The 144,179-nt window shown below is 41.2% G+C and overlaps 1 long non-coding RNA gene across 1 annotated transcript; it reads left to right on the top strand.

Annotated features, from left to right (window-relative positions):
- Positions 1-51,083: 51,083 nt before the first annotated feature.
- Positions 51,084-116,625, top strand: LOC140737670 (uncharacterized). Its single transcript, XR_012101223.1, has 5 exons — positions 51,084-51,140; positions 58,046-58,199; positions 78,136-78,352; positions 81,455-81,552; positions 116,379-116,625. It is a non-coding gene; the product is annotated as an uncharacterized lncRNA (long non-coding RNA).
- The last annotated feature ends 27,554 nt before the right edge of the window (positions 116,626-144,179 follow it).

Raw genomic sequence — 144,179 nt, 5'->3', positions numbered from 1 at the left:
CAGCCTCATTTTCCGCTAGAATAGAATATCTTAAAAATTATATAATTAAGGAAACTAAGTAGGACCCTCAAGCTTACTTTTCCATTCAATAAGATAATGGCTGTTCTGCTTGGAGCTTCAGTGTTGCATTCCTGTATATCTACTGTGACCTTTCATCTCTTCCCAACTCTCTGCCCTTTCATCAGGAAGTTGTCTATCCCTGTCTTAAAAATATTGGAAGAGACTTTCTTTTCACCACCTTTTAAGAAAAAATAGTTCTAAAGACTCCTGATTCCCTGAGAGAAGAAAAGTCCCCACATCTCTATCTTAAATGGGTGACCACTATTCTTAAACGTTGACCTTTAGTTCCGATTCTCCCTTGAGAGGCCACATCCTCTCCACATCCACTCCATCCAGATCCTCAGCCATCCTTTGCTAAATATGCAATAATGCAGCATTTTACTTTGAACTTTGTTTCCAAAATTTGGTTACATTAGTTTAATTGGAACCATATCCCAGAAGGAGTGGGCATAGATAGATAGAGAAATAGATCAGTTCGGTGCCTAACACACCAGGGTGCAATGAAATTCCTTGTTTGCATTAAGCTCACAGAGTAAACAGCATTCAGGGCAATAATAAATACAAACATACATACAATGTTGAGAGCCAAACAAACTCATTTTGCAGTTTGCATAAGAAACAAGAGTTCACATTTTGATTAGCTGTATATCTTAAGCTCCTTTATTTTATTGCAATTACTTAGCATTTATCATTTTATAGCTATAAAGCAAGGTATAAAATATGCTAAACTAACTTCGATCTTTTTGTGTATTTTCCCACTTGCTTTCTGTTAACCAAGCAACCTCCAAAAATAAATATTGAAAGGATGCTTCGTGGCATTCAGTGCCTTATGGAAAATGAGTCATATGTGGGTACATATAACTCCTGAATGCTTCGGATAAAAGTTGTTTATTTACTGTAAGCCGCCACTTCCTGGTCTCCTGCGGGTAGGAATGGAAAGCCATTGTGCTTGTTTTATATAAAGTTATGTCAGAAGGAGCAGAAGTAGTAAGAATGTAAGCAGAAGTTAAAGGACTAGACCTTGCATGGGCTTTATAAGATCACAGATGATCTTCCACCTCATTTTCACTCTGTAAGCTTATTTCCAGGTCCCTTCATTTGCTTGATGTCCAAACTCCAGTCTTCAATAACCCTGATAAACATGCACAACACTCTAGAGCAGAAATTTCTCCTTCACTTGTGATGGAGCTGCCAACAGTCTCCTGATGTTTTCAGGAGCTAACAGTGATTCCATGATCTCCAGTCTTAACCTGTCTGACCAGGCTCCAGAGGACCTTTCCATTAAGATACTTAGTTCAAGCCATTTCTATAAAAGTCTGAAATTTATTTCCATTGAAAGTCAAACTCCGCAGATTAAATATTGAGGCATGCAGAAGAAATTCAGACCATCTTACATACAGCCACATGAAATTGATGCTGAAGAATTACTACCCTATTATTTGTGTCTATATTCAAAAGTCGTAACTTTATGGTTACAAGTTTGTGATTAAAATCCTGTAATTTGTCAGTATTTTCTTTCAACGGGTGAAAAATGCTGCAATAAATTTAGGACTGAGCCCATTGCATCTTCCTGAAAAATTCACCTTTGGGAACCTTAGGAGACACAAGAGAAATCAGACGCTGGAGGAATGCAATGTATCAGCCAGCATCTGTGGGAGGAAAGGAATTGTCAATGTTTTAACTTTCGATTTTGACTCAAAGCCTTGATAATCCCTTTCCTCCCACAGTTGCTGTTTGACCTATTGCGATTCTCCAATAGATTGTTTGTTGCCCATCTCTGGGACTGCTGTTCACAGGAGATACTTCAAATAATAGCATCAAAAGTGACTGAGAGAGGGAAATATGTGGAGAAAGAATGATAAATTTGTGAACACGAACATTGGCGCTGAGCAGATTTTAAAGATAATAAGAGAAAGAGAAGTGATGGTTAGACAAGGAGTCAAAAGGAACCAAATCGAGGGATTTTTCAGCCAGCACTGACCGCCAAACAAGCAAATAAAGAAAGGAATAATGTAAAATATTTCTAATTTCAGCAATGGTGCCAAATATCCATGAGCAATTGTATGTAAAAGCTGGGCCAAGAAATACTAATGCAAGTAGAAATGTAGGCAGGATAGTGTCATTTGGGTGTGGCAGTTTTGATGGCACAATACGTTGCATGCAAAGAAAAGCCATTTTCTACACTTGGAGTCCATTGCCTAGTTATAATGTCATGTCATTTGTTTCCCTGTCATCGGTGGGGTTTTGAAGTGACTGTCCTGAATGGGAACTGATGCTTTGAGCATTGCGGCAACTTTGGGGCATATTTGCTGTCAGGTGGGTTGGCTGAAGGGATGGATAGGTGACATCTCCCCTCACCCAGATAAAGGAAACTTTTGCTTGTCAGGTGGAGGAAATAGTAGAGTTATGCAGAAAGGAAATATACCCTTCAGCCCATGGACCAGCAGTGGGCCACCAAGCACAGGTCAAGTTTTGATACAAGGTGTCAAACAGGTGATAATTCCCTTCCTCCACACATGGTGCTTGACCTTCTAAATTCATCCAAGCACCAATATAATCCTATTCCTCTCATATTCCCATTTGCTTCTCCACCACTGTACTCTCCTGCCACCCACTTACACAATGCTAATTTGTTTGAGATCCTTGCTCATTTTAGACCTGCAGTTACAACACTGGACATTAGAGTATAATACACTGGAACAGAATTAGGCCATTTGGCCCATTGATTCTGCTCCACCATTTCATTATAGCTGATTTATTTCCCTCTCAACCTCATTTTCTTGCTTTCTTCCCATAACATTTGACACCCTTACTAATCAAGAACCTATCAACCTCCACTTTAAGTATACCCAATAACTTGGCCTGCACAGCCATCTCAAGGAACGAATGCTACAGATTCACCAACCCCTTGCTAAAGAAATTCCTCCTCAGCTCTGTTCTATACTGTGGCTGTGCCCTCTTGTCCTTGACTCTCCCACTATTGGGAACATCGTCTCTATATTCACTCTATCAAGGCCCTTCAATATTCAGTAAATTTCAGTAAGATTCCTCTGCCCCCCCCCCCCCGGCATTCTTCTAAACTCCTGCTAGTACGTCCAGTGCCATCAAATGCTCCTCATAAGTTAACCTTTTCATTCTCAGGGTCATTCTAATAATCTCCTATGTATCCTCATCAATGCCAGTACATCCTTTCTTGAATATGAAGCCCAAAAAGTACAGCAAATATAGTCTGACCAATGCCTTTATAAAGCCCCAACATTACATCCTTGTTTTTTATATTCTTGTCTTCTCACCATCTTCGTATTTGCCTTCCTAACCACTGACTCAATGTGTAAGTTACCCTTCAGGGAACCTGCCTCAAGGACTGCCATGTCCCTTTGCACCTCTGATTCAACCAATTCACTTTCAACTCTGAGCTTACCTTCAGTCCTCCAGATACTTCTGCATAGTAAAGGACAATCTTTCTAAGCATTGCTTCAAAGCCCTCAGACACAGGTCACTAGATCCAGGAATTTACTTCCTTATAGTCCCATTAAATACTACAGTATATATGTTTTACTGGAGTTAAATTGTCTGAACCCTCTGATATCAACCAGCTTGCAACCCTCTAGGTGACCTCTCTCCTGCTTCTATTCATTCCTATACCATCTCTTCTCCTTCCTCACATATCCTGTACATGCCACCATTGCAATATTTAATTCCCCACCCTTCAGGTTTACCACAGAACAGACTAAGTCCTCCTCCACAACGCGTATTTTCATGGACACTTTAAAAGGTGTAGGGAACACAGTAACTATTTTTTTTGCAGTAATTCATATCCAACTTGCACCAGAAGATTTCTTTGTGAAGTGCAAGTGGTAGCTACATGGTCCTCAATGAAGCTAATAAATTTAGTGTAGAAAGTGCTCCTACAGACATGCACCAAGTGTAGGCATCTATGCTGTGTCGTATTGTGAACAAAGTCATCGGACAGAGATTGAAACTACTGGATACAGAAGTGATTTATTCAACAAAAATGAGCAGCAGACGTCATATTGAGATCCTTTTGGACGAAGAGGCATGCTTATCCCACCATTACATGGCATTTTATAGTCTAAAGATCAAAGGACAATTCTGTATTTACAATGTATCTACAATGCTTCCTTTGAATTACGTGTTACTTTCACACCTTTTTTTGCAGTCACATTCCAGACAGTGTTGATCAACATTGTCTGTTTTTTTTCAATTCACTGCTGTTCACAGCTTTAGGGACCCATTGTCCAGAGCTGCATTTAAAATTTTATCTACAGTCCATATTCAGGTCTAAAGATTGGTTGCTGAAGTTAGTATTTTGCTATACACCCTAAGTCCAGAATATGCCTTAACGTTGAGCCCTTCTTCTTCCTCTTCCCTCAACCCACCTTCTTCCCCTCCTTCCAGCTTTTCCACTTGCATACTGTCTTTTTGACTGCTCCATTTGTTTCTCTGCCCTCAACAAGAAAACTCTTTGGATTGTTCATGGTCATATTTTAATAGTCTTCAATTGAGTTAAAGGTTGAGAATGACGCAAGAAAAAATCCTCTTAGCTGGAGATAGAAATTGTTGGAGAAATTAGGGAATAGGCTAAAAGTTGTAAAAATGTGCAGTAAAAGTTAACCTAAAATGGAAAAAGGCAGCAACTAACCACTACGTAATGGACAAACTATTTAAATAAGGCTTTTGATGACTGTTCTTTGGCTGTGGACTCTGCTTGTTGCTGGGTAAGTTTACCACTCAGTAAACCCCGAGACTGGCTGTCTGTGGGGAAGAAAAACTCAGGGTTGTAAACTGCATATGAACTTGGATGATAAATGAACTTTGAATCTTAAAATCTTTGAAGTGCAGAGCCAGACTAATTCACACAAAAATGTGGCATTCTTACTTAAGCATTTTAAAAACAGGTCCCTTGGACATTCATCGAAGAGCCAAAGTGGGCGGTACAATCCTGACACAAAATGAAGATATTATTCAGCATATTGGACACCTGGGCTCTCATTTTCCACCTCTATGTGGTCCCTGTGCCAGTGGATCCGTTCCCAGGACTAAGTGTTTGTGCTGAAGGTACTAAGTTTATTTGCTTGTTTTCAATCCAAACATGGGACTTTTCTCATTCCGGATCTGAATTTCATTCTCTCCAGGGCTAAAGTCTACTTAGTATAAATTCAAAATCTGTGTCTAGTCAGTGTTTATTCCAGCACAGAAGGTCATGATTAAAAATGGCTAAAACAAACAGTGGTAAAACTTTGTCATCTGTTGAAGCCACAAAGCATGTGATGTAGTCTTTGAGCATTTCTTCTGAAATCTGCGCTGGGTCAAGTTTATCAGAAGCTGGTAGGTCTGCTGAAAGCTGTGGGGTTACTGTGGAATCTCCAGCTCACTGGTTTTTTGAAGACTGTGCTTGGGATTACACGCTGCAGTTTAAAAAAAATGTAACTGTAAACAACAAAATAGTTATAATTCAATATGAAGACTTTGATTTGTTGCCTAGGCACAGGATGTGGTAACTATTCTTTTAGATACGTATAATCATGGATAATTAGGATGGCTACATTTACTCTTAAGTTAGAGTCATTAAGTCATAGACGGATATAGCTTTGAAGGACCTATGCCAATCATCTTACCTGTCTATACTAATCCCAGTTGCCTCAATTAATTCCATACCATTCTATGCCTTGCTCATTGAAGTACCTGTGCAGATGCCTTTTAAATATTGTTGCTGTTCCTCCCTCCTGCATCTCACTTTAATCCTCGCCCATCTCATTTTAAACTGAAAACATTTAGTTATAGACACCCGTGCCAAGGGAAATAAACATTCACTATTCACCTTATCTATATCTCTATCTCTGATCTTATCTTGTTATCATTCGATCACATCATCTCTCAGTTTTCTTCACTCCTGGGGAAAAAAAGACCTATTTTAAATAATCCTCCTGATAATTTAACCCCTCTAATCCAGGTAGATTTCTTCTGCACCCTCTCTGGCTTAATCAGGTCCATTCTATAGCATGGCAAACAAAATTACATAGGATACTCCAAGTGTGGCTGAACTAATGTTTTGTACAACAACAACATGACATCCTAACTCTTACACCTAGTGTCTTGGTCAATGAAGGTAAGTATACTACATGCTTTCTTTATCAACTGTCTAACTGTGTCTCCATTTTTAAGAAACTATGTGCTTGTACCCCAAGGTAGAGTGTTTAACAACACTCCCCAGGACCCTGCCATTTGCCATGTATATTCTGTCTTGGTTTAGCTTTCTAAAATGTATCACTTTGCATTTCCATCGCCATTCCATCTGCCACTCACTTGGTCATGTTGGAATCTTCATCATCTGTAGATAACCTAACAAGGTAATCAATTAAGAAATTGCTTGCATTAAATTTTGCATGTTTTGCTAAAGTAACTTCTATTATGTGAAATAAATAGTGGCCTAATCATCTGAGGTTCCAAATGTTCTTGTAATCATCTAATAGCCACCAGCATTCTGAGGCTGATAATGGAGATAGAACATGGAACATAGACCACAGAAAACCTACAGCACAATACAGACCCTTCAGCCTATAATGCTATGCCGAACGTGTACTTACTTTAGAAATTACCTAGGGTTACCCATAGCTCTTTATTTTTCTAAGTTCCATATACCTATCCAGGAGTCTCTTAAAAGACCCTATTGTATCCGTTTCCACCATCATCGCTGGCAGCCCATTCCGCATATTCACCACTCTCTGCATAAAAACTTATCTCTGACATCTCCTCTGTACCTACTTCTAAGCACCTTAAAACTGTGCCCTCTCATGTTAGCCATTTCAGCCCTGGGAAAAAGCCTCTGACTATCCATGCTATCAATGCCTCTCATCATCTTATACATCTCTATCAGGTCACCTCTACGACACCAAGGAGAAAAGGCCAAGTTCACTCAACCTATTCTCATAAGGCAAGCTCCCCAATCCAGGCAAAATCCTTGTAAATCTCCTCTGCACTCTTTCTATGGTTTCCACATCCTTCCTATAGTGAGGTGACCAAAACTGAGCACAATTCTCCAAGGTCCTATATTGCTGTAACATTACCTCTTAACTCTTAAGCTCAATTCCATGGTTGATGAAGGCCAATGCACTGTATGCCTTCAAAACCACACAGTCAACCTGCGTAGCAGCTTTGAGAGTCCTATGGTCTTGGACCCCAAACTCCCTCTGATCCTCCATACTGCCAAGGGTGTTACAATTAATGCTACTTTCTAACATCATATTTGACCTACCAAAAAGAACCACCTCACACTTATCTGGATTGAACTCCATCTGCCACTTCTCAGCCCAGTTTTACATCCCATTGATGTCCCGCTGTATCCTCTGATAGGCCTCCACACTAGCTTGTTACAGATGATGCACTGTACATTATGTGGAGGATGCTAAAGGCTGTCCTCACAAGTTAATGATGCTATTGTATGGACTCTCTACGGAGGGCCTGGGCCTAACGGAGCTCAAATGAAATGTATGCTATCCAGGGCATCCACCACCCTGTGTTCAGGTTGCTTGGCTAGCTAGGGTTTTGCTGATGTACGAAGTTAGAGTGGGGTATTCAGCAATGTTCATTAACTTTATAGCTGCATTGTCATTCCTAGATAGTTCCTGGTAAATCCTGACAGCCTGGTCGAAGGCAGAAGCACATCAACTTGCTCTCTTCAAACCTCAATGAGAGAACTACCATGAGTGAAATTTACTATTGCAGCTTGGGTCAGGTACAGAAGATTGCAAAAATTCATTAAGCATGTAACTCTCTCCATTGCTACATTTAGTTCTGGTGAAGAAGACATGATCCATGGGTGAGGGTCTATGCATCTACCCTCCTTTTCTTTTTTTTCAAACTTTATTTCTAGAAATTGTTTTCCATGAACCCTTGAGTCAGCGTTAAAATTATATAAACCATAGCTTACAAAACATAAAATTATCCGTAAAATAAAAACATGGCAGAAATAAATATCAATGTAATAATCAAGTGTGTCTATTCAACCTCTAATAACAGAAAAGACTACCATTTAGCAATATGCTCTGCCCTCTTTTTCAATGCTTTCCTTTTCACATCTTTGTGTTGAAGACTGCAATTGTAAAGGCACATTGGGTAGTCACTTCTTAGCATGTCTGCGCATGTTTTGACAGGTAACACCATGGAAAAATGCAGTAGCATGGGATTTCCAAGTCATTGTGTGTTACAGAAATTAGCTTTTACTTCATGCAATTCACTGCTCGGACTAAGGAACTGTTTCAAATGGTGTTGGGTGTGGCGTTTAGTGCTGCTCCCTCATAGCTCCATGTCAGAAACGAGCCATGCTCCCAAATAATGGCTTCAAGACAAATTCAAGGAAACAAAGTTTATTAACAGTTCTGCAGAGCTGGGTGCCTTCAGAGAAGGGAACCCTGAACCTTACAGGGCAGCAGGTTTTATCCTTCTTCCTTACCCCTCCCCTCCCTGACTCGGGAGGTACACAGTGTTTTCCCATTCCATATTTGGAGTTTTTTTTTACACATTTCTGTAAAACAATAGTCCATATCTCAGGACTTCAATGATTCCACAAACAGTTAATCTTGTCAGGGCTTCTGCATTCATAATTAAATCACATTTGTTTACTGACTTTAACCCCGACATAATTAAATCACATTTGTTTTCTGCACCGACCCCCAACCTCTTTCAGAAACGCACATCTTAATTTACTTCGACTCTCGCAATTCCACCCTTTTTCTTTTTAAGATGTGCATAGCAGCTAGCATTTCTCCTCTTTCCAGGGGGCCCACTGTCCTTCCTCCGCCCCCCGTGGAGGGTCAACTTTCTTCTTTAATAGCATAAGTTTTAGCTCGTTTGTCCCATGTTGGGATATCGCTACTGCCTGAAGTTGTGACACACTTCGTCTTATTAGTGCTTGTACACAGGGAATGAGGCAGGGTAAAAGCATCAAACTCATTAATCCACCTCCCACCATCCAGAGTACTGTTCGCCACCAACTGCCTTTATTATAGACCTGATAGTACGGCTTACCATTTTCCCAACACCCTTCTGCTTTTATCATAACAATGGTCATTTACATGCGAGTGGGATACGAAGGATCCTGGGAACACCCTCTGCCCCACTCGTACCACGGTTCTGCACTTGTCACATTTCCCTTCAATTTCCCCGACATATAGAATCAAATATATTACAGTCAATAATGTTACAGTCCACATAGAGTTCATTTTTGCTGTCTTTTTAGCTTCACCACCAATGGTTCTTCACCGGGAACACAGGTCCACTCAGTGCGGCTTTCGGGCTTCACCGGTCCTTTTACCCTGGATGCGTGTGTCCACCCTTTTTCTTTTGTCCGAACTGCAGCTTCAGTCGTTTGAGCAGGACCTGGAAAGGGCCTTCCCACTGCGGTTGGAGCTTCTCCGGCTTCCAGGTCCTTACCAGAACCCAATCTCCAGGCACGATCTGATGTAAAGCAAAGTCGAGCGGCGGAGTCTGGGCCAAGAGACCCTTTTTTCCGCAGTTCTGCAAAGGAACGGGACAAGGCCAGTAAATTGTTCTTTACAAATAAATCACCCCCCTGTAGTGTGGGATACCCCTCTATTTTATTCCAATATGGCAGTCCAAAGAGCATCTCATAAGGAGATACTCCTATGTCCTTCCAGGGCGCTGTACGTATTCTCAGGAGAACGATCGGCAAACACTTGGTTCATGGTAGCTTGGTTTCCAACATCAACTTGGTTAGCTGTGCCTTCAGGGTGCTGCTCATTCGTTCTACTCTTCCCGAACTTTGGGGATGCCACGGGGTATGGTACTTCCATTCGAACGCAAACATGTCACGACTGCTCTCTTCTAGCGGGCAACTCCAGGAGGCGTCTTTTAGATCTATTACACTGAACCATTCATGGTCAGGGGAGATCTTACTCATCAGTGTGTAAGGGTTGGGCACTACCGGGTATCGGGTTTGGACTACTGCATTTAGGCCCCGCAGGTCTTATACCATCCGATAAGTCCCATCTGGCTTTCGCACCGGGAGTATTGGGGTATTATATGGTGACATACATTCCTCCAGTAGTCCGTCAGCGATCAATCCCTCAATCACCGGCTGCAACCCTTTTCTTCCTTCCATCGCAATGGGGTACTGCTTCCTTCTCACTGGGCGACTGTCCGGTAACAAGGTAATCTGTAAAGGGCTGATGTTCAATCCTCCCCTGTTTCCCTCTCTATACCATACCTCGGGCTCTATTTTCCGATCGTCTTCCTCTTTTAATGTGAATAGTTTTACTATTATCTTTCCATTGCTTGGCACTGTTCCAATACCCAATTGAACTTGCAGATCTCTTCCTAATAGATTAAATCCTGCCGAGGGCAGCAGGAGGAGGTCTCGTCTAGTTGCTCTATCTTCATATCTGACTTCCACATTGTCCACAATTGGCACTTGTATTGTCTTTCCCCTGATACCGGATACTCCCATCAATTTTGCTCCAGTCTGGGTCCCTGATGGTATCTCTATTATACTCGATCTTTCAGCTCCTGAGTCGACCATGAAGGTTGTGTCACACCCTTGGGGACCTAATTTCAAGTTTACCAGGGGTTCCTGCCGATGATTTTTCTTCCCCAAGGGTTGGAACCCCCGACCCCCCTAGTACACTTCTTCCATCATGGCGTACGAGCGCACTTCCCGTCGGTATCTGGGGCACTCGCGCCTGAAGTGTCCCTCTTCGTTGCAGTGAAAACATCTAGGGGCCCTCCTGGGTCCACTACTTCGATCTTGGCTGCCACTTCGTCCCGGCCATGGGTCTCTTCTTTTTCTTTTGTCTGCGGTCACCTGTTGGACCGTCTGGACCATTATCTTGGCTGCTTTCTTCTGCTTCTCTTCATCCCTTCTTACAAACACTTTCTGTGCCTCCCTAAGTAGTTCACTCAAGGGTTTAGTATTCCAGTCTTCTAGTTTTTCCAGTTTTTTTTTCTTATATCTGGCCATGCCTTCGATACAAATTCAACACGAATCAGCTGTTGGCCAACCTCTGTTTCAGTGTCTATTCCCGCGTATTGTTGCATGTTCCTCCGGATTCTATCTAGGAAGTCGGACGGAGTCTCCTCGGGATTTTGGTGGCTCCCAAATGCCTTGCTAAAGTTGTGTCCCTTCGGAACCGCCTGCCTTATTCCCTTTATCAGGAATTCTCGCAGATCCCTCATATTTCTTCGGCCCCCCTCCGTTTGCTTACCCCATTCTGGGTCCACAAGAGGGAATTTCTGTTGTGGCTCTGCTTCGTTTGGCCTTTCCTTTTCCCACATTACTATGGCCGCCTGTCTTATCATTTGTCTTTCTTGGGTGGAAAACAAGGTTCCCATAATTGAGTACATTTCATCCCAGGTATAAATATTGGGTCCTAGGAATTGATCCAACTGTTCGGCCAGGCCCATGGGGTCTTCTAATAGGCCTTTCATTTCCTTTTTAAAATTCCGTACCTCAGTGCTAGTCAGGGGAACATTAACATATCCCGTCCCTCCATTTGCTCCTCCCATAGGTACTTCTCTTAGAGGATATAGTCTGGCGGTCTGTTCGACTTGCTCTTTGTGATTTTTAGCTGTTTGTGACCTGGTTTCCATCCTCCTGGCTCCTATACTCTGCGGTTTTGCACGCTCCGTTTCCTCTTCACCCTGGTCTGCATTTTCTCCAGCTGCAGCTGCCGATTCATTTTCACTTTCCCTTGCCTCAAGGTCATCGATTTGCGGAGCGGTAGGGGGCACATATGGGGGCGGCAGGTGCTCGAGCACCTCCCATGTATTCTTTTTCTGTCCCCCTTCATTTATCATTTTTCAATTTATAACTATTTGTTGTTGGTAACCAGCATAGGGCATAATCACTTTCTTCGGGTTTAACGTTAGGTTTTGAATTCACATACAGATTAAGGGCTTGTTGTACCCAATCCTCGCTAGACTCGAACTTAGGCCACCACACAGCCGACCCTTGGATCGGCTGGCGGGACCAGAATTCACAGTACTGTATCATTTTTTCTTTGACTTCCCTTTTCGCCTCCCGTAATCCCAATTTTCTAACATCCGTCCCAACGGACTATCAGGGGGTACCCCGGGGTATTTTTCATCGTTGGTGCCTGGATTTCCTTTACCCTTTTCCCTCTTAGACCCCTTATTTCCCATCTCGAGGACTTGCCCGGTTCCAATCCACCCGCAGGCTACCCCGTGGTTCCGCACTCCTTGCGCACCACGTCACTGCAGGAATTTAATTTGAATGTGACCCACCTAGCTCGATCACTCCTGTCCAATTCCGGAACCTGTATTCCCGCGATTGCCCAGGAATCCACACGCAGGCTACCCCGTGGTTCCACAATTCTCGTGTACCACGTCACTGCAGGATCTCTTACCTGGGTCCTGTGCACAGAAATTACTCGATCACTCACTGTCTCAACTGCCTCAACAACCCCTCTTTGTTTCCTTGAGTCCGCCGGATATCACTCGCTCAAGCCACGCGGGGCGACGAGCAAGGAATCAGGGACTGCCGAACTCGGCAGGGTGCACCTTCTCCGATGTCCTTCCTTGCCCCTTCACAGCCGGAGTGTGGATCCCGGACGAGCCCCCAAGTTGTCAGAAATGAGCCACGCTCCCGAATAATGGCTTCAAGACAAATTCAAGGAAACAAAGTTTATTAACAGTTCTGCAGAGCTGGGTGCCTTCAGAGAAGGGAACCCTGAACCTTACAGGACAGCAGGTTTTATCCTTCTTCCTTACCCCTCCCCTCCCTGACTCGGGAGGTACACAGTCTTAGATTCAGTGTTTTCCCATTCCATATTTGGAGTTGTTTTTTTACACATTTCTGTAAAACAATAGTCCATATCTCAGGACTTCAATGATTCCACAAACAGTTAATCTTGTCAGGGCTTCTGCATTCATAATTAAATCACATTTGTTTTCTGCACCGACCCCCAACCTCTTTCAGAAACCCACATCTTAATTTACTTCGACTCTCACACTCCAGGAATCTGGGTTCAATACCGACCTTGGGCACTACTGTTGTGTGAATGAAGTTGCCGGAGAAAATTACTGGTAGATAGAAAGCAGCTTCTTTATTCGACAATACAAGGTACACCAGGAATTATATGGAGATGCTTTTAGTGGGAAGGTCTGCAGGCCCAACATTCGGCTCCATATTTTTTGTGCTAATCGTCAAAGGATAACTCCATATTTACAATGTTTTCTTTGAAACTACATACAACCTTCACACCTCCTGATTCATATCCACACCACAGACATCCACATGAATTTTAATCAGCATCGTCTGGACTAGGATTCACAGCTTTTAGGAACCCATTGTTCAGAGTTGCACTCCAAATTAAATGTGCAATACATTTTCAGATGTGAAGACTGGTAGCCAAAGTCAATTGTTAAATGTATATGTCCTAAACCCAAAAATCACTCTAACAGGCACTATCTGTGTAGCCTATGTGTTGTAAATTTCCTCATGATCTCATGGGTTTCTGCCAGGGATTTTGGCTTTCCTCTAAATCCTGAGTGATAGGTTGCACGGCTACTGTAGTTTCTAGTGGAGGAAATGGCAAAAGGTATCACAGATGAATTGGTGGGCACGTGAATGATAATAAGCTGCTGGACTACAAGGAATTTTGGTTATTGGGATTGATCAGGGAGGTGGCACGTGTCTGATGGGCTGAATGGCCTCTTCTAGAGTTGTAATAAGTACAGTAAGTAAAAGAAAACCAGCATCAATGCTGAGGTTGGGTGGAAGAGGATTGGAGGGACTATGGTGGAGATGTGAGCTAGCACTGGAAGAAGGCTGGGAACTGAGTGGAGAGTAGGAGGGCAGGTGGTAGAAACCAGGAACTGGCTTCCATTGATGGCTAGGCAATGAAGCAGAGAGCTACTGAAAAGTAGCTCAAGCTTTTTTTGAACATCTATTATGTAGACTCTTAATGAAAGAGAAACAACTGCAGCTTTTACATGCATGTTAACAGAGGCAATACCAACGAGGGATATGTTCCCACATCATTGATGAGGGTAGGGCAGTGGATGTGGTCTACATGGACTTTAGCAAAGCATTTGACAAGGTCCCTCATGAGAGACTCATCCAGAAAGTCATGAGGCATGGGATAAGTGGAACCTTGGCTGTTTGGATAAAAACATTGGCTTAAAGGAAGAAAGCAGCGGGTAGTTGTGGAAGGAAAGTATTCTGCCTGGAGGTCAGTGACTAGTGGAGTGCCACAGGGATCTGTCCTGGGACCCCTGCTATTTGTGACTTTTATAAGTGACCTGGATGTAGAGGTGGAAGGATGGGTGAGTAAGTTTGCGGATGACACAAAGATTGGAGGAGTAGTGGATGGAGCTGTAGGTTGTCGAAGGTTACAAGAGGATATAGACAGGCTGCAGAGTTGGGCAGAAAAATGGCAGATGGAGTTCAATCCGGACAAGTGTGAGGTGATGCATTTTGGAAGGACAAACCAGAAGACTGAGTACAGGATTAATGGTCAGTTACTTAAGAGTATGGATGAACAAAGGGACCTTGGGGTTCAAATCCATGCATCCCACAAGGTCGCTGCACAGGTTTATAGGGTAGTTAAGAAGGCCTATGGGATGCTAGGCTTCATTAACAGGGGGATTGAGTTCAAGAGTAGAGAGGTCATGTTGCAACTCTACAAATCTCTGGTGAGACCGCACTTAGAGTTTTGTGTTCATTCTGGTCACCTCATTATAGGAAGGATGTGGAAGCTATGGAGAGGGTGCAGAGGAGATTTACCAGGACGTTGCCTGGTTTGGAGAACAAGTCATATGAAGCAAGGTTAGCAGAGCTGGGACTTTTCTCTTTGGAGCGTAGAAGGATGAGAGGGGACTTGATAGAGGTCTACAAGATTATGAGAGGCATAGACAGGGTGGATAGTCAATACCTGTTTCCCAGGGCACCAACAGCAAACACCAGAGGATATAGGTACAAAATTAAGGGAGGGAAGTTTAGGGGAGACATCAGGGGTAAGTTTTTTACACAGAGGGTTGTGAGTGCCTGGAATGACTTGCCAGGGATGGTGGTGGAGGCTAAAACATTAGGGGTATTTAAGAGCCTCTTGGACAGGCACATGGATGAAAGAAAAATGGAGGGTTATGGGGTAGTGTGAGCTTAGTACTTTTTAAAGGATTATATGGGTCAGCACAACATGGAGGGCTGAAGGGCCTGTACTGTGCTGTAGTGTTCTATGGTTCTATAGCATAGCATGAACACAAAATTCACATGAAAGACTTCTGCCCTGTCATCGGATCTATGACTTGTCTCCAGTTTTCCCATTGGTATCTCACCACATTTCTTCACTTAGTTGCTGACATCAGCAGGCTCGCTGCAAATTTCACACCCTGACCTTCAGGGGACGATATGGCAGTGAAAGTGAAGTTCCACAATGGAAGAGGGTGAGAAATAAAGCTGGAGAGACCCACAGAGCATGAACAATGATTTCTGTGACAAGAATTATAGTAACACTGGGAAACAAATGGAAAGAAACATGCACAGTCTTATGCATTGGTGTTGATGATGCATCAATGTACATGATGGAAGTATATCAGAAACTGGACCAATTAAATGGACAGATGGCACAGTTTCTTTGGATTAAAGTTGCTCAGAATTAATTTACCCATTATGGTATTTGTACAGGTTCCCAGAGATGAAATAATAATTATTTTGAAGCAGTGAATTGCTTTAGTCTGGAATGCTCTTCCTGGAATGGAAGATGGGAGCAGGAGTCAATAATAACTCGGGAAAATTGAGTCAGATGAACTCCAGGCGGAAGTCTCCAGGCTTATGCACAGAAGGTCATAAGGTGGGACTAGTACACAGCTTTCCTGGACTTGGTCCAGGTACCTCTTGGTGTATCATGATGGTGAATTTATTGTGTCCTACTGCTACCTTGAAGGGATTCTTGTTATATGTGGATGTTCACTACAGCTTGGCACTCTGCAGTCCTTACCCATTCATGTATTTTCTCCTTTGATTTTCTCTTTAATTTTAATGTACTGCATATGAATATATCATACAACATTTCCCACTGATGCCTAACAATTTCCTGTAATGGAGAGTGACTACTCATTGCCGTACACATCCAGACACTGTGCAGAAATGAAGCTGGATATGCACATTCCTGCAGAAGAGGAAATAACAAAGAAGGGGTGAAAATTAATAACACACGTGTGGATATGGAGCATTAACAGTCCAGTGTTAGCAATTCAATGCTGCATTAGACTACATTAATCTAGAATGCCATTTCATATCACCTGGGGATGTATAACTGTTTGGCCAATGGAGGTTTGGCTCGATTTCAATCCTACACTTTCCTCATGTGGAGTCACAGTTTTGTTGTGTGTCTAACAATATTAATGCTTGCTTTGAATAAATAGCCCTCTGTTCACGAAGCAACTTAAATGTGTATGCTTCCACACAGACATGCTCAAGAGGAGGTTTCCCATGAAGAAAATCATTTCCTCAGCAATTTGCCAAAGAGGTACTCAACGAATAGGAAAGCCCACTCGTTGACTCAAACTCCACATATGCATCTAAATTCCTTCATGTTCCACTAACAGATGTTTGCAAAGAGTTGAGCTGGAAGAAGACAATGAAATTAGTGTCATAGTTAAATAAGGGAGAGCCGAAGCTATGGGATGCACCTGCCACCGTCTGCAGACATGCTCACCCAGGGTAGGCGTGACAACCCCAGCAGCTGTCCCATCACCATGGCAACTCAACTATTTATCAAATCCGTAAGCATCTGTGAACTCTGTACTCAACGCTTGTGCCAGAAGTAAGCTTTATAATTATGTTGAGAAAGTGGTATTGCTAATTAAAATTTTGTAAGTGTGAAAATGAAGATATCATCAAGTTGCAAGCACTTTCTAGAGTTTCACAATACTATTAGTGTTGCCACGTGTTATTTTAGTTTGAAGGTGGAATTATTGCTATGAACTAGACACTTTGTTTGCTGTTGGTTTGTGGGAAAGAGCCCCTAGGCATGGATGAATGAACAGCATGGGAACAGTGACTGAATTTAGTTCAATTCAATCTCAGTCAAGCCCATTGAACCCAAACCTGGCGCGACCTGTTAAAAGTGCTGTTCATCTCGCTCGAAGCTGATGTGTGAGTACTTGGCTCCTTGACAGTTTAAGTTTCTTTTCACTGCTTCTGCATTGCATTGGAACCACTGTAAGCTCAAACCAAGGAAAACTTGTTATTTGCTTGACTAGCTTTCAGCAGGCATGCATTTAATTTTTAGAATAGGGAGAGCAGATGGAATTTGTGGCATAGCACAAGTATTCTTAGGAACAGTATTGCATTTTCCTTTACTTTTCTCATTACCTATCATTCACCTGTTTTTTCCCCAAATAATGAGGTCAGATTAAGTGGACAGATTCAATACTGCACATGGGTCAAAGGAGAGAAGGGAAAATAAGCGAGATATTTTCCCTTCTGAATCCTCACTCTTGTTTTTAAATTCCTCCACAGGACTTGCTCCATCCGACCTCTGTGATTTCATCCAGGCTTAAAGAACAACAAAGATATTTGTGCTTCATTAATATTGGATCTCATGTCAGGCCTGCATTCAAATTAAGATGCTGAGATACATCCTAGGATGTGGTGGGACACAACATCAGTGATGTAACCTGGGGTCACCGGGTGTTTCAGGTCTTTCAACAGCAGACACTCTTGCCCAGTTGACTCAGACAGGGTTGAGCAGGCTCTGGCTTGTGTCCAAGCACCATTAGTCTACAGAGCCAGACAGAGTGTGTAGATGAGCTACAAATCCTATTGCTTGCCTCATCCCCACCCCACACCATCACTGACATTCAGTTGGGGATGAAGATGAGGCTACAAGTGTTACATTTTGCCGCTGTTATTATTGTGGTTGAGTTACAGAACTGCATCACACCTTGGCAGGAAAGACATTATTAAGCTGTAAAGTGGGCAAAGAATTCATTTATTTATTTATTGAGATACAGTGTGGAGTGAGACCAATCCAGCCCTTCAAGCTGCGCCACCTAGCGATCCCCCAATTTAATCCTAGCCTAGTCATGGGACAATTTCCAATTAACCTACCAACCTTTGGACTGTGGGAGGAAACCAGAGCACCTGGAGGAAATCCATGCAGTTACGGGGAGAACGTAGAAACTCCTTACAGGCAGTGGCAGGATTAGAACCTGGGTTGCTGGTACTGTAAGGCATTGTAATAACCACAGTGATACCATACCATTTTATGAGGATGCTACCAGAACTCAAGAGCCTGTGGTATAGGGAGAAGTTCAGCAGGCTAGGACTTTATTCCTTGGAGCATAAGAGACTGAAGGGCGACCTTATAGAGGTATATAAAATCATGAGGGGTCAAAGAAAGTGTGAATGATTATAATCTTTTTCCTTGGGTTGGGTAATCAAGAACTAAGGGGCAAAGATTTAGGGTGAGAGGGGGAAATTATTTTGGAGGACCTGTCCTGGGCCAAGCACATAATTGCAATTACAAAGAAAGCATGGCAGCATCTCTACTTCTTTTGGAGTTTTTGAAGGTTTGGTATGACTTCTAAATCTTTGACAAACTTCTACAGTTGCATGGTGAGGAGTATATTAAATGGCTGCATCACAGCCTGGTATGGAAACATCAATGCCCTTGAACAGAAAACCCTACAAAAAGTGATGGGTGTGACCCAGTCCATCATGGGTAAAGCCTTCCCCTCCACTGAGCACATCAACATGAAATGCTGTGGCAGGTAAGCAACATCCATCACCACCAGGACATGCTCTCTTCTCACTGCTGCCATCAGGAAGAAGGTACAGGAGGCTCAGGACTCACACCACCAGGTTCAGGGACAGTTATTACCCTTCAACCATCAGGCTCTTGAATCAGTGGGGATAACTTCACTCAAGTTCATTTGCCCCATCATCAAAATGTTCCCATGTACTCAAAATCCTATGTACTCAATTTCAAGGACACTTCATAGCATGTTTTAATATCCATTATCTATCTATCTATCTTTTAATTATTTCTTTCTTTTTGTATTTTCATTGTTTCTGTTGTGGTTATTATTCTATTATGGATTTATTGAGTATGCCCTGAAGAAACTGGATCTCAGGTATATGGTGAAATATATGTACTTTGATAATAAATTTACTTTGAACTTTGAAATATTTAAAGGAACTTGAGGGGCAACTTCTTCATGTAGAGAATGGCACTGATATGAAATGAGCTACCAGAGGAAGTGGTTGTGGTGGGTATAATAACAGTATTTAAAAGACATTCGGACAAATTATATTTTCTGGACTGCTTAGAGGGCTATGGGTCAAATGTGGATGAATGGGACTAGCATATTTGAGCATCTTGGACAGTACAGACAAGACGTAATGATTTTATTTTGTACCTCTTCATCTGAGAACTTATTGTTTCAGCAGTTCCATACCAACACAAGTACTTTTTAGCATCCATGTGGGCTTCTGCGGTGAGCTCCAGATTAACATTTTTGTGAGAAAGCATTTTCCCTCTGATCCTCTTCCAAATTACTTTAAACAAATGCACTGGTTATTTACTCATCCACGAAAGGGAACAGCTCATTCTTATTCATTCTACTTCAACTCTTTGTAGTTTTATTTCACTTCATCCAGTTTTTGAAAGAAAGCAGCTCCAGTTGATCCAATCATTTTTATAGCACAAACTTTCTAGTTCTGCCAACTTTCCTATGAGTTTCCTCTTCATCTTCTTCGGTTGTCCATCGGAATCCGATGATGTCATCCACTCCTTTAGTGGTCAGATCTTTGATTACTATACAGTCCTATCCTGGACCCACAAGCTCTATTGCAGGTGGGACATGTATATGTGGTAGTGGTGGTAGTGATGGCAACCATGGCTGCATTTCTCCTGGCTCTCTTCTGCTGTCTTCTGGTTGCTCTTTCCATCTCCAGAATACGAACCCTATCCCTACACAGCTATCGCCAAGTGTTACGGTCAGCAGCAACACCCTCCAGGTCCTCAGGTCTGATCTTGCACTTCCTTAAAGCATTCTTCATCTGATCCTTATAGCACTTCTTCGGCCCTCCAGCTGAGCGTCGACCATGATGTAGCTGGCCGTATAACACTCTGCGGGGTAGCCGACATGGGGGCATCCTTATCATGTGCCCCAGCCATTGCAACTGACGCTGGGTGATCATGGCTTCAATACTTCTGCATCTGGTCTTTACAAGTATTTCAGTGTGAGGCACCCGCTTACGCCAAGTAATTCCCAGGATGCGCTGAAAGCAGTTTATGTGGAAGCGCTCCAAGGACTTGATGTGATGGTTGTAGGTTACCCAAGCTTCACAGCCATAGGGGAGGGTGGTGACACAGACCGCTTGGCATACAGTGACCTTTGTGGAGGGACAAAGGCTCCTGTTCTGAAAGACTATCACAAAACCCAGTGGTTGCACCTCTAAAAAGATGTTGAATGAGAACCATTTTGGAATATCAGTTCTGTTGGGATTAGGCATTAGATGAATGCAAGTTCTCTCTCTAGTAGGTCATTTGAATGTGGAGCTTCAGAACAAATTGCTTGGTTTAAAATTGAAAGGAATTACTATTTTATCCATTATTTTGTTTTACTTTTTTTGGAGGATGCATGGAGTCTGGTGATCTAGGTCCTACTGATTTCTCTGGCTCTACAGGATTTAGTTTCCTGGCTCATGTTTTCATTTTCATATTTCTCTCTTTCTCTCTCTCTCTCTCTCTCTCTCTCTCTCTCTCTCTCTCTCTCTTTGCCTCTCTGTTTGTCTCTGTCTCTCTCTCTCTCTTTCTGTCTTTCCCCTTCTCTCACCCATTTTTCACTTCCTTTCATCTTCATCATACCTTGCCTGTTTGAAATACCCCATTATCCTTTCTGCCGGTTTCCATTCTATGCCGAGAATTAAATTCAAAAGCACAAAAGTAGCTAATTGATTGTTCTGGATGAGACATTAATTTGCAATTAAAGGCTTAATTGGCACTTTACGTGTACAAGTTAAATGAAAAAGAAAACTGTGACAACTCAGATTTGATGCCCTTGCATATTTTTGTACGAACCAACAAGGAAAGGAAACGGATGAATGGAGTGGCAGGAAGAAAAATTACAACCCTACCCCCTCAACTGCCCAATTGCCACCAACAAAAGCACTTCTTTCTATCTGGAATTTTCATCTTATGGTCTCAATTACTGAAGCTGCTACAGCACTTGTTGCAGCAGCTGGCTCTAACTGCATTTTAGACCTTGGGTCTGATCATCTTACCCATAACATTCTGAGTGCTTACGATGTGAGACAGAGAATTATTTAAAATATCCAGACCTAACAACCTCATTCCTAAAGGTCATAGAGGCCTACTTCCTCAGACGTATCTCCCTAATGACTCTTCAGATTATTGTGCTGCAGCAGTGGGGACTCTGATTTTCAGTGAGTACATTCCCGGTTGGCGAATTTTATGTATAGAGTGGAAAGATTACTGCAGCTGACTTTCACAGAAAGGCACTAGCAATTAGTGGAAAAAAAATGGAAGCTTGGTAATTTTCATCATTCAATGTAGGATGAGTGAATGCTTTTCTTTATGGCATCTTCCTTATGATAGGTATACTAGCTACATATCATCATAAAGAAGTATTTATCCTCATGAGTTACAGGCCTCACAGCTTGGAAAGCATTCTTGCAGATTTTAGGATGGTGGTGAATATAGACAGCTCAGGTTGAGGCATTTGATGTTGTGGTGTTTGCCGAGCTTGGCAATTAGCTTGCAAACATTTCTTCACCATCAAGGTGACATCCTCATATGCTTACTTAAGCGTGTTCTTGCTATTGCGACTAATCTAAAAGAATGTCACGCAGATGTCCCACTTTGGTACGGAAGCAAAACAATATTAAGTTGCAACACGCACAAACTGCTGGAGGAGCTCAGCAGGTCAGACTGTATCTATGGAAATGAATAAACAGTCGACGTTTTGGGCTGAGAGCCTTTTTCAGGACTGGAAAGGAAGGGAGAAGTTGCTAGAATAGAAAGGTGGGGTGAGGGGAATGAGGCTAACTGGAAAGTGGTAGATGAAGCTAGGTGAGTGGGACAGGTCAAAGGCTGGAGAAGAAGGAATCTGATAGGAGAGGAGAGTGGACCATAGGAGAAAGGGAAGGAGGGGGGGACTCAGAGGGAAGTGATAGGCAGGTGAGAAGAAGTAAAAAGTCAGAGTGGGAAATAGAAGGGGGGGAGGGGAGAATTTTTCATTCCAGAGGAGAACTCGATATTCATGCCATCAGGTTGGAGGCTACCCAGACAGAACATAAAGTGTTGTTCCTCCACCCTGAGAGTGGCCTCATCTTGGCACAAGAGGAGGCCATGGACCAACATGTCGCAATGGGAACTGGAATAGGAAATAAAATATTTGGTCACGGGGAAGTTCCGCTTGTGGCAGAGGGAGCGGAGGTACTCAACAAACTGGTCCCCCAATTTATGACAGGTGTCATCAATATTGTCTGACTTGCAGCCAGAAATGGACAGGTACAGTGTATTCCAATCTGCAAGCTACACAACAATAATTAAACTTTAAACATCCTGAAGGGGCAGTACTGTTTCAGAAGAGTAAAACACTTTACAATGTATAATTTAATATGACTGCTATCAAGAAAAGTTGTATCGATGCTCTTGCAGTGAGTGGGGCTGATAGGAAGGTAATTTAATCAGTTTGGGTGTTATTTTTGAAGAAGTGCTATTAGTTAAAAACTTTCTGAATATTTTACCCCAGGGTTATGGAAGCTGTGATCTGGGATAGATTCTAATATTTTCAGATGGGTGGGAAACATGCTACTGGAACAATTGGTTTGTTAGTGTCTCATGTGCAGTGAAAACCACCCATACAGATCATTTCCCTTCATGAGTACAAGATAGTGCAAGGGAAAAGCAATAACAGAAAGCTGTATGACAATTACAGAGAAAGTGCAGTGCAGGCAGACAATAAGGTGAAAGGGCTGTGGCAAGATAAATTATGAGTTCAAGAGTCCATTTTATTGTATTTTCATTCGATTGTCTTATAACGTGGAGAGAGAAGCTGTCCTTGAGCCTGATGGTGTGTAGTTTCAAGCTTTTGTACCTACTGCTCTGATGGAAGGGGGGAGAAAACAGAATGACCAAGGTGAGAGGGACCTTTGATTATGTTGAGCAACACACAAAATGCGCTGTAAACTCAGCAGGCGGCTTCAAGGGTACATTTAATGTCAGAGAAATGTATACAATATACATCCTGAAATGCTTTTTCTTATCAACCATCAATGAAAGCAGAAGAGTGCCCCAAAGAATGAATGGCAGTCAAATGTTAGAACCCCGATGTCCCCCACCCACCGCGCGTCAGTGGCAGCAAGCAACAACTCCCCTCCCCCCACCGGCAAAAAAAAGCATTGGTACCCGCCACCGAGCACTCAAGTGTGAGCAAAGCAACAGCAAAGACACAGACTTGCAGCTACCCCAAAGACTTCGAGTTTCACCCGGTATTCGACGTACCACAGGCGCTCTCTCTCTCTCTCTCTCTCTCTCTCTCTCTCTCTCTCTCTCTCTCTCTCCCTAATAAAGGAGAAAGAGGTGTCTCCGTTTAAACAGTGAGTGGGGAGACATAACAAGCAACTCGCTGGTTTATGACATTAAAAGTCCACCACGTCGCTTTTTTTTTTAGCTCTGCACCCAAAGATCATGAGTATCTGGGCACACAGCCACAGATATTCTGACTCACCCGACGACACACGAGTCTCCTGTTGTGACACTGACCCTTGATCCACCTGTCTCCAGAGTCCTGAGATCCTGGGCTTCCAAAGCCGAGCCAGATACTTAGGCTGAGCCCTTGGCATGTTGAACAACAATGGCCGGTAATGAAACCCCGAGAACAGGTCCCATTCCCGCAAAGAACCATAGTCAGTGTGTAACTCCAAGTCAGGGTCTTCAAAAAAAACCTGAAAGGGAAAAATAAAGTTATTAAAGATGGAAATAGAGCTGCTTTCAAAGATGCAAGCAAAGGAGTTGCCATTAACACCATCATTACTCCACTCCACCGCCTTCAGCCAGCATCTGTGGAAGGGAATAAACAGTTGACATTTCAGGCCAAAACCTTTCATCAGGACTGGAAAAGAAGAGGGAAGAAGCCATTATAAGAAAGTAGGTGGAGGTGAAGGAGTACAAGCTAGCAGGTGTCATGTAAATCCAGGTGAGTGGGGAAGGGCAGTGAAAGTTTCAGAGGTAATAGGTGGAAAATGTACAGGGCTGAAGGATAAAGAATCTGATAGGAGAGGACAGTGGATCATGGGAAAAAGGGAATGGGAAAGGCACCAGAGGGAGGTGTTGGACATGTGAGGAGAAAAGGTAAGAGGGGACTCAGATGAGGGATGGAAAAAGAGAGAAGGGGAGGGAAGGAGAAATTGCAGGAGGTTAGAGAAATTAATATTCATGCGATCAGGTTGAAGGCTATCTAGACAGAATATAAGGTGTTGCTCCTCCAACCTGAGAGTGGCCTCATCATAGCAGTAGAGGAAGCAATGGACCATCATGTTGGAATGGAAATGGGAAATAGAATTAAAACACGTAGCCACCAGGAAATTCTACCTGTTGTGGCTGAAGGAGATCTTGACTTGTTTTGAGCAGACTTGCTTCAATGGTGCACTAAGGAGCTTTGATTAAGTTGGCTGCTTTTCTGAAGCAGTGAAAAGTGTAGACAGAGTCCATGGAGGCGAGGCTGGTTTTCTGTGACGGGTTGGACTGTGTCCACAGCTCTTTGCAATTTCTTGTGGACTTGGGAAGAGCCATACCAAGCTGTGATGCATTTGGATAGGATGTTTTATATTGTATATCGATCAAAACTGGGACATGTTGAATTTTCCTTAATTCCATTCTCACTAATTTCCTCTGTAACCCCAGATCCTACCATGAACCAACACACTTGGGACAATTTGCTTTGAACTTTGGCCAACTCATTTGGCAATTGCTTTGGCAATTCATGCCTCTGAGATGTGAGAGGGAAATATCACACCTGGGATAACCTACAAACTCAATGCAGGATAAACCGGATTTCAGGGTTGAACCCAAGTCACTGTAAACTGTGGCGGCACTGTAACGTAGTGGTTAGCACAATGCTTTACAGTGCAGGTGACCTGGCTTCAATTCATGATGCTGCCTGTAAGGAGTTCGTACTGTCCCCATGACCACGTGGGTTTCATCTTGATGCACTGATTTGCTAACACAGTCCATAGATGTTCCGGTTGGTAGGTTAATTGGTCATTGTAAGATTGTCCTGTGATTAAGCTACAATTCAGTTGGGAGCTTGCTGGGTGGTGTGGTTTGAATTGCAGGAAGGGCATATTCCATGGTGTAGAAGAACAAATAAATAAATAAACAAACAAGCAAACAAACAAACAAATAAATAAACTGGCAGCTCTACCAGCTACACCACATTGCCATTATGTAGGAAGTATAGACTAATCTGCTTAATTTCTCCCTCACCCCAGAAATGTATCTGATAAGTTCTCATTACAGTCTCTCTATCAATACTTCCTCACAAAAGTAGACCAGACCTGCGCATAACAATTCAACCTGTGGTCGTTGTCTTTACTCCTGTACTCAAATCCTTTTGTGATAAAAGCCAACATATCATTTACCCTCTTAACTTCTTAATTTCCTCCAGTTTCATAAATAATCTGATAAAATATAATGCTATTTTAATATTTGCCAGCTTTCTTTGACTGAGTGCATTACTTATCCACTCGCATATGTGTATGTCAGCACGCGTGCACTTATTTACTTTATGTGATGGTGATTAGAATTGGGTTGCATAGCAATCTCATTTCAGTAGAATAGACTGAACAGTTAAACTGATATATTACGTTAAAAGAGGGTTGCCAAAACAAATGAAATGTTGGAATCTCATATATGAAACAATGGCTATACTACTGATGAAAATATACAGCATGAAATATGGGCATGGAAGCTGATTATTGAAAAGGGTTTTATTTGATTAAATGTAGTCAATACCGACCCAGAAATTTAGATCATACTTGTAAAGAGTTGAGCTACCAGCAATAATATTTCTTCTACTAATCCACTGATGATAACATGAATTTTTGGGAAGTGTTTGATACATACACTGGCAATGTCCATTTCCCTATATTTCAGCCAATGAGTAATGAGATGTAGTCAACTCATTGTATTGCAGTTTTAAGAAAATCCTTCTGGCACAATGAATGAAGGCTGCTTGCCTTCATCCAGTAATCTAATTAGGAAATGTCATAAGTTAAGGCAAATTTGGCTAAGTAACTTTTAAGGTGACAAAATTATCATTAGTTGCAAATGTATTTTTCGGAGGTGCATTCCTTGTACAGCCGGACAAAATATCTCTTTACATTATAACTGATCGATTGTACCTAAGACCTAGAACAGGGACTGGAAGACGTATACTAGACCACAAAGTACACTGCAGGCGCTGTGGTCAAATCAACACGTACAAACAAGCTGGAGAAACGCAGCAGGTCAGGCAGCATCCGTTGAAACGAGCAGTCAACATTTTGGGTCGAGACCGTTCATCAGGACTGGAGTCCTGATGAAGGGTCTTGGCCCGAAACATTGACAGCTCGTTTCAACGGATGCTGTCCGACCTGCTGAGTTTCTCCAGCTTGTTTGTACGTATACTAGACCATACAGTTCTGTTTATTTTTTTTTCCTTACTTAATTCACTCATGACTTAAGGACATTGTTGGCAAGGCTAGCATTTACTGTCTATCCCAAATTGCCTCCGTGATTTTCTGAGCTACATCGGGAGACAGTTAGGAGTCTTTAGATTTACAGTAGAATGGCTTTTTGACATTTTTAGGTTAAGGGCAGCTTTCAGGCCAGACTGGGTCAGCAGAGTATGTCTCTCTCTCTCTCTCTCTCTCTCTCTCTCTCTCTCTCTCTCTCTCTCTCTCTCTCTCTCTCTCTCTCTCTCCTCTCTCTCTCTCTCTCTCTCTCTCTCTCTCTCTCTCTCTCTCTCTCTCTCTCTCTCTCTCTCTCTCTCTCTCTCTCTCTCTCTCCCTCTCCCTCTCTCTTCCCCCCCATCCAGATGACTTTTTAAAAATAATTATTCAGTTACCTTAGAATTAAATGACAAATTACTTCTAATAGGTAATCTGGTTTGCTGAGGTACAGTGAAAAATGCTCCTTTGCGTGCCATCCATTCACTTTATCGCATCAGTGATTTGAGGTAGCCTCAGCAAAAACCTTAACAGAATACATTGCAAAGTATTGCAGTTACTGAGGAAGTGCAGCAGTGCGGGCAGACAACAACATTACAGGATACATTAAGGTAGATTGTGAGATCAAGAATCTATTTTATCATACTAGGGGACCATTCAGTAGTCTTATAACCATGGGATAGAAGCTGTCCTTGAGCCTAGTAATACATATTTTCATGATTTTGTATCTTCTGCCAATGATTGCTATTGTTGGTATTGTTTTTTTAAATTTCAGCTTCAATTAAATATTTGAATTCATGTTGTTTTAAGATGGCACTGATGGTGCTCAGTGGCTACTTATCAGTGGCAAAAAACTGTTAAGTATTGTATTAATAACACGAACGAAGCTAACAATGCAGGGACGAGCAGTGGTGGTAGCAGAGGCAGAGGGGCAGGCAAGAAATGGTTAAGGAAAGCAGAGGTGACTGGTGGGTCAGCCAGAGGCGCAGGGAAGGCATGACTGAGGCAAATGAAGGGGGAGGAGGGGTGGAAGCAGAGTCAAGGCAGAGTTGTGGAGAGCAAAGAGGGTCCCAATGTCTGATCAATTTAAGTGCCGAGCTAAATTGGAAAGGTTGTGTTTGGGCTGAATCATAGCAGCAGGGTTCAAGCCACAGAGTGAAGAACGACCTGATATTTGAATGATTTAAGCGTCAGGTCAGATTGAAAATGTCAGGGTTTTGGGACTGGGGGCGAGGTGAGGGCAGTTCTGCTCGGATCTGCTCGCTGCTCAGCTCTGCGCTGAACTGAGGCTGTGGCCTGCTCCAGCTGCAGTGGTGCCTGGCTTTGTATCTTTTGTAAAATTTCTATTCTGAAGCTGTTTGTTTACATTTATATTTTGCATGATTTGTTTTTTTCTCTCTCTGTGCATTAGGTATTTGATGGTCTTTTAATTTTTTTTTAGGTTTCTTTGTTTTGTGGCAGCCTTTGAAGAAACAAATCATGAAGTTGTATAATGTATACATATTATAATAAATATACTTTGAACGTTGGTGCAGGCTTCCAGATCCTGTTGAAGTAACTTAACCAAAATCTTACTCAATCCCTAAACATCAACTGTGCTATAATATTATAATCAAGATTTGTGATCAAAATTATACTCTTATTAGAAGTTCTAAATGTCCAGAGAAGACACCCCATGAAATCAAATTTCCAGGCCAAGATCGCTCCAGGGCAACGTTGTTGCATTCAGTTGCAAGGTAAGATTACTATGTATTTGTAACATCAATACTATCTGAGAATTTTGACTGCTAATACTCGAACATAAAGGATATTGTTTAGTTATCATTAGATATAAATAAATGTAAATAAAGAGCTGTAAAACATTTGGGTAAATCAAAATGGATTCTTTTGAATTCAGAAATAGATATCTCTCCAGTTCCTTCTGGGATCATTTAAGCTGCAGCAGCAGCACTGTTATAGATCACATCTGATAACTATGGAGAGGGAGTGAATGTTTGACATGCTTGTCCATCTTGTTTATTTTGGTTCAGATAAGCTTTTCTGGCCTTAAAGCTTCAAAAGGCTTTGAGAGGAAGGTTAGGTGATATACCTTAGTGTTGAGCTTTCGTAATCTTTTCAGTAGATGGGTGTAATCTTAACGACCTAGAAATTAGTTAGAGCAGAGCCAGCTTTCTCAGGAGAGTTGTGCGTGGAACTAATTTAACCTGTGCTTACTTCATGCTACAGGTGAAACTGAGTTGATTAGGAAATCGATCTGAGCATTTTTGTGCGCTGTTGGTATCAGTTGCTGTTGCTGTTGTCCCTATCTACACCTTGTAGTGCATCAGGCAGCATTTTTGCTGGTTCCGTAGCTGTTTTTATCAGGCTGAGTTGCTAGCTCATCTCTCAACCCAGCACCGATGGAAAGCATGCAAGGAGTCAGCTAGATTCGAATTTTGGACCATTTGCCTCAAAGTCCGGTGTGGATGCCACTACACCACCAGCCGGTTTATTTGATATCAGTACGTCTGCTGTTTTTTCTCAGCGTCAGACATGCAAGTGAGATCATTGGCCATTGTGCGGTTCTGCATTTACAGGCATAAATTGGAGCTTCAGGTTAGAGTGTGCGACCATTGTTATATAGCTGTACATTATATTCCTTCAAGAGGACCGCAACCTTGCTGTTGAATTTGGAGGCTTGCATGACTCAATAACCCAGAGTCAGGGCTTGTTACAGAAACGGCAGTGAAGAATACTTCTACATCTGAATGTGACCGTATTCCTGAATCTCTACCCGGGAGCTGAATTGCTGACAGTAGTGAAAACTGAGAGGAAGTTACTGGCACAATGAAGGAAGCCCTGAACACTGCCAGAGATGGAGGACCTTCATTGTTGCCCTAAATGCCAGTGATGTAATGGGCAGTAAGTATTATGTTATTTTACATTATTATTAGTTTAGAATCAGGATCAGAATCAGGTTTATTATCACCGGCATGTGACGTGAAATTTGTTAACTTAGCAGCAGCAGTTCAATGCAATACATAATAACAATAATAAAGAAAATAAATTAATAATAATAATAGTAAATAAACAAGTAAATCAATTATGTACACTGAATAGATTTTTAAAATGTGCAAAAACAGAAATACTGTATATTAAAAAAATAGTGAGGTACCGTCCAATGATTCAATCTCCATTTAGGAATCAGGTGGTGAGGAAAAGAAGCTGTTCCTGAATCACTGAGTGTGTGCCTTCAGACTTCTGTACGTCCTTCCTGATGGTAACTGTGAGAAAAGGGCATGCCCTGGGTGCTGGAGGCCCTTAATAATGGACGCTGCCTTTCTGAGACACCGCTCCCTAAAGATGTCCTGGGTACTTTGTAGGCTACTGCCCAAGATGGAGCTGACTAGATTTACAACCTTCTGCAGCTTCTTTTGGTCCTGTGCAGTAGCCCCTCCATACCAGACAGTGATTCAACCTGTTCAGAATGCTCTCCACAATACAACTATAGAAGTTTTTGAGTGTATTTGTTGACATGCCAAATCTCTTCAAACTCCTAATAAAGTATAGCCGCTGTCTTGCCTTCTTTATAACTACATTGATATGTTGGGACCAGGTTAGATCCTCAAAGATCTTGACACCCTGGAACTTGAAGCTGCTCACTCTCTCCACTTCTGATCCCTCTATGAGGATTGGGATGCATTCCTTCATCTTACCCTTCCTGAGTTCGTAATCAGATCTTTTGTCTTCCTGACGTTGAGTGTCAGGTTGTTGCTGCAGCACCACTCATACATTACATTATTTCAATGCATTATGTTGACATGTCCAGGCAGCTTCAGATATGACAGCAGGCTATTCAAAGACTTCACAAAATTCCTACAAACAAAGAAGGAACATTTTTCCCAGCCTTTTATTGCTCTGATGTTCATTTTATAGGTGCATTAGTGGAGACACTAGTGGCATCAACCCAGAAGTGATCAATATACCATCAAAAAGCCATCAATATACGTCTATGCAAAGAAAAGTCAAGGATTTCGAGGTAAAGGTTTCTCTGTCAGTAAGGAAACTTGTGTCTTCAGACACATTATATCTAGTCCAGACCAATGAATTCCCAAGCTCCAGTTTCCCAAGCTTTAACCACAGATGATGCAGAAAAGACAAGAGGCCAAAATTCTCTCTTCATGGAGGTCCAGTTCAACTCAACTCCGAAAGCTCTTGCCACAGGGTCTTCCCAAGAGGCTGCAGCAGATCCCTGCAGTATCTCAAAACTTGTGGCTTTTCTTACTGTCATGGACAGACAATCTTGTCCTCTGATTCTGGTGACATCACAAGCAGTGTGATTTCTCACCAAAGCTGGCTATTCAAAAAGTACATGCAGTCAGTAAACTTATCACCAGGACTTTTCCATCAATGCAGAAGATGTCAATCCCCTCAAAATTCAGGAGATTGTGGATTGCCAGATTTTCATGAGGGCACAAGAAATTAGTATCTGTCCTAAACCACCTGCCTCCTAAGCCTGCCCTGTCATTCAATATAAACACTATTGATCTATGCTAGTCTCAGATGATGTGATTGTACCACTTATCCCCCAGTTTCAAAAATATATCTACCTATACCTTAAATATTTCCATTTATTTAGCCACCGTAACTTTCATGGGTAGAGATCCCAGATATTTGCTACCCTTTGCTGAAAAAAGTTTCTTCGCAGTTTCATTTCTGAATGATCACAATGCTACAGACTTCCTATTTCTAGGAAACAGACCACAGTGGGGCTGAATTGCTTAGCAATTTTGTGGCCAACAGTGCCAGGAGAGGTGGAACCAGGGAGAGAAGGTAGATCCTCTACTTCACTGGCTCCCAAAACCAATTCACAACCCAAGCACAGTTACTCGAGGAGTCACATTCCCACAAGAAAGGAAAGCACCATAAAGATAAAGATTAACACACATAGAATGCCGGAGGAACTCAGCAGGTCAAGCAGCATCTATGGAAATGAGTAAATAGTCAACATTTCAGGCTGCGACCCAAAACGTTAGCAATCCATTTCCCTCCTCCGATGCTGCCTTGACCTATTACGTTTCTCCAGCATTTTGTTTGTTTGCCTCAGATTTCAGCATTGCAATCTTTGTGTATATCCTTTCATATTCCCTAAATATACGAAGTGACCTTTGCCACGGTGTAATCCTTACCACTCAAATAGTGCATCAGTAATCAGCTGAGAGAGCCCAAGTGGCATGTAATAACTGCTCAGATGTTCTGTTGCAAAATTACTCACACTGATCATGACACATTGTGAATAAATCCTGGATCCATGTATGGAAATGACACACTGTAACTGTTGTCAGAGAGCTGAGGCATTTTTAGTGAATGGTAGGGTGCCAAGGAATGTTGATCAGAAGAGGAATGAACCTTGGCATTCAAGTCCAAAGTTCTCTGAAGTTGGCACCACAGATATTTAGTTCAATGTTCTAAGTTCAAAGTAAATTTATTATCAAAGTTTGTACTGCATATGTCTCCATTACTACCCTGAGATTCATTTTATTGCAGGCATTCACAGTAGAACAAAGAAGTACAAAAAAAATGAAAAGCTATACACAACAAATGAATTTAGAAGGGAATTTAAGGAGAAACACAGGGAGTAGTGGATATCTGGAACTTGCTGTTGCCATTAGAAGTTCAAAGCTTCAAAGCTTCAAAAGTTCATTTATTATCAAAGCATGTGTCCATATACAGTTCTGAGATTTGTCTTCTCCAGGTAGCTATGAAACAAAAAAAAACATGAATGTTGTTCTGAGGGAAACATCAAGCCCAGCCCTTCCCACCACACAGAAAAGCATCCCGATCATCAAAACCCCCTCTCCCCACACAAAATATAACAGGAACATAGACACCCCCCCACACACACAAAACCTAACAGAACACAACAGAAGATCAACCCCCAAATACCCTCCCCTCACACAACAAAACAGAAAAGGAACAGGCAATGAAAAAACACAGAATATAAAAACCATAAATCTGAAAAAGTCCATAAACACAATAGTCTGATCCATAAATGCAGAATCATGGTACCATCCTTTGATATCACTGACATTCATTGAAAGAGAGGGAGGCCATATAAGGCAGAGAGGCCTACCCACTTGCCACAGCGAGCCATACAGCAATAGTCTGTTCAAGGTTTCCTCCTCCGACAGCAATCAAAAGGCAGGCAGTCGGTGATGAATTTCTGCTTGCCTTTCACATTGACCTTGATGTCGCAATCTTCCTTCATGCTTTAATCAGTGATTAACGGATGCTTTAAAATGGAGTCGACTTGCACCCCATCTCAAAGTTTCTTCGCATTGAGGCCATCTGGGTATGTGCTCACTTCCAGGAATTTTCAGTAAGAAACTGCAAATTGCAGGGTCTTGTGGTCCTGGAAGCACATTTAAGTTAAAAAACAAACATAAAAGAAGTGAAAAAGACATTTTTGTGTGCTATCTGGAAGATGTCGACTGAGATAGTGTTGTACACTAGCGCCATCATGATTGGTGCTGGAGTCACTTACAATCGCTAAAATTAAGAAACATTTAGACAATTGCTTAAAGAGGCAAGACATAGAAGGATATAGACCCAATGTAGGCAAATGGGATTTGTATGGTTGGGTGAATCAGTTGGCAGGGATGTGATGGGCTGAAGGGCTTGTTTCTGTTCTGTCCAATTCTGTCCTTCTATGACTCTATGTCTGGTGAAGACACAAAATTTATTCTATCATTGCTTTGTTGAGTGAAAATGTTCACATCTGGAGCAGTCTACTGAGCCTCCTCTCTGCAGCCTCTTCCTATGGGGAAGGCACAAGCAAGTGTAGATGGTAGATGACAAATCCAGACGGAGGTGTCTCAACTCAAAACTTCGTCTTTCCATTTCCCTCCACAGATGCTCTCAGGCCCACTGACTTCCTCCAGCAGCTTGTTTTTATCTTCCTCTGATGGTCCTAGTGAATCTTCTGACTGTTCCTACAGAACACAAAACCTCCCTTCTGCATTTTCTCTGACCACTGAGAATGCCCGCAGCTTTTCATTAAACACCCTCTGTCCCCGTAGTCTCAGTTTTTTGCCTGAAACTGTCGCATCTGATGCCATTGTCAGGAGTAAACTTTAATGGTGGATAGCTGCTAACTCGAATGCTAACCCTCCTCAGATTAATATCCCAATGTCAGCAAGACCAAGGAACTGATTATAGACTTTAGGAGGGGGAAACCAGAGGTCTCTGAGCCAGTCCTCATCAGAGGATCAGAGGTGGAGAGGGGTAGCAACTTTAAATTCCTGGGTGTTACTATTTCAGAGAACTTGCCCTGGACCCAGCATGCAAGTGCAATTGCGAAGAAAGCACGGTAAGGCATCTACTCCCTGAGGAGTCAGCAGAGATTCAACATGACATCTAAACCTTTGACAGACCTCTATAGGTGTGTGGTGCAGAGTGTCTCGACTGGCTGCATCATGGCCTGGTATAGAAACATCAATGCCTTTGAATGAAATATCTGACAAAAGGTAGTGGATTTGGCCCAGTTACATCATGGGTTAAGCCCTTCCAACCAATAAGCACATCTATGTGAAATGCTGTCATAGGAAAGCAACAACCATCATCAGAGACCCCCTCCATCCAGGTTATTTTCTCGCTGCTGCTATCAGGTAGAAGGCACAAGAGCCTCAGGACTCACACCACCAAGTTCAAGAACAGTTACTATCCCACAACCATTAGGCTCTTAGACAAAGAGCACTCACTCATCACTGAGATGTTCCTAAAACCAATGATCTCACTTGAAGGACTCCATCTTATTACTTCATCTGCTCATTATCAATTGCTATGTATTAATATTTGCATTTGTACAGTTTGTTGTCTTCTGCACTCTAGCTGATCTTTCATTTATTCTGCTATAGTTACTATTCTATAAATTTGCTGGGGATGCCTGCAGGAAAATGAATCTCAGGGCTGTATATGGTGAAACATATGTACTTTGATAATAAAATTTACTTTGATCTTTGAACTTTGTTATGCTGAATTAGATGAGCTCCCTTTGGGAACTGCACAGGTCCCACACAGATGCATATTTCTGGGTATAAGTCACCATAACACTGCTTCTGATGACTTTTTGGCCAAGTTAACTTTTGATGTTGTATGCAGCACAATTTAGTATACCACAAAATGACAAAATCCAGTTTCTGGGCAAGATTGGCTAACTCGACATGATTGTTTTTTGTGCAAAGAACAATCCAATCCATTCAGTTTCCGATCCATTTATCTGAGCGCTTTTCATGATTATATTCCATGATGACCTTCTACTTGTGTACGGTGTTGTTCCAAGAAGATGTTAAGCCTTTTGCACAAGGTTCAAACAATCTTACACAAGGGAAGCTTTATACTGCGGACAACTGAATAATTCCATTCAATCAGATAAAATTTTTATGGCTATGCTATTTGAGAAATGAAACAAATTGGCTATTTAGATGAGCTGCTCGGGGCAACTGATATCCACGAGCTGTGGTGCTGATGAAAAGAGGAATGGAGAGGACGTCCGTGGTAATGATGGTGTTAGCGAGTGAGCTGGAGGCAGGATAGAATGCACAGTAATACAATTAACAAGTGGTCCTTTTAAAGGCTATGCCTATTTACTTGGTAGTGTTTACTTGTTTTTTTATAAATACTGCAGTTGCTATAATTTGAAATAAATAGCTGCTAGAAACACTTAGCATTTTAGGCAGCATCTGAGAGGCGAAACAAAGGGGCAATGATTCAGATCGATGACTTTTCAACGGCATATCATTTCAAATTTTATTTCAACAGCTCAACACATCAGAAATCATTGAGAGACACAAGAAATGGCAGATGCTGGAGCCATAAACAATCTGCATGAGAGTGGGTGACAGAAGAACAAGACAACAGGGGAGTTGATGGAAGTTCTTATTGATTGAGATGCAGCATGGAATCGGACACCCCCCCCCCCCCCCCGCCCCTTCAAGCCACGCTGGTCAGCATTCCCCCAATTTAATCCTAACCTGATCGTGGGACAATTCACAATGACCTACCAACCTGTGCGTTTTTGGACTGTGGGAGGAAACCGGAGCACTTGGAGGAAACCCACACATTCATGGAGAGAACGTACTAAAATCCTTACAGGGAGTGGTGGGAATTGAACCTAGGTCATCTGTAATCTAAAGCTAACCAATATGCTACCATGTGAGAGGAAACTTAGGACTTAGAGCAGCAAAACAATCTGCTGGAGGATTTCAGCCGGGTGAGCTGCATCTGTGTGGGTGGGGAAGGAAATATCGAATCTTCAGGTCAAAACCCAGCTGCAGGACTGACAGTAAAGAGGGGAAATAGCTGGTATGAAGAGGAGAGGAGGAGTGGTGCACAGGGGCCAGAGATGATTTGTGGATTTGGGGAGGAGGGGAGTTGTTGGGGAATGACAAGCAGATTGAGTCAGGTAGGGGAGCGGATGTGGGAAGGGAGGACCTGAGACACATGATAGTTGGAGGCAAAGAAAAAGAGGCAGTAGAGGGGTGGGGGGGGGTGAAAGTGGAGACAGCTGCTGGAGTGTGATAGTGGGAACACGAAGGCTTCTGGTGCTGGTGTACCAGTTCAAACTAGAGGAACAATATCCCAGGTTCCGCCTGGGTAGTCCATAACACAATGGTATGAACATTGAATCTTCCAATATTAGGCAACTCCCCTCTGGTGTGTTTCCCACTCCAGTCACTCTGCCCTCTGTTCTCTCTCTCTGTTCTGATATGGCCCGTGAAGGGAGAGAGAGACTGAGACGGGTTGACAGTTCACTGACGTATAAGAAATGTTGCAGAATTTATAATAATAATAGGCATCCGTTAGTCTCGAGAGACCATGGATTTGCATCTTGGAAAGTTTCAGGGTTGTATGGGAGACCGGCAGTTGCCCATGCTGCAAGTCTCCCCTCTCCATGCCACCGATGTTGTCCAAGGGAAGGGCAAGGGTCAATACAGCTTGGCACTGGTGTCATTGCACAGCAATGTGTGGCTAAGTGTCTTGCTCAAGGACACAACACATTGTCTTAGCTGAGGCTCGAACTACTAGCGACCTTCAGATCACTAGACCAAAGCCTTAACTGTTTGGCCACATGCCGGCTGCAGAATTTAAAGGAAAAGGAAAACAATACAGCTAGGCCAATAGGGTTGTTAACTAAAACTCTTAAAATAAAAGTTAGATGCCAACAATGCAGCTGAATGCAATATCTAAACAGTAAACAGCCTCCTCAGGCCATTGGGCTTCTAATTCAAAGCATCACTGCATTCAAAGTGTCACCAGATAATTTGAACTGTACTCTACAATAGTTAATTAATGTACTTTGTTTATCTATGTGTAATTCATTTGTAGATTTAATTCTTACTTTCCGAAGTTATTGCATGTTATGTGTACTACAGTGCTTTGCATCCTGTTCTGGAGTAACATTGTCTTGTTTGGCAGTATATGTGTATGTAGTTAAATGACAATAAACTTGTGTAACCCACTCAGCATGGATTATACCAAATTAGGCACTTGAGCTATTGTTGGCTAACAGCCGCGTGACTCAGTGATGCATGGATGTGGTGAGATGGCCATCTCCAATAAGCAACACATGTCTAGGGTCGGTGTGATTCGGGTTCAGCCAAACAGTAAAGTTGGAATGTACCATTGAGGGAATGGAAGTTATAGTGAATGCTGTATAAATACTGCCCCAAGCAAAAGTTATCATTCGCCAGGAAATAATGGAACCTACACTGGCACAAATATTTAAACATTAACAAGTATTTAACAGAAAAAGGGCCCATTGCAGTTAAACCAGTCTATAATAAAAGTTGGAGCTCGGGGCTGGGTCATCAGGTGCTTCACTTTAATTACTCACGGCACTGAACTCGCGTTCTGCGTGAAAGACACCAGCCATAATTCAAACTTTCCTCAAGATCCATTACAAACTAACTGGCTAACTCAGAAATACTGGTACTTCACCGAGGAATCACTTATCTGCACCAAGAACTTCTTACAATGGCATCTGTCCTTCGGGTGGGGTTCTGTGAATGTCTTCCGTTGTCTCTTCACCACACCTCACTTCCTCCCAACTCTTGTAAAAAAAACCCAAAGCCAATCCACGTTCCCCTAGCAATCTGATGCTGCCAATCCCTCTCAAATGTTCCATGGTATCCCACAGGACAGAATGTTATCAAGACCAATGTGACTGGCTGACACAATGTTCCTCAACTCATCAAGTGACTCCTTATTTTAACAGAAACCCAAATACTGGACTGCAAAGCTTTGATTAACAGAACACACTGTGTTTTACAGAAAAGGTACAGAAAATAAAAATACCTGACAACATTATGCTAGTAATACAATAAACCATGTTCTTAACCAGGGTATTAAACTTGACTTGACTCGACCTAACCCATGGACAATTCCTTCCCCCACAGATGCTGGTCAACCTGTTGTGATCCTCCAACAGATTGCTTGCTGAAATAGTTTTGAGACTCCGCTTCGAGGGAGTCTTCTGTGAAAGAAATCATGATCTGAAAAATACAGCTGCATCTCTCAGTAAAACCGAGGTGATTTCTCCATCAGAATTCATTGAAGGAGGATAGCCACATATCTATTATAAATGGGAAATTTATGCTGTCTCTGGGGATTATCAATTATAGACAATAGACAATAGGTGCAGGAGTAGGCCATTCAGCCCTTCGAGCCAGCACCACCACTCAATGTGATCATGGCTGATCATCCACAATCAGTACCCCGTTCTCGCCTTCTCCCCATATCCCTTGACTCCGCTATCTTAAAGAGCTCTATATATCTCTTTCTTGAAAGCATCCAGAGAATTGGCCTCCACTGCCTTCTGAGGCAGAGCATTCCATAGATCCACAACTCTCTGGGTGAAAAAGTTTTTCCTCAACTCTGTTCCAAATGGCCTACCCCTTATTCTTAAACTGTGGCCTCTGGTTCTGGACTCCCCCAACATCAAGAATATGTTTCCTGCCTCTAGCGTGTCCAATCCCTTAATAATCTTATATGTTTCAATCAGATCCCCCCTCATCCTTCTAAATTCCAATGTATACAAGCCCAGTCGCTCCAATCTTTCAACATATGACAGTCCCGCCATCCCGCGAATCAACCTCGTGAACCTACGCTGCACTCCCTCAATAGCAAGAATGTCCTTCCTCAAATTTGGAGACCAAAACTGAACACAATACTCCAGGTGTGGTCTCACCAGGGCATTGTACAAATGCAGAAGGACCTCTTTGCTCCTATACTCAACTCCCCTTGTTATGAAGGCCAACATGCCATTAGCTTTCTTCACTGCCTGCTGTACCTGCATGCTTACTTTCAGTGACTGATGAATTGTGGATGGGATGGACAGAAGGATTATCAAATAATCTCTTTTCTAGCTAGCAATTGTAGTGTCAGTCTGCATAGCTGGACATCTTTTGAATGATAAAGCTGACCAGCATCTGCAGTGATATGAATCTTTTACTGGTTTCAGATATGCTGTGCATTGTCTACTCTTAAGCTCAATCTACATTTTGCTGACCTGCATAGTCAATGCACTGATTTGAAGCCAAACAAGGAGAGTATTTTTATGCTGACAGGAATTTAATTCAACGTTTTGCATTCACACCTGGGCCCAGAGGCAAGTTATTGGATTTGAGGTTAGGCACCCAGCCATTCTGCCTGATGGCTGTTGCTTTAGATTCTGAGTTGTGCACATTAAGATGAAAGGCAATGGGTCGGCAAACTTGAAGAGGAAATGTTCTTCTCTCACCGTATACATGAAAGCATTATGATGCAATGGGAATTGCCTTGTCAGAGAGAAAATAATTAAAATGTTTAGCTTCTGGTCATAAACAGGAGTCAGTCCTCAGTCTTTAAAGTGTACATGGAAAAGAGTAATCAGTTTGAAGTTAAAACAAAGTATTGTCTGTAGAACAGCTTTCCCGATGCTCTGCCTGTGAGAAGTAACTCGCTGCACCTGGTTTATTGCTGTTTGACAGTACAGTGTAAGACAATGGGTTGTTGAATTTGTTTCAAAACCAACAGGCTGACTAAATTGCTTCAAAGAAGCTTGTAGACCAGATGATAATATCATTTAGTATATCAAATAACTGATGTATTTATCATTGAGAATTTTATGTACTCAAGAAAGTTAGCTATACAGCATTAATTCTGAACTCTGAGCATTAAGCTGAGATCAATGTCTCCAAGATGCTTTTAGATCATTTGTATGAAAATGATATTTGAGAAAGTATCATTTACACGTGAAGTCAGGAAGTGGAACGAATTGTGCATGCGTTTTGGAAATTATGTGTCCTTTGAATTTAGGAAATGCTTTATGCTCTCGAAATGGATTGTGATTTGGAAGTGTTTAACAAAGAAATCCTCTGAGAGATTTAAATATGTTTTAAGAATGTTGTTTGGATTTAAACGTGAGAGGGTGAACAGCTTTATGTTCCTCGGCATAAACACCACCATCATCACGTGGTCTGTACGTACCGGCTGCATGGTGAAGAAGGCACACCAGCGCCTCTTTCACCTCAGACGGTTGAAGAAGTTCGGTATGGGCCACTAAATCCTAAGAACTTTCTACAGGAGCACAGTTGAAAGCATGCTGACCAGCTGCATCACTGCCTGGTATGGGAACTGTACTTCCATCAATCACAGGCCTCTGCAGAGAGAGGTGCGGACAGCCCAGCACATCTGAAGATGTGAACTTACCACTATTCAGGACATTTACAAAGACAGGTGTGTAAAAAGGGCCCAAAGGATCACTGGGGACCCGAGCCACCGCAACCACAAACTGTTCCAGCTGCTACCATCCGGGAAACAGTACCGCAGCATAAAAGCCAGGACCAATAGGTTCTGGGACAGCTTCTTCCACCAGGCCATCAGACTGCTTAATTCATACTGACATAATTGTATTTCTATGTTATATTGACCATCCTGTTGTACATAGTATTTATTATATATTACTATAAATTGCACGTTGCACATTTAGATGGAGATGTAATGTAAAGATTTTTACTCCTCATGCATATGAAGGATGTAAATAATAAAGTCAATTCAATTCAAAGTCAGTGAGAGTTCCTGTTGCTATTTACTATATATCCAATAGGGCTTGATCTTTCTGTTTGAGTTTAGAACTTTGCGATCAGCAAACCCAATACCATTATGGTAGACTGTTCACCTGCTGGTTAATCAGCCTTTCATGTGGCAGTAACTCAATACTTAAGAACGTGCAGACGCATTCAAGAGGTTCAATTGTTCAGACTGGGGAAGAAATGTGATCTAAGTGACTTTGACCATGGAATACTTGTTGGTGCAAGACAGGATGGTCTGAGTATCTCAGAAACTGCTGATAGCCTGAGATTTCCATGCACAACAGTATCTAGGCTTCACAGAGAATGCTGCGAGAAACAAAAAGACATTCAGCGAAGGGCAGTTCTGTGACCTTGTTAATGAGAGAAGTCAGAGCAGAATAGTCAGACTCGATCAAGCTGATAGGAAGGTAACAGTAACTCAAATAACTATGCGGTTCTACAGTGGTTTGCAGAGGAGCATCTCTGGGTGCACAGCACGTCGAACCTTGAAGTGGATGAGCTACAGTGGCTGGACACCATGAACATAAGGAGGTACGTAACAAAGTGACCACTCAGTATGAATTTTAGGTGTCAGAATTGGAATCAGAATCAGGTTTAATATCAGTGGAATATTCCATATACTAAATATTCCAACACTCCTACTGCTAGAATACATGCTAAAAATGTATGCATGTGTGATTTCACTCATGGCAAGCTTTGAAATTTCTGACTGTATCTGCAGTGCTAAAGATACAACAGCCCATTAAAAGTGGGTTGGTGTATTTCCCAGTTTTCAGCACCTGAAGGATTTGAAAAGTTTGGCAGGAATTGTAAATAGTCTTGATTTCAAAAATGTATTGACCATCTGTTGGTCCATGCTTGAAACAGAAATTAAAATTTCACATCTCCTATTTAAGATCTTTTAATGACATTATTTTGGCCAGTTTTTATCCCCATGAACAATATTTTACCATGAATGTATTGACTGGGGTTAAAAATAAACCTAGAGTGCTTGAAAAGATGTGCTAAAGTTGTGCAGTATGTCTGCATAAGTTTTGTGTGAGACCACTGGAAGTGAAGTTCTATTGTGCTTGAGCTCCAGAGCATAGAATAGGCTATGCAGATTGCAGGGATTAGAGACTGTTCTTCTGGCAGACCTGAGTTAGAGGAAATTGAGGATGTAGTACTTGTGAAAGGCATGATTAGTTAAGGTTTGGATAATTTTGGGCTCTGGTAAATGTTTGGTTGAAGCTAAGGGTGAGAATTTATTGAACTAGCAATGTATCAGTATTTTTGTGCAGTTACTGCTGACAGAAGGGTAACTGAAATCCTAAGGACACTGGTATTGATGTCTGAGAGTGATCAATAACAAAACCATTGGGAACTTATCTGGAAAAAGGTTCTTTGGACTCTCTGGCAGTGGTTCAGAATGCTATTACTAAGTGTAAAGTAGGCCACAATCCTCTCTTCCTTTAAGGTCTTCTTCCACGTGGATACCTGAACTGCACGTGGGGCTCATTTACACAAGAGTTTGGCATAGGTGATATCAAGCAATAGGCTGCACACTGGTGTATTTTGCACCCCATGGGGAATTCTGTGCACGTGGAGAATCCACTTGGTGCCACAATCAAATGGAGACAATTTATTTATGGAGAGCACAAAATGTTGCACTGTGCAATGGGATTTCTGGATTTCTCTGTGTTCCATGTATGCTGATGATAAGATTGAAAGCTGAACAAAGCATTATTTCAAAATGTAGTTACTGGTTTGTCAGCAGTGAGGAGGTACTGCCAAAATCCAGTCAGACTTATCTTATGTTGGTGTTTTTGCACTTTCAGCAAACTGTGACCCAAAAGATGAGGAAAATCCTGGTAGATACTTACATCTGATATCCCTGTCTGTGTTTATAGGCAGAGAAACATTAATAAGGTACAAAGTGAGTGTTTGGGATTTATCTGCTGTCCTTGGATCAGCAGCCAATAGAATGGCCCTTATGCAAGCATTGAGAACTTTTATTGCAATGTGAATAATTGCCTGTGAATACATGATGGTACCATGATCAAGCCCAGGTCTAGAAACTGTTAATACATGATATTTCCGCAACTGGCCAATGGATAATTTAGATGGATCTTGTTACTGCAAAGGATCATTGGGCAATCATATAATTACATGCAAGGCAACTTTAGATTCATACATACAGGAAGGAGCTGAATGAACAACAGGTGGAGTTTGGTAATGACAAGATTTGTGTAGAACATTAATATTAATGAAAGCCAAATGGTAAATAGTAAATTGGTTTATTATTGTCACATGTGCTGAGGTACAGTGAAAAACTCATTTTTAATACTCACTCAAGATGTGGAAAAATCTCAGCAAGTTAGGCAGCATCTATGGAAAGTAATAAAGTTGACTTTTTGGGAAAGACACTTTATCAGAACCTGATGAAGGACCATTCCTGTGTCCTGATGAAAGGTCTTGACTCAAAATGTTATTCCCCTCCATAGATGCTGCCAGATTTGCTGAATTTTGTGTGTGTTTCACAAGATTTACAGCCTCTGCAGAGCCTCTTGTGTTTATCTTGCATACTGTTCATACAGATCAATTCATTACAACAGTGCATTGAGAGTACAAAGAAAAACAATATCAAAATCATTGTATTCTGATGTTTTTGATGAATATTCTTTCAAAAGTCAAGAAAGAGGCATAACATTTATTGCTTCATGATCATCTTATGAAGCACAAAATGAGCAACGAATATTGGAAATGTAAGCGGCAAAAGACTAGGAGCTAAGAACAAAGAACAGAAAGACTAAAGATGGTGGAGCAGCGTGTTCTGTCACAGGTAAGAAATGTTCCATTCTAATTCATAGATAAGAACTAACCAATCAGATAGCTACTATTCAAATAATGCAAAACCAGAGAACTTTCCAGAGCTTGCAAAGAACTGTAACCATTAGGAGACACACTGAACAATTGCATATGCATACTGTGACCACTAGGAAACATACTAAACAGTTATATAAAATACATAAAAGCAATTAATTGTTAAGCTGCAAAGAAAATAGCAATTAAACAGTCTAATCTAGCAAAATACAGAATAAAGTATTACAGTTACAGAGAACTTGCACAGCAGGTGACAATAAAGTAAAAGGTCATAATGAGGTAGACTGTGAGGTCAAGAAAACTTCTTATTGTCTTAGGGAACTGTTCAATACCTTATAACAGTGGGACAGAGCTGTCTTTGAGCCTGGTGTATGTGAATTTGTATCTTCTATCCAATGGGAGAGGAGAGAAGAGAGAACACCCAGGGTGGGCAGACTGAGCTGACTACGCTGGCTGTTTTACTGAGGCCGTGAGCAGTGCAGACAGAGTCCAGCAGGGGAGGCTGATTTCTGTGACGTGTTGGTTTGTGCCCATGACCCGCTGCAGTTTCTGGTGATCACGGGCACAGCAGCTGCCATACCAAGCTGTGATGTATCTGGGTTGGATGCTTTCTATGGTGCACCAATTGAAAATTGGTAAAGGTCAAAGGGGACGTGCAAGCTTCTTTAGTCTCTGTAGGAAGTAGGGCCATTGGTGAGCTTTCTTTGACATGACATCAACATGGTCAATGACCAGGACAGTATGCTGTTTACTCCTCAGAACTGGAAGCTTTTAACCCTTTGAACTCAGCACCATTGATATAAATAAGAACAGGTGCACTTTCCCCCTTCCTGAAGACAATGGCCAGCTCTTTCGTTTTGCAGACAGACATTCAAGGAACTGTTGTTGACATGACCCCATGTTACTAGACTGTCTATCCCCATCCCGTACTCTGACTCATCATTATTTGTGATACGGCTCACTACAGTGAAATAATCTGCAAGCTTGTAGATGGTGTTAATGAAAAGCGTTAGAGTGCTTTTTTGGAGTTAGCACATATAGCAAATAACTTCAGCAACTGACTTCTGCCACCAGTCTTTAGATTCAAATATGAACTGTGGATTAAATCTAAAATGAACCTCCAAACAATGGGTCCCTAAAACTGGGAACCACAGTTAATTGGAAGACACCACAGTTCATTGGAAGAACAGCCAACGCCGATTAAATTGCTTATTTGGGTGTCTATTATGTAGGTGTGAGGGTGATGTGTAGTTCAAAGGAAGAATTGTAAGAATGGAATTGTTCTTTGATCTTTAGCCTGAATTGTCCTTTCATCTTTAGCATCCAAATTGTCGTGTAGTGTTATGTCAGGAAGACATCTTGTTCCTAAAGGATGCCCGCTGTGTTTCATTTTGTTGAATAAAGAGACTACTTCAGATCTACCAGTACTTCTCTCTGGTGACTTTGTTCACGTGACAACACAGTATCTGCCACACAATTGTGAGCATACAGGGAGAAAAGCAGGGAACTCTGGAAGCAGCTATGTAGAACTCAAGTGCTGAGGATAATCTTGGTGAAGGAGTTGATGCCTATCATTATTAATTGTGGTCTGTTGGTCAGTCAGTTGGAAGTCAAGGATCCAGTTGCAAAGGGAGGTGTTGAGTTCCAGCTATCAGAGATTGGCAATTAGATTGCTTGGAATCATAGTATTAAAGGTGGAGTTGTAGTCAATAAACCATTGTTTAACATCCAAAAGCTTCCTGTGCTATGCGCTACTTTGTAATATTCAGTTGCCCATTTATATTCCTTGAGTTGTAAAATGATAGTGTTAAGAGCAATCAATAAAAAATAATTATACTAAGGAAAGAAACAGAAAATGCTGGAAATGTTAACGGCTCTGGCTGCATCTGTGGAAAGAGAAATTGAGGTAACATTCCAGGTCAAAGATCCTTCATCACAACCAGGAAGGAGATAAAAAATAATTAATTGTCAGAAGTGTGGAATGCAATGTCTGTTTGACAGGGTAAAACTGGGGTGACCATGGAGATAAACCATACACAAAATTACTTGATCAGTGAATGGGGGCAGTTAGAGAAGATTGATCAGATTACCTTGTTTACAATTTATCTACATCATAATTCTTGTTTGTAGGAGACATTCCCCCCCCCCCATAGCTTAACCAACCTCTTTTTCATCTTCCTAGTTTTGAAAAAATATCTCTGATCTGAAACATTAACTCTGTTTCTCTTCATGCAGATGCACCCTACCCTGTTGAGTATTTCCAGAATTTTCTGTTTCATATTAGGTTTCCAGCATCTTCAGTAATTTTTTGTTTGATTTTCAATTAGCTGGGAAATTGACCTCACGAGTGCTGCTTCTTGCATTACTTTTATGGCAACATTCTTTCTCTGCTTTGTTGAAACACAATCAACAACACCAGCTTTTGTTAGATTAAGACAGCAGTCTGGCAGAGTTTCGCTTTATAGTTCATGTGGTTAATTAGACAAGATCACGACATGCATTCATTCCCACGAGGTCCAAATGTTGAGTGGTGGACTGACAATCAAGTTACTTCCACACACTCCTCACGACATTGAAATGAACACCCCTCAGGTTCATTAGCCTTTTTTTCTCATGATCCTAAATTCTCTTCAGATACGTTGATATTTAGAAGGAACCAGGGATGAATATGAGGAGATGTTATCAATCATGAAGTAAGGAAATCCTTATTATTTTTAGGTCTGTTTCCATCTCATCGGCTGTGAAGGCTGATTAAAGGCTGTAGGCAGGGAGATTCTGTAGGTTGAAAGTGGTGAGGAGTAAGGTTTTGTGACTGGCATTGGACAGAGAGAAATATTGAGACTGGCGGTGGGTGGGGGGAGAGTTGCAGTGATTGATTAGATTAATCTAGTATTGGATTAGAGAAGGCTGTGATGACAAGGTGGAGAGAAAGATTGTGACTGACAGTGGTGTAGAGAGAAGCTGATTGATAAAAGGACAGAGAAACAGATGAAAACTTTCATTGGGGGTAAATAGAGACTGCAATTGCCATTGAGGTTGTGACTGGTAGTCAGGGAGCTGGGAGGGTCAATGGGTCACAATCAGCAGTGGGTGTATAAGAGGCTGAGATTGGTGTTGAGGGTAAAGGGAGACTAGGTGTCATGGTGGTGGAGAGAGTGAAGTTGTAAAAATGTGTATTAAAGAGAGGCTGCAAATAGTTTTTGGATGAAATGTGAGGCTATGAACTGAAGAAGGCAGCAATTTAAATGAAAGTCAAATTCAAATGAAATATTACGGGGATGCATCATTCAATATATGTACACTCAGTGGCCACTTTATTAGGTAATTAAGACCATAGGACCATCAGACCTAGGAGCAGAGTTAGGCCGTTAGCCCTTTGAGTCTGCTCCACCATTCCATAGCTGATTTATTATCCATCTCAACCCTAATCTCCTGCTTTCTCCCTGTAACTTTTGATGTTCTGACTAGTCAAGAACCTATCAACCTCCACTTCAAATATACCTATTGACTTGGCTTCCACAGCCACCTGTGGCAATGAATTCTACAGATTCACTTCCCTCTGGTTAAAGAAATTCACCCTCATCTCTGTTCACAATGGACATCCCTCTATTCTGAGGCTTTGCCCTCTAGTCTTAGACTCACCACTATAGAAAATATCCTCTCCTCATCCACTCTATATTCGATAGGTATCAATGAGATACCCTCTCATTCATCGAAACTCCAGTGGGTGCAGATCCAGAGCCATCAAACATTCCTTGTACATTACCTTTTAATTCCTGGAATCATTCTCACGAGCCCCCTCTGGACACTCTCCAATGCCAGCCCATCTTCTCTTTGGTAATGGGCCCAAAACTACTCTCTATACTCCAAGTGTGGTCTGACCAATGTCTTATAAGGCCTCAGCCTCAGAGGTCCTGCTTTTCAGCCACTTCCCTAACTCCCTGTATTCACTACGCAGGACCTCTTCCCTCTTTCTAACTATGCACCACAACTTCTGTCTGCTCACCCTTGCTCTTGAGAATATTCTGCAGCTGCTCTGCAACATACTAGACGCTAGCACTTGGGAGGCACCACACTATTCTGGTGTGTCTTTCGCAGTCACAGAATCTCCTATCATTCCCCTAACAATTGAATCCCCTATCATTATCACCCTAGCAGACGTTACCTTTATATGATGAACCTCAGCGGCGGTCACAGTTCCACCAGCCTGCCTGCTGTTGCTGTGTTCTGATAGGTCATCCCCGTCATTCCCCCTCCTCCCCCCACCAGCGGTATCAAAGGGGTAGTCTTGCTTCTGAGGGGAATGGCCACAGCAGCAACTGTATACCTGCTCATTTAAACAAATATAGAACTAGTCAGCTCTATCATGGACACTAGCCTCCATAGTGTCCAAGATATCTTCAAGGAGCGGTGTCTCAGAAAGGCGGCATCCATCATTAAGGACCCCCACCGCCCAGGATATGCTCTCTTCTCATTGTTACCATCTGGAAGGAGGTACAGAAACCTGAAGGCACACATTCAATTATTCAGGATTAGCTTTTTCCTTCTGCCATCCGATTTCCGAATGGACATTGAACCCATGAGCACTACCTCACTACATTTTTAATTCTGTTTTGCACTACTTATTTAATTTAACTCTTCTTCGTCTTCTTCTTCGGTTGTCCATCAGAATCAGATGATGACATCCACTCCTTTAACGGTGAGATCTTTGATGGCTGTACAGTCCTATCCTGGACCCACAAGATCTATTGCAGGTGGGACATGTATATGTGGTAGTGGTTATCGTTGTGGCTATCCCTCGAGGTCAAGGATGATGGTCTTCATTCTGTTGATCTATTTATGGGTTCTCAAGTGGCTTGTGAGTCCAATCTTGGCTTTGAAAGTTCTTCCACATTCAGCACAGGTAGTTCCAGATGGCAGATCGGGCTTTGGTTGTTGCTGCCTCTCTTTCCATTTTCATCTCTTTTCTTCTAATTCTGCACATCTGTCGGCTTGGAAAGTTGCTGTTCCTCCTCGGATGATGGCTTGCCAGAGGTTGCTGTCCTTGGCCTTGGTTTCCCAATTGTTGATGTCGGTGTTACATTTCTTCACGTTGGCTTTTAAGATGTCTTTGAATCTGGTTGTTCTTTCCATCTCCAGATACTGCTGTCACAAAGTAAACAAATTTCACGATATATGCTGGTGATATTAAATCTGATTTTGATTCTGATATCTGATCAGCCAAGCATATGGCTGCAACTCAGTGCATAAAAGCATGCAGCCATGATCAAGACGTTCAGTGTTGTTTAGACTAAACATCAGAATGGGGAAGAAATGTGACCTAAGTGACTTTGACCATGGATTGATTGCTGGTACCAGATGGGGTGGTTTGTGTATCTCAGAAACTGCTGATCTCCTGCGACTTTCATGCAAAACAACCTCTGGAGTCTGTGCAAGAAACAAAAAGCATCCAAGGAGCAGTAGTTGTGTGGATGAAAATGCCTGGTTAATGAGAAAGGTCGGAATAGAATGGCCAGACAGGTTCAAGCTGACAGGGAGGTGACAATAACTCAAATAACCATGCATTACAACGGTAGTATGCAGAGGAGTATCTCTGAATGCACAATATGTTAAACCTAGAAGTGGATGGACTACAGCAGCAGAGTACACTCAGTGGTCACTTAATTAGGTATAGGAAGTACTGAATGTATGTTCCATCTCTTTTTCCTAATTTTTAACATGATAGCACTGCTGCACTTTCATTGAGGGAGGGCATAGTGTTAGAAAAGCTAGACTAATCAGAGCCATTTGACTAGGTGTAGAAAACACCGAAAATTTATGCTTCCACATTATTATTGCAATCTCTGCTCTTAAGCAGCACCAGCCAGAGTGTTTATGGCCTTTGCACATAACCATGGGGTTTAAATTTGGTGTGTGACATTGGAAAACATATTTTTTAAAATTGAATTGCATTCCTGTGTATTCCAGATGTTGGAAACTATTCAGTAAATTGGTTTTGAAGTATGTTATGCAATATTGCTGAAATCTTATTATTTCCTTTCAATGCCTTTTTATATTAATCTTTTCCACATTAGTTACACGTTATGTTTGCAATAACTTTCCTTCCCCAGTATTGAATAGTTTTTTTAATGCTATTTACTTCTATTTTTGTCTTCAGGGTCTATCACATCTTTTCTTTATCCATTTACTTTCAGCTTTGATCAATGTTCAAAGTAAATTTGGTATCAAAGGACAACAAAATGTGCAAATATGAAAAGAAAGAACTAATAATAAAAAATAAATAAACAAGTAATAATATATCGAGAGCATGAGATGAAGAGTAATTGAAAGTGAGTCCACAGGTTGGGGGAACATTTTAGTATTGGGACAACTGAAGTTGAGTGAAGTTATCTCCCTGATTCAAAAACCTGATGGTTGAAGGGTAATAACAGTTTCTGAACCTGGTAGTGAGGGTCCCGAGGCTCCTGTACCTTCTTCCTGATGGCAGCAGTGAGAAGAGATCATGACCTGCATGAAGGGGTCCCTGATGATGGAAGCTGTTTTCCTATGACAACACACCGTGGTGGTGAGGTCTATCTGTGATGGACTAGGCCATATCCACTACTTTTTGCAGGATTTTCTGTTCAAGGGCATTGGTGTTTCCATACCAGGCTCTAATGCAGCCAGTCAATAAAAGCCCCACCATACATCTATAGAAGCTTGTCAAAGTTTTAGATGTCATTTCGAATCTTTGCAAACTCCTAAGGCAAAAGAGGTGCTGCTGTATTTTCTTCATAATTGCACTTACATGCTGGGCCCAGAACAGGTCCTCTGAAATGATAATAACAAGGAATTTAAATCGAGGATCTGGTGCACGGGAGCAAATCATAAGCCCTTTCTTGGAGGCTGGGTAGCTGGATAGAATGTTTTAGATCCCAGGGTAATCTTCTCTGTTAGATATAACCCAGTTTCTTTATTTCCCTGCCATGAGAATAGGACAACCCCTGTTCTTATTTCTACCATCAGGAAGGAGGTACAGAAGCCTGAAGGCACACATTCAATCATTCAGGAACAGCTTCTTCCCCTCGGCCATCTGATTTCTGAGTAGACATTGAACCCATGAACCCTACCTCACGACTTTTTTAATTTTAATTTTTGCACTACTTATTTTACTTTAAATATTCAATATATACACTTACTGTAATTCAGTATTTTTCTCTTTTATTATGCATTGCATCGAACTGCTGCTGCAAAGTTAACAAATTTCACAACATATACTGGTGATATTAAACCCAATTCTGATTCTGATTCCTTTGTTTTTAACCTGCGAAAAAAACAACCTACAGATTGACTTCTGATCACGGGGATACCTTGCAATAATAAAAGTAAGTGGACTGCCACAGGCTAATGATTGCTAATACTGATTTGCATTGTAATCTCCGATGTATTTCTAGCAGGAATTCCCAATGTCTCCGGTGTGTTTATTGCTCTTTAATTGCCTCAGGATGGTTTGGGGTTTTAAATAGTCAGTTGGTTAAAAGACTCCTTACAAAAGGAAATTACTAATCTATCTGAAATTCCTCAGGATCAGTCATTATTTTATGGTGCAGTAATTGCTGATAACATTGGTTTCTGGTACTATAATCATATTATTTGGTTTAGAGCTTTTTTTTTGTCCAAACATACCTCAGGAGAAAAGCTGCTTCTGATAAAGCTATCAACAAAACATTCTTTATTGATGGTAGTCAACACTCAACTGACAACAGTAGATAATAGAACAAGTCACAAAGTGTATGGTATACTCATGTCCATATATACAGTATATTCACTCATATACAAAACAATAGAATTGAATGTTTTGGAATAAGATTGATTGCATTGACTCCTTGTTAAAAGGTTAGCTGCAAATAAGTAGGATGAGGAAATATGATTATACCCTGATATCTTTAAGGGCAATACTGGATGGTGATTATTTACTGAAATAAAGTTCCTGGAGCAATTATAACTAGGAGCCTCATCCCAAGGTAAAAACAACCAGGAAAACTGAAGACAGCCAGAAAGAACTATTCATAAGGCAAAATTACCCTGAAAGCACTTAAGAAAATGAAAACATGTTCATACCATATGTAGAAACATATTGTTTTATGAAAGTGGCATTTGTTTCATGGGAAATTATTTCTTGAGGGTTGGTAGGATGAAAGAAGGCAGAAAACAAGTATTTAATTGTTGTCACAAGAAGCAGATTTACATGGACTTAGTCCTGCTGACCTATTCTATTTTCCTGATCTACAATGAAATTCTTATATAAAAGAACGTATGAACTCAGACACAAGCCTTATACAGTTAAACTTAGTTAACAAATTTACAAAGTTACGAGTCAAGGCTTTTTATTGCAATCTCCATTTATAAACATTTTGACAGTCCTATTTCAAATACTCTACAACTCATGTTCTATGCATTATTTATTTATCTGTCTGTTTGTTTATTTATTATTTTTGTATTTGCACAGATTGTCTGTATTCTTTTATGCATTGGTTGCTTGTCAGTCTTTGAACCAGAATCAGGTTTAATTTCATTGGTATATGTTGTGGAGTTTGTTGTTATGCAGCAGCATTATATTGCAATACCTAATAATTAAAACTGTGAATTGCAGTAAGAAGTAATATATATATTACATAATTACAAAAAGTTAAATTAGTGCAAAGAGAGAGGGAGAGAAAAAGCAAAAGTAGTGAGGTAGTGTTCATGGGTTCAATGTCCATTCAGAAGTTGGATAGCAGAGAAGAAGACGCTGTTCCTGAAATGTTGAGTGTGAGCCTTTAGGCTCTTGTACCTCCTTCCTGATGGTAGCAATGAGAAGAGGGTCTGTCTTGGGTGATGGGGGTCCTTAATAATGGATGCTGTCTTTTTGAGACATCGCTCCTTGAAGATTACCTGGATGTTGGGGAGGCTAGTGCCCATGATGGAGCTGACTGTGTTCACAACTTTCTGCAGCTTATTGCCATCCTGTGCAGTGCCCCCTGCCCTTGCCCCCCATACCAGGCGGTGATGCAACAAATTAGAATGCTCTCTATGGTACATCTCCCGAAATTTGTGAGTGCCTTTGGTGACATACCAAATCTCCTCAAACTCCTAATGAAATATAGCCACTGTGGTGTCTTCTTTGTAACTGCATTGATATGTTAGGCCCAGGATAGATTCTCAGGATAGGATTGATTCTAGTGTATTCCTTTATTCTTCTGTGAATGTCTGCAGGAAAATTAATCTCAGGGCAGTATATGGTAACATACTTAGACTGTAAATTTACTTAGAACTTCCATAATTTTGCAACTCTCTGCTAGTGAGATTTCTAAATTTATTATATACTCAGTGTAAAGCAAAAAGGTAGCCCAAGTACAAATGTTGCTTCTTTTCATTTAATAAAGAAAATTGGATTCCATTTGCACGAGAAACATGAACTGTTTGTTTCTATATTCAACTTGAATAGGTATCTGTGGATTTCTCTCTGATACTATTCACTAAGGTGAATATCAGGTGGAACTACCACCAAAGCATGAAGGCTCAATTAACAGCGGTGTCTGATAGAACTTTATATAAATCAAACAAAATAGGTGACTCGGGGCTTCACTCCCGGATGAGCTCAGTGCCCTCTTTGCTTGCTTTGACCATCAAAACATGGAGGAACCTTCCAGGACTGCCGTAGGCCTAAAGACCATGATCTCAGAGGCTGCCGTGAGAGCATCCTTCTGGAGAGTGAACTCACGGAAAGCAGCCAGCACAGATGGGGTAGCTGGCCGAGTATTAAAGACCTGTGCTGATCAACTGGCTGGAGTGTTCACTGATATCTTTAACCTCTTGCTTTGGAAATCTGAGGTACCAACCTGCTTCAATCAGCTTTCAATTATACAGTTGCCTAAAAAGAATGTGGTAAACTGCCGATCATCCGGTAGCGCTTATATCCACTGTGAAGAAGTGTTTTGAGAGGTTGGTGATGAAACACATCAACTTTTGCCAAAGAAGCAACTTGGATCAAATCCTATTTGCCCAGAGGAGCAATAGGTCTACAGCAGATGTCATCTCATTGGCTTTTGACTCAATCCTGGACTTCTGGACAACAAAAATGCATACATCAGGCTGTTCTTTATCGATCACAGCTTGGCATTCAATACTATCATCCCCACAAAACTAATCAATAAGCTTCAAGACCTTGGTCTCAATACCTCTTTGTGCAATTGGATCCTTGATTTCCTCACTTGCAGACTCTTGTCAATTTGGATTGGCAACAACATCTCCTCCACAATCTCCATCAGTACAGGTGCACCACCAGGCTGTGTGCTTAGCCCCCTGCTCTACTCACTTTACACTTATGACTGTGTGGCTAAAAGCCTAGCTCTAATGCCGTATTTAAACTTGCTAACAACACTAGTGTGGTAGGCTGAATCAAAGGCAGTGATGAATCAACATGTAGGAGGGAGAATGAAAATCTGGCCACAATCAGGAAGGTAGATCAATCAAGGTACGAGAGTGCAGATGACATTGAACTTGAGGAGAGGTGGTGATCCAAGGTTGAAGAAGGCCAGCGACCTCCTGGAGCAAGCAATGCTGGTGACCCACGGTGTTAAGAAAAGGCACTTCATACACGAGAACAGGTGGAAACCTTTCAGTCATTCCTGCCCCTTTTGTTTGTTGTATCCATTTACCAGTCCTTTTCCTCAGATCCTACAATATTCTTGGTTAATAGAAATCTTCCATTTTCATATTCGAAATTCTAATGACCAAGAACAGCTGTTCTGTTGCTGAAAAATGAGAGATTTCCATCACCATTCTTTTCTGTAGAAGTGGTTTCCGATTTCTCTTCTGGCTTTAACTTTTGACCTGTGTCCCCAGTCCGAGAATGCTGAACACACAGGTTCTCCCTGTCACTTCTCTTTAATAACATTCAACATATCGCTTCTTAATTCTCTGAATTTCAGGAATTAAAATTCAATTTTTTTTTACAAACAAGAGAAAATCTGCAGATGCTGGAAATCTGAGCAACACACACAAAATGCTGGAGGAATTCAGCAGGCCAGGCAGCATCTATGGAAAAAAGTAGTTGATGTTTCGGCCGAAAAGCCAACTGTACTTTTTCCGTAGATGCTGCCTGGCCTGCTGAGTTCCTCCAGCATTTTGAGTGTGTTGCTCCAATTTTGTTTTGTACTGATTGGAACTATAAGCCATGCATACCAAAATCATTCAAGTAAGTCAGCACTATGTTCGTTAAAATTCCTGTGTATCCTCAGCGGGCAGCTCTTGCCTTTCTCCTGTTGCTTAGTGTTTTCACTGACTGGAATCTCATACAGCCAATTTAATAATTTTTCCACGAATTGTGCTTTGGTCTTTGCCAATGTGTTGCACGGCCCACACTCCCTGCTTGGACATCCTCAAGGAACGATTCCTCAAAAAGGCAGCATCCATCATTAAGGACTCCCAGCATCGAGGACATGCCTCATTCTCATTGCTACCATCAGAAAGGACATACAGGAGCCCATAGACACACACTCAATGATTCAGGAACAGCTTCTTCCCCTCTACCATCTGATTTCTGAATGGACATTGAACCAATGAACACCACCACATTAATTTTTTTATTTCTATTTTTACATAACTTATTTCATTTAACCATTTAATATATAAAGTATACACTTACTGTAATCCCTTTTTTTCTCTATAATTATGTATTGCATTGTACTGCTACCACAAAGACAACAAATGCCAGTGATATTAAACCTGATTCTGGATTCCCAATCGCCCTAACATTTAATGGTTCTGATCCATAAGAGCAAATGTGCTGGACAGAACCCTTCTCGATCTGTCAGACAAGGCCCAGTGTGGCATCAAGCATTGTGTGCTGTAATCAGGTCACATGGGTGTGACATAACCACTGCAAAGTGGCAATGTTGCATCCCAACATCTGTGCTCTCAAGCTTTTGGAATGCTTTGGAATGTCCCTAACAATCAGAGGCATTCAAAAGAAATTAAAATAGAAATAAGCAATTAAAAATACCCATTATCAAAAATGAAGTAAGACACTTCAAAGCTCTTTTCAGTAATTAAAAACATCTTTGTAAACACAAACATCAACAGCATGCAATGTATAATTTTCTTCCTTGCAGCCAAAATAGCTTCAATGAAATAAGCAGATTTATACAAGATCTATAGCAAAGCAGCTTCTTTAGTGAAAGTTCTCCAGCTTGGGCTCTGTGTAGATTCTCATGGAGTAGATCACCGACAGATTTTCTGTTGTGGACTCTTAGAATCTCCAGTTTCATCATGATTTGAAAATGATGCGGTTGTTTCATTGCTAAATTGATCTTACCAGGCATATGACAGTCATGAAATGAACCAAAATACTAAAGTTATTGTGGAATCAAACTAAAAAAAGACATGAACTTGCACATAATCTCTCTAAAGTTTAATATAGCTAAATAGGATGCATATTACTGTGATCTGAAATATTCAATTAGTTAATTTATTTATATTTAAGTATTTATAAACTTTACAGATAAATCAATCTGGCATGATGCTGGCTGTATTTCATTAGGAGTTGAGAAGATTTGGTACGTCACCAAAGACACCCACAAATTTCTACAGATGTACTGTGGAGAGAATTCTGACTGGCCGCATCACCGTCTGATATGGGGAGGGGGGGGTGGGTGCGGGGAACTACTGCACAGGAACGACTTAAGCTGTAAAGAGTTGTAAACTTAGCTCCATCGAGGGCACTAGCCTCTGTAGAATCTAGGACATCTTCACAGAGCGATGCCTCAAAAAGGCTGCATTCATCATTAAGGATCCCCATCACCAAGGACATGCCCTGCTCTCATAGCTACCATCATGGAGAAGGTGCAGAAGCCTGAAGGCACGCACTCAATGATTCAGGAACAGCTTCTTCCCCTCTACCATCTGATTTCTAAGTGGACATTGAAACCATGAACACCACCTGAATACTTTTAATTATAATTGCTGAAGAAAAAAATAATCCACTGCTATGAATAAAACAGCTGCAGCAAGCTTGCAAGGCAGCAGCTTCCATTGTACGAGCAAGATTATTCCCCGGGCAGAGAGTCCATAGATTAAAGATAGTAGAATACTGAAAGGTTCCTTTTGGGTTGAAGTGACGTGTTACACTTTGGAACTTTGCTATCACTTGAGGATATCTATTGTTTTTCTCTCTTCTGTGCCATATCCTGGATCTTGATTTCTTTTTCTAATTCACTGCAATTTCCGAGTCTTCATACATTTCCTCAACAGCTTTGGGCAGCGATGAAGCAACTTGACATGCCCAGCAGACCAATTACATAAATTAATGTCAGCTTCCTGTTCTCGTGCTGATGTGGCTCAAGTCAAACTTTATTGAGTTAAATGAGAAACAATGCCCATTAAAAACATGTGCTTGCATTTATTGGCACAGAGTAACATTACCCATAAGTTATTGTGGGAGAGATTGAACAGTAAAGGTAAAATAATTCAGTTAGATCTCTGTTATATATTTGCTCAAACTATTTCACAATGTAATCACCTCGAATAGCATGGAATAAGTGAAATCCAAAATAAACTTCCAAAAACATTATCCACTCTATTGAAATTTGAACACAAAAGAGCTAGGTGACCCTAGGGTAGCAAAATACTATATAAGATATTAAATCAAAAAAGCTTGAAGTTTGGTTGGCTTATACCTTTAGTGCTTTTAGACTCTCACAGGAATGAGCAAAAGTTGTTGTATAAACCTGACATAATTTGGAAAGATTGAAGTCCAAGTGGACATGAAAGGCATTAAGTTGAGGTAAAGTGGACAGGAAAAGTGCAAAGTGGTGGTGGTGTGGTGGAGTGGGTTGTGGATTAGAGTCTTAGGACAATAAAACAACCACTCTATGACAGATATGGATCTTTTTGTTGCGAGTAAGGCCCTCTCCATCACGTCTCTTTTGAGTTTGTATGCTCTGATACTTGTAAACCATGTGCCACCTACAGATAATGGAAAACCAGGCAAGTATTACTGATTGGCTGAATAATCCAACAGGGGCCCTGATGTCTGGGTAAACACACATCCTTGATTGTAGTCAAGAGTGGTATTCATGGTTGTACGCTAGCTTCCCACGAAGTGTCTGAAAATCTTATCTGTATAGATGTAGTTGTTTAGTATCTTCATTTGAAAGTTTGCTTTTTAAATGCTGAATTAGCCATCACCAGATAAAACGTTTGCTGAACTTACGTCAGTCCATGTTGTATTCCCAACATATTGTGAAAGATCACTTCCAGAGTGCAGACAAATATATGATGAACAAGGAACTTCAAACAAAACATTGTTTTGATCAAGGATTCTTCACAGTCAGCTTTGCTTCAACATCCCATCAACTTTATTGCGGGCCAGAAAGCTGACAACACAATGTAATAGCTTTAAGGTAATAGCATTGTTTACAGCCAATATTACATTCATTACAAATAATAACTTAATACTTAGTTGCTGCTTATCTTTGGAATAATATTCTTGACCGAAGCACAATAAACATAAGGGAAAGGGCTCAGAATGGGTCATATGTGAGCCCCTCAAATCTCTTCCAACAGCCAACAGGCTCATAGCCAGTCTGACTTTTGAACCTCAGAATCAGAATCAGGTTTATTATCACTGACACAAAACCTTGAAACTTGTTGTTTTGTGACACAACACAGCTAAAGACAGGACTATTATTAAGATGGCGCTAAATGACGACTCCTTTGCTTGCATCTTCGGAAACAGCTCTATTTCTGATGCACCATCAATAACTCTCGGAGACGAGAGGCGAGATATAGGATTTTATTGACTGGAAGAAAGAACAAGCAGCAATTGACCACCACACTACATCCTGGAGACTGAGGCCGGGGCTCAGGCTCCAATCGCCTTCTTACTGGGGTCCGTGGGAGGAGCCACAGGAGCAGTCAGTGGGGGGGGGGGGGGGGGGGGGAGAGCGTGTCCAGACAGGTATATGTAGTTCACCACAATTTCCATTTTTAGTATCTTTACTTTTCCCTTTCAGGGTTCTTTTGAAGACCCTGACCTTGTTACACGGAGACTTTGGTCCTTTGCGGGAATGGGACCCACTCTCGGGGTTTCAGGACCAGCCATTGTTGTTCGGCACACCAAGGGTTTGGCCTGAGAGTCCAGCTCACATTTGGAAGCCTAAGATCTTGGGGTTCCGGAGGTGGGTGGATCGAGGGTTGGTGTCATGGCAGGAGACTTGTGTGTTGTCGGGGAGGCTGGAAAATCTTTCGCTGTGGACCCGAAGACCCTTTGATCTTTGCAATCTTTAGGCACAGAGCTCGTAAAAAGCAACGAAACGGACTTCTTAGAGTCATAAACCAGCGTGTTGTTGTTATGTCTCTCGCTCGCTGTGAAAATTATGGACACCTCCCTCTCCCTTATTAGGGAGAGGGAGAACCTGTAGTTTGTCGAATACTGGATGAAATGCGATAGTCTTTGGGGTAACTCTGGTCTGTATCTTTGCTATCGCCTGGCTCACGCTTGTGCTCGGTAGTGGATTCACTTTCTTTTGCTGGAGGGAGAGGGGGGATCGTTGCCTTGCTGCCACTTATGCACAGGAGGGGGGAGCTGGGGAGGACTTTGGGGTTCTCACGTTTAACTGTTGTTCATTCTTTGGGGCACTTCTCTGTTTTTGTGGATGTTTGCGAAGAAAAAGCATTTCAGAATGTATATTGTATACATTTCTCTGACATGAAATTGGACCTTTGAACCCTAAATGTTCCAAAAATAAGTAAATATAGCAGAAAAGGAATAATAAGGTAGTGTTCATGGTATAAGGTAAAAGTAAAGTTCCTCCCCGCACATACTCGATGCATCGAGCAGCAACCTTCACATTTTTGAGTTGCTAGCTTGATGCTCAACCCAGTATAGGTAGAACTTGAGCAAGGAGCTGGCCAGATTCGAACCCAGGACCTCTAGTTCCAAAGTCCGGGTGCGGATACCACTGCACTACAAGCACAAACAGGGGTTCCTGGACCATTTAAGAATCTGATGGAGGAGGGGAAGAAGTTATCCCTGAAACATTCAGTGTGGGTCTTCAAGCTCCTGTGCCTTCTTCCCAATAGTAATAATGAGAAGATGGTATATCTGAGTCTGGGTCACTGGAAAAGGAGACCACTCCTTATTTCTATCAGAGTCATAGCTTACATCTTCGACACATTTCTTTCAGGGTTTTGCTCTCAGCTCAATGCATTATGACATAATGAATTCTTTTGTTCAATAATTACAGCATCCACAATTGCTATAATTTTGCACACTAACCCCTAACAGGGTTTGTCTGCTTTGAGCTGAGCGCCCCAACCCTGAGGTAGAATTTGCTTCAGTCATTCATTATGAACAGCCATATCGTAAGAATATTTCCATGTTAGAAGCAGCAGCAAGCAGGATGCTTTCCAACTGGCCTAGCTTTAACTTGCAGAGTCATTTCAGTGAAAGTCATCCTCAATCGCAAAGGACTAGCCATGAAGCAACAGAGGTTTCTGTCTAGATCTTGGCTAAGTCCTTTTCCTACCAGCTTGCGTTGTTGCATGTGGTGGTTCCTCCCTCTCTCCTGCTCATTGCTCCTGAAGGAAGGTTTGTGTTTGAATGGTTTCCATTCCTCCTCGGTGCTGTGATTGTTGGGTAAGGTTTAATCCATGTGGTTTGTGGGCTGGACTCTGTAGTTCACGTTGTGATGTGTGTCTGGTTGCTCCTTTTCTTGTTGCTTTGAATTGGGGCGGCCTGCGGAGAGCGAACACTGAGCTGAACCGCATTGTGCCTGGACTCCCTCAATTTTCAAATTTATATTCTGTGTTTTTTTGCTCTTTTTTAAAGCCCTTTGCGCAATTTGATTTTTTTTCGGGTATGGGGTGGTGTCACTGTTCTTCTTTGAATGGGTTCTATGGTTTTCTTTGTTTCGTGGCTGTCTGTGGGGAAGACAAATCTCAGGGTTGTATACTGCATACATAAATGTACTTTGAATCTTTGCTTCAAAAGTATTTATGTTTCCTTCCGCTTCTGATATTTTTATTGACTACTGTGTAACTAAATGCTCTTTGACTTGCCTTTTACTTGAAAGCATTGCTTGAACGCATGGACCAGAAGATACTTAGTTGATTTGTTAGCTAGTGTAGTAGCTGGATGCTATGGATAAAATGACTGTTTATGGGCTAATATCAACAATTATTACCTTGTACAAATTTCAGAAAGCAACTACAGCTTTTAGTTTCAAGGAAAACATTTGAACTTATAGCAAACTCAAATAAAGAATATCATACAGCAAATTCATTTGGTGTCTTTTCCCTTGCAATTGTATTGAGGTAAAAAGTATTCCTTTATTTTACGTCTGTTTATAAATTAAATAAACAAGCTTTGCTTTGTTCTTGTGTACTGACTGGAGCCTTTTAACTTTTTTTTTAACCTTAGTAAACTAATTCAATCCTGACCTCAGCTGTTGTCTGTACAGAATCAGCATAGTCTTAGTGTGATGGCATGGATATCCTTTGGGATCCCTGGTTTCCAGACATATCCCCAAGATGGGTTGGGAGGTAAATTAGCCACTCAAATTAAGTTGTAGAAGCTAGAAGGGTTTTTTTTGGCAGTGTGAGAAGTATAAAATGGGATTAGTGCTGCATTAGTTTCATTTAGGATTTCTGATGGTCAGTGCTGGAAGGCTGCTTCCATACTGTATGATTCCATGACTAAACGCTGTACCACAAACCAATAAGAACATGAACAATCAAGAACCGAAGGACAGTACAGAAGAACGTCCCTTCGGTTAAGTGCTACATCTGCATCAAACTGTTGTTTCCACCCCTGTACTTATCTACAATCTCCAGCTGAACCAAAACTTTTACAACCCCTGACTCTCACTGAACTGGGCTGTCAATCCTAAATGCTCTCCATCACCAAAGCTCGGCAATGTCACCATTAATCCGGACCTGTTCCAAGCTTCATCCAAGATGCAAGAGATTCTGCAGATGTTGGACGTCTTGAGCAATGCTGGAGTAATTGAACAGGTCAGCTGGTGATAAATGGTCTCAGCCCAAAACATCAACTGTCAACTGTTTATTTCCTTCCATAGAGGCTGCCTGACCTGCTGAGTTCCTCTTGCATTTTGTGTGTGTTGTCCAAGCCTCACACTACTGTTTCCCTCTATACGAGCAGAATTAGATTTAATTATTAATCATATTAAATCGAAACATACAGTAAAATGCGCCATTTCCGTCAACAACCACTACAATCTGAGGAAATGCTGGGTCATTCCAACGACAACATAAAATGCTCACAATGTTCAGCAGAATAATACACAGCCAACATACAATAAGCAACAACAGCCACTGAGGAAAGTGCTGCAGTGTAGAAATCTCTCTGCTTCAGTGCCCTGGGTTTGATTCTGAATCGATAAAAGGAGGAATGTTCTGAGACCAAGCATATCACAGGATCAATGGCCTCTTTCTCTCAGGAAAGGGGAAAAAGAATGATCATTCCACATTTTTCTGCCCGTCATCTGACCTCTCCAGCTCTCAATCCCTCTTCCTCCTATAAAATGTTTCCAAATCTTACCTGTCAATTCAACTATTGTTCACTGATTCTTAGTCTAGGAATTGGATTAATTAGTAACTGTTTCTCTGCAAAAAAATAATGTAACTGACAGTAAAATGTACTTGTAACCATTTCCCAGTGAAAATGCATTTATTAGGGAAATGGATTGAGTATTTCTGTGCACTAATCATATTAGTGGGCCCAATGTTTCCTTGTAGTAGGCATGCACCTAATGGCATGAATTTTTGCATATGCTCATTACTGCAGAGCCAACAACCTGTCTCTGAACATGAACAAAACAAAAGAGATGGTTGTTGACTTCAGGAGGGCACGGAGCAACCACTCTCTGCTGAACATCGACGGCTCCTTGGTAGAGATCGTTAACAGCACCAAATTTCTTGGTGTTCACCTGGTGGAGAATCTCACCTGGTCCCTCAACACCAGCTCCATAGCAAAGAAAGCCCAGCAGCGTCTCTACTTTCTGCAAAAGCTGAGGAAAGTCCATCTCCCACCCCCCATCCTCATCACATTCTACAGGGGTTGTATTGAGACCATCCCAAGCAGCTGCATCACTGCCTGGTTCGGAAATTGCACCATCTCGGATCGCAAGACCCTGCAGCAGATAGTGAGGTCAGCTGAGAAGATCATCGGGGTCTCTCTTCCCGCCATTACAGAGCATCCGCAAAGCAAACAGCATTATGAAGGACACCATGCACCCCTCATACAAACTCTTCTCTCTCCTGTCATCTGGGAAAAGGCACCGAAGCATTCAGGCTCTCACGACCAGACTATGTAACAGTTTCTTCCCCCAAGCCATCAGACTCTTCAATACCCAGAGCCTGGATTGACACCAGCTTTCTGCCCTCTACTGTGCCTATTTTCTTGCTTATTATTTATTCTAATGCCTGCACTGTTTTGTGCACTTCATGCAGTCCTGGGTAGGTCTAGTGCAGCTTTTTTCTGTGTTGGTTTTACATAGTTCAGTGTAGTTTTTGTACTGTTTCATGTAACACCATGGTCCTGAAAAACATTGTTTCGTTCTTACTGTGTACTGCACTAGCAGTTATGGTCGAAATGACAATAAAAAGTGACTTGACTTGAAATTGGAGCTCAAAGGTGCAAGCAATAACACAAAAGAGCAAGGAGCACACTGCCCAGTGAAGCACAACTTTAAGGATCTCCAATGTGACGTTGAGGTGCTGATTATCTCCAAGATCTTTGTTCCACTGGTCAAAGCATTTTCCAAAAACTTTTTACTTGCTGTCTCATTAATTTTATCCTTTTCATTTTTGTATATTTCAGTTCATCAAGCTGTTATCCTGATCATCTTGAGTCATATTAAGGCACGGTGATTCATGCCATGGGAAACAATGGAATTCCTTTTTCCTATATTTGTCATACTTCATGGCAGGCTTTCATGCCACTTGCTTGTGGTTGCAGCAAGATTGGGTTCCTTAAAGTCTGAAGATTTTCTCCTGGCATAGCTTTGTAAAAAGGTGGCTATGAAGATGATCTTGACACCTCCCATCATAGGGGTCCCATTTCACAGCATCTTTCAGTTTGTAAAATACTATTTCTAACATTTTTTCCACAAATTTCTGCTTCTTTGTGTTGGGAAGTGAATGGTCTTTAACACTAAGTGAGATAAGGCAAAAATAGTTGGAGTTCAAAATTGCTCTGTATCAATTTGAGTCCATTAATTTCCTTCTGAAGCATCTTTGAACATTTTAATAATCCTGAAGAGGTATATAAATTGAAATTGCTGTTGCTGAGGCCAGATGGACTGTTTCCAATGCTGATGAGGTCCTCCAACATTCTGTATATGTTCCTCTGGATTTCCAGAGATAGGGCATATTCTGGAGATATGGTGTGTAGAAAATATTAATTTCAACAGCAACCAGTCTTCAGACCTGAACGTGGATTGTACAATGAGTTTAAAATGTACCCAGAACAATGATATTTTTGAAGCTGCAGCCTGGGGGACTGCTTACGAAGTTCCATTTAACCTGAGATGTCTGAATATGCATGAACACTGCCCAGAGTAAGTGGGAATTAAAATTCATTTTGGGTGTCTGGAGTGATGTTGAGAAGTTTATGAGATTGGATATGTATGTGTAAATTTTTATATGAGTGTGAAAACTATATGTAATGCAAAGGAAGCATTGTGGATATATCATTACTATAGAATTGTCCTGCCATTATCTTTGATCTTTAGCACAAACAGGACTCTTCTTCCAAGATTGTCCCAGAATGATTTCTGCTTGTTTGTCTGAATAAAGATTTCTATTTCCACCAGCTTCAGTGTCTCTTCAGTGACTTTGTTCATAGTCATAATACCACATCTGCAAAATCTCCTCTATTTATGGCTGTTTCCAATGTCAGGATATTTCATACATCGTAAATTTTTGGCAGGAACTCATTTTTACATTCTCTCTCTCTTTATCTCCTGATTTTTTTTCTCTCTGTAATCATTTCCACAAGTGAGTTTCCTTTTGTGTAAAGTAGTCGTACTTGAGCTGTCTTGTCACCACTTTTCTCCGTGCATGAAGCTTTGGCTGATCTTTTTGTTATGTCAGGTTTTTAACTGAGTTAAATGAAAAGGCAGAAAGAAAAACTGAAAGTAAATAAAGTCAGAGTGAGAAATGAAATAAGAGGGCAGACTTTTGACAAATACTGAACAATTGCCAGAAGAAGCAGGAAGCTACATGAATATTGCTGGGATTTGAGGATGTGAGTTAGAGGGAAAGATTGAATAGGTTAGGACTTTATTCCTGGAGCATAGGAAAATGAAGGGAGATTTGACAGAGGTATACAAAATTATAGGTGGTATAGATAGGGTAAATTCAAGCAGGCTATTTCCACGGAGGTTGGGTGGGACTACAACTAGAGGTCATGGGTTAAGTTTGAAAGGGGAGCATGAGCGGAAACTTTTTTCACCAGAAGGTGATCAGAACCTGGAATGAGTTGCCAGTGGAGGCAGTGGATGTAGATTTGATTTCAACATATAATAAAAATTTGGGTAGTTACATGGATAGGAGCGCTATGCAGGGCTATGGTCTGGGAGCAGGTCAATGGGACTAAGCAGAATAATAGTCTGACACAGACTGGATGGGCCAAAAGGCTTGTTTCTGTGCTGTAGTGCTCTAAGACCCTATGTAGGCAAATATTCACATCGCTAACCCATGCATGAAACCAAGTGATCTATTCACTTGCTTCATTCTTCAGTTAATTTCTTCTGGCCTTGTACAACTTTTCATGTTAGCAAACATGAAACTGACCTTGTGTGAATGCAGGCTACTTCTAAGAATCAATCTAACATGATGTGGATATCATTCTTCCCTGTTAAATCTGGAATTTTATAATTCTTACGCTGAATATAAGAAAACTGTTGCTAACATGAGCCAAGTGAATATGAACTAATCAAATAAATTATTAAAGAGACATATGGTGTACAGTATTATCCCTTTTTATAAAGGATGGCATTCAATGGAGTTAAAGTCCGTACAACACAGGTAACTGATGGTAGAAAGGGTGCAGAGGACATTTACAAGGATGTTGCCTGGACTGGGGAGCATGCCTTATGAGAATAGGTTGAGTGAATTTGGCCTTTTTTCCTTGGAGAGACAGAGGATGAGAGGTGATCTTATAGAGGTGTATAAGATGATGAGAGGCATTGATCGTGTGAAAGTCAGAGCCTCTTTCCTAGGGCTGAAATGGCCAGCATGAGAGGGCACAGTTTTAAGCTGCTTGGAATCAGGTACAGAGGAAGTATCAGGGTAAGTTTTCTACACAGAGACTGGTGAGTGCGTGGAATTGGCTGCCGGCGACGGTGGTGGAGGCAGATACGATAGGGTCTTTTAAGAGACTCCAGGACAGGTACATGGAGCTCAGAAAAATAGAGGGCTATGGGTAACCCTAGGTAATTTCTCAGGTAAGAACATGCTCGGCACAGCTTTGTGGGCTGAAGGGCCTTTATTGTGCTTTAGGTTTTCTATGTTTCTAGAAAGGACGGACGGAATGCCCTGAAGGTTTGGTGTTCATCAATCCATTAATCATCTGAAGACTGCCATGACCAGTTATATGCACCAGTTGACTCATTTGTTCAACATTAGGTACTCACCTGGAACATAACAGTGACATTTTTAAAGCTTATCTTTATTTGTCACAAGCATATTGAAACACAGTGGAATGCTTTCTTTGCGTCAACGACTGATACAATCTGCGGATGTGCAACAAGTTCAATAGGTTCAATTTAATGTCAGAGAAATGTATACAATATTAATCCTGAAATTCTTTTTCTTGGCAAACATCCATGAAATGAAGTGCCCCAAAGAATGAATGACAGTTAAATGTTAGAACCGTGAAGCCTCCCCCATGAGCAAAAAAACATCGGCGCCCCCCCCCCCCACGGAGCACTCAAGCATGCAGCAAAGCATCAATAATGACACAGATTTGCAGTACCCTAAAGACTATTCATTCACCTGGTATTCAACATACCACAGGCTCTCTCCCTCTCCCTAATAACGGAAAATGAGCTGTCCCCGTTTTCACAGCGAGAGTGGAGACATAACAGAACAACTCGTCAATTTATTGTGTTAAAAGTCTGTTGCATCACTTTTTCCAAGCTCAGTGCCCAGAGATCTCTTGTCTCTGGGCACACAGTCGGCAGTCAGCTTGCTGCTTTTGATCTTCCCTGTACTCCCACGACACACCAGTTTTCTGCAGCAGCACCGACTATGAATCTGCCCGCCTCCAGGGCCATGAAAATCCGGCAGCCTGAAACCATGCTATTCTTCTAGGCCACGTCCTTGGCATGTCATAAAATGGCTGGTCGTGAGGCCCTGAAAGCGGGTCCCACTCCCGCAAAGAACTGAAGTCAGTGGGTAATCCTAGGTTAGGGTCTTCAAAAGAACCCTGAAAAGGAAAAAAAGTGATATTAAAGATAGAAATACAGCTGTTTCCGAAGATGCAAGCAAAGGAGTTGCCGTTAGGTTCTGCCTTCTATAATCCTGTTTGCATGCTTGTTGTATGCCCACAACTTTCTAACCCTAACGCTGTACATCTTTGTAATGCGGGAGGAAACTAGAGCATCTGGAAAACCCATGTGGTCACGAAGGGAACCTATAAACTCCTTACAGACGGCGGCAGAGATTGAACATCGATTGCTGGCGGTGTAAAGTGTTATGCTGGCTGGTACATTGTTGGCTTCATGTAACCGATTACAAAGTAATATTCTGTTCTAATTTGCAGATCTAAACATTCAGATGTTTTTAATTAGAGAATGGGATTTTATAACAAGACCTGTTCTTTTTTTCATTGGTAACATTATTGCCAAGCCAATTGATCCCATTCATCACTACATTATCACTTCCCTGGAGCACAGGTGAATGATGGGACAGCTTAGAGAAATATACAAAGTCGTGAGGGGCACAGACAGGGCAAATGCATGCAGTTCTATTTGGTTAATCAGGGCAGCCGCTTATTTGGACAACTCATAAAGAATAAAAACTAATTGAGAAAATAGCCAGGATTCCCATAGTTTATTTGGGGCACAAAGCTGCTTACTTGGGACAGGAGACTATTGCTGAACAGTTTCTAACTAGTGGCAAACGTGTCACTTGTTTGGCTGTTAGATACTACACTGTGTGTAGACCAAACAGTTTTTAAATAGCGCCAGTTGTGTGTGTGCTTGTGTTCAAAAAGCAATGATTTTTGTCACTGATAATTGCAAGAAACAAGTAGTAAGACAATTCAAACCTGTTTTGCTCACTGCAGTTTCAGGCTTTCAGGCTTGGAGATGCCAGATCATTCCAGGAATGAAAATGAAACTATTTCACTACTTCAGCAAGTTAGGAATTACGAAGAAGTTGACGGTATTAAGAATTATTTTGAATGTTACAATGAAAATGAAGATTTGAAGGATATGATCATTGATAACATTGTATGAAAACATTCTACAATAGGTGTCTTCATTGATTTTGATTATTTACAGTCAATCAAAGCACACAACGGCATACACTGAATGAATTCCTCCGTCGATAACAATTAGGAACTAATACAGAGCTTTATAGTACAGTAGAAGTAATGATAGTGATCTAATTTGATCTGCATTCCATTTAGAAACATAGCTTATTACTCAGTTAAATGGTAGTTTGTCTTTTTATACCTTTTTAACTATTTCCATGAAACTTTGACTAATTGGGGCAGCTGCTTAGTTTGGCAAAAATGTACTGGTCCCATTTGTCCCAATTAACCAGAATCTACAGTGTAAATATAGCATATATCAAATTTAAGTTTAATTTCAAGTTCAAGTTTAATTAGCATTCAACCATACTTGCATACCCATGAATACAGCCAAACAAAACAACCTTCTTTTGGGGTCAAGTTGCACAAGGCAGTGCCAACAGCCTTATGCAACACAAGATGCATATAGCACAAATAACATAGCAGTAAACATACAGTCACACACAAAAAATATATATAGCCAAAGTCCCTGCGTCACATGTCCTGTAAATTGATGTTACAAGGGTGTTATCAGCAAGAACAAGCAGTTCTCAGCAGACCGCAGATGAGCGTAAGCATGCATGTACGCAGTCCAGCTTGCCTTCCGCCAAGCAAACACTGGAGGGCAGCATTAACAGGAGAGGTCAGCCCCCAACCCAGCATGGATGCCATGCTACACCCACCTCTGACGTCTCCTCTCCTGGACTGCTGTAACAGGCAAGCCCCAGGCTTGAGGCCGAGTCCTTGCTATAACCGAGGTTACACGACACTCCCTGGCATCTGCCTCGGCAATACATAAGGGAAATGGACTTGTATCATTCTACATTACCAACGTTCAACAGGGCCTTGTGATTGCAAGAGAAACATTCTGGACGATCACTCACCGTTAGACTGCACACCGCCTTCATGCACTGACTCTGCTGCCTTTCTGTAAAAGGCAACAACATGGTTTACACCTAGTCCAGCTCCTCGAACTCCTCAGCCCATGAGCATTAGACCTGCAGTATTTGAAGTCCATGTCCAGCATTGTCCTGCGACAGTAACAAAGATGTTTAAAAAAGACAAAACATCTTTGGTTGGCCCTTAAGCGGCCACTACATATGAATGCATTATCATCTTACAGGAAACATATATATGCACTATGTATAAAAAATATAAATTAAATAAGCAGTACAAAAAGACAGCAGAACTATGTTGAGGCTCCAGTATCTCCCCTCTCATGGTAGTATTGAGAACAGGGAAGTCTTGGATGGTGAGGATCCTTAATGATGGATGCTACCTTCATGAGGCATTTCCTTTTGAAGGAGTTTACAACCCTCTGCAATTTTTTCCGATCTTGTGCAGTGGTCCCCTCCATATCAGACAGTGGTGTAGAAGTTTGCTAGTCTTTCGTGACATACCAAATCTCCTTAAACTCCAAATGAAATACACCTGCTGCAAGCCCTCTTCATAATCGCATCAATATGTTGGCTCTAAAATAGACCTTCCGAGATGCGGACACCCAGGAGCTTGAACTACTCACCATTCCCTCTGCTAATCCCTTGTTAAGTACTGATGTGTCTTCCCTTGACTTTCCTTTGCTGAAGTCCACAATCAATTCCTTGGTCTTACTGATGTTAGACCATAAGACATAAGACATAGTAGCAGACTTAGGCCATCTGGCCTATCAGGTCTGCTCTGCCATTCAATCATGGCTGATCCTTTTTTTTCATTCTCCTCCTTAACCTCATTTCCTGGCCTTCTCCCTGTAACCTTTGATGCCATATCCAATCAATAACCTATCAATCTCTGCCTTAAATACACCCAATAACCTAGCCTCTACAGCTGCATGTGGCAACAAATTCCACAAATTCACCGCCCTTTGGCGAAAGAAATTTCTCCGCATCTCTGTTTTGAAAGGGTACCCCTCTATCTTGAGGCTGTGCCCTCTTGTCCTAGACTCTCTCACCATGGGAAACATCCTTTCCACATCTACTCTGTCTAGGCCTTTCAACATTTGAAAGGTTTCAATGAGATCCCCCCCGACACTTCTGAATTCCAGCGAGTACAGACCCAGAGCCATCAAACATTACTCATATGATAATCCTTGCATTCCTGGAATCATCCTTGTGAACCTCCTCTGGACCCTCTCCAATATTCTAAGATGAGGGGCCCAAAACTGTTCACAATACTCAAGGTGAGGCCTCACCAGTGCCTTATAAAGCCTCAGCATCACATCCTTGTTCTTGACCTCTTGAAATGAATGCTAAAATGAATGTTGAGTGTGAGGTGGTTGTTGTGACACAACTCAGCCAGCCAATCTGTCTCACTCCTGTATGTCTCCTCCCCACCATCTGACATTCTGCTAACAGTATGCTATCAGCAAATTTACAAATGGTGTTTGAGCTGTACCTAGCCACGCAATTGTGGGTGTAGAGAGTGTGGAGCAGTGGGCTGAGCACATATCTTTGAAGTGAGCCAATGTTGATTGTCAGTGAGGAGGAGATGTTAATTCTGATCAGTGCAGACTGTTGTTTCCTATTGAGGAAGTCAGGGATCCAGTTGCACAGGAAGTATAGAGATTCCAGTTTTGGAACTTGTAGATTAGAACAGAGGATGTGATTGTGTTGAACACTGAGCTGTAATCAATAAACAGCAGGCTGACATTGGTATTGCTATTATCCTGGTGATCAAAGGCTGAGTGGGGTGCCAGTGAGATTGCACCCACTGGAGACCTAATGTGGTGATAGACAGATTGCAGCAGATCCAGGTCTTTGCTTTGGCAAGAGTGAATTTCATCCATGTGCAACATCTCAAAGCAGTTCATCACGGTAGATGTGAGTGCAACTGGGCGATAGACATTGAGGCAGCTCACCCTTCTTTTCTTGAGCATCATTTTGATTGTTGCCTTTTGCAGCAGGTGGGGACCTCTGACTGCAGCAGTCAGACACTGGAAACGTCCTTGAACACTCCAGGCAGTTGGTTGGCACAGGCTTTGAGTGCCCTGCCAGGTACACCAGAAGGCCCTGACTCTTCTCTGATAACTTTCCTACTATTAGTACAAGGCTCTCCAGCCTACAAATTCCTGGTTTGTCTCTATTGTTCTTTTTAAGCAAAGCAACAGCATTGCTTATTCTCCAGCCCTCTGGCTATATAGCTATAAAGGATACAAAGATCTATGTGAAGGCCCCACCAATTTCCCTTGGTATCCTGGGATAAATCCTATCAGACACTAGGGATTTACCCACCTTAATGTTTTACAAGGCATTTAACATCTCCTCCTTTTTAATAATAAAATACTCCTTCCTTATCTCATCATCACACATCTTGTCATTCCTGGAAAATACTGACATAAAGTACTCATGAAGGACCTCACCCACTTCCTCTGTTTCAATCACAAAGCAACAGGAGTGTGAACTTAGAAGCCTTGCCATTAAATTCATAATTCATCATCCAGGTCTGATGGCTGCATCCTATTTTTCCATCTCACTGCCAGGAAATGTCTAGTCTAGACTAAAGGGAAGGGAAGAGGCTTGTGGAGTAGAAATGTTTTGTCTTTGCTATCATTACACTGCATATAAGAGTCTAATTTTAATTCTTCACCATTCCTCTGTGAATTTTCATTTTCCCTTATTCATAAAACTTAAAATTCTTATTAATTCACACAACTGAATAGCATTAAGTATTATATTCACATTTCCAAAATGCAGTTGCTCCATAATTTGAAATAGTGACAATAATATTGCATGTAGCACTGCAACAACCTTAGCCAAAGAAAATGTACAAATCCACTCAGGTCTCCAGGAATATTTATTTCTTTATTCATTTATTGAGATACAATGCTGAATAGGCCCACCTGGCCCTTTGAGCCATGACACCCAGCAACCCGTGATTTAACCTAGCCTAATCACGGGTCAATTTATGATGACCAATTAATTTACCAATCAGTATGTCTTTGGACTGTGTGAGGAAAACAGAGCACGTGGAGGAAACCACATGGTCATGGGGAGAATGTATAAAGTACTTACAGGCAGCGGTGGGACTTGAACACAGGTCATTTGTACTGAAAAGCATTGTGTTAACCACTATGCTACCATGCTGCTTTGGGAAGTTACTACTTCTAGCTATTATTTAAAACATATAACGATGCATTAATTTTCTGTCGTTGCATGGTGGAATATAAACTGAGAATGCTATAGAAAGTTAGTGCAGCTCTAAATTGAGGCAAATAGCTCAAATGCCATCTATTAATTTGCTGATAATACAACCATTGTTAGCTGAATTTCAGATGGTGATGAGAGGGTGTAAGGAGCAAGAAATACCAGCTAGTTGAGTGGTGTCATAACAACAACCTTGCACTCAACATCAGCAATAAAGGACCCAACGGAAAACACTGACGATTCTGAACAATGATTCTCATCCTCTCCATGCCACCTTGGCTGCACAGAGGAGCCCTTTTAGTAATAGACTAAGACAACTGTGCTGCTTCAAAGTGTACTATATGAGGTCATTCTTATCCTCGGCCATTAGGGTCTATAATAAGCTAACCTATAGCCATGAAGTTGCTAGCATGGGTGGAACATTGGCTGATCGGCAGAAAACAGAGAGTGGGAATAAAGGGATCCTATTCTGGCTGGCTGCCAGTTACCAGTGCAGATCCACAGGGGTCAGTGTTGGGACTGCTTTATTTTATGATGTATGTCAATGATTTGGACTGTGGGATTAATGGATTTGTGCTAAGATAGGTGGAGGAGCAGGTAGTGTTGAGGAAACAGAGAACCTGCAGAGAGACTTAGATAGTTTAGGGGAATGGGCAAAGAAGAAGCAAATGAAATACAGTGATGGAAAGTGTATGGTCAGGCACACTGGTGGAAGAAACAAATGGGCAGACTATTATTTAGATGGGGAGAGAATTCAAAATGCAGAGATGCAAAGGGACTTGGGAGAACTTGTGCAGGATATCCTAAAGGTTAACCTCCTGGTTGGGTCAGTAGTGAAGAAGGCAAATGCAATGTTGGCATTCATTTCTAGAGGTATAGAATATAAGAGCAGGGATATGATGTTGAAGCTCTATAAGGCACTCGTAAGACCACACCTGGAGTATTGTGTGCAGTTTTGGGCTCCTTATTTTAGAAAGGATTTACTAATATTGGACAGGGTTCAAAGAAGATTCACGAGAATGATTCCAAGAATGAAAGGTTCAAACATCAGAGGTGCAGAGGAGTTTAGGATTCCTTATGCAAGACTCCCAGAAGGTTAATTTACAGGTTGAGTCTGCGGTAAAGAAGGCAAGTGCAATAATGGCATTTATTCCAAGGGGAATAGAATATAAAAGCAAGGAAATAATGTTGAGGTTTTATAAGACGTTAGTCAGGTGGCACTTGTATTATTGTCAACAGTTTTGGACCATGTATCTTTTTTAAAAAAAATTTTTTATTGTGTTTTCAAGTAATTACAGAATAAAAGTGTATGGGAAAAAAATGTATATTACCCATCCCCCCTCCCCTTAACCCCTCCCCCCTAACATCCCTATAGACAAAAAAAAGAAGAAAGAAAGAAAAAAAAAGAAAGAATGCCTGGATATTGGAAGATCCCCACATGCTCCATGGAGTTCGTAATAACTTTAGTATATATATTTATTTCTTTCCCCAAATAACCAATTATTTCATCTTTGGAGCACCTATATATTTAATCCTATCTTTTGTAAATAAGGGAACCAAATTTTCAAAAATGTTTCATATTTATCTCTTAAATTTTTTCAAGTGGAATACAGCCATAAATTTCTTTCTTCCAATTATCTATACTTAAATATGTATCCGATTTCCAAGTAACTGCAATAGCCTTTTTGGCTACTGCCAATGCAATTTTTATAAATTCTTTCTGATATTTATTCAATTTGGGTATCGGTTTTATCCCTTCAATATCACCTAGTAAAAGTAATACTGGATTATGTGGAAGTTGTATTCCAATAATTTGTTCCAATAAAACTCTTAAATTTGTCCAAAAAGGTTGAATTTTAGAACAAGACCAAGTAGAATGTAAAAATTGGGATAAAAGTGAAATTTTACCTCTTACTAAAGGAGATTATAGTCAATGTCGATTAATAACCCAATTTAGATGGCCGGCAAATGGTATAAAATATTTAGGTATAAGAGTTGATAATGACATAAAGAACTTATACAAATTAAATTATTTACCACTATTGAAAAAAATTCAAGAAGATCTTGATAAATGGATGGTATTACCAATAACATTAGTAGGTAGAGTAAATACCATAAAAATGAATATATACCCTAGACTACAATACTTATTTCAATCACTACCAATACAACTACCCCAGAAGTTTTTTCAAGAGCTAAATAAATACGTGAGGAAGTTTCTTTGGAAACGTAAGATGTCAAGAATATCATTGGAAAAATTGACATGGAAATTTGATCTAGGAGGGTTACAACTTCCAAATTTTAAGAATTATTATAAAGCAAATCAACTTAGATTTATTGCATCTTTTTTTGAGAAAGATAAGCCGGCATGGATTAGAATAGAACTAGATAAAATAGGAGAAAACACACCAGAAGATTTTATATATAAATGGGAATCTAAATGGATACGGGAAAAGAAAGAATCTCCTATATTAAAACATTTGATTGACTTATGGAATAAGATAAATGTTGACGATGAGACAAAGAAATCCTTATTAGCAAAGAGATCTTTAATTCAAAATAGACATTCCTTTTACAATGGATAATCAACTTTCATATAATTGGTTTCAAAAAGGGATTAGATATATAGGAGATTGTTTTGAAGGAGGTATATTAATGTCATTTGATCAATTAAAGAATAAATATAAAGTATCAAACAACACTCTTTTTTGTTACTTTCAACTAAGGGCTTATTTAAGAGAAAAATTAGGTCAAACAATGTTATTGCCGAAATCTAATGAAATAGAAACTTTAATTCAAAAAGGAAAGATTAAAAAATTTATCTCTTGTATGTATAATTTGATTCAAAACAGGCAATTAAACAAGGAGTCCATAAGTCAAGACAAAAATGGGAAAGTGACTTGAATATTAAAATTGAAGAAAAAAATTGGTCAAGACTATGTCTTGAGAGTATGACAAATACAATAAATGTCCGATTAAGATTAGTGCAATATAATTTTTTACATCAATTATATATTACGCCACAAAAAATAAATAAATTAAACCCAAATTTATCTGATCAGTGTTTCTGATGTAACCAAGAAATTGGTACTTGGACCATGTATCTGAGAAAGCATGTGTTGTCATTGCACAGAGTGCAGAGGAGGCTCACGAGGATGCTTCCGGGAATGAAGGGGTTAACATATGAGGAGTGTTGGCAGCTTTGGGCCTGTACTCACTGGAATTCAAAAAAATGTGTGGGCATCTCACTGAAACCTACCAAATGATGAAAGAACTAGATAAGGTGGATGTGGAGAGAATGTTTCCTATGGTGGGGGTATCCAGAACTAGAGGGCACAGCCACAAAACTGAACTGCAAACTTTTAGGACAGAGGTAAGGATTTTTTTTTAGCCAGAGAGGAATGAATCTGTGGAATGCTCTGCCACAGATTGTGGTGGAAACCAAGTCTGTGGGTGTATTTAAGGTGGAAATTGATCATTTCCTGATCAGTCAGGGCATCAAAGGATATGGCAAGAAGGCAGGTGTATGGGGTTGATTGGGATCTGGGATCAGCCATGATGGAATGGTGGAGAAGACTCAGTTGGCTGAATGGCTTAATTCTGCTCCTATGTCTTATGGTCTTATATTGATGCAACCACAAAGAAGGCAAGACAGCAGCTAAATTTCATTTGGAGCTTGAGGAGTTTCAGTTTGTCACCTAAAACACATGAAAACTTCTATAGATGTACTTGCAATAGGGCGTTCTGGCTGCTGCATCTCTATCTGGTATGGGGTGAGGGGTGATGGTGCTGCTCCACAGGATTGAAATGTGCAGCAGGAAGTTGCAAAGCTGGTCAGCTCCATCATGGGTTCTAGTCTCTGTAGTATCCAAGGTATTTTCCAGGAGTGGTGCTTCAAAAAGGTGGGGTCCTTCATGGTGTCCTTCATTAAGGACCCCTACCACCCAGACATGGTGTCTTCTCATTGTTAGCATCAGGAAGGGGGGTTGAGAAGGCACACACTCAGCAATTCATGAGTGGCTTGTGCCCCTCTGCCATCTGATTTCTGAATGAACATTGAACACTACCTCACTACTTCTTTATTTTTTGCACTGCATATTTTAATTTAACTATTTAACATATATATACTTAGAGTAATTCATTTTTTCTATATTTATCATGTACTGCATTGTACTGCTGCCACAAAGTAAACACGTTTCATGACATATACCAGTGATATTAAATCTGATTCTGACTCTGAATTACAACTCTGTATAGCTTGTGCATTTTAATAAAGCCCAAGTTAACTTCTAGACTTTATTTTTAACAGATCGCTATTCATCAATTACTGAAAATGTAACAGTCCAGCAGCCAAAACTTGCTAATATACATTTGGCACCAAAGCTAGTCAAGTTTCAATTGTTGTTAATACTTGTTGAGAGTCATGGAGTCTTAGAGAGGTAGAGCATAGAAAAAATGTCTTCAGCACAATGACTATATGTTGGTCATCAACTACCCATTTACATTAATCCATTTTATTTTTCCCAAATTCCCATCAACTCCTCATCCCTCCACATTCTACCACTCACCTAGGCACTCAAGCTATTTTGCAATGAACAAATAACCTCCCAGCCTGCACATTTTTGTGATGAGGGAGGAAACAGGAGCATCCCAAGGAAACCTCTTTAGTTACAGAGAAAGCATGCCGACTCCATGCACACAACACCTGAGGTCAGGGTTGAACCCAGGTCTGAAGAGCAGTGAAGCTTCTGTTCCCTTTTCCTTTCTCTTCAGCTCCTTCATTTCAATTTCTCCATATAAAATCTCTCTTCCCTTCCCTTTATATCTCATTTTGTAGAGTCACAGAAACAGACCGTTTGACCCAGCTAGTCTGTGACCAGCTATTTATACTGTCTACACCCGTCGACCTGTGTCAGACCATAGCCCTCCATACCCCTGCCACCCATGTACCTATTCAAACATAGAAATCAAGCTCGCATGCACCACTTCTGCTGGCAGCTCTGTCCACACTCTCACGACCTACTGAGTGAAAAAGTTCCCTCTCATGTTTCCCTTAAACTTTTCACCATTCACCCTTAACCCGTGACTTCCAGTTAAGGTCGTACCCAACCCCAACCTTGTAATGATTTTGGCATTGAATTTACCCACTTTAACAACTCAGAGTCTATCAACCAAATAATTTAATAGGATATCCCATTACTTAGCCCATTCAGTCAGATACCAGATGCCCTATTTCAATTGCTACGATATTATTACCTTGCACTTCCAGGAAAATTTAGTTGAAAAAAACTCACAGCAAACTTACATTGTTATATTCAGCCTAATTAACGTAAGGCTCAAAAAGTTTAAAAAAAACAATATGCAGGGGTGTACTAAAATTTTATAGATTATGGTGATCAGATTTTGATACGATTTGAAATATTTCGTTATTTTCTCTCAAGCATGTGTTCCCTGCAAGTAATAATATTAAATGTTGCCTTCCCATTCCCTTCAAAATTTGTATTTATTTTTAGGCAACAATCACTTTATCTGGATGTACTTTATTTCAGCTTGGAACAAACTCCAATTAAAGGCTTAAATCTAAACAAAAATGTGTAAATTAAAAACAAAAAAAAATGACAAGCATGTAAAGATACTTTGCTTTGGTTTTTGCAGCTGCTGATCTTTTCATTGTTGTCTTCGGGCGATTTCCTGTTGCTATAGTTGAGAGCCTGCCAGTGCCTGCCTTTCAAGTGTCAGCCCTCAGAAGTCCTCTGTAATGGTCAAATGCGCGTTAATGAGATATAGCAGCTGGATAGAGCTGAACCACCATGTTGCAGAAAGGAATGCTGTTGCTGCAGGAAGTAATGGTTTTCAATTGCTTGCAAAGCTGGTCAGTACACTCAATGTCAACCCTGACCTCTCTTCCTGAATAGAAATATTAAAATTCAGGGTTTAACGTAAAGGGAATAAAATCGTCAGAAAACACTGCATGTTTTAATGGAGGATTAGACATGATTCTGAGCGAAGCAAATTAGATGTTTAACAGTGCTTCATATTGATCTGTTGTTGTATTTACGGTCTCCCGCGCTATGTTGTGTCTCTCAGCTACTCTCTGAACAGGAAGCCATTGTAAACAAGAATTGAAGCTTAAACTTAGATATACTGTGCAAATATCTTCACTAAATAAATCAAGCTGATTTTCACAGAACATAAAAAAAAACAGGCTGAAGCTGCACTGTGGCTCGATTCCTCAAGAAGTATGTTGACTGCCCGTTAGTGGAAAGTTGAAAACTCAGTCCTTGGGTTTGCATATTGTTTAATGTTCCTCAGATTTCATCCAGACTGCTAAATTTTAAGAATTAAGAAATAAAGGAATTTGGCTGTCCCTGTTACCCACATCAATTTCTATTCGTGCACCATAGAAACCATTCTATCTGGATGTATGGTAGCTTGGTATGGCAACTGTTCTGTACTTGATGACAAGAAACTACAGAAAGTTGTGGACACAGCTCAATACTTCACAGAAACCAGGCTTCCCTCTATAGACACTGTCTATACTTGTTGCTGTCTCAGCAAAGCAGCCGGTATAATCAAAGATCCCATTCACCCCAGATATTCCCTCTTCTCCCCTCTCCCATCAGTTGGAAGATGCAAAAACTTAAAAGCACTTACCAAGACTCAAGGACAGCTTCTATGCGGCTGTTATCAGAATCTTGAATGGCCGTCTTGAATGATAAGTTGGACTCTTGAAATCATAAATTACCTTGTTATGATCTTGAACTTCATTTCCGTGCATTCTGTAGCCTTTACACTTTATTCTGCATTGTTATTGTTTCACCTTGTTCTACCTCAGTGCTCTATATAATGAATTAAACTTTATGAACAGTATCCATGAACAGATTTTCACTGTACTTGGGTACATGTGAGAATAATAAACCAATACCAATGGATGAAGTTTTGTGTGACTGAGTTAAAAAGACCAATGCTGTTCCAAATTCTTGTTCCTCTTGACTGATGATTGAAATGCCATCTGCTACCAAAGGTCCCAAGAAAGAAGATTTCCATTAATGTGGCAACGTCCACGGGTTCATAAAATATTGTAGAGCTGTCATGAAAGCAAATGTGACAGCAGAATTCTCACAACGGTGAAAGAAATATCCACCAGTCTCTGGTCTGAGGCTACTGTGGGCTTTAGAATATTCATATTGTTGATTAGAAGGCAAAAGTTCCAGCAACCAAAGACTAGCTGATGCATATTTGTCTGGTGCAGTTGTTGTTCTTGCTTTTTAAAAACATTTCGATAACCTAAATGTGCCCAAATAAATTGCTATTTACTTTAAAATAAACATATTATTGTAGGCTAGGACAGACACCACAATTTGCAGGTGAATTTCTTTACACCTCATGCATGAGCCCAAATAATTGTAAGTATGAAAGATAGTTCTAACCAGCTACTCAAACATATTTTTAGTCAAAAGCAGTTCTAGTTTTCTTGGGTTGGTGGTTGGTTAAGAGCAATGTAGGCAACAATTTGCAGTACTTGAAAAAGAAGCAGGATTACTTTTAAAAAATTGCCTGCAGTTAGTTTACTATGCTTTCTTGGAATTGATAGTAACATTTAAATGTTCATATTTTTATGTGTTCAGTTTCTTTCGAGAGGCTATATTATTGTATCATTAAGCAGAGGCAGTAAATAAGACTTGATTTTACAAGTGTCATGTACTTTGCTGGTGTTAAGGAAACTGATAATTAATTTATCCTTGTTAAGTGTTCACATTTCTCTTCCAACTTTCACCAGCAGCAGACGCCATACTGAATACATATAGTATTCAGAGGACTTTATAGAAAATTATTGGCTCAAAAGACTACTATATGTTTATAATGAGAATGTTGAAAATACAGGAAAGTCACTAATCCATTTTAAAATGAAATGTGACCATATCAAAATATTTCAATAGATATAAATTAAACCTTAGGTTTAGTTTATGACAGGCACACCGAGTGTTCCTTGTAGAATGTTAGAGGACCTTAAATACTCTTGTTCTGCTGCTATTAGTTGTTCAGTCAACTGGAAATGTGATAAATGTCCTACCCCAATATTCTCCAGTTTACTACTAATGAAGATGAAAAAGACATTTACACAGATTGATGTTACAACTGAAGTTGATTTTTAGACTCATGAAGAAATTGGCAGAGAAGTCATTAAGCCCACTGTGTTCAGTTATCAAGGGAATAAATGGTTTGGATAAGTGAATTAAAATAAAAACATCTAACTTTGGGCAGCAGATTCAGCCAATTTAAGGCAGAGTGCAAATTCTAAATATTTCTTGACATGGTCTATTGAAAGTTGGACAGAAAATGCTTCTTACTATTTATATTTAAACTTTGAAAGGCATTGTGTACTAATACTGTTAGAGAGAAGGCTTGCTGATTTACATCGGTATGCCTTTCTACTCTCTTTATACATCATTTATACAATTTGGAGGCTAGAAATAAATGCTAAGGCAAGGCTGCTTGCAAATCATTTCTCATTGATCCAATCTTTAGATCATCTGAATATCTGATGATAACTTGTTTGGCTGGATTTTTCTTGTGGCCTGGGTCTGGATGCAGGTATTAGCAGCCCAAGTTGTAAAGAATTGCTTTGATCTGCAAGCATCCGTGGTACAATTTGTCTCAGTGTGATTTCAAAGTAGTGTTATTTTTATAAAATAAAACTCTTTTGGGAATTCTCTTGGAAGCAGATGAATGTTGATCACAAATTAATTGCACATTGGCAGACTATTATTCTCTCTTGTTGGGAAGTAAACTGACGCTGATCAAGGGAATATATAATTTCAAGTTCAGTAGGTCTATGAATCCATGAGACTTAAACGTTTTCCCTCTCAAAAAGATGAAAGTAATTATATTGTTACCTGTCAGCCATTATGAAAATGAAGAGAGCATACCTTTGCTGATGTACCTATACCCCACTTTTTAGTTTGTGTTACAGATTGGACCATTGGAAGCCTGGAATGAGCACTCAAGCTGATTAAAATTGGTTGGGTATGCCGAGGGGGAGACGTGGAGTTGGATGGTTGTGTGGATAAGGTGAGGGGAGACAATGTGTGCAGTTAATTGAAGGATTAAGGTAATTTGCCACAAGTATTTTCTTCAGTGTGTGATATACTGTAACTTTAGAATCAGAAACAGATTTAATATCACTGGCATATGTCGTGAAATGTGTTATTTTTTGGCAGCAGTACAGTGCAATACATAATAAAAAACTATAAATTACTGGCATATGTTGTGAAACTTGTTATTTAGTGGCAGCAGTACATTGCAATACCGAGCAAAAAGCTGTAAATTATATTAAGAAAAGTGTGTATTAATATACAGTGGAGGGGAGGGGAGATCAGCTGGTTGAGTGGTGTCACAGCAGTCTTACACTCAACGTCAGTGAGACCAAGGAATTGATTGTGAACTTTAGGAAGGGGAAATCAAGGGAACGCACCAGATCTCATCGAGGGACCAGCAGTGGAAAGGATAAGCAGTTCCAACGTCCTGGGTGTCAACATTTCTGAAGATCTATTCTGGGTCCAACAACTACAACAAAGACAATACAGCAGCTATATTTCATTAGGAGTCGGAGGAGATTTGTACTCCTCACAGAGTAATACTAACTATCTATTAACTAACTGGAATCAATAAAGTGTATGATGTTGTGGCCATTACAGAGACTTGGATGGTTCGGGGGCAGGGATGGTTACTTAGAGTGCCAGGCTTTAGATCTTTCAGAAAGGACAGGGAGAGAGGCAAAAGAGGTGGGGGTGTGGCACTGCTCATCAGAGATAGTGTCATGGCTGCAGAAAAAGAGGAAATCATGGAGGGATTGTCTACTGAGTCTCTGTGGGTGGAAGTTAGGAACAGAAAGGGGTCAATAATTCTACAGGGTGTTTTTTATAGACCACCCAATAGTAACAGGGACTTCGAGGAGCAGATAGGGAGACAGAATCTGGAAAGGTGTAATAATAACAGGGTTGTCATGGTGGGAGATGTTAATTTCCCAAATATTGATTGGCATCTCCCTAGAGCAAGGGGTTTAGATGGGGTGCAGTTAGTTAGTTGTGTTTAGGAAGGTTTCCTGGCACAATATGTAGATAAGCCTACAAGAGGAGAGGCTGTACTTGATCTGGTATTGGGAAATGAACCTGGTCAGGTATCAGGACTCTCAGTGGGAGAGCATTTTGGATATACTGATCACAATCCTATCTCCTTTGCCATAACATTGGAGAGGAATAGGAACAGACAAGTTAGGGAAGTGTTTAGTTGGAGTAAGGGGAAATATAAAGCTATCAGGCAGGAACTTGGAAGCATAAATTGGGAACAGATGTTCTCAAGGAAATGTACAGCAGAAATGCGGCATATGTTCAGGGAATATTTGTGTGGCGTTCTGCATAAGTACGTACCAATGAGACAGGGAAAGGATGGTAGGGTACAGGAACCATGGTGTACAAAGGCTGTTGTAAATCTAGTCAAGAAGAAAAGAAAAGCTTATGAAAGGTTCAAAAAAGATGAAGATAGAGCAGTAGATGTAGTGTATATGGATTTCAGCAGGGCATTTGTAAAGGTACCCCATGGAAGACTCATTGAGAAAATAAGGAAGCTTGGGATCCAAGGGGACCTTGATTTGTGGATCCAGAACTGGCTTGCCCACAGAAGGCAAAGAGTGGTTGTAGACGAGTCATATTCCGCAAGGAGGTTGGTGACCAGTGGTGCATCTCAGGGATCTGTTATGGGAACCCTTCTCTTCGTGATTTTTATAAATGACCTGGATGAGGAAGTGGAGGGATGGGTTAGTAAATTTGCTGATGACACAAAGGTTGGAGGTGTTGTGGATAGTGTGGAGGGCTGTCAGAGGTTACAGCGGGAAATCGATAGGATGCAGAACTGGGCTGAGAAGTGGTAGATGGAGTTCAACCCAGATAAGTGTGAAGTGGTTCATTTTGGTAGGTCAAATATGATGGCAGAATATAGTATTAATGGTAAGACTATTGGCAGTGTGGAGGATCAGAGGGATCTTGGGGTCCGAGTCCAGAGGACACTCAAAGCTGCTGTGCAGATTGACTCTGTGATTAGGAAGGCATACGGTGCATTGCCCTTCATCAACTGTGGGATTGAGTTTAAGAGCCGAGAGGTAATGTTAAAGCTATATAGGACCCTGGTCAGACCCCACTTGGAGTACTGTGCTCAGTTCTGGTCACCTCACTACAGGTGGAGGATGAGGGGTGACCTGATAGAGGTGTATAAGATGATGAGAAGCATTGATCGTGTGGATAGTCAGAGGCTTTTTCTCAGGGCTGAAATGGCTGGCACAAGAGAGCATAGTTTTTAGGTACTTGGAAATAGGTACAGAGGAGACATCAGGGGTAAGTTTTTTACGCAGAGAGTGGTGGGTGCGTGGAATGGGCTGCCGGCAATCATGGTGGAGGCGGATATGATAGGGTCTTTTAAGGGACTCTTCGGTAGGTACATGGAGCTTAGAAAAATAGAGGGCTATGGGTAACCCTAGGTAATTTCTAAGGAAGTCCATGTTCGGCACAGCATTGTGGGCCAAAGGGCCTGTATTGTGCTGTAGGTTTTCTATGTTTCTATGTATTGCGATTGTTTAAAATGAACTGAGTTATTATGCACTTCATTATATGAGCACATACAGTGCTTTGTAAAAGTATTCAGCCCCCAAACCTTTGTTCACCTAAATGATTTTCAACAATTTAACTGAGAATTTTTATTTGTGAATCCCATGCTCCTTTTTTTCACAGTAGAGCCCAAAAAACAGAAAACTGTAAAACATGAGAAACTAATAATTCAAAAACTGAAATGTCAGCAGTTCAAAAGTGTTCATCCCCCTTTGCTCAATACTTGGACAAACACCTCTCATGGCCATTACAGCCAGCAGTCTTTCTGGATAAGTCTCTATTAGTTTGCACAATGTGATGGAGCAATCTTTACCCATTAATCTTTGCAAAATTGCTCATGATATGCCAAGTTAGTTGGGGAACGGTGGTGGACAGCAATTGTGAGGTCTTGCCAGAGATATTCGACTTTGACTGGGCCACTCAAGGGCATCAATTTTCTTCATTTGAAGCCTGACACAGTGGTGTCAAGAAAACAACCTCTCCCTGAATTTCACAAAAACAAAGGAGCTGGTTGTGGACTACAGGAGGAATGGAGACAGGCTAACCCCTATTGACATCAATGGATCTGGAATTGAGAGGGTGAACAGCTTTAACTTCCTCAGCGTACACATAACTGAGGATCTCACATGGTCTTCATATACCAGGCACAACAGCGCCTCTTTCACCTCAGGCAGTTGAAGAACTTTGGGCTGGGCCCCCAGCTTTTTTTTAGTGATACCTGTAACATACTTATAAGAGGTACTATTGTGACTTATTCCCAGTTGATACAATTAACTGATCACAGAATTAATAAGTATAACTAAGTAATTCAGGTGATTTTGGCTGTTATTATATTGTTTATATCATGTGGAGAAGAGTAATTTAGAATTGAATTGAATTGACTTTATTTCTTACACCCTTCACATACATGAGAAGAAAAAATCTTTACGTTACGTCTCCATCTAAATGTGCAATCATAGTAATTTTTATAATAAATAATAAATAATACATAATTTTTATAATAAATAGAACAGTTAATGTAATATAGAGTACAGTCGGCCCTCCTTATCCGCAGGGGATTGGTTCCGAGACCCCCCGGCGGATACCAAAAATCATGGATGCTCAAGTCCCTTATTAACCTGAGGCAGTGGGGTGGTCTTTAGGACCCAGCGGAACCCCGGACTTTACCTAACATATTCAGAGCGGTGGACATTAGGACCCGGCGTAGCTCTGAATCCGTGGTGTTTCTGTTCACGAAAATAATCACGATCGTGATTGAAAATAAGGTGGAAGTAATAAAGTGATCAGAAAGAGGTGAAACGCCATCGGTCACTGGAAAAGTGTTAGGCTACAGTCGGTCAATGATCGGAACAATTTTAATGGAGCATTTGAAAGGCCCTGCACCGATGAAAGCTACAATTATTACTAAGCAACACAGTGGTTTAATTATTGAAATACATATATTTCTTAAGTGTTTTATATGAATAGAAAGGTAAAATATGTACTATATACTAAGAAAAACGTTTGACTAACTGATGCTAAATAATACCGGATATACCTGTTCCGACTTCAAATCTGACTTAAAGACGGACTCAGGAATGGAACTCATTCATAACCCGGGGACTACCTGTACTTTTAAGTCATTTCTAGATTACTTATAATACCTAATACAATGTAAATGCTATGTAGATAGTTGTTATACTGTATTGTTTAGGGAATAATGACAAGAAAAAGTAGAATGTACGTGCTCAAACAATGAGTGCTTCCAGGTTTTCCCGATCCATGGTTGGTTGAATCCGCGCATACGGAACGGAATCTGTGGATAAGGAGGGCCGACTGTACACTCAAGTCAGCATGAGTTCATCAGTCTAATGGCCTGGTGGAAGAAGCTGTCCCAGAGCCTGTTGGTCCTGGCTGTTATACTCTGGTACCACTTGCCAGATGGTAGCAGTTGGAAGTGCATTCCAGGAGCTGTTGCAGGTTTAACTGGTGAGTCAGGGCAAAGAGTTGGTGGTCAGAGTCCAGATCGGAGAGCTCTATGGTCAAAGGCCAGCAATTCCCGGGGGTCGGTTTGGCAGGCACTAGAAGTGAAGACCAGTGACCCCAAGATTAAGGACCATGGTCAGCAGGCTCTGAGGATGAAGGCCGGTGATCCTTCTGGACAGTGAATCCTGGAGTCCGAGGTTTGTGAGGGATGGTGGCATCCAAGGTTGACAAGTCCCAGGGTCAGTGGTTGTTTGAGTCCAGAGTTGGAGGCTTGGAGTTTAAAGATCCATGACCGGCAAGCCTTGGGACCAGGACTACAGGTTGAAGTCCGAAGGTTGAAGACTGAAGTGGGCGAGACTGGAGGATGAAGTTGACGCCCCCTGGGTCAGCATGTGTGGAAGTGAGAGGCTTGATAGGTGTGAGTCTGAGTCAGGATCTGGAGGTTGGAGGCCTGATGTCTATGAGTTTGCTGGTCCAGGACCAAAAACACTGGAGCAGTCTGTCCTGGATTTGGAAGCCTGTCTGTTAGTTGGTTGGTTGGGAGGGTGGGAAAGAGGCTTGTTTTTCTGTTGCTGTTTTACTTTGTTGTTGTGCTGAAGTGATAGCAGAGACTTTGCCTCACTGCACTGGGGTCTGCCTTCAGTCCCAACCTCCTACGCTCTCTCTGTGGAGTCTGGAGATCCTCTCTATGCTCTGGCTTCCCCCCATATCCCAAAGGTGTGCAGGTTGGTAGGTTACTTGGCCAGTGCAGTTTGATGCTAGTGTGTAGGTGAGTGGTGGAATCTGGGGGAGCTGATGGGAATGTGGAGACAATAACAAAACAGATTTAATGCTGGATTAGTGTAAAAGCATGGTTGATGATCGACCATGGTGGGCCTGGTGCTGCCTGGGATAGTACTGCCTATGTTGCACTTTTCTCCTATTCACCTCTGTTTCCACCAGAATATGAGGAATTTGTTATTATAATTTCATAGATAGCCTGGAGCCTTTCAAATTATCATGCCTATGCACTGGAGATTTTTGTTGAATCTATCCCTCTATTCTGAGGCTGTGCCCTCTGATTCTAGACTTCCCCAATATAGAAAACACCCACTGCACATTCACTCTATCTTGTCCTTGCAATATTCAATATGTTACAATGGCATTCACTCATTCTTCTTAACTCCAGTGAGCATAGGCCCACAGCCATCAAACGCTCCTCACTCATTAACTCTTTCATTCCCAGAATAATTCTCATGAACCTCCTCTGGACCCTCTATCACGTCAGTACATAATTTCTTAGATAAGGGGCTCAAAACTGCTCACACTACTCAAAGTGAAGTCTGACAAAATGAGTTATAAGGCCTCAGTGTTACATCCTTGCATTCATATTCTAGTCCTCTTGAAATTAATGCAAACATTGCATTGCCTTCCTTATTACTGAACCTGCCTGCAAATTTACCTTTAGTGAATTCTGCATGAGGACTTCCAAGTCTCTTTGTACCTCTCATTTCTGAATTTTCTCACTGTTCAGAAAATAGTCTATGCCTTTATTCCTTCTACCAATGTGAATGGCCATAAACTTCTCCACAATATGTTCCATCTGCCACATTTTTGCTCATTCTCCCAACCTAAGTCCAGCTGTGGACTCCCTGGTTCTTCAACACTACCAACCAATACTATCATTTCCAATACCGACCCATGTGGAACAACACTAGTCACTTGCAGTCTATAAGAAAAGGCCCCCTTTATTCCCACTCTTTTCCTCCGGCCGGTCAGACAATCTATTTTCCTCCATGCTAATAGCTTTCCTGTTATACCATGTGCTCTTATCTTGTTAATCAGCCGCTTGTGCACACCTTGTCAAAGGTCTTCTAATTTTTTGGTCTTCCAGAACCATTCCAGAATCTAGTGACTCTTGAAGGATTATTACTAATCTTTGACAAGATTAGTAATCTTGTTCAACAATCTCTTCAGCTACCTCTTTCAGATCCCTGGGGTTTAGTCCATCTAGTCCAAGTGACTTATCTACCTTCAGAGCTTTCAGAATCCCAAGTACCTTCCCCTTTGTAATTGGAACTACACCCACTTCTGCCCCTGACACTCTTGAATTTCTGGCATACTGCTAATGTCTTCCAGACTGAAGTCCGCCATAGAATACTTAAGTTTTCCGCCTTTTCTTACAACCTTTCCAGCATCATCTTCCTGCAGTTTAATATCCATTCTCACCTCTTTATTATTCTCTATGTATCTGAAAAAAACTTTTTGTATTGATTTTTATATTATTCGCTAGCTTACCTTTGTATCTTATCTTTTCTTTCCTTATGACTTTTATTAGTTGCATTCTGTTGGTTTTTAAAAGCTTCCCAATCCTCTAACCTCCCACTAATTCATACTATATCATATACCCTCTCTTTTGGTTTTATGCAGGGCCTTGGTCTGAGAGCGAGGAACAGCCCAAGGTTTGGCCAGTTTAAGCATTGGGTCAGATTGAAAAGCTCAGGATATTGGGGCTAGAGAGGGATGGGCTGGCATTCAGCTTGCTGCTCTGTGAGGTTTACTTGTCCCTGTGCTGAACCGAGAATGTAGCGTGCATCTAATGGGCTCCCGGATCGGCTGAAGTAATGACCGGCTTTGTGCAAATGGACTTAATTTCATGAACTTTAGTTCGAAATGTTATTTGCTTACTTTTTATCGATTGCACAATTTGATTTTTTTCTGCACATTAGATGTTTGATGGTCCTCCTTTTTTAATGGGATTGATTGTGTTTCTTTGTTTTGTGGCAGCTGGTAAGGAGACAAATCTCCTTATTGTGATAATAAATCTACCTTGAACTTTGAACTTTCCACTATTATAACACCTGACTTTAGCCTCTCCTTCTCAAACTGCAAGGTGAATCCTATCATATTATGATCACTGTCTCTTAAGATTTCCTGTACCTTAAGCTCCCTAATCAAATCTGGTTCATCGGACAACACCAATCCAGAATTATCTTTCCCCCAATGGGTTCCAAAAAGCCATCTCATAGGCATTTTTCAAATGCCATCTCTTGGGAGGTCCTGAAGAGAGAATTCAGGGTGTTGGGTAGAAAGCTGAAAAGCAGGACGTCCAGGGTAGTAATCTCAGGATTGTTGCCTGTGTCATGTTCTATCAAGTGCAAGAATAGTATGATCAGGCATATTAATGTGTGGCAGGGCTTCAGGTTCCCAGATCATTGGGGCCTCCTCTGGGGGAGGTACAGGTTACAAAAAGATCAGGCTGCACCTGAACCCAAAGGGTTTAATAGAGCTGTTCGGGAGGGTTTCAACTAATTTGGCAGAGGTGTGGGAACCAGAATGATAGGGCTGAGGAAAGGGAAAACAGAAATAAACCAAAGATAGCGTGCAACAGAGATAATGGAAAGGATAGTCAGGAGATGAGGCATAATCACAGCCAGTGGGAAGAGTTATAGGGCAACAGAGGTGTGGTGCAGTTAAAACAGAAAGCAACAAATACTGGACTGAAAATGTTATATTTGAATGCACGCAGCATAAGAAATAAAATGTCGATCTTGAAGTTCAGCTACAGATTGGCAAGTGTGACTTTGTGGCCATCTCTGATACTTGGCTAAAGGACGACTGCCGTTGGGAGCTGAACGTCCAAGGATATACGGTGTATCGGAAAGATAGGTTAGTAGGCAGAGGGGTGTGGCTCTGTGTATAAGAAATAATATTAAATCATTAGAAAGGGATAACATAGGATCGGAAGGTGTCTCTATGGGTTCAGTTAAGAAATGGCAAGGGTAAAAGGACCCTAATGGCAGTTGTATACAGGCCTCCAAACAGCAGCCGGGATGTGGATTACAAATTACAGCAGGAGATAGAAAAGGTGTGTCAGAAGGGCAATGTCATGATAATCGTTGGGGATTTTAATATGAAAGTGGATTGGGAAAACCAGGCCAGTACTGGACCTCAAGAGAGAGAACTTGTAGAATGTCTAAGGGATGGCTTTTTAGAACAGCTTGTTGTTGGGCCCACTAGGGGATCTGCTGTGCTGGATTGGGTGTTGTGCAATGATCCGGAGGAGATAAGAAAGCTAAAGGTTAAGGAACCCTTAGGGAACAGTGATCACAACATGATCGAGTTCACTTTGAAATTTGAGAAGGAGAAACTAAATTCCAATGTGTCAGTATTTCAGTGGAATATAGAAAATTACAATGGCATGAGAGGGGAACTGGCCAAGGTTGACTGGAAAGAGACAATAGCAGGGACGACAGCAGAGCAACAATGGCTGGAGTTTCTGTGAAAAATGAGGGAAGTGCAAGACAGATACTGTATATTCCAAATAAGAAGAAATTTTCTAATGGAAGAAGGATACTACTGTGGCTGACAAGTGAAGTTCAAAGGTCCAATTTAATGTCAGACAGATGTATACGATACACATCCTGAAACGTTTTTTCTTCGGAACCATCCATGAAAATAGAGGAGTGCCCCAAGGAATGAATGACAGTTAAATGTTAGAACCGCAGAGTCCCCCCAACTCCCCTCCCTCCCATGTGTAAGAGGCAGCGAGCAACGATCCTTCCTCCCCCCCACTGGCAAAAAAAAAGCATTGGCACTCGCCACTGAACTGCCAAGCGTGAGCAAAGCCAAAGCAAAGACACAGACTTGCAGTTACCCCAAAGACTTCATGTTTCACCCGGTGTACAACATACCCCAGGCTTTTTCTCTCCCTAATAAGGGAGAAGGTGATGTCTCCGTTTTCCCAGTGAGCGGGGAGACATAACAAACAACCCACTGGTTTACAATGTTAAAAGTCCGTTATATCACTTTTTTTGAGCTCTGTAACTGAAAATCTGAAAGATCTCGGGTCTCCTGGCACACAACCTTAGATATTCTGATTCCCCTGGCAACACACACATCTCCTGCCGTGACACCGACCCTCGATCCGCCCATCTCCAGAGCCCCGAGATCCCAGGCTTCCAAATCTAAGCCAGACTCTTAGGCCGAGCCCTTGGCGTGCCGAGAAACAGCCAGTTATGAAACTCTGAGAGCAGGTCCCATTCCCGCAAAGAACCGATGTCAGCGTGTAACTCCAGGTCAGGGTCTTCAAAAGAACCCTGCAAGGGAAAAATAAAGATGGAAATAGAGCTGCTTCCGAAGATGCAAGTACAGGAGCCGCTGTTTAGCATCATCATTACTCCGCACTGCCTCCAGATGCCAAAGTAAAAGCAAAAGAGAGGGCATACAGAGAAGCCAAAGCCAATGGGAAGATAGAGGATTGGGAAAGTTATAAAAACTCACAGAAGGAAACTAAGAAGGTCATTAGGAAGGAAAGAATGAATTATGAAAGGAAGCTGGTGATTAATATCAAAGAAGATACTAAAAGCTTTTTTAAGTATATAAAAGGTAAAAGAGAGTTGAGGCTAGATATAGGACCAATAGAAAATGATGCTCGAGATATTGTAATGAGAGGCACAGAGATGGCAGAGGAACTGAATGCATATTTTGCATCAGTCTTCACAGTGGAAGACATCTGCAGTCTACTGGACATTCAAGAGTGTCAGAGAAGTGATGTATATGCAGTGAAAATTACAACTGAGAAGATACTTAGGAAGTTTAATGGTCTGAGGGCGGATAAATCTCCTGGTCCTGATGGAATGCATCCTCGGGTTCTGAAGGAAGTAGCTGGAGAGATTGCGGAGGCATTAACAATGATATTTCAAGAATTGATAGATTCTGGCATTGTACCAGATGACTAGAAAATTGCAAATGTTACTCTGCTATTTAAGAAGGGTGAAAGGCAGCAGAAAGGAAACTATGGACCTGTTAGCCTGACATCAGTGGTTGGGAAATGGTTGGAATCTATTGTTAAGGATGAGATTACGGAGTACCTGAAGGCACATGACAGATAGGCTAAAGTCAGCATGGTTTCCTTAAAGGAAAATCCTGCCTGACTAACCTACTGCTATTTTTTGAGGAAATAACAAGCAGGGTAGACAAAGGATATGCAGTAGATGTTGTGTACATGGATTTTCAGAAGGCCTTTGACAAGGCACCACACATGAAGCTGCTTAGCAAGATAAGAGCCCAGGGAATTACAGGGAAGTTACTAGTGTGGGTGGAGCTTTGGCTGATCGGCAGAAAACAGAGAGTGGGCATAAAGGGATCCTATTCTGGCTGGCTGCCAGTTACCAGTGGAGTTCCACAGGGGTCGGTGGTGGGACCGCTGCTTTTTACAATGTATAGTTGGCCCTCCTTATCCGCAGGGGATAGGTTTCAGGACCCCCGCAGATACCAAAATTCGCGGATGCTCAAGTCCCTTATTTAACATGTATCAGTGCGGTAGTCTTTAGGATCCAGTGGAACCCCGGACTTTATTCAATATGTCTCCGTGCGGTGGACGTTAGGACCTGGTGGTGCAGCTCTGAATCTGCAGCGTTTCTGTTCACGAAAATAGTCATGATCACGATTGAAAATAAGGTTGAAGTAGTAAAGTGATCGGAAAGAGGTGAGACGCCGTCGGTCATTGGAAAAGTGTTAGGCTACAGTCGGTCAACGATCGGAACAATTTTAATGGAGAATGTGAAAGGCACTGCCCCGATGAAAGCTACAATTATTACTAAGCAACACAATGGTTTAATTATTGAAATACGTATGTTTCTTAGGTGTTTTATATGCATAGAAAGGTAAAATATGTACTATATACTAAGAAAAACATTTGACTAACTGATGCTAAATAATACCGAATGTACCTGTCCCGACTTCAAATCCGACTTAAAGACGGACTCAGGAATGGAACTCATTCATAATCCGGGGACTGCCTGTACTTTTTAGTAATTTCTAGATTACTTCTAATACCTAATACAATGTAAATGCTATGTAAATAGTAGTTGTACTGTATTGTTTAGGGAATAATGACAAGAAAATACAGTCTGTACATGCTCAAGCAACGAGTGCTGGAGAGAGAACTTCCGGGTTTTCCCGATCCGTGGTTGGTTGAATCCACGCATACGGAACGGAATCTGTGGATAAGGAGGGCCGATGGTATGTTAATGGTATGGATAATGGGATTAATGGATTTATGGCTAAATTTGCCGATGATACAAAGATAGGTGGAGGAGTGGGTAGTGTTGAGGAAACAGAGAACCTGCAGAGAGACTTAGATAGCTTAAGGGAATGAGCAAAGAAGTGGCAAATGAAATACAATGTTGGAAAGTGTATGGTCATGCACTTTGGTGGAAGAAATAAATGGGCAGACTATTATTTAGATGGGGAGAGAATTCAAAATGCAGAGATGCAAAGGAACTTGAAAGTCCTTATGCAGGATACACTCGAGGTTAACTTCCAGGTTGAGTCGGTGGTGAAGAAGGCGAATGCAATGTTGGCATTCATTTCTAGAGGTATAGAATATAAGAGCAGGGATGTGATGTTGAGACCCTATAAGGCACTCGTGAGGCCACACTTGGAGTATTGTGTGCAGTTTTGGGCTCCTTATTTTAGAAAGGATATTCTGACATTGAAGAGGGTTCAGAGAAGATTCAGAAGAATGATTTCAGGAATGAAAGGGTTACAATATGAGGAACGTCTGGCAGCTCTTGGACTGTATTCCCTGGAATTCGGGAGAAAGAGGGGGATCTCACTGAAACATTCTGAGTGTTAAAAGGCCTGAACAGATTAGATATGGCAGAATCATTTCCCATGGTAGGGGAGTCTAGGACAAGAGGGCATGACTTCAGGATTGAAGGACGTCCTTTTAGAACTGAGATGCGGAGAAATTACTTTAGTCAGAGGGTGGCAAATCTGTGGAATTCGTTGCCACGAGCGGCTGTGGAGGCCAAGTCATTGCGTGCATTTAAGGCAGAGATAGATAGGTTCTTGATTAGCCAGGGCATCAAAGGGTATGTGGAGAAGGCTGGGGAGTGGGGATGACTGGAAGAAATGGATCAGCCTATGATTGAATGACAGAGTAGACTCGATGGGTCGAATGGCCCACTTCTTCTCCTATATCTTATGGTTTTATGGTCTTATGGATCCAGCACCAACCTGATTTTCCCAATCTACCCGCATGGATTGTAACGCTGGCCCAGATTGGAGGTGAGAACTGATTTCCCTTGGTCTCTGTGATGTTTTCTCCTCTCTTTAGTGTGCTGGAGCCTTTTGCTTTTGTTATATGGTCAATTTAAACACTGAAAAGGCAGGGTGTTGTGATCCGGGGCCAGAGCTGATTTTGCTCGTCACTGCAATGGTCACTCCGTGCTCTCTATAGTGCTGAGGCTACAAAGATTACCCCAGCTGTTGTGCTCCGTGCCCATTAATATGATGAACTGATAAGTGAGGCTTTGGACCTTCTCTGGGTGCTCTGGGGTTTGGATCTGAGGTCTCCGCTTTCGTTATGGATTGTTGTTTGCATGATGTGTTTTATTTTCCTTTCTCTTGCATATTGGGTGTTAGTCTTCTTTTTATTCTTTAATTGGGTTCTTTCAGGTTTCTCGCTTTGTGGCTACCTGTGAACAAAGAAATCTCAAGGTTGATTAATTTATACATTCTTTGATAATAATAAATGTACTTTAAACTTCGTACTTTGAGCAAGTTACTACATTCTTCTTAGGCACTGGTATAATTGAAGCCTGTTTGAAGCAAGTGGGTACCTCAGAGTATTAAAGCGAGAGGTCAAAGCAAGTGAACACTCCCCTCAGTTGATCAGCACAGGTTTTTAGTACTTGGCCAGGTACCCTTCTGGGTTGGGTACTTTTCGTGGGTTCACTTCTCCAAGGCCTCAGAGACTGAAATCACAGGATCATCAGCAGCTGTGGGAGTTCATGATGATTCTCCATGTTTTGTCGGTCAAAGTGAGCATAAAACGCAATGAACTTGACTTTATAAGAGGTATTCAAGTCCTGCCATAACTGATGAGCATCCTTCATGGATTCAGTTTTAGTCTGGAATTGCAACTTCGCCCATGAGATAGCTTTCCGGAAATCATACCTGGACCTCTTGTAACTATCTTGGTCACCAGACATGATGGCCTCTGATCAGCTCTTCAGCAAATTTGGATCTCATGGTTCATCCAGGACTTCTGGTTGGGGAAGACCCTGAATGATCTTGTGGGGACATGCTCATCTACAACTTTTTTAATAAAATCTGTGACAACTATGGTGTATTCATTCACTTCCCCAGATGTGTCCCTGAACAGGGCCCAGTCCATTAACTCGAAGTGATCCCATAGCCATCCCTCTGCCTCCGGATAGTCAATATAACATAGAAATACAGTTGCATCAGCATGAATTAAGCAGTCTGATGGCTTTTGGAAGAAGCCTGTTGGTCCTGACTTTTATGCTGCGGTACCATTTCTCGGATGGTAGCAGCTGCAACAGTTTGTGGTTGGGATGATTCGGGTCTCCCATGATCCTTCGGGCCCTTTTTACGCATCTATCTTTGTAAATGTCCTGAATAGTGGGAAGTTCTCATCTTTAGATGTGCTGGGCTGTCCACACCACTCTCTGCAGAGTCCCGCAGTTGAGGGAAGTACAGTTCCCATAGCAGGGAGTGATATAACCAATCAGGATGCTCTCATTTGTGCCCGTGTAGAAAGTCTTTAGGATTTGGAGGCCCCTACCAAACTTATTCAACTGTTTGAGGTGAAAGAGACACTGTTGTGCCTTCTTCACCACACAGCCGGTATGTACAGACCACGTGAGATTCTCGGTGATGTTTATGCCGAGGAGCTTGAAGCTGTTCAGCCTCTCAGATCCATTGATGTCAATAGGGGTTACCCTGCCTCCATTCCTCCTGTAGCCTACAACCAACCCCTTTGTTTTTGCGACATTGAGAGAGAGGTTGTTTTCTTGACACCACTGTGTTGGGGTGATGACTTCTTCTCTGTAGGCTGCCTCGTTATTATTTGGGATTAGGCCAGGCAGTGTAGTGTCATCTTCAAATTTAGTTAGCAGATTAGAGCTGTGGGTGGTGACACTGTCATGGGTATACAGAGAGTAAAGTGCATGCATGTGCCAAAAAAAAATTATTGCACATGCCATCTTGGGCATGCATGCCATACTTACGCCACCACTGGTACACTGAGGTTACAGCTAAGCAAGCTTATTCTTTCTGTACATTAGCCGGTAAATGTTTATCGTAACAACCAGTTAAAAGTGATTCTGGAAACAGTTTTGCTGTTAATATTAATTTATCATTTAACTGTTGATAGTGCTTTTGATCCCATCTTTGCTAGGATTCTGAGATGCCATATTCCATCAGATAACAAGAGACAGGCATGGCGCTAAAGAACAGGTCCAGCAATACATTGGAACTAGTAGTACTTGTGACAAGGTCTTCTGCTCTGTGAAGCAAGGTGCTGATCCAGAAAGAGGAAATAGCATAGGTGTAGAATGACAGAGGGCATCAATCTATTCGGGATGGCAGAGGACAGTAACTTAAAAGATGGACGTTGGTGTATAATGTGAGTGAGAGCACTAAACCAGCCAGATGGAACTGGAAATAGAGTCTAACAAAGGGTATTAAACCAGACAGACAGACTTAGAGGTAGAGTTTGGCAGAAGGTGCTAAGCAAAACATGATCTCTTGATTGGTCAGAGAATAAAGAGATACAGGGAGATGGCAGGAAATTGGTGCTTAGAGAAAAATTGGATCAGCCGTGATGAAATGGTGGAGAAGACTCGATGGGCCAAATGGCCTACTTCTACACCTATATCTTATGGTCTTATGGTATTCTTTGCTCAACCCCAAGATTCATCCCTTCATTAAATGGGAACATGACTGAGAATATTTCTTGAATTTCTTTTGAGTCAGCTGGTGAAGTAGACCTGTGTTCTATTATGAGCCCTTTGAAAGAACCAAAGATTGCACAAGGGAGCAGATAATTTGTCCTGAAAGGTGCAGGTTGTACAGATGACCCTTGTGAAGTTCAGAGCTCAGTTTTACTTTGATTGCTGGGTTGCAACATTTTTTTTGTAATGGTGATATCTGTTGGCAATCGTGCAGTAGTGGCAGTTTTAAATTGTGTTTCAGTTCATTGCATTGTACTTTTGTAAACAGGAAGAAACATCTTTTCTACACATCATTCTTTTAAAGGCAGTTGCATAGAGTCATAATGTTTTACAGAATAGAAACAGGCCATTCATCCCACTGAGACTATAGTGTCCATCATGTTATCTATGATAATCCCACTTGCCCGCATTAGTTCTATATCCCTCCATGCCCTGCTCATTCAAGAACTTTTACGAATGCATTTAAAAGGTTGTGACTTTTCAAGTTTCAGTTTCATTTTTTCAGTGATCATTTATACTTATTGTTTAAAATTATATAGTCAGTTTACTATGCAGGAATGATGATCAATTTGATTGAAATACATATGCCAGGATTTTATACCGGCAATCTTTCAAAGATAAATCAACAGTGCCTGGGAAAATGGTGCTTTGATTTTAAAGCTGGGTGTAATTTCTTTAACTGTCCTGGTTATAAATCAGTTGCGATAGAGTCAGATTATCACCCTTTTAATCAGAGTACCCTATGGTGAGCAATAAAATAAATGAGTTTAATTATGGTTCCTGTTGTTGAGGTTGGATTGCTGCTATCTGCGTTGGCTTGGATGTAAACAGAGCACTCTTTCATTCATTAGTGGGTGTCTGGAAGGAATGCTGCCTTCTTCTTCCTACAGGAGATCAACACTTGGCTCAAGTGGACTTTGAAATCAGAGAAACAAAAGCTTTCTGTAGGAACACCAAGAGGAAGTGGGCCAGACAACATCTCCCACTTAACCGGGCGCTGAACTATTGCCCTTGAGTGACCAGTGTTGCTGGAGCTTAGGTCAAAAGGTGAAGACAGACGGTGGAAGAAAAAAGTGGCTCCTGAATGAAAGAGAAAATGACATTTCCTTCATTTCTCAACCCTGAGTGCCCATAAACACCCCCGATGAAAGGACTGCTGTGATTGGATGAGACGATCAATACTGCTGCATTGTCTTTTATGTGAATGAGCAAATGGTCCAGCAATTTTTTTCAGTTCCTCAAAAAATATAAGACTTCGATATAGATAAAGGACTAGTCAGTTGCTGTTGATTTGTACAAAGGCAAAAGAATGACTTTGCTTTGACCTCTCGCCCTCTGGCATCACAGGTGGTGCCTCAGCACAATGAATGCTGGGATGTGAATGCTGCTGTGGGCATTTTACAGAGGCAAGATTGTAAATTTGTCTATTTATGAGTGTCCTGCCGTGTTCCCATTACTCTGCTGGACAAAGGATGAGTTTTGTGAACAAAGCATATCCGTAAACTTTCCTGTTTCAGTTTGTGTTCTTCAAGGTGCAGCAATAAACATCGGGATGTGCTATTTCCTAAATTTGTCTGAGTTTTAGCAATGGGCTGGGGGTGGAAATTTGCACATACAGATGGGCCCGTGAGGTTGCTTAACTGGTGGCAAATTTGGTATGATAAAGCAAAAATGATAAAGAACATTGTTGTATATATCTTTCAAATGTGTGGAACAATATTCTCCAAGCCATAACTAAAGCACAGATTCCAATAAACCTATAATATTCTGCACAGATTGTCAGCATCATTGATCCATCCCACATTTTTATTGGGCCTGTTCAGGCTTCCACTAACATCTGGCTATGATCATCTGAGTCAGATCAAATTGACTGTCATGGTAGTAATACAAAGGTCAATAATTACTGGCATAATGGAGATTGGCAAAATGGGGTTATTTTAAACTCGTTTTACCTTGAGCTGATGCAGTCTGAAGCTTCCAAAGTTTTATGCTAGTCTACCTTGATATATCTGGACAGGGCTGTTGATTTCTTAGCATGTCATTGTCAATGCTATTTGGCATTGATGGATGCAGAATTTGTGAGGGTGGTAGTTCTGTCGACCAATTTGTTCTGCTCTGAACACTCGACCATGGAAAATACTCCAAACAGCAGCCAGAAACAGTGAACTGACTTCAGGGGACTTATCCATGTTCGAACAAAAGCTTTTGTACACTTATCATAGACGAACAACACTGTGAGAGTGTGGGAATGTTATAAAGTATCGAAAATAGACTAAAGGAAATAAAACGTCAGTTTTAGTTATAATTAATAGGAAGACTAAATATTAATCACAAAGACTGTTTTCTCTTTTGTTTCTGATCCATTTGCATATAACTCAAAATTGCAGGTCCATTTTTTTCTTCTTTCTTCCCACAGTAGCAACACATTTAATTTATAAGACCATAAGATATTTGAGCAGAATTAAGCCATTTAGCCCATTGAGTCTGCTCCACCATTTTATCATGGCTGATCCATTTCCCCCTCAGCCCCAACCTCCTGCCTTCTCCCTGTGTCCCTTCATGCCCTGATTATTCAAGGATCTATCAACCTCTGCCTTAAAAATGCCCAATGACTTGGCCTCTACAGCCGTCTGCGGCAACAAATTCCACAGATTCACCAGTCTCTGGCTAAAGAAGTTCCTCTAAATGGACGTCCCTTTATTCTGAGGTTGTGTCCTGAGGTCTTAGACTCTTTTTGCCATAGGAAATATCCTCTCCCCATCCACTCTATCGAGGCCTTTCAACAGTCAATAGGTTTCAGTGAGATCTCCCCCCATTCTTCCGAACTGCAGTGAAGACAGGCCCAGAGTCATTAAACACTCCTCATATGATAAGCCTTTAACCCCAGAATCATTTTTGTGAACCTCCTTTGAACCCTTTCCAATGTCAACACTTCCTTTCTTAGATAAGGGGCCAAAACTGCTCCCGATACTCCAAGTGAGCCCTACCAGTGCTTTATAAGCCTCAACGTTACATCCTTACTTTTAGATTCCAGTCATTTATTTAGGATTTTTTATATAATAAACATCCCAAAGTCCTTTAGGGATTATTTTCAGACAAGGTGGCACATGCAGACATGAAAAGTAATGAGAAAAAGGGTGTTTTGTATGGTGTATTTCACATATCTTTTAGGATATTCCAAAATACTTTTATTTGTACAGCTAATTAAATTCTTTTGAAGCAAAACTACCGCTGCAATGTGCAAAATAGCAGTTTTGGTAACAGTGAGCAGATAATGTTCAGTAATGAATAGATATTGACGCAGGGTTTCCTCAGATCCTACCAAAACCCTCACCTTCCAGTACATGCCCACTTCTCATTATTACTATCGGTCAAGAGCTATGAGAGCATGAAGGTCCACACTCACGATTCAGAAATTGCTTCTTCCCCTCCATCATCAGATTTATGAACTGTCCACGAACCCATGACTATTACCTTGGCCATATCCCTATCTCACTGACGTGTGATGCCATTGGCTACCCTCACCGGGCCTAGCCCACTTGTCGAAGCGATGTACTGAAGTGTGGCCGCTATTGCAAGCGAAAAGCTACTTGGAGCCACAGGTGCGAGCTTCATGTCCGGTGGGTACTAAAGGTGAGTGAGCTGCCCTGGAATGGGGGCCACAAAACCTACAAATTTCATGTCATGCAAATCAGTGATAATAAATTTGATTCTGATTCTGATGTTGTGATTGTTCTCCCTTATTAATGCTGCTCAATCTATTGAGTGCCTCAGGAAATTGTTAGTAACTGCAGATTCCAGCATCTGCAGTCTCTTGTGTCTCCAGGAGATAAAAATTGTTCTGGATTTATTTATGAATTGAGATACAGCATGGAATAGGCCCTACAGTCCTTTAAAGCTTCACTGCCCAGATTTAAAAATCCCTGGATTTGACCCTAGCCTGATCATGGGACAATTTACAGTGACCAACTAACCTATCAGCCGGTACGTCTTTGGACTCTGGGATGAAACTGGAGCACCCGGAGGAAACCCACTCAGTCACGGAGAGAGTGTACAATCTCCTTACAGAGAACATACAATCTCCGAACTGTACTTTATGGATGAGTCTCCTGTTCTCTGAAGTGGTGCCAGGGGACCTTTTGTGCCCGACTGTGCAGATGACCAAAGGTTTGATCAAAGGCATAGTTTTTGGACTAGTGTCTAAAAGAGTAGACCATTGATGCAAGAAATGTAAGTTCTAATCCCATCACAACAGCTGGGAACTTTAAATGAAAACATTAATAAATCTGGAATGGAAAAAAACAATTGCCAGCAACATTAAAGGATACCACAAACCACTGGATATTTATAAGCAGAATATATCTGGTTCACAGAGTCATCAAGAAAGTAAACTTATCCTAACTCATTATGGGGTGTATGTGACTCTAAAACTGTCTCCTTACTCCGAGAGCAGTTACAGTTAGGCAATAAATTCCAGTGTTGCCAATGACTGAATAAATAGTTTTAAAGGACAAAGCAAAAGGAGAGCAGGGTGATGGAGGTGGGGAGGTTTACAAGGGGAATGTTGAGAAGGAGAAGAGAAGGAGAGGAGGAAGAACTGGGTAGATTTGCAGGGCAGGGTATTCCAGAATTTAGGGCTTGAGCTGGTGTTCATGACAGACCTAAGGAAATGGGGTATAATATACTAGAATTTTTAACAGTGCTCTTACAATGCAGGGTGACAGTCAAGATTTCATTGATTACGAAGCACAGCAGCTCTTCTGTTCCTCGGTACTGCTCATTTTAATCGCAAGTGTCTTCATGGGGTGTTGCTGGTTCCTTTAACTCCAGATCGAACTTAATTTCTGTACGTACCTTGTTCCATTCAAAATGCCCTATCCCCCCTCTTTCCTCAAGGGTGTTTCTTCTTAATCTCTTTTCACTTCATCCGTACCCTCTTTCTCTTCTGTTCACTAATCCCATTTACCCCCTTTATGTTTTTATGCCCTTTCTAGAACTCTTCTTCCTCTTGTTATTTACTCCTGCTTCTCTTTACATGTTTCCCAGTCTTCATTGCTCAGAAATGAACTCTGTCCTGTATTTTTGAGCGAATCCTTAATCTTGCAATCTTCCTAAAGTTCTGTTAGTTGAACTCCGTGGGGTCCTATCGATGAACTAGCAACAACAGTAGTATACATGAAGGAACAAAGCAGAATTTCCAAAGTGCTTCATGGGATAGCAAGTGCATGAAATTTGGAACCGTGCATGTAAAGCTATTTGAATAATTGAAAGAAGAAGCAAAGAGGCAGAGAGATTTGGATCTCATTGAAACTGTGGTGGGGGAGTCTTGGACTAGAAGGCACAGACTCAAAATAAAGGGATGGCCACTTAGTACTGAGATGAGGAGGAATTACTTTAGCCAGACAGTAATGAATATGTGGAATTTGTTGCCACAGGAATCTGTGGAGGCCAAGTCATTGGGTATGCTTAAGTTAGAGGTTGATAGATTCTTGATTAGTCAGGGCATGAAGGGTTACAGGGAGAAGGCAGGAGTTTGGGGCTGAGGGGGAAATGGATCAGCCATGATAAAATGATGGAGCACTAGATGGGCTAAATGGCTTAATTCTGCTCAAATATCTTATTGTCTTATGGATTAGCAAAATTCAGGACTCTGGTATTTGGCATCTGAAAGCATAGCTTCTGAAGATAACATGATTGAAAATGGCAATGAATAAAATCCCAGAATATTTTTTTAAGATACTGCAGATGTTTATAGAACTAAAGTTTGATACAGACATAGGAGAAGGAGGCCTAGAGATGAATTGGAAAATAATGATGAGATTTTAAAAATATATAGTTATAATTTATGATAGCATGTATTAGAATAATGAATTAATGAGAGTGAGGACATGGATAACAGAGTATTGAGTGACTTAAAGTTACCAGAAAATGTGATGGAGGAGGTTAGTTTGGAACAGGTGAATTGGTCATGTCTAGACATAACAAACATTTCAAAGTTCAAAATACATTTATTATCTAAGCATGTGTAAATCATACAACCTTGAGATTTAGCTGCTTACAGGCAGGCACAAAACAAGAAACCATAAAGAACCCAATTAGGAGAAAAGACCAAGACCCATTGTGCAGAGAGAAAAAAAGTCATGCAAACAATAAAAGCAAGCAAAAGCATGCAAAGTCAAATTGAGTCTGTAGCTCCGAAGCCCAGAGCAGCTGGAATAGGCCCACAGACTCAGCCTCAGTTCATCACACAGTGGAGCAAATTGTCAGGAAGCTTGCAGAAGCGAGGCTTGGAGCACCCGGAGCAGGACATAGCCTCAGCCTCAGTGCCATGGAGAGTGGAGTAAATGTTACAAAGCAGTGTGCAGAAATGGCCTGACCCTCACCTCCAGTCACGACACCTTGCCTTTTCGGTCCATCTGGCCCACTGTTTAAACCTGACCAAGTGTCATCCCCCACACCAGGACCCGGGCCCTACCGCATCAATGCACTTTGACCCTGGACCCCACCACCACTTTCAGGCCTGTACCCGAACTTCCCAAATTGGCACTGCACTTAGATTGATCCAGCCTTGCTCTCAGGTTCTGAAACTCCTCAACTCTAGCTCCATCTTGAACATGCCTCGACCTCACTCTGACCACTCCCCCTCGACCACGCCTCAACTTCACTCTGACTTTGCATCGCACCTGCATGCTGCAATCCTCAAGTCAGCCTTGCCTTTGCTTGCCTCTTCAGAGTTTGTGGTGATAGTTTACCACAATTTTCCACAGAAAAAGTGTTACTAATAAAGTATTTAGTAATATCTCTTGCTTTCTAAAAAACATGCATAAGTGTTTCATCAACAGATGAACTGAGAATTGGGACCAAGTGACATTATGGAGACAGAACTAAATGAACTGAACTTAATTCGGGGTCAAATATGGCATCAAAGTTGATCCTTTTATTCTCACTTGCTGCCTCCTTCCAAACAGCCAATGCTCTAACCATGTTAGTAACTTTCCTGTAATTCCATGGGCGCTTAACTTGGTAAGCAGCCTCATGTGTGGCACCTTGTCAAAGGCCTTCTGAAAGTCCAAATATACAATATCCACTGCATCTCCTTTGTATATCCTACTTGTAATCTCCTCAAAGAATTCCAACAGGTTCATCAGACAGGATTTTCCCTGAAGGAAACCATGCTGACTTTGTAGTATCTTGTCCTCTGTCACCAAGTACTCCATCACCTCATCCTTAACAATTGACTCCAACATCTTCCCAACCATTGAGGTCAAGCTAACTGGTCTATAATTCCTTTTCCGCTGCCTCCCTCCTTTCTCAAAAAGTGGAGTGACATTTGCAATTTTCCAGTCCTCCAGAACCATGCCAGAGTCCAATGATTCTTGAAAGAGTCGATTGTTAAGGATCATTGAGATCCATTACCATCCTAATTTTCCCAATGGACCGGCATGTTAAAATCTCCCATGACTACCATAACATTGCACCTTTTAACAGGCCTTTTCCTCTTGTGATCTGTGGTCCACCTCCCAGCCACTATTGGGAGGCCTGTATAAAACTGCCATCAATGTCCCCTTACCCTTGCAGTTTCTTAACTCAGCCCACAAGGATTCAACATCTTCCGATCCTAATAAGGAAAATAAGTGTATGTGTATGTATCTATTTGCTTTCAATTCTGTGCACTATATGATTGAGAAATCCGCATATGCAACTCCTAATCTACTGCTGAAGCCCAGATTCATTGGAGTCATTGGAACTGTACTTCAGAAACGGGTGTGTGCGCGTGTGTGTGTGTGTGTATGTGCCCATTCATGCACGTGTGTACACACTTGAAGGGTTGAGAAAGGAAAGGTAGGATGTAGGATGGAGTTGGTGTACCTGTCTTATTTACAAATTACAAATAATCCATAATAATACGTGATATATGTGCACTCTTTCCAATCCAGTGTATTACACTCAGTGTTCAGACTGCTCGAGAAACCAAACACATCAAATGGTTACTTTGCAAAAGACCTGTACTCTGTTTGCAGCTTCCTGTGGCCTGTCACTTTAATTTCCCATCCCACTCCCACTCTGATCACTGCACTGGCTTCAAGAAGCCAACGCATGCTCGAGTGCCCCATCTTCCCTTTGGGTTTGTTGCAGCAGTCTGGCCTCAATATTGTATTGTACAACTCAGCCGATGTCAGTTGTTGCATATTAGCTCTGCTCTTTTTCTCTCTGCAAGTGGAGTATTTTCCAAACCTGACCTGCTGGGCACATCTTCCTGCTCTGCATTTTGCAGCCCTCACATTCATTGTTTACACTCTTTCACTATTCCCATTCACCCACTGACCAGACAAACGTGATTAAATCTCATCCCCATGGTCGCCAGTTTTTATCCTGTCAAAGAGATGATAAGAAAGGTGGATAGAATGGACAGTCAGAGACTTTTTCCGGGGTGGGGGGGGGGGGGGGGAAATGGTTAATATGAGAGGGCATATTTTTTAAGTGGTTGGAGGAAAGATTAGGGAGGATATCAGAGGTAGGGGTTTTACACAGAGAGTAGGAAGTGCATGGTACACACTGCTGGGGTAGTGGTAGAGGCGGATGCATGAGGGAGATTTAAGAGAATCTTACGTAGGCACATGAAAGAAAAATGGAGGTCCATATGGGAGGGAAGGGTTAGATTGATCTTGGAGAAGGTTAGAAGCTCAGCCCAACATCATGGGCTGAAGGGCCTATACTGTGTTCAATGTTCTTTTTCTCAAGACGCTTAGCAGCACCGCTCTTTACATCAAGCAGGGAAAATGTTTCCCCCACCCCCCGATCACGCTCACATTTTAGCCTGCTGGCACTCGGTCCTCCGGGTTATTGGACTGCCGGATGCAACACAATTGAGAAGGAGCTCAGTTCAAAAGCATATTTTTCCGCAAGGAAGATGAACCCTTCATGACAGGACTTTGCCCAGTGAGAAAGGGTGCAATGATTTGGTTGCACTTCCTGCTGTATCGCGGGAGTCAGTAATGTGACAATCATCGTAAGACACACAGCTCCTTATGGGCTAATGTAAAGAAGTTTTGTATAACTTCTCAATCAAGAAAAGTTTATAAGATGATAAAAGTGCATAAGAAGATTTTTGTGTATGATAAGAGATTTAGATTAGAAAGTCAGTGTCTTTTTCCCAGGCTGGCAATGGTAAGAGGGTATAGTTTTAAACTGATTAGAGGAAAGTATAGGGGATGTCAGTGGTAGGATTTTTATACAGAAAGTGATGCGAATGGAATGCAACACTGGTGGTGGGGCAGAGGCAGATATATTTAAGAGAGCAACACCAGTGAATCTGTAGATGCTGGAAATAAATAAAAAAACACGAAATGCTGGCAGAACTCAGCAGGCCAGACAGCATCTATGGGAGGAGGTAGTGACGACGTTTCGGGCCGAAGCCCTTCATCAGGAGTCAAGTAACATGGGATGGTCGAGGGGGGATAAGAACTGGAGGGAGGGATAAAGTAGAGAGCTGGGAAGTGATAGGCTGGAGGGAAATGGGCTAGGGGGAAGGTGGAGAATTATGGGAAATAAAAGAGAAAGAAAGGTAGGGCTGGGGGGAGAGATTATAGTGAGGGGGGAAAAAGAGAGAGAAAGAGAACCAGACTAAAATAATAGATAGGGATGGGGGTAAGGGTATCAATGGAGGTCTGTGAGTTGGATGTTCATGCCGGCAGGTAGGAGGCTACCTAGGCGGGAGATAAGGTATTGCTCCATCGACCTGCGTGTGGCCTCATCTTGACGGTAGAGGAGGCCATGGACAGACATGTCGGAGTGGGAGTGGTCTGTGGAATTGAAGTGTGTGGCCACAGGGAGATCCCGCCACTGCTGGAGGACTGAGCGCTGGTGTTCGGCGAAACGGTCTCCCAGTCTGCGGCGGGTCTCCCCAATGTATAAATGGCCACATCGGGAGCACCAATATTTAAGAGAGTCTTAGATTAGCGCATGGATGAAAGAAAACTGGAGGGCCAAGGGGGAGGAAAGGGTTACATTGTTCTTGGAGTATGTTGAAAGGTCAGCACAGCATCTTGGGCCGAAGGGCCTGGGCTGTGCTGTACTGCTCAATGTTCTATGTTCAGTGTTCCGCTCAGTGCAATTGACCATCATGTTTTTCTGTTTTGGAATAACCAAGATTATGTGTATATAATTGCAGACAACGGTTTGATTGAAAACGCTTCCATTTGGTTTTACGTGTTTTTTTTAGATGAAAACCAAAAGCAGCTGACAGAATCTGGAAGTGAACTGAGTGTTCTATTTTCATTTAAGGAAAGATTAACCCATTCAGATAGCGAATCAACAAGAATTGTATAACTCATGACTGAAGTTAACTATTCTACAGCCTATGTGTCATATGTAGCCAAAACAGAGTGTGATATATAAGAATTGAAGCTAGCTGGTTTTCTGGGAATTACTGTATCTTTAAGAGATTCTGTTTTGTTCTCTCGTTTTCCTTTACTGCACAGCACAGTATTAAACTAGGAGCCAAATGCCTTTGCACAATGCTGTCAGGGCAGCCGACCTTGACTCATGCTCACATTAATTCTGGTGTGTTACTCACTTAAATTTAGCATGGTGTGGCCAGTTGAGTTTGCAGGTGAGCTGTCATTTGGTACACTGTGTTTTCCTTTGGCCACCCTTGCCCTTTCACTGCTCTGATCTGCTGACCTTGTCCCATCTGTCATTTGGCACAGGTGGCAACTTGAAGCTCGCAGTGACCCAATGGGTCAGCGGTAGAATTCCTATCCACACCAGCCGAGTGTCCCATCCTGTTTATACAATGCCCTCCCTGGAGGCCAAATGAACAGTAAAGAGAAAAGTTGCCTGGGGAACAAAGACTACCGGACCTTTTATACTAAGAGGTCATCATTTCTTATGTAAGAAAATGTTCTTGTTGCCATGACTGCAAGAAACACAAAGAGAACATAGGAACTGCTGCTCTAAGGAACTTTACAAAGTAATTTGCACAAATGAAAGTAGTTAACAGGAACTCCCTGCTTGAGTACCTATATAGTATTTCATTTAAAAGGTTGACCCTAAGCGTGTGTATAATACTTTTTATTGAAGTCATTTTAAAGGTTACAAAATATTCTAATGATTTTGTTTTGCCAATATGTTTAGATTTACAATAACCTAGCTCTATAACAATTTCAGGGAAAAATGTACCAGGTTAAAAATGCATTGTTAAAAACATCCAAGTTTTTACTGAACTACCCTGGAATGTTTCTGGTTCAAAAAAAAAGAGCCAAACTAACATGACTGATGCTCAGCAGCTGTTGAAATAATAATGAACAGGAACTAAGCCTCCTCAGGTGCATTGCACTTGTTAATGTGATGATGGCAAGAGCACACTCTGAACACATTCCAGGGTCACGAGACAAGACACAGCTTCTGTTATCAAACCCACTACATTTAAATCCCACTCCCATACAATTAAAGGCTCTTGCATCTGAATACTTTTAAGACCATAAGACATTGGAGCAGAGTCAAGCCATTCGGCCCATCGAGTCTGTTCTGCCATTCGATCATGGCTGATTTGTTTTCCTTCTCAATCCCATTCTCCCTGTAACCTTTAATGCCCTTACTGAATAAGTACCCATGAACCTTCATTTTAAACGTACCAATGACTTGCCTTCCTCAGGTGAGCTGTCCATGACAAATGGTTCCACAGATTCACCAAAAAGAAATTCCTCCGCATCACTGTTCTAAAGGGATGTCCTTCTACCTTAGGTGGTGCCCTGTAGTCCAGGACTCTCCTTGAAAACAAGCTTTCCACATCCACTCTTTCCAGATCATTTAATATTCAATAGGTTTCAATGAGATCTCCCCTCATTCATCTAAACACAACAAATACAGGCCTAGACCCATCAAACTCTCCTCATATGTTAACCCTTTCATTTCTTAACATTCATTATTTTATGAGAAATAAAATCTCATTTTAAAAGTATTTTTTAGTCATGAAAGTGGAAGTGGTTTAATTTTTCCCATCAACAGATGTCAGTGGAAATGAAAAATGAGAACACATGTTTACAAAGACTTTGACAACAAATAAACAGCCATTTGGCTCCATGTGTGTCTCCTCCCACTTCAGTCCAATTCCAACAGCAAATCATTTCCATTCTGTTCTCACTCATGAACATGTGAAAGCTCCCCCTAAGTACATCTGTGAGCCTTTGGGCAGCATGCCCAAAATGCAGGAATTTCAGAATTCAAAGTTCAAAATGAGTCCATAGGTTGTGGAAACATTTCAATGATGGGCAAGTGAAGTTACCCCTTTGGTTCAAGAGCCTGACGGTTCAGGGGGAATAACTGTTCCAAAACCTGGTGGTTTGTGTCCTGAGGTTCTGTATGTTCTTCCTGAAGTCAGCAGTAAGAAGAGAGCATGACCTGGATGGTGGGTGTCCCCAACGATGGAGGCTGCTTTCCTGCACCATTGCTTCATGTAGATGTGTTCTTAGTTGCAAGCTTTCTGCGTGATAACATTTTATATCTGTCTATTTCACAGTTATTCTCTTTTTTCTCATGGATATATTCCAGAATCAATTTATAATTAGCTTTCCATTAAACTCAAGTCTTTGGATTGGTAGCAGTGTTCGCATTTTGATTGCAAATGTATAGCAATCAGACCCCATTGCACATGTCTCGTGAGTGGAGAAAAACCACTCTCTGATTTCTAGATTAAGTTCATTGGTTATACCTATAATTGCAGCTGTCAGGAGCACCACACTTCTGCAATTCCAGGGACAATGCTGATGTACATTTGAAACAAATATGTAATTAAGTCTTTTTTACTCTAGAAATATAATTAAGATTACAGACCTAATATAAAGATCCAATTGGTCCTGTCCATCAACACGTATATTGTCTTACCTGATTTAACATATAGTTTATCAGCAACGAACGGTTAATTTCAACATTAGAACTTCCAGAACCCAAGGAGACAAAGTTCAAACAACTACAGACACCAGTTTTAACTGAGATATTATCAGACATGTGATATTAGCACGTATTTCAGTTGTTGTTAGTTTTCAAACTCAAGTTCAAGTTCAAGTTCAAGTTTATTGTCATTTCAACCACTATGTATAGAACCAAACCAAGCAATGTTCCTCCAGACCAAGTTGCATAACACCGTACGTACAACCCACACACAACACATAAGGTGCATTTACTTTGCAAGTTAAAAAGTAAACAGTATAATGCTACTGGTACTTCAAACATAGTGAGACCTGGGTGGTAACAGTGATTTCAATAATCTCATGGCTTAGGGGTAGAAGCTGTTCCCCATCTTAACGGTCTTCATCCTAATGTTGCGGTAGCTCTTACCTGATGGTAGGGGATTAAAAGAGATCATTGAAAATGCTAAGAGCCCTGCATACGTAGCGCTCCCAGTAAGTATCTCTGATGGGTGAAGGAGAGACCCTGATGATCCTCTCAGCAGTCCTCATAGTCCTTTATCGGTTCTTGTGGTCAGATGCTTTGCAATTCCCTTACCAGACAGTGACGCAGCCGGTCAGGATGTTCCCAATGGTGTAAACAATGGTTAGAATGGTGTGCGTGGGGAGGTGGCACCTTACATGCCTTGATTTTCTCAGGAAGTGGAGAAGTGCTTTTTTGACTAAAGAGGTGGTGTTGAAGGACCAGGTGAGATCGTCCATTGTCTGCACTGCCAGAAACTTGGCGCTCCCAACTCTCTCCGCGGACGAGCTGTTTATGTGCAGTCTGCCTGTCCCTTCCTGAATTCCACAGCCATCCCTTTAGTCTTGTTGACAGGAAGACTCAAATTGTTGTGCTCATGCCATTCCACCAGCCACTCTACCTTCTCTTTGTACACTGTCCCATCACCATTGTTGATGAGGCCAACCACTGTTTTGTCATCCGCAAACTTGATGACTCTGTCAGCAGTAAATTTAGTAGTACAGTCACGCATCAGCAGCATGAACAGCAGTGGGCTGAGCGCACAGTCCTGGGGGTGGGGGTTGCCAATGCTCAGCACGGTGGAGCCAGAGATGTTACCGCCAACATGGACTAACTGTGAGCTTTCTGTCAAGAAGTCCAAGATCCAATTTGCAGAGAGAGGTGTTGAGACCCAACGAGGGTAGTTTACCCACCAGCTTCTGAGGGATGATCATATTAAATGCTGAACTGAAGTCGATAAACAGCCTCCTGGCATATGAGGTACCACTTTCAGCTGGGGTGTGTTATGTTTTGTAACTTCAAAACATTAAATTAATTCAAAGTAACCCATGGGAGTTCGAAACGACAGGTGTAGTTCGAATTAAGTGAGGTGTGCACGTGTAACCATATAACCATATAACAATTAAAGCCCGAAAACAGGTCATCTCGGCCCTTCTAGTCCGTGCCGACGCTTACACTCACCTAGTCCCACTGGCCCGCACTCAGCCCATAACCCTCCATTCCTTTCCTGTCCATATACCTATCCAATTTTACTTTAAATGACAATACCAAACCTGCCTCTACCACTTCTACTGGAAGCTCATTCCACACAGCTACCACTCTCTGAGTAAAGAAATTCCCCCTCGCGTTACCCTTAAACTTTTGCCCCCTAACTCAAATCATGTCCTCTTGTTTGAATCTCCCCTACTCTCAATGGAAAAAGCCTATCCACGTCAACTCGATCTATCCCCCTTGTTATTTTAAATACCTCTATCAAGTCCCCCCTCAACCTTCTATGCTCCAAAGAATAAAGACCTAACTTGTTCAACCTTTCCCTGTAACTTAGGTGCTGAAACCCAGGTGACATTCTAGTAAATGGCAGCATCAAATGGCGTCATTTATCTAGTATCAAATGGCAGCGTGATGACGTATGCAATCAATGTATTTTTACATATAACCCATAATGAATTATTGAAACAAACAAGAAAACTCAATCAAACAATATATATTATTAAATATTATTGAAATATTAAATACACAACAGGACAGGACAGAGTGGGGGGCAGAGGCAATGGCATCATTAGTGATCTGATTTGAGCGATAAGAGAACTGGAAAGAGTCCAATGTAACAGGAAGATAGGAAAGTACATACCCTTGTTCTGAGGTTCCTTGCATCCCCGAGACATTATTGTACTTGAAAACACTGCAAGATTGGTCTATGTATCACTTCCAAAGGCAGTACATATTAAATCCCATAAAACTCTCTCATGGTTTAGAACAACTTATCTATGACTAGTATAACAACACTCATGGCGATAGAAAAAATTATCATTCACTCTGAGATCCTTAAATAACTTTAAACTAGCAGTGAAAAAGGATCAAAGATATTATAAATAAACCACCCAGAGAAGCAGTAGGAAGAAGAAGTCAAGTATTCACATCACCACTATTGACACCAGTGCTGTTCAACTACTTATGCGAAGGAATCACTGTTATAGAGTCACATGGCACAGAAACAGGCACTTCGACCCAACTGGACCACACTGGTAAATATTCAAAGTTCGAAGTCCGAAGAACATTTATTATAAAGTATGTATACTTAGACAACCTTGAGATTCGTCTCCTTATAGGTAGCCACAAAACAAAGAAACCCAAAGCAAACCATTTTAAAAAAGACATCACACACCCAACGTGCAGGGAGAGGGAAAAAAACAAATCGTTCAAACAATAAAAGTAATCAAACAGTATGTAGAATAAAAGTGAGTCCACAAACAAGAAGCCCGGAGCAGGCTACATTCTCAGCCTCAGCTCAGCGCAGGGCCAATAAACATGGCGGAGTATTGAGCAGAATCAGCCCACTCTCGCCTCTGGTCCTGACACCCTGCTCTTTCAATCCATCTGGTCCAATCATCGGACAGCTTATTACCCACATTTGGCCCACATCCCTTTAAACACCTCCTATTCACACACTTATCCAAATACCTTTTAAATTTTGTTAAGAAACCTGCCTGAATAGCTTTCTCTGGTAGTTGATTCCATATGGTCAAAAAAATTGTCACCACTCGAGATGGTGTTGTCACTATATGCAGTCAAAGTATCTGCCTAATTCTCATTGTTATTCAAGACAAAAATTTAATGCCCAGATTTGTATCTAAATTGGGACAAGACTGCCAATGCTAGTTTAATGATGAATTTACTTGTTACAGCGCAGAGGGAGGCCAGATGGTTCATCAGTTCCATAGTGGCCTCTAGTCGAGCAAGCATGCTGTATCATAACATTTCCCTAGTGGCACAAGAGACTGCAGTTCCTGAAATCTGAAGAAATCAAGAAAACAAACAGCTGGAGGAACTCAGTGGGTCAGGCAATATTTGTGGAGGAAAATGGAAATTGACATTTCGGGTTGAGATACTTCATCTGGACTCAAGGCAAACTTTCTGCTCAGTCAGGGGTACAGTTTTCTAAGTATGTTCTCCACTGTCAGTGCAGGGGAATTCAGCTAGGTCAATCTCCATTTTACGCCATTTGGAGTTTGACAGCTGGGAAATGCTGATGGCACTTGGCAAGTAAATGCAGGACATTAAGTACAATTATTTTTAGGATTGATTCAAGTCAAGCTGTTTCCATTCTACCATTACAACTTCCCTGTAAGTGTAACTTTCTAATGCAAAACTGGAGCTTCCCCAAACAACCACCATGTTAAGGTAAGAATTTTGTGCAGAATCAAGGAAATTTCTAAGACGCACTGCAACACAGCTTGTCAAACTGCTGCCTTATGACTCCTGTGCTCCAGATTCAATCCTGACTTCTAGTGCTGTCTCGGTGGAGCTACCATCTTCTTCATGTGACTGTGGGGGCCGCCAGGGAGCAATCACTGCAGGGATCTCACTTCTGAGCAGCCAGCAGATGGGTAACTCTGGTGGGGTGAGGAGAGAGTGATGAATTAAAAGGGAAAGCAAGAACAAAGGGGCTAAGAAGAAAAGAGGTGTAAGAAAGAAAAGGATGTGGAGAAGGAGGATGGCAGAGGGGTAGAAGCTGTTCCTGGATCATTGAGTGTGTGCCTTCAAGCTTTTGTACCTCCTTCCTGATGGTAGCAACGAGAACAAAGCATGACCTGGATGATGAGGGCACTTAATGATGTATGCCACCTTTTGGGGGCATCGCTTCTTGAAGATGACATCTCGACCATTTAACTAAAACTTCAATAGCCATCCTTCACTAAAATAATTCCTAGGCACACATCATATTCTTCTCAAAACTGATTTTAAGTTACTCTCTCAGAAGGAAAGGAGGAAGATATATATTTAAAAAATCAGAATGGAAACATCATTTGGAAAACCATTTTGAGGAAGGTTAAAAGAATAGCTGAACAGTTGCTTCCTCTTTGTGAAGAGTACAGAATTTAAGGTTAAAGATCATTCATTAAGGACTGAGATAAGGAGAATCTTTGGACTTTGCTACCAGAGATGATATTGTATGCACAGTCATTGATTAAATTCAATATTGTGCTCAAATGACTTGGGTAACAATGATTTTAGTGACTTTCCTAGGATCTAATTTTTTCTTCTTATTTCCTCGAGCTTCAACTTCATCCAGATTTATGATCCTAAAGATGACTGAGAATTACACAGAAACAAAACTGCAGATATAAGTTGGCGAATAAAGAATAACAACTTTAACCATCCATATCCATCCAGTGTGACAGGATATGAGTACTAGAACATGCTTGCTTGGCGTGCGATTATGGCCTACAAAGAAAGTGAGTGGTTGGTATGACACTCTTTGTGGGATGTGACAGGAGAAGGGAAGCAAGAGTTCTTCAGACCCCAGTTGTAGGCAAGATGAAGCAAATATTTGACTTAAGCTACATCAGGATAATTTGGATTAGCTTGCTTGGCTTTTGTTTCCTTTGCATAACTAAAGACTGAACATATTGTATGGCATGGTATTTTTATGGAATTTGTTGAATGTGATCATCAAACAGTCTAAGGAAGTGTCACTTCTATGGATACAGATTATCGCAGGATTGAGTACACCTGACTTACGGACTCTCCTACTTACAAATAAGCTCCAACAACATTCTTAAGTTCCAAATATTGATGTATATACATACATTTGTTCTTATGCATGGAATACCTAGTCTCCCCTTCTCTTTCTCTCACATATACACACACAGTTTATGGTAATTGTTGATTCCTATCACACTCTCTCTCTCTCTCTCTCTCTCTCTCTCTCTCTCTCCCTCTCTCTCTCTCTCTCTCTCTCTCCACTTTTACTAGTTTCTTATCAGTTGATGCCATTCCTGGCAACACTATGTATACATAAAAAGCTATCGAGTAATTTTTCTTCTGTATTTTCTGGCATATGGGCAAAATGAACTTGTTCATTGCCCAAGGACAATCTGTACAGTTGTGACTGGACTATTGGTAGAAAGGTGTGAGTTAATGAAACAAAAATACAAGCTATTCAGTAAGTGCAGACTGAGTAAATTCAGTAAACGAAGGCAAGACAGCAGCTATACTTCATTACGAATTTGAAGATATTTGATATGTTAACAAATACACTTAAAACTTCTATACATGTACCGTGAAGAGCATTCTGACAGGCTGCATCACTGTCTGGTATGGAGGGGCTACAGCACAGTCCGAAAGAAGCTGCAGAGTGTTGTAAATTTAGTGAGCTCCATCTTGAGTACTAGCCTACAAAGTACCCAGGACATCTTTAGGAAGCAGTGTCTCAGAAAGGCAGCGTCCATAATAAAGACCTCCAGCACCCAGGGCATGCTCTTTTCTCACTGTTACCATCAGGCAGGAGGTACAGAAGCCTGAAGGCACACACTCAGCGATTCAGGAACAGCTTCTTCCCCTCTACCATCCAATTCCTAAATGGACATTAAACCTTTGGACACTACCTCACATTTTTGATATATATTATTTGTATTTTTGCATGATTTTTAATCTATTCGATATACAAGGGGTGATTGATAAGTTTGTGGCCTAAGGTAGAAGGAGTCAACTTTAGAAAACCTAGCACATTTATTTTTCAACATAGTCCCCTCCTACATTTACACACTTAGTCCAGCAATTGTAGAGGATACAACTGCATACTTTGACCTCCAGAAAGTGTCCTCAGCAAGGGTGACTGATAAGTTTGTGGCCAAAGGTAGAAGGAGATGAGTTATACAGATCTCGTTATATGCACATGCTGTTCAACTCTTTGAGTGATTATGCAGGAAGTTTGAAGTTAATAACTCATCTCCTACCTTAGGCCACCGACTTATCAATCACCCCTGATGAATTATTAACTTCAAACTTTCTGCATAATCACTCAAAGAGTTGACCTGCATGTGCATGTTATTAGAGCTGTATAACTCACCTCCTTCTACCATAGGCCACAAACTTATCAATCACCCCTTGTAAGTATACTATAATTGGTTTACTTATTCATTTATTATTATTATTTTAGTTTGTGTTTTTCTCTTCTATGTTATGTATTGCATTGAAATGCTGTTGCTAAGTTAACAAATTTCATGTCACATGCCAGTGATTGTGATTCTGAGATACTTAGTACAACCATGTCTGGATTGTCATTAAAACAAAACCATCTCATTCTTCACAGTCAGAAAACTGCTGTCCTTACCTAGTCTGGTAATGTGTGATTCTGAAGCTTGCTTCGATATCTGGCATGGGTAATGAAGAATTGGCATTAAATGCCAGCGGTGATGCCCATGCCTGTGGATAAGCAAATGCAAAATGTCTGCTCAAACTAAAGCACAAAGAAGAAAATTTGATCAAACCAGTGGACATTTTTGTGTGTTCATTGTAAAGTGAATTTACTACAAATAAAATGTGGTTCAATTAAACAATATGTTATATTCCATACTTTATGCAATCTGTTTCTACCATGAAAATACTTCACAATACTTAAGGATAATGGCAATAACAACTCCTTATATTGAAACATTTCGAAGCAGAGAGATATCCTACATAATATCAAAAGCACCGTGGTCTATTTATGTTCCGCCTTTAATGTAGAAAATACATTCCAATGTACTGCTTTGAAGCATTATGAATAAAAAATAATGAGCCACATAGGAACAAGCTTTCATGAAGAAATTCTTTCAAGAATAGTCAGAGAGGGCAAGAGGGATAGGGAGGTGAGGAGATTTATTTTTGAAGGAGTCTATGATGTTTGGATCTTGGGAACTGAAGGCAATGGTAGATCAACACCTTTGGTGTTGCTCCAAAGTACAGAGTAGGTTGATCATAAATATGCTGGAGGATAATAATGTGAAACAAGATTGTAGAGTTATGGAGGGGTGAGATCGTGAAGCAACTTTAAAGTAAGGGTGAAAATTTGAGAACAGATGAAGACCCCGAGTGCAGTGTTGATGGGTCCTAAAATGAGAAAGGACATAGGCAGCAGGGTTACACCTGACAGATGTAAACCAAGGTTGTGCATTGCTGTTTGTATGCTGTGAATACATGTTTCCTCTGTTACACTTGTGACTGCACTTGAAAATGGCTGGGGCTAGATTTGCTGGGAGTTCCTGGCTAAGGTCTATGGAAAGGACAAAGTAATTTGACTGATGGGGATGTTATTGGGCAGGATCAGACTGAACTGGGCCACTAGACTTGTCACCAGTAGACTGCTCCTGTGTGCATGCAACAGTGCTGGATTCAGAGGAGTGAAATCTCATGATCCCCAAACACTGCCAGATAGCGTGACAGATGCAAGGACATTGCTGGCCATCAAAGGGAATTCAATAAAGAAGTAAAAGAGAAAATCTTACAGAGGTGTGAGGATGATGTAGGAGATTGTAATAGAAAGCGCTATCCATTCGTTCATTATGTGCTGTGTCGGATGATCTGAGCGATCATGATCCTTCCATCACCACCATCATTCTTGGCAAATTTTCCTATGAAATCTGTTTGCCATTGCCTTCTTCTGGACAGTGTCTTTACAAGATGGATGATCCCACCAATTATCAATACTCTTCAGTGATTGTCTGCCTAGCATCAGTGGTCATATAACCAGGACTTAGAATATTCACCACCTGCTCCCATGGTTTCATGTGACCCTGATCGGGGGTCTAAGCAGATGCTGCATCTTGCCTAAGGGAGACCAACTGGCTGGTGGAGGGAAAGATTGTCTTACACCTCCCATAGTAGAGACTTATCTCCAGCCCACCACCCAAGGAAAGCGCTAAAGGACCATTAAAACCAAAACTTCATGCTATTTTAACAGTTTCTTCCCCAGGCAGTTAATCTTATCAGCTATTCTACTTGGCCTCCTACCACCTCTGTATATTACCCCTGTCACTGCACTGTCAATGCCTTAAACCACTTCTTGTAATACAGTTTACATTGTATGTTGCATTTATGCAAATTTTATTTAATATCCATACTTTAACCTCTAACTTTACTTTTACATAGTTCTTTGTTCTTTATCATTGTTGAATATTGTTGCTTTTTATTGCATGTTGAATCCTGACTAATGCACACAACAAATTCCGAATACGTGTAAATGTATATGGTGAATAAAGTTGATCCTTGATCCTTGAAGAATTGGGCTGCTCTTTAATAGACCACATAGACTCGGTTTCTACTGTGTTGGCCTATTGTTCAATGGTTTTGTGGAGATGTGGATTTTCAATACACTTTCTTTCTCTCTTAAGGTGTGTGATCGTTTTGCTCATTTTAACTTCATGACGCATGAATAGGTCTTGCTTTGAGTGAGGTTCCTTCTCTTCCACAAGAATGATTCTAGGAATGAAAGGCTAAATGTGTGAAGAGAATTTGATGGTTCAGTGGGGTTCAGAATGATGAGGGGGCATCTCACTGAAAATTTCCAAACACTGCAAGGCCTGGATAGAGTGGACATAGAGAGGATGTTTCCATTAGTAGTAGAGTGTAGGATCTGAGGGCAGAGCTTCAGAATAAAGCGATGTTCTTTTAGAACTGAGCTGAGGAGGGATTTCTTCAGTTAGGGTGGTGAACCTGTAGAATTCTTAGTCACAGAGGTCTATGGAGGTCAAGTCATAGGGTGTATTTAAGGCAGAGGTGATAGGTTCTTGATTGGTAAGTGGTTTTAAGGGTTACAAGAAGAAGGTGTGAGAAATGGACAGAAAAACAAAAAAAAATCAGCAGTGATTGAATGGTGGAGCATACTCAATGGACCAAATGGCCGATTTTTATTGTTATTTGGAGAAACAGCAAGGTCCATGTGTCCCAGCCAGTGAGGTATCATCACCCCTACTGTAAAGTATGGTGGAGGTAGCATCATGCTATGGAAATGTTTTTCAGCAGCAAGGACAGGAAATCTGGTCAGTATTGATGGAAAGATAAATGCTGCTAAATACAGAGAGATCCTGGATAAAAAGCTTCTAGCCTCTGCCAGAAAGCTTAAACTAAGGAGGAAGTTCATTTTTCAGCAGGACAATGACCCAAAGCACACTGCCAGCGCAACCATGAAGGGGTTCCAAGTGAAGAACATTGATGTCCTTGAGTGGCCCAGTAAGAGTCCTGACATTAACCCGATTTAACATCTCTGGCAAGACCACAAGATTACTCTCCGCCACCACTCCCCAACTAACCTGGCACAGCTTGAGCAATTTTGCAAGGAGGAATGGGAAAATCTTGCTCCATCACAATTGTGCAAAGCTAATAGAGATTTATCCAGAAACACTACTGTCTGTAATAGCTGTGAGAGGTGGTCAAACTAAGTACTGAGCAAAGAGGGATGAATGCTTTTGAACTGCTGAGATTTCAGTTTTTGAATTTTTAGTTTTTCATGCTTTACAATTTTCCCTGTTATTTTGGGTTCTACTGTGAAAAAAGGAGCATGTGATTCATGAATAAAAATTGTCAGTTAAATTGATCAAAAACACAAGTTTTGATACTCATTTATGTGAACACAGGGCTGCGGGCTGAATACTTTTACAAGCGACTGTTAATATTACACCTAAGGCAGTACTTCCTTCAAACTATCCAACAGACAGGTGACTGAGCGATAGGAGTTAGAACGGAATTGATAGGGGGCAGTGTTCTGTTTTATTGGTAGAGTCTTGCCCAATGGAACATAACCTTTTGATCAGAACCAGACCCGCTGGAAGGGCATTCAGGAAACAATTCTTCACCCAAGGCTGTGAGTTTCCTCCCACAAGAAGCAGTAGCACAATTAATAACTAAATCTGAAATTAATAGATTTTTTGCTGAAGAAATATATCAAATCACATAAAAGCATATGGAAGTAGTTGGGATAGAATCATTCATATTCCATTAAACCATGGAATAGTTTGAGGAGCTGAAAAAGATTTCCTATTTTCCTATGTTCTCTGGTTTTCATTAGTAATTTTCCAGTTGGATCTTTCTTCTTCCTTTATTAAAATTAAATCAGCTTCACCAGTATTTTACAATATACGACAGTCTCAAAATAAACAGTGATTTCAGCATAATCTGAACACTTGTTAAAACCACTCTGATACATTGCACTGGTTTTAAATCCACCCTAGGAACATGCTGGCAAAAAATAGTTTTGTCCCAGGATGTTTTTAATTTGAAGAGAAAAATGCTCCACCACATGTTCGGTTAGAAGTTCAAAGGCAATGGTAACAAATGCTTAATCATTTTTATCTGCAATTGGTGCTAAGCTCCCATTGAAAAACTGTTCTCAGTGAAAAGGCTTATCTCCATTGAGCTGTTTTTTCCTAACGTGCTCCTAATTATATTTGAATGTAATGCCTGTAGTTGAAGATTGAACAATATGGCAGTAATTTCTTTACAGACCTTGTTGTTCTTTGAACTATGAGAACAGAGAGCTAGAACGGAACTAGATCAATGGGATTTGTGCCTGGCAAATCAAGCCAGCTGGAACCTCCAGAGAACATACTTGCAGCTGTTCACCAGAAGCAAACTCACAGCCGTATATGGGGAGGGGTCCGTCCCTCGGCCCATGCTGTGTTGAATAGCCTTTAGACAGAAAGTTCTCAATGCCAGGTTAAAAAAAGGCATTAAGAGGCATTGGCCTTCACCAGGCTTCTCCACCACCAGATGCATTCTAATCTAATATCTGGGTAATAATAATGTAATGTAAAATACGTGCTTGTAAACTTGCCATTGGCTTAATAGGCTGGGGACAAAATTCTCTCAGCCCTGTGTGGGGAGGGAGTCATTCTGTAGTGCACTGATTTGTCTTTAGGCTGAAACTTCCCAGTGCTTCTAGGTCACAATGAAAATGCTGGCTTTCACACTTCGGTCTCGAGACTACAGAGCTCAAACCAGCACACCAGCAAGAGCCAGATGCTGATGTCTTGTGCACAGTTGCTTTACAACCTGAAATGGGACAACTTAAATCGTAGGTTATTTCAAAATGGATCTCAGCTGCTCCAATAATGTTAATTTTAGAGCAGAAGTGTGAGGTGGTGGGGTTAAAGAAATTATATTCAATTATATTATATTAAATTAAATAATATTAAAGAAATGCACGTCCCTCAACTTTTGAGTGTAGATGTAAATATTTCTTGATTTGAAATGTCATTGCTTGTAGACCCAAATGTGTTCATTGCACAGGTATTGCACGGAGAAGCTAACAATCATTTTAATTCCATTACAATAGAACGTAGAACATAAGACATAAAATGATACAGCACAGGGACTGATGCTTCTAGCCCAGGGTCCCCAACCTAGGGTCCACAGACCTCTTGTTAATTGTAAGACACCGTGACATAAAAACGGTTGGGAACCACTGCTCTAGCCTATTTCCCTTTCTGCTCCCAATGGCGACCCAGAGCTCCAAGTTTATCTCACTCCATCCTGTACCTAAAGACTGTCCCCAGTCTTTGTGTCCAATTTATGTGTCTAATCTACAGCTCATATGGTTCTGGGACTCCACTGGGAGCTAAAAGTGATCATTAGGTAAATAAGCTATACAAATCAGGAGAGACTCTTCGAGACGGGGCGGAGGCTGATGATCAAGAAGTTCAAATGGACTTTGGATTTGTCCTCACAATATGTGGGCCTTTCAAACCATGATGTTGTGCCAAACTGATTAAGCTAATTATGCCTAATTAAACTAATAATTTCTGCTTGCATATGCTCTGTTCCTCATCCTTGGGCATTCATGTACCTATCTACATGGTTGGGGTAACTGGTGTCCCGATGGTCTTCTAGGCCTATTTTCTGAAACTGCTGCTATAAGCATCCTCGATGGAGGAAAGTTTACATCCACAGATGCGCTGGGCTGTCTGTACCACTCTGAAGTGCCCAGTGATAAAGGTTGGTGTAGTTTCTGTACCAAGATACAGCCAGTAAGGGTGCTCTCAATGGTGCTGTAGAAGGTCTTGAAGATTTGGGGGCACATTCCAAACTTCTTCAGTTGCCTGAGGTGGAAGAGACGCTGTCGTGCTGTTTTTTGCCACATGAGCTGTTGAGCACAGCCCAGATGAGATCATTGGTGATGTGTATACAGAGGAACTTGAAACTACTCACCATCTCAACTGCAGACTCATTGATGTTGATGGGGCTGAGCCTGTCTCCATTCCTCCTGTAATCTACAATCGGTTCTTTGTTTTTGGACATTGAGGGAGAGGTTGGTGTCCTGGCACCACTGTGTCAGGGTGTCAACCCCTCTTCTGCAGGCTGTCTCATTACTGCTAGAAATAAGGCTGATCGAGGTCGTGTCTGCAAATTTGATCAGCAGGTTGGAGCTGTGTGTGGCAGTACATACAAGGTGTTGCTCCTCCACCTCTATTGTATCTGCTTCCATCGCCACCCCTGGCAGAGCATTCCTGCCACCCATGACTCCCTGTGTAAAGAAAACTTGCCCCACACATCTCTTTTGAAGATTTTCCCTCTTACCTTAAGTGCATATCCTCTACTCTCACCTTCACTATTCTCAGCAATTTTCAGTTGCCTTGGGTACCACTACCTTGAGGTTGTGCACTTATATCTGAAAATGTTCTGCTGGGACCATAGCCAGTATTGTGGACTGGGGAGGGAGGAGGCCAATGATCGTAGGGTAAAGATTGAGGAGTAAGCAGTTGTGATTTCTTCTGTCAAGCTGGAATTGAGGAGTGACTGTTTGGATTAATTGGGGCCTAATGTCACCACAAGAATTCCAGATTAATGCAAAATGTTCTCAAAATGATCATAATTGTGTTTCATTCCAACAGGTAATCAGTTTTCTGTAATAGTACTATACAATTGAAATTCTAGGCTTACATGTTTTATTGTAAGTTGAAGTTCTGGGTAACTTTCATTGAACTATGTCTCTTCATTCAATGTTATCAGCTTTAGCGGAGCTGTTGGTATACCTGCTTAGTATGATTGGAAATATGAATTTGACCATGAGAAATTGCCTATTTTGTGATTTACCCAAATTCTATAATTAACTAGAGCTAGAATTGTATTTTCTAGTAAAGTATTCGTCAGTCTTCTCCACTTTCTCCCTATGATAGGTTGAGCCTTATGTGGATAAAACTCCTTAGGCATAACTCCACCCAAGTGGACATTCTTAATGTGAGAGCCCAGCAGTACTGTAGGTATAAGTGGGTCCAGTTAACCGTGGATAGTTAAAGCTTGATCGTTGTACTTTTTGATGGAAATCTCTAAAGCAATTTCAAGAATGTATTTCAAAAGACATTTTTAATAGTTAAGGACCTTAACTGAACTTTGTGAAGTGGCTGATGCATTGAGCTGATATCTACTGCTTTTTGTGGAGGGAAATTTTACACTTGTATCACAATTTTGAGTAAAGGGTTGTTCTGAACTTATCTTCTAAATTGGGTACTCTGACCCTGGGGTCAAATTCCATAGACCGGAACTACACTACGAGCAGAAAAAGCATCATATCCACTCTATCTTCTAAAATCCCATTCACCACATTTATCGACTATTCAGGGAATTAATTAAATTTTCATCCTTCTTTTAAAATCCCTCTATAGTCTTTCCTCTCCATCTTTATAACCTCTTTCAGTATTAAAACCCTCCAATGTATCTGTTTTTCACTAATGGCTACACTACTGTACTATTTTATTTGGCAATTCTCCTGTGAAATGTTTTAGGATGCTTTTTCTACGGTTACCTTATCACCGGGGATCGTAACAAACTTGGCTCACTAGCTACCTGCCAACAGTCACGTGACTCAGCGGTGAGAAGGCCACCTTCAATAAGCAACAAGTGTCTAAGGTTAGTATGATTTGGGTTCAGCCAAACAAAAAGTTGGGATGAGAATTGTTGTCAATGCTGTATAAATACTGCCACCTGCAAAGTTATTGTTCATCAGAAAATAACAGATTGTACACTGGCATAAAATTTACAAAGGAAATATATTTCCCAATTTTCAACTTTAACAACCAGTTAACAAAAAGAAAAAATAAAAGGGCCCATTACAATTAAATCAGTTTAAATGTGCACATAAACATTGGAGGTCATTTCTAAAGTAGTTGGGATGCTTCACTTTGATTACCCATGCACTGAACCCATGTTCTGCATGAAAGATTCCAGCCACGGTTCGAACTTCAAATGAACTGGCTAACTCAGGAGTATTGGCGCTTCACCCTGGATCATCATCTGCACAAAGCCCTTCTTACAACATGGTCTTTCCTTTGAGCGACACTCTGAAAGCATCTTCCCTTGTGTTCCGCTTTGCAGCTCCTGCCAAGAGACCCCAATCCAAACTACTGCTCTCAGAAATCTGATCCCACCCAGCTCTCTTGAATCTTCCATCATATCCCACTGAGCAGACAGTTACAACACGTACCAAGACAAAACAGATTGGCTGACACAACATTCTTGATTTGGACAAATGGCTCCTTTCCTTTAGCCGAAGCCAGAACTCTCTTACTAACAGGACACACTGTTTTTGCAGAAAACTGCTACAATTAAAAATACCTCACATGTATAGCAGTAGAAATCTTAACCAGGGCATTGCACTACATTAAAGGCACTATTTCAAGAAAAATTTGAAATAACTTGTAAACTCACTGTAGTTTAAATCTGTTGAGATAAACCCATGAAACATATTTGTGGCAGGCACACAATCAAATGCTAAATATGGTCAACTGAGGGAACTATTCTGCATCCCATGCTCAGTGAAGTTATTGAGCTGGTCGTGGAGTTGTTGTGTTGCATGTAATGTTGCAGTATTTTAAATAAAAACAGTAAATACAGTCGGCCCTCAGTATCCGCGGGAGATTGGTTCCGAGACCCGCCGCAGATACCAAAAAACGCGGATGCACAAGTCCCTTATTTAACCTGTCTCAGTGTGGTGGTCTTTAGGACTCAGCGGAACCCTGGACTTTGTTTAACATGTCTCAGTGCGGTGGACATTAGGACCCGGCGCAGCCCTGAATCCACAGTGTTTCTGTTCACGAAAATATTCACGATCACGATTGAAAATAAGGTGGAAGTAATAAAGCGATCAGAAAGAGGTGAAACGCCATCGGTCATTGGAAATGCATAAGGCTACAGTCGGTCAACAATCGGAACAATTTTAATGGAGCATGTGAAAGGTCCTGCCCTGATGAGAGTTACAATAATTACTAAGCAATGCAGTGGTTTAATTATTGAAATATGTATGTTTCTTAAATGTTTTATATGCATAGAAAGGTAAAATATGTACTATATACTAAGAAAAATGTTTGACTAACTGACGCAAAATAATACCGGATGTACCTGTTCTGACTTCAAATCTGACTTAAAGATGGACTCAGGAACGAAACTCATTCATAACCCGGGGACTGCCTGTACCTTTAAGTCATTTCTAGATTACTTATAATACCTAATACAATGTAAATACTATGTAAATAGTTGTTATACTGTATTGTTTAGGGAATAATGACAAGAAAAAATAGTCTGTACATGCTCAAGCAACAAGTGTTGGAGAGAGAACTTCCGGGTTTTCCCGATCTGCGGTCAGTTGAATCCGCGCATGTGGAATCCGCGAATAAGGAGGGCCGACTGTAATGGACATATTCAGCAGATCTGGCAGTAACTCCGGGGATACAAATACGGGGTTAGAATTTAAACCTAATGGCCTTTCATTGGAACTGGTAAATGCTGAAGGTGAAACAGGTTTTCAGTGCAGCAGAAGTGGAATAGAGAACAGAGGGGAAATTTATGCATGGCAGGAGAGATTCAATCACAAAACGATATATAGTGCAAATTGAATTGATTAGTGTGATAAAGTAATGAGTGAAGAATTATTGTGGAGGAGCTGTGAATTCCAAAAACAGAAACAAAAACACAAGTGTTGAAAAAGCTGATGATTCACAATTGTTGAATTCACTACTGAGGCTAGAAGTGTGTGACGTGTCCAGTCAGAAGGTGAGGTGCTGTCCTTTGAGATTATGTTGACCTGCATTGAATTGGCGAAAGAGCACATAGTGAGAGTGAGATGTACACACACTTGTTAAAAAATGCTTAAGGAATGAGCTTGCTTTGAGTACACCCCCTCCCCAACACATGAATTCACACTGACCTTTCCTTGTTTGTACTTCCACATTCCTAGAATCCCAAAAGCATGTGGACAAAGTTAAACTGGGGGAAAAAAAGTCTTGCTATTACCACTCTAATTGACTGGCTAACAAGTATAAAGTAACAATCTGTTTCACCCAAGGGAAGAGTGAACACATAGCCAACTACTCCACATTAAAGTCTGGATGTCAGAAGGTTGGAGCTGTCAGTTTTCACATATTCCACCTGCTCTCAAAACCTACCCCTGCACATTAAATTCTGCTCAGCAATGTGTATTTATTACGTTTTCCCCTCAGGGAGTAAAAACTAAACTTTGTCATACCCACACATTCAATTCCTTGTCTTCCTGGTATCACCAGTGATCCAAGTTTCATAACTGTTTAATGACTTGTCTGTCACAAAAGACTGGACCCAGGTGCAGAGGAATCGCAGGATCCCCAGGAACAGACAGAAACAAGACGTTAAATGTCAGAATCAGAGCCTCAGAGGCACAACTGAGCAACACCACAGGGTAGTTCATCCTCTCCAACTCAGACCTACTCATCCCAGGAGCTGCAGACAACAGGCTCAGAACTCAAACTAGGAGCAGAGGAACAGCAGGATCCCCAGGAAGAGACAGAAACAAAAAGTTAGACATTGGAACACCAACAGAGCCACAGGGGAGTAACTGAGCAACACCACAAGACAATTCAATCTCTCCAAGACAATGACCCCACTATGGGAGACCTCCTTAAATAGTCGTAGAATCCAGGAACATGTGTCAGCTACAACTAACTTGACAAGTTTAAACTGAAACTGCAGGGGTTTAACAACTCTAGTTAAGATAATAATTAGTAACTACAAGGAATGGGGAATAGTGAAGGGGGGTTCACTACTGGAAGTTCAAGAAATCGATGTTCATGCCATCACGTTGGAGGCTACCCAGACGGAATATAAAGTGTTGCTCCTCCAACCTGAGTGTGGCATCATTGCGACAGCAGAAGAGGCCATGGACTGACATGTTGGAATGGGAATGGAAATGGGAATGGAAAGTGGAATTAAAATAGTTGGCCACTGGAAGATCCCACTTTTTCTGGCAGATAGAGAGCAGGTGCTTAGTGAAATGGTCTCTCAGTCTACGTCCGGACTCACCAATATACCATAAGCCACACCAGGAGCACCAGATACAGTAGATGACCCCAACAGACTTACAGGTGAAGTGTTTCCTCACTTGGAAGGACTGTTTGGGGCCCTGAATGGTAGTGAGTGAGGAGGTGTAGGGGCAGGTGTAGCACTTATTCCAATTGCAAGGATAAGTGCTAGGAGGGAGCTCAGTGGAGAGGGATGAATGGACAAGGGAGTTCTATAGGGAGCGATCCTCACAGAAAGCAAAAAGTGGGGAGGAGGGTACCTGATATCCTATACATCGATTTCTCAAACTTCTGGTTATGCCCCCCCCTTCTCCATTCCCTATTCCCATTTCCCTCTCTCACCTTATCTCCTTATCTGCCGTGGCCTTCTGTCCTTTCTAATTCCTCATCTTTTTTTTTCCAGTTCTGATGAAGGGTCTTGGCCCGAAATGTCGTCCATACTCTTTTCCATAGATGCAGTTTGGCCCGTTGAGTTCCTGCAGCATCTTTTATGTGTTGCTTGGATTTCCAGCATCTGCAGACTTTTTCTTATTTGTGATTGGAATATTGTTAGTAATATAATTAAGACACAGAGTGAATCCATTCAGCCGACTGAACATATGTTAACCATCCGCAAAAACAATCCAGTTGGTAATCTTCTTCAGCTCTTTCCCCATATCCTTGGAGTTCGTTTCTTCCTCAGATAATTTTCCAATTTCCTTTTTAAAAAATGATTAAATCTGTTTCTGTGTCCCTCTTCATCCATGAAAAATATGCAATATGGATTTTCTGAAAACAAACCTTGCATTTGATGTAAAACAGTCACTCAGACAAATTATTCTGTTCTTTTGACAAAACAACTTGATCATGCGTTTTTCCTTTAAATGTAGATCTGCTTTAGGGTGGGACGACAAAACAGCCTAGAACACTTGACAGTGTAAAGCAGAGGCCAAGCCAAATGAGGTAAAGTTTTAGGAGCTGATTTATTAGTTAGGTAGGTTTGAGGAAAGGACAGGTTTTCTGCAGCACTGGATTCCTTCACCTTGAGTGGTAGTTATGACTTCTGCATATTTTGAGATTTCAAGCTTCCCAGTCACATGCGCAAGTACTGAAGTGCTCAAACATATAATCTCATGCTACATTTCTAGCATAGCAGCACTGCTACTGAGAACACTTCATGGTGATCTTTTACCTCTGACAAAGACCCTCATTTGGTGACCATCTCAGAAATACACGAGTGCTGAGCTCTGCAGCTTCCAGTGACTTAGATTTCATCCTCAGATTAATTGATCCTCCAACAACTTGCTCAGGCAAGTACAGCTTTTTGACTGTATCGGGGGGCATGGGTTCTGGGTACAGTATCTAAAGACTTGGCTGCTAGTGAGGGACACAGTAAAGTTCAAAGTATTTACCAAACTACATACATGTCACCAAATACTAACCTGAGATTCATTTTCTTGCCGGCATTCACAGAAGACCAGAAGTTCCATGGGATCAATGAAAAACTACACACAAAGACTGACAAATTATGATAATACAAACAAAAAGAGTAATAAATAGATTGATGGATAGATAAGTCAATCAATCTGAGAACTTCAGTTGTAGAGTCCGTGAAAATGAGTCCATTGGTTGAGTTCAGTGATCAGTTTAGTGTTGTGGTGGATTATCCATGCTGGTTCAGGAACCTGATGCTTGAAGGGTAATAACTGTTCCTGAACCTGATGGTGGGGCTCCTGCTCTTCCTCCTAGATGGCGGCAGTGAGAAGAGAGCATGGCCTGGATGGTGGGGGCTCTTGATGATGGATGTTGCTTTCTTGTGTCAGCACTCTTTGTAGATATGCTCAGTGGTGGAGAGTTGGCGTGTGGGTAAGTGGTTAAGGCATTCATCTAGTTATCTGAAGGTCGTTAGTTTGAGCTTTGGTTGAGGCTGCGTGTGTGTCCTTGAGCAAGGCACTTAACCACACATTGCTCTGCGATGACACCGGTGCCAAGCTGTATGGGTCCTAATGCCCTTCCCTTGGACAACATCGGTGGTGTGGAGAGGGGAGACTTGCAGCTTGGGCAACTGCCAGTCTTCCATAAAAAAAAACCTTGCCCAGGCTTGCGCCCTGGAAACTTTCCAAGGTGCAAATCCATGGTCTATCGAGGCTAACAGAGGCCTACCAGTGGTGGAGAGGGTATTTCCTGTGATGAATTGTGTTGTATCTACCACTTTTATAGGCTTTTCCTTCAGTAAGCAGCATTGTTTGAAGATGTTTTAAAAAAATTTTCGATGCTCAAAATTGACGGACCCAGGTCATGAGTGCAGTTCCACATTACAAAAATGGAAGTGGTGATGGCATGCTGGGCTACAGGTACAATTGAAACAAGGAGGCTTTAGACCCCCTCTTCCAAATATCCTGCTGGTGAATGTACAGTCTCTAGAAATGAAATTGAAGATCTCAAAGCAAGATTGTAGTACCACTGGGACATCAGGGACTGCTGCATACTGTGCTTTATGGAAAAGATGGCTCACCCCCATATTGGATGCAGCACTGCAGCCCGATGGCTAAAGACAGAACAGCTCAGTCTTTTAAAGGTAGAGAAGGTGGAGTATGCTTTATGATTAACTTATCATGGTGCACAGACATAGCAGTTCCGTCTTAGCCCTACTCACCCGAATTGGAACATCTAGCAGTCAAATTGTTGTCCATTTTATCGGCTCAGGGGTTTTCTGCCATCATCCTGTTAGCGGTGCACATTCCAGCTCTGGCCAATGTCAGGCAAGCACTGGAGGAGCTGAGCACCATGGCTAGCAGTCACGAATCATCCTGATCATCCTGGGGGATCTTAACCTAACATCATAAATGGCTGTGGTGCTTAACTCCCAAATGGGCTCAGCCCTTCTCTGCATGCTTTGAAAGGGAGAATAAAACCACACCTACATGAATGCCTGCAGCATCTGATGACCCTGTGACTTCAGTCTCGGAGGCTGATATCAGAATATCTATCAAGAGGGTGAACCTGGCAGGACTCTGAAAACCTGTGCCAGCTAACTGGCGGGAGTGTTCAAGGACACTTTCAATCTTTTACTGCTTCACTTGGAGGTTCCCACTTTCTTCAAAAGGATGATGATCATACCAATGTCCAAGAAAAGCAGGGTGAACTGCCTTAATGACTATTGACCAGTGCACTCACATCTACTGTGATGATGTGCTTTGGGAGGTTGTTCATGTCCAGAACCAACTCCTGCCTAAGCAATGATCTGGACCCACTGCAATTTGCCTATCACCACAATAGGTCTACAGTGGGTGAAATCTCACCGGCTCTCCTTCCAGCCTTGGATCACCTAGACAATAGTAATATCTATGTCAGACTATTGTTTATTGATTCCAGCTCAGCGTTCAACACAATTATACCTTCAGTTCTGATCAACAAGCTCCAAAACCTGGGCTTCTGCACCTACCCCTGCAATTGGATCCTTGACCTCCTCATCGGGAGACCAAAGTCTGTGCGGATTGGAAAATAAACATCTCCTCCTCACTGGCCATCAACACTGGGCACCTCAAGGATGCTGCTTAACCTACTTCCCTACTCTCTGTACACACATGACTGTGTTTGATTAGGCTCAGCTTAAACATCATTTATAAATTTGCTGATGACACAACTATTGTTGGCAGAATTTCAGATGGTGACGAGGAGGCTTCCAGGAATGAGATAGATCAGCAGGTTGAATGGTGCTGCAACAACAACCTTACACTCAATATCAGCAAGACCAAAGAATTAATAGTGGACTTCAGGAAGGGGAAATCAGGGGAAAACACACCAGTCCTCATTGAGGGATCAGAAGTGGAAAGGGTGAGCAGTTTCAAGATCTCTGAAGATCAAGCCCAGGCCCAAAATATTGATGTAATTACAAAAGAAGGCATGATAGCAGCTATATTTCATTAGGAGTTTGAGGAGATTTTGTACGTCACCAAAGACATTCACAAATTTCAGCAGATGTATCATGGAGAGCACTCTAACCGGTTGCATCACCATCTCGTACGGAGAGGCCACTGTATAGGATCAGAAAAAGCCTCAGAAATTTGGAGCTCAGCCAGCTCCATCATGAGCACTAGCCTCCCAGCAACGAGGACATCTTCACAAGGCGATGCTTCAAAAAGGTGGCAACCATCATTAAGAAAACCCATCTCACAGGACACACCCTCTTCTCATTGCCACCATCAGGGAGGAGGTACAAGAGCCTGAAGACACACACTGAATGTTTCAGTAGCAACTTCATCCCCTCTGCCATCAGGTGTCTGAATGGAAAATTAATCCATGAACACAACCTACTATTTTCTTCTCTCTGTTTTGCACTATTTATTTAGATTTTTTTAAATAAAAGATTCTTTTTGTAATTCATAGTTTTTTTCATCATTATGTATTGCAATATACTGCTGCCACAAGACAAGAAGTTTCATGACATATATATGCCAGTGATATTAAACCTGATCCTGATTCTGTTCTTGGACACTGGTGTTTTCATTCCAGACAATGATGAAACCAGTCAGGATATTCTCCACTGTACATCTATAGAGTTTTGTCGGAGTTTTAGATGGCATGCTGAATCTGCACAAACTTCTAAAAAATTAGAGGTGCTACTATGCTTTCTTTGAAACAGCAATTACAAGTCGGTCCCAGGACAAATCCTCTGCCATGATAATGCACAGGAATTTAAAGTTAATGATCCTCTCCATCTCCAATGTCCTAATGAGCACTGGTTCATGGACACCCATTTTCTTTCTCCTATAGTCAATAATCAGCTCTTTAGTTTCCAGTGAAAGGTTGTTGTTGTGGCACCACTCAAACAAATTTTCGGTCTCCCTCCTATATGCCAATTTGTCACCTCCTTTGATTCAGCCAACAACAGTGGTGTTGTCAGCAAACTTAAATATGGGATTGGTGCCTCACAGTCATAAGTATGAAAAGAATACATCAGGGGCTAAACACTCACTTCAATCATACTGATGGTGATTGTGTAGAAGATACTTTGCCAACCCATATTGACTGGGGTCTGCAGGTCAGTCACACAAGGATGTGTTGTGGCCTAGCACTTGATGTTTAATGCTTAGTTTTGAGGAGATGATATTTTTAAATGCTGGTCTGTAGTCAAAGAAGAGCATCGTTGCTCTCCAGGTTTTGCAAAGCTGAGTGGAAAGCCAATGAACTGGCATCTGCTATTTACCTGTTGTGATATTAGGCAAATTGAATGAGGTCTAAGTCACTACTCAGGCAAAAGTTGATATGCTTCTTGACCCACCCTTAAAGCACTTCATCACAGTAGATGTGGATGTCACTGAAGCAGTTTGCCACGTTCCTCAAGGGCTCTGGTATGATTGAAGTCTGCTTGAAGCAGATGGCTACCTCAGACTGCCAAAGTACAAAGTTAAAAGTGTCAGTAATACGCCAGCTAGTTGATTAGCATAGGTTTTCAGAACTCAGCGACGCCGTCTGGGCAAAATGCTTTTCGTGCTTCATCCTCCTGAAGGACACTGTCATATCCTTTAATGCTTTAATCTGGCTTGAAGTCCTCCCCACTGCCCTTTCTTCTGACTATGGCAATGGCCAACCTTTGTCCACTTAAAGGTGCCGTGCCTGCAATCCTGAGAGTCAAGTTCGCTGAATCCTTCTGGAGATTGTAAAATCTCTAGTTTCTTTAGACCAGTGATCCCAAAATTCTTTGGGTTACTGCCCCTTTGGCTCTCAGACAACTTCCCAGCACCACCCCCTTCCATTCCGGCCATTACATAAAAAAATTATAATATATTTTATTTGAGGGAAAGAAAATAGGAACTGTAAATTCAAAGCAGTGACAAATAATTGCAAAAATTATTCAAATCTAATTAAAGCCAAAAATAGAATTATTTGTTTACTTAACAAATTTAATCAACTATTTTAGAGCATATGTTAGATGTCCAACTATTCACCACTTCATTGCTTTCTCACCTTTCAATAATATTGATGGGCTTTGTGCAGTGATGTTAGCTTCTCAACATCAGGTTTAATATCACTTAGAAGGAGATCCCCACGTTCAGTAATTTGGAGACAGAGTTTTTAAAGATCCTCTTAGATTAGGTACATGGAGCTTAGAAAAATAGAAGGCTATGCTCTAGCGAAATTCTAGGCAGTTTCTAGAGTAGATTACATGGTTGGCACAACATTGTGGGCCGAAGGGCCTGTAATGTGTTGTAGATTTCTATGTTCTATCAATGGTCTATGCAGTCTGTTTCATTGCTTTGAAAGAATTCAGGTGTACACTATTTTTTAATGGAAAGAAAATTGAAAAACCTGAGTTGCAAAGGGACTTGGGAGTCCTCATGTAGGATTCCCTAAAGGTTAATTTGCTGGTTGAGTTGGTGGTAAGGAAGGCAAATGCAATGTTAGCATTCATTTTGAGAGAACTATAATATAAAAGTAAGGATGTATTTTTGAGGCCATAAAAGACACTGACAAGGCCTCACTTGGAAATCTGTGAACGGTTTTGGGGCCCCTTATCTAAGAAAGGATGTGTAGATACTTGTAGAGGGTTCAAAGGAGGTTAACAAAAATGATTCTGGGATTGGAGGCTTATCATATGAAGAGTGTTTAATGGCTCTGGGTCTGTACTCACTGGCATTCAGAAGAATGAGGGAGGATCTCAATGAATGTTGAATGTTGAAAGGCCTCAGTAGAGTGGATGTGGAGAGGATGTTTCTACTGGTGGGGGAAGTCTAAGATGAGAGGCCACAGTCCTCAGAATAGAGGGACATCGATGTAGAACAGAGATGAGAGGAATTTCTTTAGCCAGAGAGTGGTGAATCTGTGGAATTTGTTGCTACAGGTGGCTGTGGAGGCCAAGTCATTGGATATGTTTAAGACAGAGGTTGATATATTCTTGATTAGTCATGGCATGAAGGGATACAGGGAGAAGGCATGAGATTGGGGCTGCGAGGGGATGGATCGGTCCTGATTTAATGGCAGAGCAGACTCGATGGGCCAAATGGCCTAATTTGCTCTGATTATCTTATGGTCTGATGGCTTAAATCATGTTAACTTGGACAGAAAAGTGGAGATGTCGGATTTGACTTTGATAAGATTCACATTATTTCCTTGCAATTGAAGATTGCTTTCATTAAACTTTGTGACTAATTCTGAATAATAAGCAATTTCATACCTTATATTCTTGAGTTGATTACTGAATGATGCATTCAAGTCTTCAAAGATTTTTATCACAATTTCAGAATGCTCATAAAGATGTCACAGGCAGTTTGCTTTTCAGAGCCATCTGACTTCCATATGCAACGTTAAGCATTCAAATTGTTCATTATTCTCAATACAAAGCTCTCAAAATAGTTGAGAACTAAGAGCATGAGACTTGATTTTATTTACCACTGAGATAACAGTATTTAACGATTTGTGCAGCTGATCACTTTTTTGTGACAACATGTTGTCTGTGAATTACACAATGAATGGTCAATATGTTAGCTACAGTTTTCTTCAATAAAGTAATAACTCCACAGTAGTGTCCTATCATTGATGGTGCCCATTGTTATATAAGCAAGAACGTTGGTGAGTGGAATGTTCTTCTCTTTGAAAAATTGCTCAGCAACCCAAAATATTGACTGCCCCTTTGTATCTATTTCTAGTCCCCTTACAAATAACTGCTCTTGAATTATGCTTTCATCTTTAATGAAGCAAATGTATCTAACAAAGATCCATTGCCTGGTGAAGTCGACTCATCCAACTGCAGAGCAGTCTCTGTTGCTCTAAGTATGTTGAGCAATGTGTCTTCCACGTTCTCAGACATCTCATCTCTTCATCTTTGAACTAAGCTGTCACTGAGTGGAATTGCTTTAACTATTTAGTCTAGTAGCTCATGCAAAAACCTTACTCAGAACCTCCTCTAATGCTGGTGGAATCAGTACTTCTTGAATCGTATGGGGCTGTCCAGATTTAATCATCATCATCATCATCAGGTGCCGTGCTCAGTTTGAGCTTTGACTGCCACGGCCCACACACCCCTGTTTCGGGTCAAGTAGATCAATTCATTGGTATTCATTTCCAGTTCTCTGGCTGCTGTCTCCATCATCATTTGTCTTTGCCTTCCGCTTGCTTTCTTCCCTTCAATCTTTCCCATAATTACCGTGCATTCTAATTCCTCTTTCCTAATCACATGTCCAATCTTCCTGTTGTCCAGATTTAGCAATGAGAAATGAAATGATGTATAAAGCACTGATTTGATGTGAAGTGCTGGCATGCATGTTTTGAAGTGTTTCTGAAAGTTTTCCTGAAGTGACTGAAAATAAGCCAAGTTCTTGTTTGCTTTATCAAAGAGTATTCTCTTCAAATATTCAACTAGCCCAGATGGTTTCATTGCCTCATTTGAATAAAAGATTCTTCACACAACAAACATATAGTCTGCTGTTGGTTGCTTAGTGCTGGTATAAATCCATACTTCAGATACTCCACACTATACTGTCTACACTTTTTTTTGTTTGGATCTGCTTCCTGCCAATTTCATTATGGATTAACAACCACTGTCAATCATCCATTGTTAATGTCCAACCTCAAGTACAGCAATCAATAAAGGGGAAAGCTATGATGTCATCATAACTCAGGCAAAATCTGATTCTCCACCTGAAGGTACGTAACGTGGGGCAGCAATATTTTGGTTGGGCTGGGGGGTAGAAAAATGTATACAAGACCATTTAAAAGGGAAGATTCTGAACTTTAGCCTTTTGAACACCATACCCTAATTCACAGGAATTGCAACACTGTGTGATTAGACTATGGGGCTCTACTAGCTAACACTATACTACAGTAGCAAATGGCAATAATACACAAGCTGGGCTCGGAAATAACACAATTCCTTCAGTCCATATTTCTCTTGCTATTCTAAATACGGAAATGTCACAATGCTTTTCAATAACTATAATGCCCTTTGAGCAAAGTTTAAGAGAACGGTAAGCTTGCAAAAGATGAGGTTAATATGTGATCATTATATTCAATTATGAAGCACTGAGAATCAAATGCATATAATAAGTACCTGTAATTCATTTCTTAAATTAAGCCTGTATCCCCTTAGCTGACCCCCCCCCCCCCCACTTGATAACAAGCACTCTTACTGCCCCCAGGAAGGCATTATTTCCCACTTAAGGAATGACTCTTTTAGACAGTTCTGAAGTACATTACTTAAAAGCAAATTATATAAAGTTAGGATGGATGGTGTTGATGTGTGAACAAAGTCACCAGAGAGACTCAGCTGGTAGATATGAAGTAGTCTCTTTATTCGACAAAATGAGACACAGCAAGCATCACACTGAGACCCTTTTGGGGGAAGAGGCCTGCTCGAACCAACATTAGAAGACATTTTATAAGCTAAAGATCAAAGGACGATTCTATATTTACAATGTATCTACAATGCTTCCTTTGAATTACGTATAACTTTCACACTGCCTTCTTTGCATAAACACTTCAGACAATATTAATCAACTGCTGTTTTCACAGCTCTTGGAACTCATTGTCCAGAACTGCATTCTAAATTTAATCCGCAGTCCATATTCAGATCTGAAGATTGGTGGCAGAAGTTATTTACCATATGTCCTAACCCCAAAAATGGCCTAACAGATAGTAAGCTGTATCCACTTAACTCAAAGTGTAAGGGGGCTGCTGAGAAAGAGAGAAAGAGTGATTAAACTCAAACTTGTCAAATCTGAGACATTGGAGATTGTGTCAGACAGTGAGTGTGGTAACAGACCAGAAGATGGACATCAGAACTCTGGATTATGGAAATATGTGGAGTATTTCAGTGGGCAATATAGATTTGGAGTACTGGATTAACCAGATATGGAGTTGACAAAGATGTGAGAAAATGCTTTTGCCATATATGGAGTTTGATATGAAAGTAGTAAGCAATTTTGGAGAAGTAACAAGGCAAAACTTCATAAGAGAAATAGATTTTCCCCTTCCATAACATTGCTTACCAGCAAAACCCACTCATAATTTACATTTATGCAGTGCCTTTCATGTTTATATTCCGGTCACTTGAACTGTAGACGTTACAATGCATTTTTACTGGTTGTGATATTGAAGATTGTGTTGTGTCTGTTGAAATGAATAAGATAGATAATACAAAAGTTTGAAATAAAGTTATTATCAAAGTACACGGATATCAGCACATACTACATGGAGATTCACTTCCTGTGGGCATTCACAGTGGATATGATGAAACACAATAGAACCATTGAGAAACCAAAAGACATACATACAACCAATGTGCAAAAGACAACCAACTGTGCAAATTCAAATAAAGAAAAAAAGAAAAGAAGCAATAAATGTCGAGAACACGAGTCGTAGAGTCCTTAAGAGTGAGTCCATACATTGTGGAGTCAGTTCAGTATTGGCGTGACTGAAGTTATCCTCTCTGGTTCAAGAGCCTTATGATTGAGGTGTAATTACTGTTACTGGACCTAGAGGGGAGGGACTTGAGGCTCCTGTAGCTCCTTCCTAATGGCAGCAATGAGAAAAGAGCATGGCCTAGATATCAGGGGTGCTTGATGATGGATGCTGCTTTCCTGTGACAGCACTCTTTGGAAATGTGCTCAATGGTGGGGATGACTTTACCTGTGATGAACTGGGCTGTATACATTGCGTTTTGTGGGATCTTCCATTCAAGAGCTTTGTTGTTACAATAACAGGCTGTGATGCAAACAGTGATTATACTCTCCACCATGCATCTTTGTCAAAGTTTTAGACGGCATTCCAATTCTGCACAAGCTTCAAAGAAAGAAGAGGAATTGCTGTCTTCCTTGTAATGGCAGTTAAGCGTGGACCAGGACAAATCCTCTGAAACGATAATGCCAAGGAATTTAAAGCTTCTGACCACTCTCACCTCAGATTCCTTGATGAGGACTGGCTCATGGACCTCTGGTATCCTCATCCTGTAGTCAATAATGAGCTCTTTGGTTTTGCTGATTGAGAGGTAGTTATTAAGGAACCATTCAGCCATATTTTCAATCTGCCTCAAACAAGTTGATTTGTCACAACCTTTGATTCAGCTCACAAACATGGTGTTAACAGCAAACTTAAATATGAAGCAATGTGAAATGTTACTTACTATGGGCATCACAGGAGGGAAAAAGAGCATTATTTATTAACAGCAGGCCATTAGCTGAGAAAGTGTATTGCTTCACACCTTATGTAGATTGCATTAAGGGCAATTTCCTGGTCTTGCCAACCTTGAGTAGAAAGCTGCTATTATGGCACCAATCAGCCAGGAGGAACTCAGCAGGTTGAGCAACATAAGATATAGTAGCAAAATTAGGCCACTTGGCCCATCGACTTTGCTCCACCATTTCATCATGACTGATCCAACTTTCCTCTTGGTTTCTCATAAGAAATAGGAGCAGGAGTAGGCCATCTGGCCCATCAAGCCTGCTCGACCATTCAATAAGATCATGACTAATCTGACCATGGACTCACCTCTATCTACCTGACTTTTCCCACCTAACACTTAATTCCCCTACTACTCTCCCTGTATCCCTTCATGCCCTGACCAATCAAGAATCTATCAACCTCTGTCTTAAATAAAGACTTGGCTCCACAGCTGCCTATGGCAGCAAATTCCACAGAATCTCTGGCTAAAGAAATTCCTCCTCATCTGCATTCTAAAAGGACACCCCTCTATTCTGAGGCTGTGTCCTCGGGTCTCAGACTCTCTCACCATAGGAAAGAAACATTCTCTCCACATCTACTCTATCAAGGCCTATTCACCATTTGATAAGTTTTAACAAAGTCATCCCTCATTCTCCTGAATTCTAGTGAATACATGCCCAGATCCATCAAATGCCCTCCATATAACAAGTGTTCAAACCTGGAGTCGTTTTCGTGAACCTCCTTTGAACCCTCTCCAGTTTCAGCACGTCTTTTCTAAGAAAAGGGGCCAAAAACTGCTCACAATACTCCAAATGAGGCCTCACCAGTGCTACATAAAGTTTCAATATTACATCCTTGCTTTTATATTCTAGTCCTCTTGAAAGAATGCTAACATTACATTTTCCTTCCTCACCGCAGAGTCAACCTGCAAATTAACCCTTAGGGAATCCTGCATAAAGATTCCTCAGTCCCTTTGCACCTCAGTTTTTTTGTATTTTCTCTCCATTTAGAAAATAGTCTACCCTTTCATTTCTTCTAACAAAGTGCATGACCACACACTTCCTGACACTGTATTCCATCTGCCAATTCTTTGCACATTTTTTCTAATCTAAGTCCTTCTGTAGCCTCACTAATTCCTCAAAACTACCTGCCCCTCCACTTACCTTTGTATCATCAGCAAACTTTGCAACAAAGCCATCAATTCTGTCATCCAAGTCATTGACATACAAAGTAAAAAGAAGCGGTTCCAACACAGAAACCTGTAGAACACCACTAGACACCAGTAGCTAACCAGAAAAGGTTCCTTTTATTCCTACTCTTTGCCTCCTGCCAATTAGCCACTGCTTTATCCATGCTAGAATATTTTCTGTAATACCATGGGTTCTTAATTTGCTAAGCAGCCTCAAGTCAAATACTTTTGAAAGACCGAGTACATAATATCCACTGATTCTCCTTTGTCTATTCTGCTTGCTATTTCTTCAAGGACTTCCAGCAGATTGATCAGGTAAGACTTTCCCTTGAGGAAACTTGTCACTACAGCTTATTTTATCATGTACCTTCAAGTGTCCTGAAACCTCATCCTTAACAATCGACTCCAACATTCTTCCCAACCACTGAGGTCAGACTAACTGGCCTATAATTTCCTTTCTTCTCCCTCTCTCCCTTCTTGAAGAGTTTATGACCAGAAGCTAACCAATGTTAGTTGGAAGTTTAGTAACCACTGTCTGATCTTACAAGTGGAAGCTGCTGTGTTTAGAATACCATGGGCTTGGAACTGTTAAGCAGCTGCATGTGTAGCACCTTGTCAAAGGCCATCTGAAAGTCTTTCTAGATTTAGAGTCTAAGAGAGTAGGTAAAAACATGTCCATCATGATGAACTGTTTCAGACTATTTAGAGATATCATGTCTTGAGATGGTATTGAGTTTGCTAACCACGAATTTTTAAACTCAACCTAAGGCGTTAAGCTTTAGTGCTCTCAGTAAAGGGAGATAATACTGTAACTACTCAATCTTCAAAGACTAGCTCATTTCCCTATTTATTCTCCACAGTGAGGTTAGCTGCCAATGCCCACTATTTGAGCAGTGTGTCCCACCTCCCTACCAAGGAGGAGATACTTCCAGCTAGCAAAGCAGTTTAAAACACAGTTCATTTATTTTTAGTGATGGGCGTTTAAATTCAAACAACACTCTAAATACACTTTTAAAATTCAGAGAGGATTTCTGTCTGAAACATTTCTAAATTACAAAACATTTCTAAAATATAGATGTAATTCCTGTTAACTAAAAAGAGATACCAATGATGCAAATGAGCAAATTGTTTGTTGCAGAGATGGAAGCCAGGATAATGGATTCTAGTTCACCCCTCGTTTCTTTCATGCTTCTCTATGTTCTCTACCCTATTGCTAATAAGCCTGAACTGCTGTCCATGTTTATACCCTTTTCCTGCCACTTGGGTACTTCACATGTTTATATTTCCTCAGATTTCATTTTTACACAAATGGGTCTAAAAGCCTCTGGAGACATAGATCCCAGCTGCCTAGAATTAATGCTGTAAAGCTAACTTCCTTGAGTACATAAATCTTCCAACATTAATAGATCAGTTATTGATATGCTAAGTGTTTCCATCCGGTCTGCAAGCTTTCTTGAAATAAGCAATTTTGCCAGCTTTTGTTTTTTGAAGCAAGCCAAATTAAATAGCCCATTGTCTTATTCTGCAACTCTTGAATGGCAATAAACCAGTGTTGTGGGCTAGCATTTTTCTCCAAAGACAGAGCTTGTTTGCAAAGCAGGGTTTTTATCTTCAAGCTGATTACGGCTTTCCATTTACATTTTAAGGGCTGAAGACTGCCTCCTGTTGACAAACAGAAGCTAAGCAATAGTAGTTAGAAGTTTATTTATAATTGTCTGATCTCAGAAGTGGCAGCTGCTGTGTTTACAAAGCTGAGCTTGGCAAAACATGAAGGCCACTGGCCCAGGGAGTAAATATCTATCATAAACGTCAAACGAAATTATCACTGAGATGTTATGAAGCACTGTCGAAGGACTTCTACCACATTCCGATATTTATCAATGTTCAAATGTGGACCACAGGTGGCCCTTGGTAATCCCCCACTATGATGGTTTTATCCTATTTTACAGTATCTATTTCTGATCCAATTCACGACAAGTATATTCCACTATGACAGCAATTTTATTTCTACTTTGCTTAGTTCAGTAGAGATAATTAAACAAGGATTAAAAAGCTGCTTCCACCTCCTGCCAGGCTCCCTTATTAGCCTTCAAGTTCTTTTGATGTTTCCCCTACTCCACCCTATGGAAGATGGCTTGATTTCTATTATTTATCTCATTGATAAAATTGTCCAGATCTTGCTTCCTATTGGAAGAAGACAAAAATCCAACACAACAAATTGTTTTATGAATTACTTCTAATAGATTGGAGCCAATAAATTATGGTTTACTGATGTCCTTCATAGAAGAAAAGGTATTATTCTTACATGATCTGGTCAATATATAACTCCAGACCTCCCACATAGGTTGACTCTTAAATGCCCGCTGAAGTGGACCAGCAAATCTGCTCAGTTGTGCCAGTAATACAATTTCAACACATCGTCACTGAATTTCCCATCATCAGATGGCCTGCAGAGGTTCAAGTAAACTGATCACTGCTGTATTCTCAGGGGTAACTGGGGGTGGACAAAAAATGCAGGTGAACAATGTTCATATCCTGAAAATGAATATTTAAAAAAATATATGCTTGATCCCTACTTTGCATTCAATTGGCAAATAGACCTTAGATTGATACAGCACGAAACAGGCCCTTTGGCTCAACTGATCTATGCTAACCAAAAGCTAGACTAAGGTAGTCCAATTTACTTGCTTTTGGCCCATGAACCTTTCCTATCCCTGTACCCGTTCAAGTGTCTTTTAAATGTTGTTGATGTACCTGCCTTAACCACTTTGCCAAAGTGGAAAGAAAGGTACAAAAATTGGTTTTAGTATATGCTGGATTACAGAGATTGAAAACACATTTAATTCCCTTCCATAGATGCTGCCCGACTTGGTAGTTTCTCCAGTATTTTGTGTGAGTTACTCAAGATTTACAGCACCTGCAGAAACTCTTGTGTTTAACATGCAATTCTTCCTCTAATTACTCACCAGTGACCCCTACTGGAAGGTCTGTGCATGTGGCTATCATGTAAGGACAGGTTTGTTCTTTGCATGGTTGGACAGCCTACCTGCATTTACTGTTAGAGCTCAGATATGAATGATGGACACTTGGATAAAGCACTGCAGGCTTGTCAGCACCTGTAGAATATCGTGGAACTTAGCCCAGCAGAAATCAGCACCTTGTAGAGAGGAGGTGGGGACTTGGAGAGAAATGACAAATTTCAATGAAATGGGAGAAGAGCTGCTAAATATTTCTAGTGTGACAACAAGTTATGTATGAACCTTGTAGCCATTGGTGTGCTTGATGAGTTATTTGAAAGTATAGTTCAGCTCAGGCGGAGGAAAACAATCCAATTTGTTTTAGAGCTAAATTTCTTCATTCCATCTATAATACCTTGTATTGTGTAAGCCTGCTAAACTAGGTATATGCACAATGACAAAAAAATCTGGGCTGATTTTTGACTGGGATGGGGCGTGACTTAAATGTTTAATAAGTAATTAGTTCATGTGATAATGAAGACAACAGATGCAATGCATCTTACAGCTGTACGCATTGTGAGGGTCTGAAGCGCCAGAAATTTATTTTATTTTGGAAAAAGTTTCTGCAGGAATTGTTTAGGATAGATATCAACCCGCTTCTCCTGGCACTCCAAACATTGTCATGCTGATTCTGACATCAAATTGTCCATAGCTGTAACAGCAATGTGATAGATTGAAGTGTTCTGTAAAGGAACTTGAATGTTCACAGTGGCTGACAAAGGTTGGATTGTTTCTTCCTGTCCATTCACATTAACAATGCACTATTCTTTACCTCATAAGCACCTAATATATTCCAAGTCCTTGGCCTGACCTGCAATACCCTTCTATGCCCATCTGACCCATCTGTATTTCATTTCCCACTCATCGGAATCCGAGATACGGGCCAGAGCCTGTTTGCAACTATTAGACAGAGCTTGGCTCTGTTCCTCCTTCCTGCACCACATCCTCTGGCAATAAAATGACCATCAGATCGGAGAACAGTGCCTGCATTGTAGATGACCAAGTTCTGGAAGCACTTTCAATCATTTGCACTCTATACCCACTCAAGCTTATCAACGTAATCAACATCAAGATTTTTTGGGGGTATTCTCTGCATTTAACTTGCTAATATTCCAGGCATGTACTTACGAAAGCAAAACCAAATCTAGGTGTTGATTGCTTGTTTGGAAAATAACCAAAGGTTTAAGGCTCATCTTGGCACTTGTGGTGTTGACTTTTAGTAAGTGACTTCCTAAAAGCACAAGCGGGAGCTTTGCTGCATGATGACTTGTTTGAAAATATTTTCTATGCAACTCATTCCACTTTATTTCCTGTGTTGTTTGTCACGTCATGGGTAACACTCACTGAAACCACCCTGTTAAAGTACACAAGATATTTTTTTCCAAGGCTGTTAGCTTAAACAGTAAAGTAAATCCTGGCACAATCTGTGCTCATAGTTTACTGATACACAATCTATTTTACCCATGAAACAA

The sequence above is a fragment of the Hemitrygon akajei genome, chromosome 2 (genome assembly GCF_048418815.1).
Source record: "Hemitrygon akajei chromosome 2, sHemAka1.3, whole genome shotgun sequence".
NCBI lineage: Eukaryota > Metazoa > Chordata > Chondrichthyes > Myliobatiformes > Dasyatidae > Hemitrygon > Hemitrygon akajei.
Note: the sequence above shows the minus strand (reverse complement) of the source record. Positions and strands in the feature narration are given on the sequence as shown.